This window comes from Suncus etruscus, chromosome 12 (assembly GCF_024139225.1).
Source record: "Suncus etruscus isolate mSunEtr1 chromosome 12, mSunEtr1.pri.cur, whole genome shotgun sequence".
NCBI lineage: Eukaryota > Metazoa > Chordata > Mammalia > Eulipotyphla > Soricidae > Suncus > Suncus etruscus.
This window is the reverse complement of record NC_064859.1, coordinates 25,029,443-25,154,507: the sequence shown is the minus strand read 5'-3', so window position 1 is coordinate 25,154,507 and position 125,065 is coordinate 25,029,443. Positions and strand designations below refer to the sequence as shown.

Below are 125,065 nucleotides of genomic sequence, written 5' to 3'. Positions count from 1 at the left end.
ACATCCAGAGGGGGGAAAGGGTAAGGTATATGGAAGGGGTAGGAAGGGAGGAAAGAGAAAATACATTAGAAAGAAAGGGAGAAGAGAAAGGAGAAAAAGTAAAGAAAAGAATAGAAAAGAAAAAATAAAAAAGAAAGTGATGAGAAGAGAGGAGAGAATAGCAAGGGAATGCTAGTTTGCTTGAATGTGTTCGATGAATAGAGCATGTAGTTTGAGTCTGTACATCGCTGTTACTGCTTCGGTGGTCTGACTGGTCACGTGCTTCAATCCCTAAAAGAAGGTATAACCTAGAGAGAAAGTGTATGTTAAAGAGTTTTCTCGGGGCCATCTCGTAGTGCAAACTAGGTATGGTATCTCGTGTGGTATCCCGAGCTGCCATCTTATCTTGTCTGCCCTTTGTATCCAAGAACGCCGGTGGACAGAAAAGCTGAGAGGTTATTTTAAATATAGTAAGATAGAGGCATTAATACGTAGTGTTATGGGATGTTTCCATTGGAGTCAGTGGTTTGCCGTGGTATTCTTTACCTGTGTTCCTGTATACGATCTCTAAGGGATTATTGTGGGCCATAGTTGTAGAAGGTTGATTACATACCTGTTCTCTCTATGCTGTTGTTTCTGGTGTTGCTATTTTCTTTGTGGTATAATGTGTAGTCAAGAGTTTGCGTTGTTCCTTTTTCATGTATTTTGGGCACCGTTCCCAGGTATATGTTGACTATTCCAGTGTTTGGATTTTCTACCCTGTTAGACCCTGTTATTTGATTGTTAAGTATTAGTTGTGTTTGAGATGTATGTTCTATGTGCTTCAGAATAGTGCTACCATTCTGTGTTTATCTTTTGTCTTCTGACTTACTTCGTTTAACATAACATGTTCTAGGTCCATCCACATTGCTGCAAAATCTGTGTTTGTATCATTTCTGACTGCCATGTAATATTCCATTGTGTATAGATACCACATCTTAATGATCCATTCATCTGTTGTTGGACATCGCGGTTGGTTCCAAGATTTGGCTATTATACTGAGTGCTGTGATAAATAGTGGGGTGCACACGTATTTTGGAATGAATATTCTTCCAACTTGGGGGTATATACCTAGGAGTGCAATTGCCGGGTCAAATGGCAGCTCAATTCTGAGTTCTTTGAGCACTCTCCAGACTGTTCTCCATAGGTGTTGGACTAGGGGGCATTCCCATCAGCAGGGGATGAGAGTTCCCTTCTTACTGCATCCCTGCCAACAAAGATTGTTCTCAGTATTTTTGATGTGAGCCATCCTCACTGGTGTAAGGTGGTATCACATTGATGTCTTGATTTGGATCTCTCTGATGATGAGTGAAGGTGAGCATGTTTTCATGTGTTTGTTGGCCATCCTTCTGTCTTCCTCAGGGAAGATTCTTTTCATTTCTTCTCCCCATATTTTATGGCTTTATTTGGTTTTGAGGGGCTCAGTTTTCTGAGTGCTTTGTAAGTTCTAGATATCAGCCCTTTATCTGATATGTCTAGTGAAAAGATTTTTTTCCCATTCTTTTAACTGTCTTCTTGCATTAAGTAAGCTTTCTTTTGCCATGCAGAAGCTTTTTAGTTTGATGTAGTCCCATTTGTTTATGTTTGCTGCTAAGGTTCTTGCCATTGGTGCTCCATTCCGAAGACCTTTTTGATATATAGGGCTTCGAGTGTTCTGCCTATTTAATTCTCGATAAACTTTATAGATTCAGGTCTGATTTCAAGGTCTTTGATCCATTTTGAGTTGACTTTTGTATAAGGAGTGAGGTAATGGTCGATTTTCACTTTCGTACATGTGGTTTTCCAAATGTACCAACACCGTTTGTTGAATAGGTTTTCTTTGTTCCATTTCAGATTCTTGCCTCTTTTATCAAATATTAGTTGGCTGTATATCTGATGGTTTATGTCTGGGAATTCTGTTCTGACCCACTGGTCTGAGGTCCTGTCTCTGTTCCAGTACCATGCTGTTTTGATTACTATGGCTTCATAGTATAGTTTCAAGTTAGGTAAGGAGATTCCACCCAGCTTCTTGTTTTTCAGTATGTGTTTGGCTATCCTGGCTCTTTTGTGGTTCCAGATGAATTTTGTGATTGATTGTTCTATTTCTTTAAAGAATTGTGTCTGGATTTGGATAGGGATTGCATTAAATCTATATAGAACTTTGGGTAGCATAGTCATTTTGACTATGTTAATTCTACCGATCCATGAGCATGGGATGTTCTTCCATTTCTTTAGATCGTCTTCAATTTCTTTCTGAAGTGTTTTGAAGTTTCCCTGGTATAGGTCTTTCACTTCTCTTGTAAGGTTGATTCCTAGATACTTGATTTTTTTTTTTTGTTTTTGGGTCACACCCGGCATTGCTCAGGGATTCCTACTAGCTCTACACTCAGAAATCGCTCCTGGCAGGCTCGGGAGACCATATGGGATGCCGGGATTCAAACCACCGTCCCTCTGCATGCAAGGCAAACACCTTACCTCCATGCTATTTCTCTGGCCCCGATATTTTTTCATACTATCTTAAATGGAATGGTATTTTTAATCTCTCTCTCTTCTAAACTTCATTGTTTGTATATAGAAACGCTACTGTCTTTGTGTATTGACTTTGTATCCAGCCACTTTTCTGTATTGGTTGATTGTTTCTAGGAGTTTTACTGTGGACTCTTTGGGGTTTTTGATGTATATCATCATATCATCGGCAAATAGAGATAGCTTGTGTTCCTCTTTGCCTATTTGAATTCCTTTGATTCCCTTCTCTTGTCGGATTGCTTTTGCTAGGACTTCTAAGTTTATATTGAATAAGAGTGGAGAGAGTGGACAGCCTTGCCTAGTTCCTGACCTTAGTGGGAATGCTTCTAGTTTCTCGCCATTAAGTATAATGTTGGCTGTAGGCTTTTCATATATAGCTGTAACTATCCTGAGGAAGGTTCCTTCTAATCCTATTTTGCTGAAGTCTTTAACATGAAAGGATGTTGGATTTTGTCAAACGCCTTCTCTGCATCGATTGATATGATCATGTGGTTTTTGTCGTTCATGTTGTTGATGTGATGTATAATGTTGATTGATTTGCGTATGTTGAACCAACCTTGCATTCCTGGTATGAATCCCACTTGGTCGTGATGTATGATCTTTTTGATGAAGTGCTGGTTTCGGTTTGCTAATATTTTGTTGAGTATCTTTGCATCCATGTTCATTAGTGAGATTGGTCTGTAGTTTTCTTTTTTGGTGGTGTTTTTGCCTTCTTTGGGAATGAGTGTGATATTAGCCTCATAAAAGGAGTTGGGGAGGATTCCTGTTTTTTTCTATGGTTTGGAAAAGCCTATGGAAAAGTGGTAGTGGAATGTTTGATAGAATTCACCTGTAAATCCATCTGGGCCTGGACTTTTGTTCTTAGGGAGTTTTTTAATTACATCTTCAGTTTCCTCAGAGGTGATTGGTCTGTTTAGGCTTTCTAGTTCTTCTTTTTCCAGTCTTGGAAGAGGGTGTTTTTCCAAGAATCTGTTGATTTCTACTGGGTTCTCTAGCCTAGCTGAATGCTATACTATTTCTTATAACCCTAAATAACTATTGTTTAAAGGTCATTTGATGTTCTCCAAGCTTGGTTCTGACCATGTTTGTGGTATAGGTGGTCAGGCCTCCTATATGAAAAGAATTTTTTCAGCCCTTAAGCCATCTCCCCAGTTTCTTTGCTCATATTTAATTGGCTTGTTTATATATATATATATATATATATATATATATATATATATATATATATATATATATATGGTTTTTGGACCACACCCGGCGATGCTCAGTGGTTACTCCTGGCTGTCTGCTCAGAAATAGCTCCTGGCAGGCACGGGGGACCATATGGGACACCGGGATTCGAACCAACCACCTTTGGTCCTGGATCGGCTGCTTGCAAGGCAAACGCCGCTGTGCTATCTCTCCAGGCCCGGCTTGTTTATAATTTTATTTCTTATTTTCATATATATAGATTTTACTTGTGTTGATTTGAATTTTCCTTGTGCTTTGCTGGGGTTGAATTCAGAGCTTCATACAAGCCAGTGATCAAGCTCCTGTTCATGCTCAGCAGGTGCTCCAGTCCTTTTTATTTTTGTTTTGTTTTATTTTGGTTTTTGGGTCACACCCGGCAGCACTCAGGGGTTCCTCCTGACTCTACGCTCAGAAATCACTCCTGGCAGGCTCGGGGGACCATATGGGATGCCAGGATTTGAACCACCATCCTTCTGCATCCAAGGCAAAAGCTCTACCTCCATGCTATCTCTCCGTCCCCGAGTTACGTACTCTTTATTTAAAAAAAAAAAAGATTTGGTTTATGATCTTTGTAGAAAATTTGAAAGTTAAAGAATGGCCTAAAAGTGGTGGCGGCTGCGCGGCCGAGCCGAGCGCGGGCTTAATGCAGGCCTACGGACATCCAAATACACAGACGTCTTTTGAGCGTCTTATTCCTTGGAAGAACTAAATGGAGAAGTGGATGGAATTATTCAAAATTTCTCAGGCGATAAAAACCGGCTAACCTTTGCAAAAGCTGGCTCCCTGTGTGTGACACCAGGCGGGGAAAATCCGCGAAAGTACACCGGCCCAGTGGGGCTCAGCTGTGAAAGACTGTGAGTGTGACCTGTCTATGTCTGTCTACTGTCCTCTTGCGTGAAACTCTTGCGAGTGGGGCAAAAAGAGGCTCAGAGGAGCACGGCCGCTCCGCTTCGCTATGCGGCCGTGCACTCTTTCTAAGGAAAGAACTCCATTGCAACAAGAAGGAAAAATCACACTAAGAACGGCGCTATATCACAGAAGCAAACATTTCTCTCTGGACTGTCTTCTCTGTTGCATGCTCGGGCCTAAGATTTGACCCAGTGTGAGGCTTCATCCACGGAGGACTCCCCTCCCTTAGAGGCAAGTCAGCCCATCCAGAAAGGGAGGAGCCAGAGGAGTGTGCTGCCTACATCATATAGACAATGAATACCACTACAACACGTAGAAAAACCCACAATACAAGTGTGACAATGGGGAAACAACGCAGGCCAGCATCAGACATAGAGAATGAAGATGACAATTCTGAGGACCAGATAATGACTGAACAACTAATCAACCTCTCAGATAAGGACTTTAGACTAGCAATATGGAAGGTGCTCAACAGACTCCAAGAAACCATGGATCGAGTTGAACAGAACACTAATAAGAACCAAGAAAATATGAAGGCAGAAATGACAAAACTCCAAACTGAAATAACATGTCAACTAACAGGACTGAAAAAGTCAGTAAACGAAGTGAATGACAAAATGGATAAGCTCTGGGACAGGGTATCAGAAGCTGAGAATAGACTTGGTGCTGTGGAAGATGAGATACATAACAATTCCATACAGCAGAGAGATTGGACAAAAAACTTAAAGCAAATGAGCAGACAATGGATAAATTAGTCAAAGAATGGGAACAGACGAAAATAGAAGTCTATGATAAGATCAACAGAAACAACTTAAGAATCATTGGAGTCCCAGAGACCCAGGAAGAAAATTTCCAGGAAGAATCAATGGTCAAGAACATCATTAAAGAGAAACTTCCAGAGCTAAAGAATATATGATCAAATCCTGCATGCCCGAAGAGTACCAACCAAAAGAGACCCCAGAAAAACCACCCCAAGACACATCCTAGTCACAATGACAAATCCCACAGATAGAGACAGAATTCTGAAAACAGCAAGATCAAAAGGGGAAATCATGTTCAAGCAAGCTTCCCTGAAATTTACAGCAGACCTGTCACCAGAAACGCTCAATGCCAGAAAGCAGTGGTGGGATATTGTGACAAGACTGAATGAAATGAATGCTTCACCCAGAATACTATACCCAGCAAAACTCACTTTCCGGTTTGATGGAAGAATACATGGTTTCACAGACAAAAAACAGCTCAGAAACTTCACAGACACAAAACCAGTCTTAAGAGAAAAACTGAAAGACCTAATCTAAGACAAGACTACCCAAAAGACACACCAAATTTTGAAATAAAGATGGCGTTAAATCCCAGGACAATTCTTTCTCTCAACGTCAATGGACTAAATGCACCAGTTAAGAGACACAGAGTGGCTAAATGGATCAAAAAACTCAATCCAACCTTCTGCTGCCTACAAGAAACGCACCTGAATAGTCAGAACAAACATAGACTCAAAATAAAAGGCTGGAGAAAAGTTATCCAAGCAAACAACACCCATAAAAAACCTGGAGTGGCCATACTAATATCAGATAATGCAAACTTTATACTCAGGAAGGTTGTAAGGGACAAAGACGGACATTTTATATTAATCAAGGGGTACGTAGAGCAGGAAGAATTCACTCTCTTAAACATATATGCACCGAATGAGGGGCCAGCAAAATATTTAATACAACTGTTGACAAATCTGAAAAATAATATCAACAACAACACAATAATTGTGGGGGACCTTAACACGGCTTTGTCAACACTGGACAGGTCAACCAGACTGAAACCCAACAAGAATATTAGACCTGAGGAGAGAAATGGAAGAAAGAGGCCTAGTGGATATATATAGGACACTCCATCCCCAGAAACCTGGATACACATTCTTCTCCAATGTACATGGGACATTCTCCAGGATAGACTACATGCTGGCACATAAAACATACCTCCATAAGATCAAGAGGATAGAAATTTTGCAGACTACCTTCGCTGACCACAAGGCTCTGAAATTATTTGTGAACTCCAAAGGGACCCAGAAGAAACACTTTAACACCTGGAAGTTAAACAGCCTCATGCTCAATAACCAGTGGGTCCGAGATGAAATCAAGGAGGAAATAAAAAGGTTCCTGGAAACAAATGACAATAAAGACACAAACTCTCAGAACTTATGGGACACAGCAAAAGCAGTACTGAGAGGAAAATTTATAGCTTTGCAAGCACACATCAGGAAGGAAGAAGGAGCTTACCTGAGTAGCTTAATGACACAGCTAATAGAACTAGAAAATGCTCAACAAAAGGACCCAAGAATAGGAAGACAGAAGGAAATAACAAAGCTGAGAGCAGAAATCAACGAAGTGGAAACTCAAAAAACAATCCGAAAGATCAACGAAAGCAGAAGTTGGTTCTTTGAAAAAATAAACAAGATTGATAGACCACTGGCAAACCTAACAAAGAAAGAGAGAGAGAGAAACTTGATAACTCGTATCAGGAATGAAAAAGGAGAGATCACTACTGATATGACAGAGATTCAAAGGGTAATCAGAAACTACTTTGAAAAACTCTACGCCACTAAAAATGAGAACCTGGAAGAAATGGATAAATTCTTGGACTCTTATAATCTTCCACGGTTGAAGGAAGAGGATGTAGCATATCTAAACACCCCCATCACCATTGATGAAATTAAAACAGTAATCAAATGTCTGCCGAAAAACAAAAGCCCAGGTCCAGATGGATTCACTAATGAATTCTATCAAACTTTCCAAGAGGAACTACTGCCAATCTTGGCAAGACTCTTTCATGAAATTGAACAAACAGAAACACTTCCAAATAGCTTTTATGAAGCCAACATCACCTTGATACCTAAACCAGACAGAGACGCTACCAAAAAAGAAAATTACAGACCAATATCACTGATGAATGCAGATGCAAAGATCCTCAACAAAATCCTGGCAAATAGGATTCAATGCCTCTTTAAGAAGATCATCCACTACGATCAAGTAGGTTTCATCCCAGGAATGCAAGGCTGGTTTAACATCCGTAAATCTATCAACATAATACACAACATCAATAACAAGAAAAATAAAAACCACATGATCATATCAATAGATGCAGAGAAAGCATTTGATAAGGTCCAACACCCATTCTTGAATCAAAAACTCCTCATGCATGAATGGGAAATGGAGGGAACCCTTTAGCTCAATATAAGGGGAAGGCCATCTACTCACAAGCCAGTGGCAAATATTAGCCTCAATGGAGAAAAACTGAAAAGCCTTTCCCTCTAAATTCTGGCACAAGACAAGGCTGTCCTCTCTCAACCACTCCTATTCAAACATAGCACTGGAAGTTACTTGCTATAGCGATTAGGCAAAGAATAGGATCTCAAGGGTAATCCAGATAGGAAAGGAAGAAGTCAAGCTCTCAATGTTTGCAGATGACATGATACTCTACTTAGAAAACCCCAAAGACTCTACCAAAAAGCTTCTAGAAACAATAGACTCATATAGCAAGGTGGCAGGCTACAAAATTAGACACACAAAAATCAATGGCCTTTCTATATACCAATAGTAATAAGGATGAAATGGACATTAAGAAAACAACCCCAATTCACAATAGTACCACACAAACTCAAATATCTTGGAAATCAACTTGACTAAATATGTGAAGGACCTATACAAAGAAAACTATAAAACTCTGCTCCAAGAAATAAGAGAGGACACACGGAAATGGAAACACATACCCTGCTCATGGATTGGCAGGATTAACATCATCAAAATGTCAATACTCCCCAAGGCATTATACAGATTTAATGCCATCCCTCTAAAGATACCCATGACATTCTTCAAAGAAGTGGATCAGACACTTTTGAAATTCATTTGGAACAATAAACACCCTCGAATAGCTAAAGCAATCATTGGGAAAAAAATATGGGAGGAATTACTTTTCCCAACTTTAAACTGTACTACAAAGCAACAGTTATCAAAACAGCATGGTATTGGAATAAGGATAGGTCCTCAGATCAGTGGAATAGGCTTGAATACTCAGAAAATGTTCCCCAGAGATACAACCATCTAATTTTTGATAAAGGAGCAGGAAATCCTAAATGGAGCAGGGAAAGCCTCTTCAACAAGTGGTGTTGGCACAATTGGATAGCCACTTGCAAAAATTAAACTTAGACCCCCCCAGCCAACATCATGTACAAAGGGTAAAATCCAAATGGATTAAAAGACCTCGATTATCAGCCCCAAAACCATAAGAAATATAGAACAGCACATAGGCAAAACACTCCAGGACATTACAGGCATCTTCAGGAGGAAACTGCACTCTCCAAGCAAGTGAAAGCAGAGATTAACAGATGGGAATATATTAAGCTGAGAAGCTTCTGCACCTCAAAGGAAATATGCCCAGGAAACAAGAGCCACCCACTGAGTGGGAGAACTATGTCACCCAATACCCATCAGATAGGGGGCTAATCTCCAAAATATACAAGGCACTGACAGAACTTTACAAGAAAAAAAACATCTTAACCCCATCAAAAAATGGGGAGAAGAAATGAACAGACACTTTTGACAAAGAAGAAATACGCATGGCCAAAAGACACATGAAAAAAATGTTCCACATCCACTAATCATTCAGGGAGATGCCAAATCAAAACAACGATGAGATTACCACCTCACACCCCAGAGAATGGCACACATCACAAAGAATGAGAATAAACAGTGTTGGCGGGGATGTGGAGAGAAAGGAACTCTTATCCACTGCTGGTGGGAATGCTGTCTAGTTCAACCTTTATGGAAAGCGATATGGAGATTCCTCCAAAAACTGGAAATCGAGCTCCCATACGATCCAGCTATACCACTCCTAGGAATATACCCTAGGAACACAAAAATACAATACAAAAACCCCTTCCTTACACCTATATTCATTGCAGCTCTATTTACCATAGCAAGACTCTGGAAACAACCAAGATGCCCTTCAACAGACGAATGGCTAAAGAAACTGTGGTACATATACACAATGGAATATTATGCAGCTGTCAGGAGAGATGAAGTCATGAAATTTTCCTATACATGGATGTAATTGGAATCTATTATGCTGAGTGAAATAAGTCAGAGAGAGAGAGAAAAACGCAGTATGGTCTCACTCATCTATGGGTTTTAAGAAAAATGAAAGACACCCTTGTAATAATAATTTTCAGAGAAAAAAGCTGGAAGTTCCAGCTCACCTCAGGAAGCTCACCACAAAGAGTGATGAGTTTAGTTAGAGAAATAACTACATTTTGAACTGTCCTAATATTGAGAATGTATGAGGGAAATGTAGAGCCTGTTTAGGGTACAGGCGGGGGTTGGGTGGGGAGGAGGGAGATTTGGGACTTGGGTGATGGGAATGTTGCACTGGTGATGGGTGGCGTTCCTTTTATGACTGAAACCCAAACACAATCATGTATGTAATCAAGGTGTTTAAATAAAAAAAATTAAAAAAAAAAAAAAAAGAATGGCCTAAAAATACAACCTCCCCCTTCTCATCCTAATAGGTACATGTTGATATTCTATTGATTTTCTTTCAAGCTATTGTTTATAGAGGGAGTTAAAATTACTTATATAGATGTTTATACATGGGAGAGTAGCATTTTCCTTAGCTTTTGAGTAATTTCCCCAGAAGTCTGTCCATTGCTACAGCTGGGTTGAATGAATGACTATACATACATCTCAAGAAATATGTTTTCTAAGAAACTTGGGATTCCAGCTGGCTGATCTGAGTTCTCAGTGAACCCGACCCTTACGTGAGCAATTCTTAACTGCAGCCCTTCCTCCTGCATAGCTTTCTGGGTGATGTCATGCAAGCCTCATCCGGCCTCTCCGTGAGGACTGCTCTGTTTCCAGGGGCTCCATGTGGGAGCTTCCCGTTTTTGTTCTGAGGGAATGATGTTTACTGGAAGTGGAGGTCCACTAACAAGATCTCAGTTCAGATAGCTTTGTGGGAGCAGGAAAGAATGATTGTGAGATGGATATGACCGAAAACTTTTACTTTCTCTCGTGTCATTATCTTGTTTTGATAGACTGACATTAGTTTTGTCTTGAAGTTACCTCTTGTAAAAAACCTAAGAGGAATTCTATGGGTTATTTTTCCTCCTCTTCTTCTTTCTACCTGGAATTACAGCTTTAACCTTTCTATGACTGTTTTCTCCAGACAGACCTTCAGACACCCACATAAACTCAGAGTAGCTAGAGATTACTCAAAACCCACCAAAGGACATTTTTCTGCTCATTTTCTTTTAAATCTAAAACAATATTTCCAAATATATGATAATATAATAATATTTTGAGCTAACTAAAGAGGCAAAGGAATAAATAATGAGACTAACTAAACGCAAAATAAAGTAGAAGACTTTGTTTTCCTGGTCTTAATTCATGCCCTCTGGGTTAAGACTCACAAACATTGTTAGCATTTTTTGAAACTATGTAGAAGGGCAACTTAGAGAACACTCTAAGAACAACTTAGAGAAGAATGCTGTATAACAAGACTTGGTTATATCAAGAAGTTGGTGTATGTTAAAGATCAGTTGAACAAAATTCACTAGATGATACTTCTATCTGTAGTAATTTTGTGGTATCTGATGTATCTATTGTTTTTTATTTAATCTCAAAATAAAAAATTATAAATAACTGAAAACCACCAAATTGGAAAATCTACAGTGCTTTATTTTAGGAGGTAAATTAAGCTGAATGTTGATTCAGTTTTACTTTTTTTTTTTTGGTTTTTTGGGTCCAACACCCGAGCCACTCAGAGATTACTTCTGGCTCTGCACTCAGAAATCACTCCTGGAAGGCTCCGAGGATGCTGGATTCGAACCACATTTCATTCTCAAAACCGCCCTACCGCTGTGCTATCTCTCCAAGCCCCAAGAATGTGGATTCAGAACTTGAAAGATCAGAAATACCCTTATCTAATTCCTATGTACCGCCTTTAGTGTCATTTCCTTATACGGAATATCTGCATGATACTTAAACATATCAAGAAGATCAATTTTCAGAGAAAGAAAAGAGGAAGAATCAGGAAACTAGTTGTCTCAAGATTGAGTCTATAAACTCAATCTCAGATAAGATTTTATAGGTTACTAGAGAGATAATTTTAGGTTCGAGGTGAAAGTAAAGATTAAAACCCAGAATAAACCTATTAAGAATGGGTCAAGATTGATTTAGTTCTTTCCTTCCCTTGGATTACTGACCTAGTAGCTCTGGTAAAATCTATTTATACAGAGTACTTCACTCTATATATTAGTTTGATATTTCCATAAAATTTTTCATGATACTCTTTGAACAAGACAAAGAAGTTTGAGCTTAACTCTAGCACATTGTTTATATGCCACAAAGTTCTATCAAATTAAAATCAAACTTTAATTGAAGTAGATAATGTTCCAAAAATACTGTGTTCTTCATTGGTCCCTCATAAATTGTTCTCAGATTAAACACATGGAAGGCAGTTCATCCCATCTATAAGTAAACTCAAAATTGAGGTCTTGTGGCCTACTCGAAAAACTGTTAAGAATCAGAGGGTTAAATACTAAAGAATAAAATAACTGAAGTAATTAAAATAAAGTCTAAAGAAAGAACGATATAGTTAATAATGGGCCATTCTTATTTTTAGTAGTAATTAAGAACAATTTTGTTCTAATTTGGATCTGAAATATAATGTGATTGTTCTCCCCAATAATATTTTAGGATATACCACAAGGTTATGGTCATGTATTTAACATTTCATGGGGGTAGGAGATTTGAGATATAACATTTTCCACTTTCTATGGTGTAAACACTCTCAACAGGACTAAATTCAAGCTATTAACATGTCACTAAATCAAGTTTGGAAGGCATGTACTGTTGTTGGTCATTACACAAGCATGTTTTCACTACAAAACACAACATAATGTGGACCATGCAGGAGAAATAAAATATTAGTGAGGAGTATATTTATCACTACTTTTAGTATTATATATAATTGTAAGTATGTGTGATTTAATTTTTCATCGTGATTGCATTTAACAATTGCCTCACACATTTCTTGAATATCTTGAACATTAACTCTTGGTACTCTGTATACTAGCTCCAGCCTACAGTAACAAGAAGTGAGGTAAGTGGAACAAGGAAGGTGATAGACTTGTTCTCTGCCACACCCAAAGCACTTCATTCCAGAGCCCCTGATACAAGGTGAGCTATTCTGAGCAGAGGTGAGTCAGCTGGGAGGACAGGAAGCCAGAGGCAAGGGTGTGTAGAAGAGTGGACAGAATAGGAGTTATTTTGGGTCAAGTGCCAAAGCCTGTGTGGGGCATTAGTGTCATAGGAATAAGGAAAAATATGCTTTCAAATATATGATGTGTAGTTAGTATGAGGAAGAACTAGGACCCCCAACACATGAAGAGAAGAAAGAAATAGGGAGACCAAAAGAATAAATAGTTTTCATAACTGTCAAAACCAGAATAGGTTAAAAGTGAATCTACAGGGCTGGAGCAATAGCACAGCAGGTGAGACATTTGCTGACCTGAGGTCAATCCTCCCTACCCCTGGCATCCCATATGGTCCCCCGAGCCCTCCAGGGGTAATTCTTGAGCACAGAACCAGAAGTAACCCCTGAGCAACATGGAGTGTACCCCAACCCCCCGCCAAAGAAACAAAAAAAAAAAATAAAGTGACCCTGCATGTGTGGGCAATTAAGATAGAGGGAACCTGAACTCCTCATACTCATCATTTCCTAATGGGTTGATTGGTTGGTTTTGTTCCCATTTGTTTCTGAGTTTTTTTGTTTTCTGTTTGTTTGTTTTTACCACACCCAGCTGTGCCCAAGGCTTATTCTTGCTTCTGCACTCAGGGATCAATCCTGAAAATATTCAGAAAAACATATATATTGTTGGGGATGGAACTGGGATTAGATCCATAAGATCTGCAAGAACCCTACCTACTGTACTTTGTCCCTAGTCTCCATTTCCTGATTATTGACCTGCTGCTCTTTCTACATGTATGCAAAGAGACATCTGCTCCTGCTGAATTTGTGGGACTCCTTTAAGAAGAATGGTCCAGTGTAGGAAGGAATGAAGGAAGGAAGGAAGGAAGGAAGGAAGGAAGGAAGGAAGGAAGGAAGGAGGGAGGGAGGGAGGGAGCGAGAAAGGGAGGGAGGGAGGGAGGGAGGGAGGGAGGGAGGGACGGAAGGAAGGAGGGAGGGAGGGAGGGAGGGAGGGAGGGAGGGAGGGAAGGAAGGAAGGAGGGAGGGAGGGAGGGAGGGAAGGAAGGAGGGAGGGAGGGAGGGAAGGAGGGAGGGAAGGAAGGAAGGAAGGAAGGAGGGAGGGAGGGAGGGAAGGAGGGAGGGAAGGAAGGAAGGAAGGGGAAGAAAGGAAGGAAGGAAAAAAGGAAGAAAGGAAGGAAGAAGAGAAAGTTTTATTCATTTATATTTGGTTATTAGTGGTACTTAGGGGACCATATATGGAGCTAAGGATGTGAACCAGAGTTGAGACAGAGTGGTCAAGTACTTGTAGAGCAAATACTTTACCTCCTATACTATTCTCTGCTTCCCCCAAACACACTTTATTAAAAAATGTTAAACATTAAACGTAATGTAATGAATAATGAATAATATTTTGCTTTGTTTCCACTAATAGCACTATCTCAGAATTTCTCAAAATCGTTGGGGTCAAACCAGGGTCAATGCATGCAGAGCAAGCCTCTTACCTTCTAGGCTGTCTCTCTGGCCCTTCATCTTCAGTTTATTTTCACAGCTATGTAGTACTCCACCATGTCCACTGACTAGACTGTTATTGGGTGTTAGGATTTATCAAAATACAAACTATAAATCATCTATCATTGAACATGGGAAGCTGAAATAAAATATAGGTATCTCTCTAAACATAGCTCCATTTGTGGCAGAAAATGTACACTGGTGAAGGGATGGGTATTGGAACATTGCATAACTGACCCTTAACCATCAAGAATAAACAGGGCCGGAGAGAGAGCACAGCGGTAGGGCATTTGCCTTGCACACAGGGGACCTGGGATGAACCTGGGTTAGGTTCCTGGCATTCCATATGCTCCCCCAAGCTTGCCAGGAGTGATTTCTGAGCAGAAAGTCAGGAGTGGTTAACCCCTGAGTGCTGTTGGGTGTGGCTCCAAAAACCAAAACTAACTAAATAAATAAAATAAACAGACAAAAAATGTTTTCAGTTTCTCACATCAACTGTTTCAGGCCCTAGTATGTTTGTCCAGTGCCTATGCCTCCGCTCTAGCCCATCCACAAATGCCCTGTGTGGTTCAGTCTTTCAGGCAGTGAAGTTAGCTCTTTTTGTCCATCCTCTGAAAACTCTGCCTCTTTCAATGTGGCAATACTTGCTGAGGAATTCATTTAAAAATAACTCCTGCAGAAGCCTTCCCCACCCACGAGTCTCCTCTCTGGGCAGCATTAAGGCTCTGTCCTGTTCTACAACTGTCATACCAAAGCTGGTTGCTCCATGAAGTGCCTTGTTTTAGTTGATAGCACTTTAGAATTGTTTATGGAAAAAAACAAAGCAACTCATAATCAGAACGTGCCCAAGGAATCCATGTTATAGAAAAGATAGGGATCTTTCTCTCCAGGGATCCCTTTACCCTTTATCACACTCACTTGGTTAACCAGGCATGCAAGGTGAGCTGGGCTTGGCTAAAGATAAACCTCAAGGGACTGGGCAAATAGCTCCAAGGATGAAAAATATGCCTTGTGATTGTAAGGCCCCAAATTTGATCCCCAGCACAGCTGGGTGGAACCTGGTGTTCCTCAGGACTGCTGAACGTGGCAGTGAATCCTTAGGCACACACAGTCAGGCTAGCTGAAGTCTTGCAGGAGACACTCCGGTTCTCCAAATATTGTTTCCCTCCCCGTCTCAACACACAGACCACACACACACACACACACACACACACACACACACACACACACACACACACATCTCAGTGCCTTTTCTATCTCAGGAATTTACTCAGTGCAAAAATCCAGGCACTTCTAGTCATTCCCTGATATAGTTCTCACAACACAAATAACATCCTTTCTTCCCATGCCAAGAATACAGATTGACTCGCAGTTGCAGGGCAGAAACGCCTTAACCTCTGACTTTATCCTGGGGTTAAAGACCAGCATTTACTTAGTGCTGAGACAGCACTCTGCACCCATACTGAGTTCCTTCAAAATGAGAAACAAACTCAGGTGGGAAATCCAAGGAAGCTGGGTCATTTGCTATTCTGGGAGATGAGGGAGGAAAGGAAAGTTGTGGAAAGTGTGGTGACAAACAACTTAGAACAGCATGCAGCACGCCCTTTGCTTTTCTGGGGAGCTGGACCCAGCAGCCAGGAAGGTGGAACCAGCTGCTAAGGATCCTTGCAGAACAGAGGCATCCTACGTGGAGAAGGGGTGTGCTCGCAGAGAGGGACGTCCTGCAGGGAGAGAGGACATCCTGTGCTGAAAGCAAGAATTCTGGCTGAGCGCAGGGGTGCGGCCCTGCAGAGAGTTTGCATCTTCCCATCAACGGAAGGAAGACTCATGAACTCACCCTGAAGACGAATCCACCCAAACAGACTTCTTTCCGAAAGTGCATTTGGGCCTTAGAAAGAGTCCAGGGGAAAGGCTCTTGTGTAGAAGCAACACTTGCACCTGGATCTTTGTTCCATTCCTGCACCTCATACATAGGGTTCCTCAACACGGTTAGGGCTCACTCCTGAGCACAGAACCAGGAGTAGCCTAACAGGATGTAGCCCAAACAACAACCCCTCCCCACCAAAAAGGAGGGTGTGCTAAACATCAAAGCAGGGGGAAATAAATTGAGACCTTGATGAGCTGAAGAGAAGATTGGGGTGGGGAAGGCAGCTAAGATATCCATTGTAAGGAGGATGTTTTTCTGGACATTCATCCCAGCAGAGAGATAAAGGTGTTTTTGGGTTCAGAGTCTAAGATTTCAGCGTCACTTCATGAATGAAACTCATGGAGCAAGGCTAAACTGGGGTTAAAGTTTGGCTTCTTGACTTAGAAGTCTAGGTGGGGCTCTGCACACCTGAGCAGGGAAAGCATTATGAAGAGTTGGAGGTGCAGCGGTGCCCACTGCAGTGCACCTATATCTTGACAACAGAGAGTCCCTGGAGAAAGAAACACCAGGAATGAAGAACTCAGCACAAAAGCAGCTCTGAGCTTGTTTTGAAAGCAAAACAAGCACATCAATCATGACCAAGAAAAAAAAATGTACCTTTGTTGTTATTGTTTCAGGACCACCCCCAAAGGGTGTTGGGACTACTCCTGGCCAGCATTCAGGCCAACATTATTAATACAGCCAAAGTGCGTGTTCCATGCCTTTGAGCCATCTGCTTGACGCTGAAAATAAATTTTTTTATTATTTTTTTAAATGTATACCATTGTGATTTACAAAGTTATTCATAGTTGGGTTTTAAACATACTATGTTTCAGCACCAATCCCACTAACCACTGTCAAACTCGCTCCACCACTGTTCCCAGAATTTATCATTCATCACCCTCTATCCCAGGCTGCCAGCATAAAATACCAAAAGAGGTATTTTTAAACACAAAATTTCAGCATGATTTGGGCATGATCAGTGCAAGGTAAGCTAGAAAAAAATTTGAAGGTGGCCCCTGCCTTGAAAAGGCCCCTCCAATGACACATGCGTTCCCCCATGCAGTATGTACAGCCCTTACCCCAGGGTAGTGATGTATGTAAGTCGGGGAATGATCATTCACGGTAATGGGAGTGGAAAGAAAATGAACAAAAGGTAATGATTTTGAGATCTGATTCACTAAAAAGAATCATTATATACCCAATCTAAGTGAAAGTATAGCTTATAAATTACATGCCTCTGATTACAAAATATTACATTTCCTTTTCACTTAGAAAAAATTTTAGACTATATTCAAATAGTTAAATAAATATATCTTAGAAAATATAGGACTAAGAAAAGGGGAAAATATAGGACTATCTCACTTACCTATGGGTTTTAAACTAAAAGACATTATTGTAATAATGCCCAGAGATGAGAATCGGAAGGACCAGCTCATGATATGAAGCTCACCTCAAAGGGGTGAGTACAGTTAGAGAAATAATACACTAACAACTACCATGACAATGTTAATGAGTGAGGGAAGTAGAATGTCTATATCGAACACAGGCAGGGTGTGTGGGAAGAAGGAGATTGGGGGAGGGAGATTGGAGGAAATGTTGCACTGGTGAAGGAGGGTGTTCTTTTTGTGACTGAACCCCAACTATAGTCATGTTTATAATCACAGTGTTTAAATAAAGATATTATTAAAAATATATAGGACTAAAAATGTTTGAACTTAAGTCTAACTATAAACACCACCACTCCTTCTCTTCCTACATTAACAATTTATTTATAAGTATTACAGTTATATAAAAATTGTTGTAAATTTATCACATACACATAAATGAGGGGCCAGGAGCCAAGAGATAGCACAAAGGTTAAGGCTGTTTGTTGTCTAGCACGAGCTGCTACAACACCCCAGGTCAAATCCCAGCACCACCTGGCATAGTTATTCAGTACAAACCCAGGTGTGACCCAAATACTGCTGGGTGTGGCCTAAAACCAAACAAAAGAGTGGACAGGGAAAATAATACAGGAACCAGGATGCATGTGTAGGAGGACATCACTGATCCCCAGTACTATATGGCCTAACCCCTCGCTGCATTCTTGGGCCCTAACATTGAACTGTCAGTCCCAGTTGTCCTAGTGGAGACTTCCTCAAAGGCCCCTGAGAATTACTTAAAAGGACCCCAGCCTCCAAATTTTTGCATGTTGACCACACAACACATACTCTGCAGAATTTCATTAACATGATTAAGATAATGTCTCTCAGAGATCACTCCACCATTCGAAAACTCTACAGAGTTTATCTATAGATAGTATCAGGGCTAAGGTACTTACCTTGAATACAGCTGATCTACAGTTCAACTCCCTGTCCTGCATATTATCCCTTGAGCACTACCAAGAGTGACCTCTGAACCAAGAACCAGAAATAAGCCCTTAGCACACAGCCCAAGTGTGACTTCAAAACTCCCCTCCCCGCAACCAAAACAAACAAAAATCTCTGCAGAATAGTGGTGCATTTTGTATGACTTTAACATAATTTATTTAACTAATTTAATAGTGTTGGAGTCGATACTGAAATTGTTTGCTGTTACAAGGGGTGTAAATTTATTTGGCATAGTTTTGCTCAATGCTCATATGTAAAATTGCTGATGAAGTATATTTATATTTTTATTCATAGAATTCATATAACATAGAATTTCCCTTTTTTTTTTTTGTTTTGTTTTTTGGGGGGCTCACACCCGGCAGTGCTCAGGGGTTACTCCTGGCTCTATGATCAGAAATCGCTCTTGGCAGTCTTAGGGGACCATATGGGATGCCGGGATTCGAACCACCGACCTTCTGCATGCAAGGCAAATGCTCTACCTCCATGCTATCTCTTCGGCCCCAAAATTTCCCATTTTTAAGTGTATGATTAAACACATTCATCCTGAAAAAAGTTTTTAATTCCTTCTTCCCATCTCCTATATCTTCATTGTTGTTGTTATTGATGATGTTATGTTGATGAGGTCACACATGCCTGGCTGTGACACTTATATGTTGCTAACAGCAGTGCTTTCATACTTAGCTACTGTGTTCACTAGGTTTGCTCTGCGTTAGATGTGGGGCTTGCATACATGATTGGCAGGGATCACACTTTAAGTTGAGACATATGAGCTGTGGTGCTCGCTAGCATCCCCTATGGGTCTTACACACATGCTTGTCAGAGGTTGCTCTTGTCATGGTGCTCACTAATCTTTTTCCATTGCACTGTTCATCCAAGCTCACACACCTTCTTGTTATGCTCACACACACCTGAATGTGGAAATAGTGAGTCAGAGAACCTTGCTGTCAAGTTCAAACCACAAAGCTGACAGGATCACACTGAGCACAAGTGGAAGGAACACTGGAAAGTTGAACTCATGACCATTTGCTGGCAAGACAGGTGTCCTAAGCCCTGCGCTGCTGCCCCAGGCCTAAGTACATTCATTCTGTGTCATTTCTCAACCATATCATTTCTCAAACTCTTTACATATGTAGAGTTAAAACTCTTTATCCACTTCCTATTACCTTTGCTTCCTTTAGGTACCTTTTATAAGAGTATTACTACAGTATCTCCTTTGTTTCTGGTTTTGTCCATTTAGCATAACATTTTAAAGGTGGACCCATATTCTAGCATTTGTCAGAATTTCTTTCCTTTTTAAATCTAGAAGTTTGTATTTTATCATGTTAACAGGTATTCTGAAGCTATTTTTCCAAAAGTGGCACAAGGTCACCCCCCATTTCCATTCCTGGATATTTACCCATACCACTCAAAATTGCTTTTTTGTTTGTTTGTTTGTTTTGCTTTGTTTTGTTTTCTGGGCCACACCTTGCAATGCTTTGCTCTTACTCCAATCTCTGCGCTCAGGAATTATTCTAGTGATGCTCGGGAAACCATATAGGATGCCAGAGTTGGAACCTGTGAATCAGTCTCATGCAAGGCAATTGCCCCACCTATTGTACTATTTCTCCAGCTCCCAGTACTGCTTTTTATAAAGATGCTTGATGTCTATCAATGTTTTATGTGTAAAGTGCCATTCCCTCATCCTATTCTTTGGCAGGAGTGAGATAAGGCTCAGTTTTATGGATACATTATTTCTTTGTTGCCCACTAGTCAATAATCTCCTATATTTTTCTTTTCCTTTTTTCATAGGATCTATCCTGATACTGCAGGCCTGATGGTTCAGCTCTCAGAATAGGCCTTAGGCAGTGCTCAGGGACCTCTAAGGCCTAATCTAACCTAATAATGTTAGTGGTTGTGAATTCAGGACTTATGAATGCAAGGCATGATCACTTGAACTATTTCCCCAATCCATTCCTATTAATGTATTCCTTTTAAAGGAAAAGGAAAGCAAAAGAGTAGAGAGAAGAGACCTCTTGTGTCCCTTACACAGCTCCATAACCAGCTGCTCTCAAGGTTATTTTAATGTAGACTCCAGACAGAGCACCTTTTCTTTATCTAAAACGAATAAAAACACCCCCAAACCACATAACTATAATTTTACTATCACATTATGTATACACTTTTTTTTGTTTTGTTTTTGAGTCATACCCGATGGGTCTCAGGGGTTACTACTGGCTCTGTGCTCAGAAATCAATCCTGGTAGACAAAGGGGACGTATGGAATGCCAGGATTGGAACCATTGTCTGTCCTGGATTGGCTGCATGCAAGGTATATGCCCTACTGCTTTGCTATCTCTCCAACCCCGTATATACTATTTGGTGTTTTTGTTTTGTTTTGTTTTTGTCTTTGTTTTTGAGTCACACCTGGCAGTGCTCAGGATGACTCCTGGTTGGTACATTCAGAAATCGCTCCTGGCAGGCTTGGGGGACCATCTGGAATGCCAGGATTCGAACTACTGTCTTTCTGCATGTAAGGCAAACGCCCTACCTCCATGCTATATCTCTGGCCCCCGTATATACTATTTTTAATTGAAAAACTTTTCATCTCTATGCATAGGGATCAATTATTTTCCTTAGAAATGTCTGGGTTTTCTATCATGCTTAGAAATTGCATTAAACTATTGTAAATGCATCTACCCATGTTTTCTTGTATAAAAAATGTTATTGTGACTGACCAGAGCAGCTGAGCACTGACCTTCCGGGAATAGGCAGAGTGATGGCATTGATGACTTTGCCCCTTTCTCACCTATAAAATATCTGCTCCTAAAACAACACCCACGCACACCCAGCTGCAAAGTCTGGGCTGCCTGCCCTATCCACATTCCTTGGGTCAGGGCCTCCTGTGGGCTCTTCAGCTTCTCAGCTTCTTCTGTTTTAAGTTAGTGTTATTGAAATACAATTCACATACCATCAAGTTCACCTCTTTAAAAGGCACAATTCAGTGGTTTTTAGTATTTTTACAGTTGTGCAGCCATCACCACCATTTAATTTTAAAACTTTTTCATCACACTACAGCTATTAAGAATTCACTCTCCATTTCCCTTCTAGCTCTTGGCAGCTACTAATCTTTCTGTTTCTTTGTATTCCCAGGGTATTTCATGTAAATGAATTAATACAATGTGGGGGGGGTTGTTTGTTTTTGCTTTGCTTTTTTTTCTTTTTGAGCCATATCTGGTGGCACTCAGGAATTTCTCCTGGCTCTGCCCTCAGAAATCGCTCCTGGCAGGCTCGAAGGACCACATAGAATGTTGGGGATCAAACATGGGCCAGCAGAGTGCAAGGCAAATGCTATGCTATCACTCTGGCCCCTATATGTGTGTGTGTTTTAATATTTATCTTCTTTAATGCCCATAACTTTATACTTTCATTTTAACATTTATCATTACATTCCTTCTGGAATTTACTGTAGTGAAAGAAATAGGGGTATACAATATGTATCCCCCATTCACCCTAATCATCCATTGTTCGACTCTACTCTATATAGTTAATTTTTCTTCTTATGGTTTGACAATACCACCATTATTGTTACTAAACTACGTAAGTAATTCAGCCTATTTAAAGATTTTCTATTAAAAAGTTCTTATTGAATCACCATGAGATACAGGACTAAAAGGTTATTAATGGTTGAGTATAAGTCATAAAATGTTCCAACACTCCCTTCATTAGTGTTCACTTCTTTTGTGTGTGTGTGTGTGTGTGTGTGTGTGTGTGTGTGTGTGTGTGTGGTTTTTGGCTCCATGCTCAGAAATTGCTCCTGGCAGGCACGGGGAGGGGGGTGGGGTTGGGGGGGTGGGGAGGAACTATATGGGACGCTAGATTCGAACTGATGACCTTCTGCATGAAAAGCAAACGCGTGGGCCCGGAGAAATAGCACAGCGGTGTTTGCCTTGCAAGCAGCCGATCCAGGACCAAAGGTGGTTGGTTCGAATCCCGGTGTCCCATATGGTCCCCCGTGCCTGCCAGGAGCTATTTCTGAGCAGACAGCCAGGAGTAACCCCTGAGCACCGCCGGGTGTGGCCCAAAAACCAAAAAAAAAAAAAAAAAAAAAAGAAAGAAAAAAAAAGAAAAGCAAACGCGTTACCTCCATGCTATCTCTCCGGTCCCTAGTGTTCACTTCCTTTTTTTGGTTTTGGTTTTGGTTTTTTTTGGCCACACCCATTTGATGCTCAGGGGTTACTCCTGGCTATGCGCTCAGAAATCGCCCCTGGCTTGGGGGGGGACCATATGGGACACCAGGGGATCGAACCTAGGTCCGTCCTACGCTAGTGCTTGCAAGGCAGATACCTTACCTCTAGCGCCACCTTCCCAGCCCCTAGTGTTCACTTCTTACCATCAATTTCCCCAGTACACCAAGCCTGCCTCTATGAAAGATGTTTTTCTCTTTAGCTTTTTCTCTCTTTTTCTGTCTCACTCTCTATTTTTTTTTAGTCACCTTGGTTTACATACCTGCTGCTGAAAGTATATCATACATATAACTTTACTTTCTTTTATCAACAGATATTATCCAGAATGATCATTTCCAACTATTACTGTCACAATGGTTCCTTCTCTGTTCTAACTGCATTCCCCTCCCTCATTTCTATGGTCTTTGAGTATGACTCTTACTATTTTTTTTCTTTTTTTGGTTTTTGGGTCACACCTGGCAGTGCTCAGGGGTTACTCCTAGCTCTAAGCTTAGAATTTGCTCCTGGCAGGCTCGGGGGATCATATGGAATGCCGGAATTTGAACCACCGTCCTTCTGCATGCGAGGCAAACACTCTACCTCCATGATATCTCTACGGCCCCTATTCTTTTTTTTTTTTTTTTGTTTTTTGGGCCACACCCGGCGGTGCTCAGGGGTTACTCCTGGCTGTCTGCTCAGAAATAGCTCCTGGCAGGCACGGGGGACCATATGGGACACCGGGATTCGAACCAACCACCTTAGGTCCTGAATTGGCTGTTTCCAAGGCAAACGCTGCTGTGCTATCTCTCCAGGCCCTCCCTATTCTTACTATTTTTTAATATTCTGCAAATGAATGTAACCATTTTCTGTTTGTCACTCCTTTTGAATCATTTTGATTATCCTGAAACTCTTCATATCTATAAGCAATTTTCATGACTTCACTTTTTTCCCTAAAAGCTATTAGTATTCCATTGTGTGTGTGTGTGTGTGTGTGTGTGTGTGTGTGTGTGTGTATATATATATATCATAGTTTCTGTAACCACTCACCTGTTCTTGGGCACTTGGGTTGTTTCCAGATTCCGGAATAGTGCTGCAATGAACATAAAAGTGCAACTGCCTTTTCTATGTTGAGTTTTTGAATCCCTGGGGTATATTCCCAGAAGTAGTATATAGTGAGTCATATGAAAGCACAATTTCTAGTTTTTTGAGGAATGCCCATATTGTTTTCCAGAAAAGCTGGACCAGTTGACACCCCACCAACAATAATTGCAAGACCATTTCTCCTCATGTACACACCAGCATTGATTGCTTTTGTTTGTTTTTTTTTTTCGAAGTATGTCAATCTCTGTGGTGTGAGATGATATCTCATTGTTTGTTTGTTTTTTTTTTTTGTTTTTTTTGGGGGGGTCACACCCGGCGGTGCTCAGGGTTTACTCCTGGCTATCTGCTCAGAAATAGCTCCTGGCAGGCACGGGGGACCATATGGGACACCAGGATTCGAACCAACCACCTTTGGTCCTGGATCGGCTGCTTGCAAGGCAAACGCCGCTGTGCTATCTCTCCGGGCCTGATATCTCATTGTTTTGATTTACATCTTTCTGATGATTAATGATGTGGAACATTTTCTCATGTGTCTTATGCCTATTTGTATTTCTTCTTTGAGAAGTTTCTGTTCACTTTCTTCCCATTTTTTGATGGGGTTGGATGCTTTTTGTTGTTGTTAAACACTACCAGCACCTTATATAATAACCTCTTATCAGATGGATATTGAGTAAATAATTTCTCCCATTATATGTGTAGTTTTATATTCTATTCATTGTTTCTTTCTAGAAGCAGAGCTTCTTAATTTAATATAGTCCTATTTGTTTATCTTTGCTTCCATTTGCTTTATTAGTGATATTTCATCCTTGAAGATGTGTTGAGCTTCAATGTCATTGAGAGTCCTACCTATGTTTTCCTTTATGTTCCTTATGGTTTTAAGTCATATATCAAGTTCCTTAACTCATTTTTATTTGACTTCTGTGTATTGTGTCTGAAAGAGGTCTGAGTTCACTTTCTTGCATGTAGTTGACCAGTTTCCTCAGCACCTATTGTTGAAGTTTTCTTTGTTCCACTCATATTTTTTGCTCCTTTATTGAAAATTGATCTATACCAGAGGGTCTACCTCAGGGTATTCAGTTCTAGTCTACTGGTCTGAGGCTCTGTCTTTATTCCAATACCATGGCATTTTAATTAATTACTGCTTTATAATATAGTTTGAAGTTGGGGGAAATATTGCCTCCCATCTTTCCCCAAGGATTGCTTTAGCTATTCATGGAGGCTTATTGTTCCATATAAATTTCAGAAGTGTTTGATTTATTTATTAAAAATTATCTTGGATATCTTATGGAAACTGCATTGAACCTGTACAACACTTTGGGGATATTGCCATTTTAATGATGTTAATCATCTCAATCTATGAGCAGGGATGTGTTTTTATTTCCTTGAGTCTCCTTAAGTCCTCTTTAATTTCTTTTCTTTTCTTTTTTGGTCACACCTGGTGACGCTCAGGGATTACTTCTGGCTATACACTCAGAAATCGCTCCTGGCTTGCGGGACCATATGGAACACCAGGGGATCGAACCACTCTCCATCCTAGGCTAGAGTGCACAAGTCAGGTGCCTTACCACTTATGCCACTGCTCTGCCCCCCTTTAATTTCTTAAAGTAGTGTTTTGTAGTTTTCTTTGTATAGATCTTTCACCTCTTTAGTTACATTGATTCTGAGAACAATTGTGAATGGGATTGTATTTTAGCATCTCTTTCTTCTCTCTCATTGTTGTATATAGAAAGGCCATGGACTTTTGCATATAATTTTGTATCCTGCCAGTTTACAATACAAATCTATTGTTTCTACTTTTTGGTAGAGTTTTCAGGATCTTCTAAATCAGGACATTCACAACTAGTGAGAGCTTGACTTCTTCCATTCTTATATGGATGTCCTTGCTATCTTTTTCTTGCCTAATTGCTATGGCAAGTACTTCCAGTACTATAATGAATAAAATGTGAGAGTGGGTAAACTTGTCTTGTACCTAAACTTAGAGGAAAGGCTTTAAGTATTTTCCCCACTTAGTAAAATGTTTTCCATGGCCTTGTGATAAATGGCTTTGATTATGCTGAAGAAAATACCTTTAATTTCCATTTTATTGAGAGTTTTGCCATGAATGGATGTTGAATCTTGTCAAATACTGGATTCTCTATGCTACTTCACTAATTTTCTATAATCAAACTGATTTTTTCTGCCTATTTTTTTGTTTTGAAGCCACATCCAATGATGCTCAAGGGTTATTACTAGCTCTATGCACATGGGTCACTCCTGGAGGAACTCATGTGACCATGTGATGCAGGTATCAAACCAGGTTTGTACATGTAAGGAAAGTGCTATGACTATTGTATTATCTTTCCAGTCCCAGGTTACTAAACTTTTGTTTTGTTTTTTTGTTTGTTTTGGGTCACACCCGGCAGCACTCAGGGGTTACTATGCTCAGAAATCACTCCTGGCAGGCTTGGGGGGGGGTCATATGGAATGCCGGGATTCTAACCACCGTCCTTCTGCATGCAAGGAAAATGCCCTACCTCCACGCTATCTCTTTGGCCCGGGTTATTAAACTTTTAAATTCCTGTAGCATCAGTTTATATTTAAATAATCAGATTTATTTTCTTCTAAAATATTTCTGCTTATTCTTCAAATTTTTCTCTATTTCGATAGAAGATACCAATATAATATGTAATTATTTTTACTTTTTATATTTTAATTGGACTCATATCAGTTAGTTCATTGAGAACTAATAGTATACCTTAATAAAGATTTTACATTTTTTTCCTATAAATTCTTTCTATCTGTGCTTACACTTATTTTAAGATAAGCTTGTGGCTCTGGTACTATTGTAAATGAGATCTTTTCCATTATACTTTATAATTATTTACCAATTTTTATCTAATTTATAAAAATTCTTTTTTTTTTTTTTTTTTTGGTTTTTGGACCACACCCAGTAACGCTCAGGATTTACTCCTGGCTATGCGCTCAGAAGTTGCTCCTGGCTTGGGGGACCATATGGGACACGGGGGGATCGAACTGCGGTCCGTCTAAGGCTAGTGCAGGCAAGGCAGGCACCTTACCTCTAGCGCCACTGCCCGGCTCCTATAAAAATTCTTTAACAATAAGCTATATAAAAGGTAATCGACCACCTAAATAACTTACATATAATTTTGTATCAGTTAGCATTTGCTGCATAACAAATCACTCCAAAGTTAGTAGCTAAACAATAAGTACATGTTGTTCCCATGACAATGGGTCAACTAATGCTCTTTATTTCCTGGGCCAGCTCAATTTATCTCTGCAATCTATTGATCTCTTAGTTGCCCTAAAGAGACTGGTATGGATTTACTCATATGTTTAGTTGTTGGCTCTGTACCATTTGTGAAGATAGGACACATGTCTCTCACTATCCAACAGGCTAAGCTGGCCTCAAATCATGGAATACTGGTCTCAGAGATCCTGAAAATGATTAACGAGAGTAAATTTCAGGCTCAGCAGTCATTTCCAGTTGTGCTAAGGGAACCATATGTGGTACTGAGGATCTAACTGGAATCATCTGTGTGAAAGCCACCACCATGTAACCTTATTGACCCAGCTTCACAGATTCACTAATCTTGGAAGAAATACAAGCCAAGCCTCCAACTTTCACAGACACACCGGTCTTCTGGTTGAAAACTGAGCATATTCATAAGGAGACCAGGCCAAATCCCTGCTCTGCTGAAGCCTCAGTAGCCACACCCACTTTCCACAAACACCACCATGCCAATGACCCAACTTTCCTGCTTCATTAGTTAACCAAAAGAAAATTCCAGGGACACAGATTTTAGGGCTGAAAATTCTGGAATCTTCTCAGAGTGGGGATAGGCAGCTTTCCCCCAAACCTCTATAATGCTAGAACCTACAGAAGCTACACCCACCTGCTTCAGCTGCTGCCATGTAAACTCATGCACCCAATTCTACAGATTCTGGAGTTCTTGAAGCAAGTGGCCACATGACACTTCTGACTTCCACAAAACTAACAGCCTAGTAAGAGTACAGCAAATTAGAAGATAGAGAAGAATTAGCATAGAAATAGCATTAGCATAGAATCCAACTAACTAAATTCAATAAACTAAAACAGAAAAACAGAAGGCTCAACTAGCAACAAACAACTCAGTATGGGCTCGGTACTACAGTCAGTAGGACACTGCCTTATATGCGGATGGCCCAGGTCAATCCCCAACATCCTTATGGTCTCCTTAGGCTGCAAGGAATAATTTCTGAGTGCAGAGCCATGAGTTAACCTCTGAGGTCTGCCAGGTGTGATCCAACCTCCCCCCAAAAAACCAACTCAGTAAAGCATCAATAACTTAATGACTTGTGAGATATACTTAATGATATACTTAATGATTTGTGAGATATGACAATAGTCACAAATTTTCTTTTACTGAAGTATATTTTAATAACTCCATTAGCTGTTTAGTTGTGACAAGCAATATAGACAAATTATATCGTGCCTGCCAAGGGGGAAGGCTTGAGGGAAGTGGAATACTGGGGACAATGTGGAGAGAAGGTCACACTGATAGTGGGATTGGTGTTAGGACATTGAATGCTCCCAAACAACTGTATTGTGAATACTTTTGTAAAGTACATTGTTTAAATAAAATATTTTTGTTTGTTTTTGTTTTGTTTTGGGCCACGCCTATTAACGCTCAGGGGTTACTCCTGGCTATGCTCTCAGAAATCGCTCCTGGCTTGTGGGGACCAGATGGGATGCTGGGGGATCAAAGCACGGTTCATCCTAGGCTAGTGCTTGCAAAGCAGATGCCTTACCTCTAGCGCCACCACTCTAGCCCCTTTAAATAAAATATGTTTAAAAAAAAGTAAATTTCAAAGCACAGGTGCTGCTCAATTTTCTGCCTGCATTGTGTTTGCTGATGTTCTTTTGCTCTAAAGAACTCCCTGATAAAATTAAGAACCAAAATATACACTACAAACGAAAGAGTTGCATACTATGTAGTTGTTTCTGTAATTTTCTAAGACTTCCTAACATTTATATTTTCTTCCAGGTTCTGATTAATTGTTAAAATAATAAATCATTATTTGCTTTTCTTTGATTTATTTTTTTAGGTTTTTGTGGGATTTGGGGACACTCCATAAGTACTCAGGGGACCATGTAGTACTATGATTGAACTTGGAGTTCCAGTAAGTAAAACATTGTCAGTTCTTTGAGGCATCTCCTTGACCCTAATAAATATATATTCTTTATGTTGAGAGATATCAAGGCAAAGGAAATGACAAAAAGATATAATTTGCATTTAGGAGCCCTAGGTTTGATCTCTGGTACAAGATAGTCTCCTGAGCACTGCCAAGTCAGGTCCAAGTGCTATGCTAGGAGTAGCCCCTGAATATCACCAAGTGTGACCCCAAAACTAGGTCAGCCAGATGCAAGACAAGCTCTTTACCCACTGTAGTATCTCTTTAGCCCCCTCTTAAATTGTTTTTTTTTTCTTTTGGTTTTGGGGTCATACTTGGTGGTGCTCAGGGGTTACTCCTGGTTCTGTACTCAGAAATCGCTCCTGGCAGGCTCAGATGACCATATGGTCTATACTGTATTGGCCACATGCAAGGTAAATGCCTTACCGATGTTTTATCCCTCCAGCCCCCTTAAATTGTTTTCTTAGTTCTGTTGTTTCAGCATCCTAAAGCATTAATACGGTTTAATATTATCTTTTCTACTTTAATGCAAATTGAAGTATAATGTCTCTATATATTTTTTAATTAAGCACCATGGTTATAAAGTTCATACTACACTTTATTTTTTCTCACAGATAAAGTTGTTCATGATTGAGTTACATGCATACAATGTATAACAACCTTTACCCATGTCGTATTTTATTTGGGGGGGGTGTTGGGGGCCACACCCAATGACACTCAGGGGTTACTCCTGGTTATAAGCTCAGAAGTCACTCCTGGCTTGGGGGACCATATGGGACAAGAAGGATTGAACCATGCACGGTCCGTCCTAGACTAGTGCACCCAAGGCAAATGCCTTACCACCGCTCCGTATACCAGATATTTTTAATGGCACTAAAAGAAAAACTGGTCATTCCTACAATTAGAAGATTTTCTTGCTTTTTCTTTGAATTTGAGCTTATTTTGGGGCCAGAGAGATAGCATGGAGGTAAGGCGTTTGCCTTTCATGCAGAAGGTCGGTGGTTTGAATCCCAGCATCCCATTTGATCCCCTGAGCCTGCCATGAGCCATTTCTGAGCATAGAGCCAGGAGTAACCCCTGAGTGCTGCTGGGTGTGACCCAAAAACCAAGGAAAAAATGAATTTGAGCTTATTTTGTTTGCTTTCTTTCTTTAATTTATTTTCCTTTTCTATGACACTTTTCTTTTTTAAAAACACTTCTTTGTGAAGTTCTGTGGGGATTGCATCTCTCAGTTGTGTTACTCACACACATGGTCATGATACACTTTGTCAGACCATCATAAACCCCAAATGGCAGAGATCATACTCAGCATGCCGGACAGTGCCAGGGATCAAACTCTTGGCATCATGTCTAGTAGGCAAGTCATCTACCACTGAGCTATCTCCAGGCCCTGATTGGCTTGTTTCATCAGGAATGTTTATTCAAGTTTTCTAAATTACATTTTAGTACCTACTAGATTATTGTGTTGTTTTCTCTATTGATTTGTTTATGAGGAACATATTGAAATGTATTATAATGAACAACACTTGCATTTTTGGTAGGAGCCTAACTTGATTGGACTGTGTTTTTGTGGAAGTTGGTAGAGAAAAAAATAAGTGTTTATGGGTCAGCCTATACTGGACATTTGATTTAAATTAAATAGTTAAACATATGGGGTTCTTCTTTCCTTATTTTACATAGTGCAAAATCTTCCAAGTTTCTTAAAGTTGTGGCCTATGTTGATGCATCACTCCTTTCATGATATGGAATGGATAGACTATACACTAATATTTTTGTAACTGCACTGATATTTAGATTCTCCTTTATTTTGCTTCTTTGTAATTTGCATTCTAGAACAAGCCTTACTTGGCCATGATAGTTGTTTTAATGAAGTCAAAATTCAATATGCTAATATATTGTTTAAGATGTTGATATCTCGGGCCCGGAGAGATAGCACAGCGGCGTTTGCCTTGCAAGCAGCCGATCCAGGACCAAAGGTGGTTGGTTCGAATCCCAGTGTCCCATATGGTCCCCCGTGCCTGCCAGGAGCTATTTCTGAGCAGACAGCCAGGAGTAACCCCTGAGCATTGCCGGGTGTGGCCCAAAAACCAAAAAAAAAAAAAAAAAAAAAAAAAGATGTTGATATCTCTTTATAAATAAGCTTAACTGGTATCTAACATTTATTCTTTCCTTATTTAGTTCTGGGATAAAAGTTACACTAGCAGACACAGTTATATAAGATAGGAAATAATTGTTCCTTGAAAGTTTGTATCATTTAATCATAGAACCATAGGCTCTTGTTCCTTTGAAGAAGCAAATTGCTGGGCTAAAGAGACAGTGCAGTGGGTGAAACTTGTCTTACATGCACCCTGACCCCAGACCGGAGCAATAATGGATGTGGCCCAAATAACACCAAAACAAAACAAAAAAAAAACCTTTTTAAATGTAGTATGCATTCATCCCTGGTTTGAATCCCTCTACTGCATGTATATGGTCCCCAGGCATGACCAGGGGTTACTTCTGAGCACAAAGTACCTTTCCCACCCCCCAAAACCAACAAAATGCTAATGTCTCTTTTCCTTCTTTTTTCTTGGTGTTTTATTTTTGGGCCATTATCAATAATGCAAATCACAGTATCAAAACAGAAAAGAGAAAGAGAGAGAGAAAAGTAAAATACCTGCCCAAGAAACAGGCAGGTGTCGGACACGGTGGGTAGGAAACTGGGGACATTGGTGACAGGAAATGTGCATTGCTAAAGGATGTTATACATTCTATACTCAATTCTAAACTCAATCATTAACATTTTTTTTTTTTTTTGGTTTTTGGGCCACACGCGATGATGCTCAGGATTACTCCTGGCTATGCACTCAGAAATTGCTCCTGGCTTGGTGGACCATATGAGACTCCAGGGGATTGAACCATGGTTCGTCCTAGGCTAGCGTGGGCAAGGCAGACAACTTACCGCTTGTGCCACCGCTCTGGCCCCCAATCATGAACACTTTTGAACTACAATGCTTAAATAAAGTAATTATATATTTTAAAAAGTGTGTAAAAATAAAAAATGACTCAGGATCTTTGGGGGCATTATATACACTGTAGGGATTTGATCCTTGGCTGGCCGTATGCAAGTCCCTTAACCCTTGTACTGTCTGTCTCCAACCACAGTAGAACTTGGGAATAAACAACTGATATTATTCCTTGATTATGAGTCCCTTTTCAACAATATCAACAACAGTCAGTCTATATCAATAAATAAACTCTAGAACTATACTGAATAATTAACCCTCATAAAATATGTTATCTTAGGAAGTACCTACATATGAGTAATTTTTACAGGGGCTTAGGAGTTCCTTCCTTTCAATAAATCCAATAAAGATGGATGAGAACCTCTAGAAGGATTTTGCCCATTTTCGGGGTATTAGACTCTTACCCCAGTTTATTTATTTTCTCTTTTTCAGGCAAAACCACGGAACTTGAACTAGCTAGCCCTGCCCCCACTTAGAGGGGGAAATAAGGGAGGCATCAAGACCAAACTGATGCAAGACTACTAAGTAGTAGGTTAGATACAGAGGGGAACACATATTTTAGCCACCCTGGGGGTGAGGGAAGAGGAAATGGGAGGTAGGACAAAAACGGAGGTGTAGGGAGGACAATTTGGGGATGGGAATCCCCCCTGATTTTATGTAAATATGTACCTAAAATATTATTGTCAACAATATGTAAGCCACTATGATCAAAATTAAAATTATATTTAAAAAAAATAAAGATGGTATCTTTTTCCAGTCTTCAGAGGATAATAAAAATAACTTGAACTAGAAGTAAAAATATGTAAAATGATCAAAATTATTTGCAGGATAAGACTTCAAAATATAACTAAAGTTCTTATCCAAAATCTGTCCAGAGACATTTTTGCTCAGGCCCTCACCCTCAATTCTTTCTCTCCTTTTTGTTTTCCACTCATGTCTTTCATTCTTCTTAGCTTTAATATGTTCTTCAATATGTTCTTCAATCCAAGATTTTGTTCTTTGACTATCCATATTTTTCCCCCTTTTCTCTGAGTTTTGTATTCACTTTGGTCTCATTGTTCTCTTACTGTGGACACACAGAATTTTTCCCAATGCATAGTAAAGCATGCCTCATTTTCTACACACTCTTCTCAAGTTGTTGAATATAAAGGCAGAATGTTTTGCATATTTTGTACTCTGTATTTAGGAATTAATTCCTCAGAAAGCCACGAGCAATCTTAGTAGGTACTTATCAGGTTTAAGTCCCATTGAAGATTGAAGGGGAAATACTGCCTGAGGTTCAGGGGCCGAGCTAGACAGAATTATAGTTCAAAAGCTTTGGGGTGGTCTGTTATGCAATAAACTAAGTCTCTTGATTATTAGTGAAACCACAAAGACTGCAGTCCAGGTGAATTTTTCAAAGAAAGCACCAACCGCAGCTTTAACTATTTACTTCTACTTCTTTTATTCCCTTTGGTTTTTGTACCACACCCAGCAGAGCTCAGGGTTTATTCCTGGCCCTGCACCCAGGAGTAAGTACTTAGGAATAATCATTCCCAGTGGGGCCCCAAGGACAACCTGGGGTAATAGGGTTCAAACTTGTCCTTGTTGGCTGCATGCAAGACAAGCACTTTTATCCCTGTACTATATCTCCAGTGCTTAATTTATTTTCCATTTTTTATGAAGGACAGCTTTTTGTTTAAATCTTGGAAAATATAGAAATGGAGAAAGACATTAAATACCATATTGTATCATATTCTTACCAGAAAAATTTCCTCACTCTTTTTTTTGTTTGTTTGTTTTGTTTTTGGGCCACACCCAGCGATGCTCAGGGGTTACTCCTGGCTGTCTGCTCAGAAATAGCTCCTGGCAGGCACGGGGGACCATATGGGACACCGGGATTCGAACCAATCACCTTAGGTCCTGGATCGGCTGCTTGCAAGGCAAATGCCGCTGTGCTATTTCTCTGGGCCCAATTTCCTCACTCTTATAATTTTGCCATGTGCTTAGTCTTTTTAGATGCACAAATGACATTATACTGTTATTATGTATAATTTTATTTTCTGCTTCAAATTATATCAAATGCAGCTTTCCAGGTCTTAAATTTTTATATCATTAAATTATTGTAAATTATCTGTTAATCATAAAGAGAGCAGTTTCCCTTATATTAGATTGTAACTTGTCTCCAATTGCATCATAATTGTAAATAACATTGGTACAGAAAGCTGTACATAATTCTTTGTACTTCAAATTACTTTCATAGGCAAAATATGTACCCGATGCAAGAACTATTGTCCAGAACAATTAGAGAATATTTGCCAAAATACACAAGAAAACACAAATTTTTTTATCTTATTGCTTTCTCTTCCTTCCATTTGCTGATTCAGTTATTACATACACTTGCTTTGGGTGATCAATTATGTGCTCACCAGGTCAGATATTTCAGTTATGGTGCTCATATACTAGGTTGCTGCATGGAGGATCCCAAAGACAGTGTCACCGAGATCATACTCAGCATTTGGGAGAGCCAGGGACAGAAACATGGGCCCCTGCCTTTAAGGCTTGGTCACTCCTGGCAGTGCTCAGTGGACATGGGATGCTGAGGCTTAAACTCAAGCCTCTTTCATGCAAAACATGTGCTCAGCTTATTGGTTCTCTCTACTGCTCCCCAATCTAATTTTTGAATGAGCAAAGAATGTGAACAAAGAAGACATACTTAAAGTAATGAAGTCCTCTCTCACGAGACTCTTATGAAAGGCTCCATTGAAAAGCTATTAGAAACAATGAGTGCAGCAAGGTGGCTGGTTACAACGTCAAAATACAAAAATATTTTGCAAAAGATCTAGATGCAAAAGTTCTAGGAGAGAAAGTTAAGTAAAAAATATTTACAATAGTGTCTAGGAGCAGAAGATAGCATAGTGGGTAAGGCATTTGCTTTGTACCTGAAAGATGGGGTACTACCCCCAGATTCCTGTATGGTCTGTCTCCCAAGCAACTCTAGGAGAGATCCCTGAGCACAGATCTGTGATTAAGTCCTGAGCAAGCTGGTATGTATATTGGCACTTATTTTATGAGCTCCCAAGCAGTCTCAGGTGTAGTAATGGTGACTTCTGAGCATTGCTAGGAAACCCCCAAAAGCTGAAGAATTTTTTAAAATTATTTTATTTATTTTAATTTTTGCTTTTTGTTTTTTGGGGCCATACCTGGCAGTGATTGGAGTTACTTCTGGCTCTGCACTCAGAAATCACTCCTGGCAGGTTCGGGGACCATCTGGGATGCAAGGCAAATGTCCTACCCACTGTGCTATAGCTCCAGCCTCAAGTGAAAGAATTTTTAAAATACATATAAACCAGAGGACATTGACAGTAGAACTAGGGTTACCTGGGGGCAAGAGAGTTGAGTAGTTGATAGGAGACAAAGTATAGAGAGGATGGAGAGAAAGATGGTAGATTCAACTTGTAAGAAGTAAATAAAACAAAAACCTATTCAAATATGTTCAACAACCTTAGTCATCTAGAAAATAAAAATGCAAAGGAAATGAGGTAAGACTATAACAACCATTTGTGCATGGCCAATGTTTTTTTGTTTTTTTTTTTTTTTTGTGGCCAATATTTTTAAACTAAAAATACAAAGTGTTGACTTGATAAGGAGCAACTAAAATTCTCACATCTTGCTGGTGGGAATAAAAATAATGTAGTCCCTTTGCAAAAATAGGTTTCTAGTATTTTATAAAGTTAAACTGCATTTATTCCATAAACCAGAAATTCTCTTCCTAAAAATGAAACAAAATTCCACTCTCAAAAGAAGAGAAAATATATGTGCTCATAGAGAATACGTGGATATTCATAACATTAATTCAGAGACCAAAGGAAAAATAGTGGGTAAAACACTTGCTTTGCATGCAACTCCAACCCAGGTCTAATCCCTGGGTCCATAGATAGTCCCCTGAGCCCTGCTGAGAGTGATCCCTGAACACAGTGTAGGAATAAACCCTGAGCAAAATTTCTTAAACCCTGGTCAAAATTTTCTTAAAAACAGATAATCAACTCATTCAAAAAGTACAAAAGAAATTTTAAATTTAAAAAGATAATTCATAGGGCCAGAACACCAGAATAGAGGGCATTTGCCTTTTATGCAGACAACCCAGGATGAACCCACGTTCAATCCCTGGCATCCCATATGCCCCCCCCCCATCCTACCAGGAGCGATTTCTGAGTGAAGAGCCAGGAGCAACCCCTGAGTGCTGCCGGGTGTGCCCCCCCCCAAAAAAAAGATAAGTCATATTACTTGCCAGTTGAAAACAACAGAAAATATTCAGCGGATAGACAAGCGTAATGGCTCAAACCTGCTTCTGACCATGACCTCCTCACATTCTTGTTTTCTTCCTATGGCCCTGCTGTCCTACTGGTTGAACACCTAGACTCATGCTGTGACTCCCCATTGGCCCCACCTTAAACTTAATGCAAGCTAGTTAAATTCTTGTTGTGCGTAAATTATATCTTGATAAAGTAGATTTAAAAATAAGAAATAAGCAGCGAGAGCAATAGTACAGCAGGCACTTGCATACAGCTGACCCAGGTTCAACCTCTAGCATTCCATATGGTCCCCCAGGTACTGCCAGGAGTGATTCCTGAGTACAGAGCTAGGAGTAACCCCTAAACATCACAGGGTGTGACCTCCAAACATAAAACAAAAACAATCAAACAAACAAATAAAAATCATGCAAAAGAAATAAGGGTCAGGGCCCAGAGAGATAGCACAGCGGCGTTTGCCTTGCAAGCAGCTGATCCAGGACCAAAGCTGGTTGGTTCGAATCCCAGTGTCCCATATGGTCCCCCGTGCCTGCCAGGAGCTATTTCTGAGCAGACAGCCAGGAGTAACCCCTGAGCACCACCGGATGTGGCTCAAAAAGAAAAAAGAAATAAGGGTCGAAGAGATGGCTCAAGAGCTGGGTATAAGTTTTGCATGAGAGATTTTTTTGGGTTCAGTCCTTGGTATCACATGATTTCCCCCCATACACACCAATAATAAAACAACTGCACAGAAAATAACCTCTGAGCATCATTGAATTTGTCCTAAAAATGAATAAGAAATTATTCTGAATGGGGATACAGAAGGAGAGTAGGATTTATAGGTGTGGTGGATGGTGTCAGGCTTCTGGTTTTGGAAGTGTTAATGAGGGCACAGAGAAAAGACACACTGAGAAATAAGGAGAAGATAAAAACTTGGTGCAGTCAAAAATGGGCACAGAAAAAAATCTATGCAAAAAGCCCATGATTTCTTTTTCTCAGTTTCATGCTTTTCACTTGTTTTTCTTTTCCTTGGAGGAAAATCTTACACAGCATGTGTGAGCATTCTGTACTTGCAAAGTCTCCCTCTAAACAGACCACACACATGTCTCCCCACAGACACAGACACAGACACAGACACACACAGACACAGACACACACACGTCCAAGCACACATGCACACATCAACAGCACAACCAAAGGAGTACAGAGGGTGTGGGAGAGCAAAATCAGAACTCAAGGAAAGGACCAGGCAGCTGTAGGCCTTTTGGGGTGGGGTGGGGGTTTGTTTAGTTCTTGAGCCTTTCGTGGAGAAGAGGCCCAGAAATGTACCAGGTTATTGCTCCAAGTTTAAACAGTTGAATAAGAAAATAGCTCTAATAGCTCCATTAGGACCCAGGCCAATGATTTTTCCTTTGGGTTTGTTGTGAATAATTAAAGGTTAATGGTGGCATTTTTCTTTCAGCTTGTGGAGGAAACCACACCAGTCAGGATTCTAATTGAATCCAACTGGGAAACTCCAGAGACCTTCAGTAACAAATTCACAATGGCTCTGGACCATTTCATCTGTCTCCACAAACACAATGAAGCTGTATTTTTCTTTTCATCCTATGGAAGAAGAAATGAGCATTTACAAAATCCCAAAATGTATCCACCCCTGGTCCAGAAGGACCAAAGTACAGGTACCCGAGGCAGGAGATACAGTTTGACATTTTGTGTTCGCATGGGCCCCAGAAAGGCACATGTGAGCTTCTTGGGCTGCTGAAGCCTGATCTGCAAGTAGTCAGGAAATCCCCTAGAAATCTCCACTGCTGTGGACCAGGTTTGTGGGTCACATCATCTTTGATCATAGCAGCTCCAAGAAGGTGAGAAACATCTTGTTGTCCATCAAAGTTCTCTGACTGCTGACAAGAGTGGCCTGGTTGCTGCCTGACACATGCACCGAGATTCTCTCCCCAGCTGCATTCCACTTTATGCAAATCACAAGGCTAGAGATTTTGTGACACTGGGTGTGACTGTTCAACTGCAGAGTTTTGCTTTCATGTTCCATACTGTGCTACCTCATGACTTCCCTGAAATTTCTAGTATAGCTATTAATATAAAGTGAAAAGGAAAAAGGAAAGGACAGGAAGGAAGGAAGGAAGGAAGGAAGGAAGGAAGGAAGGAAGGAAGGAAGGAAGGAAGGAAGGAAGGAAGGAAGGAAGGAAGGAAAGAAGGATGGAAGGAAGAAAAGAGGGAAGGAGGGAAGGAGGGAGGGAGGGAAGGAGGGAGGGAGGGAAAGAGGGAAAAAGGGAGGGAGGGAGGAAGGAAGGAAGGAAGGAAGAAGGAAGAAAGGAGGGAAGGAGGGAGGGAAGAAAGGAAGAAGGGAGGGAGGGAGATGGGAAGGAGGGAGGAAGGAAGAAGGGAGGGAGGAGGGAGGGAAGGAGGAGGGTGGAGGGAGGGAGGAAAGGAAGGAAGGAAGAAAAGAAGGAAGGAAAGAGGGAAAGAGAAAGGAGGGAGGAGGGAGGGAAGGAAGGTAGGAAGGAGGGAGGGGGGGGAGGAATGATGGAACAAGGAAGGAAGGTAGAGGCTCTCCATCAGGACCCCCCTGGTTTGGTTTTAAAAGCAAACAGCCTTTATCAAATACCAGCACTTTGTTTCCTGGAACTCAGGCAGAACGAAAGGCTGGTGGGGCTCCTACTGGACTTCTGGGCACTCCATTCAGTCCTTATCATGAAGGAATGCTTCTGTTGAACCAGACCACAGGGTTGGAACCTGCCTTGCAGTGAGATGCCCTGGAAGTGATCCTGAGTCCAATGGACTGGCATGAGCAGGCAGGTTGCTGTAAGTCTGGGTTTGGTCATATCGCCCCCTGCTGGCTGTTTATGGTGAGATTGTGTTTTCTGAATCCCCAGTCAATTCTGTTCTTGAAACTCAATCCTGAGCCACAGCAGGTTAAGTAACAGATGTGAAGATGCTTTAAGAGAGCTTTAAAGAGAGTCTATAAAAGTAATATGTTTTATAGAGGTCCACTGGCATTTCTTGGCCCTTGAACGGGTCTGCGAGGATGGCGTGGGGTGGGGTTCAGGGAGCCATGCAGTGCAAGGATCCAATTCAGGACTGTCACACTCAAGAGTGCTCCACCACAAGAGCTAGCTCCGTGCCTATAAAAGGCCATCCCCGAGGAAAATAGAACTAAATGCCTCTTTTCTGTTCATCACTTACTTGCCTTACCATGCACTGTTCTCGGTAGTGTAGTGTCGGTGGGCTGAATTGTACCTCCTTTCTTCCAGTAACTCCACATGTGACTGCCCTAGAGTCAGTCTAGTGCAGGAGACGGCTTCATAGATGTGGCCATCAAGTGGTGTGGGGGTCAGGAAAGGTCTCTATATGCGACAAGCCCTGATAAGGAAATTGGTATGTTCCTATGATGATGACGTATTAACCAAAAATAGAGTTGTAGTGGCCACAAATGCAGTCTCATGGTCCAGGAATTTTAAGCACTATTGTGATACTGCTTTTTTTTTTTTTTTTTTTTTTGTGGAGCATGTTTCAGTTTCCAGAACTTCTGGGAGAATGAGAAGGTGAGGAAAGGTGCCTGTATTCATTCCAAAAAATTCCTGGTGATATCAGCCCAAATACAGCACACCTAGAGTTTTGGTCAGATTGGTATCTCTGCAGAGAGCCTAGAGGAGTGTTCAAGTAGGACCATTGATGAAGCAGCTACTGTGAGAGTTGGGTACAGTAGGCATGATTTAAGCAGGCTGGGACTTGGCCTACTTTCTCCTGAGATTGCCAGTTTCTAGCTGCATGGCTGGTGTACCATGATTTTTCATTGCATGGTTTACATCTCTTTCAAAAACAGAGTGAGTCTATGTTGTTCACCTGGTGCAGACATGATGACTCTGCGCTGATTCTTTCTTTTTTTTTTAATATTTTTTATTTAAACACCTTGGTTACAAACATGATTGTGGTTGGGTTTCAGTCATATCAGATGACAACCCCCATCACCAGTGCAACATTCCCATCACCAATGACCCAAATATCACTCCTCCCCTCCCCGTCCCAACCTGTACTCTAGACAGGCTTTCCATGTCCCTCATATATTCTCATTGTTAGGGTAGTTCGCAATGTGGTTATTTCTCTAACTAAACTCATCACTGTTTGTGGTGAGATTCATGAGGTTGGCTGCGCTGATTCTTAATTGTCCTGAATAAATCCTGAAAAGAGAAATAAATGCATAGTTTCTTTGATTGAAATTTACTGTGGTAGGGGCCAGAGCGATAGCACAGTCGTAGGGCATTTGTCTTGCACACAGCCAACACTGGACGGATCCTTGTTCAATTCCTGGCATCCCATATGATTCCCCCAAACCTGCCAGAAGTGCTTTCTGAGTGCAGAGCCAGGAGGAACCCCTAAGCACTGTCAGGTGTGACCCCAAAACAAACAAAAAATAACAACAAAAAAGAAATTTACTGAGGTATAGTTTACTTTGCTTACAATAAGAATTTTACATGGATACAGTTGGGTGATCACAGGAGAGATCTTTCTTATGGGGAGGGGTGCTGCAGGATCTTGCATCTCAGCATCTCTAGTGGGGAAGAAATCCTTCAAAAAAGGAAAACAGGTAAGACGAGCAGCAGAATATGAAATATAAAATAATGAAACCACACATAAGTATTTAGGGTCAGCACATCTTCTGGCAGGAATGCAGTAAGTTTAATTTTTAAGCAGGGGGCTTTATATGGGGCAAAGCCAGTCATAGGTATAGAGAAGAATGTTTACAATCATAAAGCAAAGTTTAACAGTAAACAATACTTAAACTATGGGTGTGAGCCATGAGGATTCTGAGTTACAAAAGAGAAGGTTACAACTCAAGGCAACTCTTTGCATGCTTACTTCAAATGCAAAATAAGAGGTTATTAGGAAGTAGAAAATATCTTGAAACATGGTCTTCCCTGAGCTGAGCTCTATTGTTTTAGAGGTCAAGTAAAGGAAGGGGCCAAATCCCTAAGCTGTAGCTCCCTTTTTCTGAGAAGAGTTAATAGCCCAGTATCTGTATTCTGGCTAGATTACCAGAAACTGAAGCTGCAAGGACATATTTGAAAAAGAGAAAAAATATTGTCTTTGCTTTTTGGTGCTAAATATTAACCAGAAAAGGGGTTCTCTTAATCTTTGGTGCTAGAATTTCTGAGCCAAATTATTTAATTGAGGCCATAATTTTTTTCTGAGATTTTCACAAAGGAGAGATAGCCAATTAATGACAGAAAATGTAATACCAAGCATGGATTTATCTCTTGGGAAATTCCTCAACTATCTACGCAGGGGAAAACGTATTCACAGTGGGCCTTTTGAAGAACCCCTTGAGGATTTTTTTTCAGCTCTCCACACCAGGGAAATCTAGGGATACATCTGTTGTGCCTCCTGAGTTCCCCTTTGTAGAATTAAATAATTAACGATGGATCTGGATGGTGAAGGATGGAGGCCTTTGTCCTTAGGCCCCAGCCACGTGGCTTCAACCCCCATGAACCGGAGGGTCTGGGGTCCAGGAAAGCGACGGGTATTGAACTCACTCACAGGCAGGCAACAGGAAGTATCAGCTTTATTCATGCCCTATTCACCACATGTGTGTGGCCTATATCATAACCTTTTAAGCAATTGCTATTCTTAGCTAGCCCTGCTTCTTAACGCCTTTCAGCCATTTTCCCTTTCACCTCCATGCTGGGCAAAGACCAAAAGGGCAGAGACCCAAAAAGGGCCGAATCCCCTGGGTCAAAGGCTTTATCTACCTTTTCCATGAACCCTCCCAGGAATGGGCGGGGTCTTGCGGGTAAGGTCAAGTTACCTAGGGAGAAAGGGTGGGGGGATGAGGCTTCACCCTTGAGTTTATGCATGCCATGGCAGAGGGGATTGGGCCATACTTGGTACTGCTCAGGGGTTCCTCCTGGCTCTGCACTCAGCAATTACTCCTGGCAGGCGTGGGGGAACATATGGGATGCTGGAGATCAAATCTGGGTCGGCTATGGCAAGGCAAGGTTCCTACCCACTGTACTATCACTCTACCCCCCTGGAGAGAGCATTTCTGTTTTATTTTTGGGCAGGAGGGGGTCACACCGGGCAGTGCTCAGGGGTTCCTCCTGACTCTATGCTCAGAAATCGCCCCTGGCAGGCACAGGGAACCATATGGGATGCCAGGATTCAAACCACCCGTCCCTCTGCATGAAAGGCAAATGCCCCACAGCTGTGCTATCTCTTTGGCCCCAAGAGAGAGCATTTCTTTTACTTGATTTTGAGCCACCTAGCTCAGGGATTACTGCTGACTCTGCACTCAGGAATTACTCCTGGCAGTGCTCAGGGAACCATATGAGATTTTGGAGATCAAACTTGGGCTGATTGTGTGTCTTTTTCTCAGCTCACAGGTAAGACATCCCTGTGCTGAGGACTTAACCCTGCCTTCAGTCCAGCCTTCATCACAGTGGTGCTAGAGAACTACAGGATTCCCAAAGAACCATACATAGATAAGTCAAGTATTTGCTGCCATCTTTGTTTTCTATAAGGTCCTAAGAAGGAAACAGAGGAGGGTAATGAAAATGGATTTGATGGTGCTTTTGAGACACTGACCAGTTCTCAAGGAAACTGTGAAGCGTGTTGCACACCCTTAAGGAGTGCCCCATCACTTCTTTCTTTGGAATTCTTGTTGCCTACGAGTCTTCCCTCACAAGCCTTGCTTTAGCACAGGAGCTCTGGAACCTCCTGCTGCTTGCTCTGGTACCCACCTGGTCTACCTAGAGAAACCCCAATCTGAATAGACCTAGAACCTTCCAACATGCAACCTTAAGGTTTTCCTTTCTACCAGGTTTCAGGCAAGGTGAGAATGTACATAACAAAGATGATCCTTTTCAGGAGTCTTCATTTGAAAGGTGTTTGGGGGTTTGGCTTTTGTTCTTGTGTTTTGAAATCACATCAGCAATGTTGTGATGGGAGAGTGAGAGATTGGTGGTTATGAGTTACGAGGAGAGGGGAGGGGATCATGCAAACCTGTATTCTGCCGTGCAAAGCAGGATTCATCTTCACTACCTCAAAGGAAGTATAACTGGGGACAATGCAGCTGGGGCAACACCCTCCTGGGAGCACAGACATGTCTATCTGAACTCGGCATAGCTCAGCAGGCTCTGCCTTTCATCCAGATGTCTGGGCTGGAAGGGGTCCAGTCTCACCAGGGGCCTCCTGAATGGGTGGATCGAGTCATCCATCATGTTTCCCATAGTCCAGCTCCTGCTGTGTGAACCCTGGAGAACCTTGCCTCCATCTACTTAACTGAAGCAAGGACTGTGTTTGCTGATGAAAGCCTGACCCTTTGGGCACAGACACCTAATACAGCAAAATCATTGCAACAGACAATGATCTTTTTTACAGGTGGAGAGATCAGATGCAGCTGAGTACCTCAGTGGTCTTTCACCCCAAATTCTTCTCTTTCCTGCAATCTCTCAAGACTAGAAACTTAATTATATTTAACTTTCTCAATTACATGTTATATCATTATGTTAAGCCAGTTCTTGAGATGCTCAAACAGAATTTGACTTTCTGTGTATTTTGGGGTAGGGGTGCCCACATCTAGCTATGCTCAGGACTTATTTCTTCTTGATTTCTAGGCTCAGGGATTATTCCTGGCAGCTTGGGGGACTATCTGGGATTCTGGGAATTGAACCTCGGTCAGTATGTGCAAGGCAAATGCCCTACTCACTGTACTATTGTTCTGATACTACAAATTAAAATTTGAGATCACTGAAAGGTGTCATAGTTGTTGTAGGTTCAAATATGTAAAATGACTTGCTCTTTCCAGAACTGAAAATGCCCATGCCTTTCCTTATTTTATTTATTACTTTTTTTTTAAGGAAGGAATTGAGGCTGGAGCAATAACACAGTGGGTAGGGCATTTGCCTTGCATGCAGCCAATCTGGGTTTGATCCTCAGCATCCCATACAGTCCCCAGAGCCTTCCAGGAGTGATTTCCGAACACAGAGTCAGGAGTAATGCCTAAGCACCACTGAATGTGGCCGAAAAACCAAAAATAGAAGGAAGAAAGGAAGGATTTTATTTATTTGTTTGTTTGTTTGTTTATTTTTGGTTTGAGGGTTATGCATGATAGTTACTGCCTGGGGGCAACTCCTGTGTTCAAGAGTCACTCCCATTGGTGCTTGGGGATCATGTAGTAATGGATGACCAACTTGTGCCTCCAAAGCAGTACCCATTGAACTATCTTTCCCACCCCATGTTTTCCTTTAATCCCAAACTTTAGATCTGCTGCTTCCTGCTGTTTCCTGCTGCTTCCTGTGCTTAGAATTCTCCACAGCACTCTCTCTCTCTCTCTCTCTCTCTCTCTCTCTCTCTCTCTCTCTCTCTCTCACACACACACACACACACACACACACTGACCTAAATGGCTTCTCTTTGTCAATTGAATCTTTCTTGTAAAACCTTCCTTGTCATTTGCTCTTTGAACCTGAGTTTTCCATTGACACATATTTCATTTGCTTGTCTCTGTCTCTGCTTGTTTTCCTACTCTGGAGAAGCCCGGTTCTCTCTTGAACATGTACTTCCTCTCTTTATCTCCTCTCATGTCTTTCTATGTAAGTTTCAATAAAAAACAAAAAGTAAAAACTATTTCCTTGATAATTCAACTGAAACAACTTGTCCACTTCCCCCTTTTGTACACTTTTTTTTTTTTTTGGTTTTTGGGTCACACCCGGCAATGCTCAGGTGTTACTCCTGACTGTCCGCTCAGAAATAGCTCCTGGCAGGCACGGGGGACCATATGGGACACCGGGATTCGAACCAACCACCTTTGATCCTGGATAAGCTGCTTGTAAGGCAAACGCCGCTGTGCTATCTCTCCGGGCCCTTTTGTACACTTTTCTAAATCACTGTTCGGGTTTTTAGTGTTTACCAAAAAGGCATAAACTCCCTAACTGTCATGGCCGTCCCAGAGTGCCAGACACAGGACTAGTCATCAGCAATAACAGTTTGGTTGAAGGAATAGATTGTTGGTGCTACTGTCTCATTGTTGTGCTCAAGCTCCTCCTGGTTAGGAAGAAGCACGCTCCTGAGACAGTCAAGCACAGAGAAGACTATTGCAGAGCTTCTAGTGCTGTTTGACCAGAGTCTATGCTCCCCATGTTCAAGGCTTAAACCTGGGAGACTATGAAGCAGAAATCCTTAATAGTAGCAACACTAACTGTGTTTTCTGCGTTAAGGAACTTCCATTGTTTCGAGGCAGAGGAAAGAGGGGATGGTCTTGCTGACCTCCATAGACCAGTTCATGTTCTTGCCTCCCAACCCCAGTAGGGCTCCGGGTCACTTTCATGCTAGCTGCACCACCTCACTTGTTCAAAACTCCAGTGGGAGCAAATGCTGTGCCCAAGAAGTTTCAGGGCAGGCTGGGGAGGAACAAAAAAGGTGCTAGGAAGAGCTGAGAATTCTAAGCTCAGGTCCGGGCTAGATCCCATGGGACTTTGTCATTATGCAAAGCAGTTTAAATTCGTGGCAGGGAGCACCCTGGGGAGAGTTTTGGGCAAGGAGTGCCTTGATCTGATTGTGGTTTTGAAGTTTCCTCTTGCTGCAGTGTGAAAAATTGACCAGAAGAGGGCAAAGCAGAGTAAGAAGTGGAGTTAACAATTCCTCATTCTTAAATTTGCTCCTAAGTAAACTAACTGCCTTGAAGAATTATCTAGGAGCTGGGGGTGTCTGGCTTGTCGGAGTACCTGGGGTTCAATCCCTAGCACCAAAAGAAAAAAAATCCTATCTCCATGCTTTAGTTTCTCACTTCCTTATACTTGCAAACTAGCATCACTATGCATTGCCAGAGATCAAACTGCTTCTACAATGTGTGTTTTGTCTTTCTGTGGATTTAAAAGTGAAACAATTCCTTATAAAATCCTTATAATGTTTTGGGGCCGGAGCGGTGGCGCAGATTGTAGGGTGTCTGCCTTGCACGTGCTAACCTAGGACGGACCATGGTTCGATTCCCCGGCGTCCCATATAGTCCCCCAAGCCAGGAGCAATTTCTGAGCTCATAGCCAGGAATAAGCCCTGAGCATCACCAGGTGTGGCCCACCCCCCCCCCCAAAAAAAGATCCTTATAATGTTTAGATTTTTTCCAATTCTATGCTATGGCATGCAATATGATGCCATTTTTCCTAAATAAATTACATTAAATGTTCCCAACCTTTTCCAGTTTCGTTTGAAATAAGACCTTCAACACAAGGCCTAGAGAGCTGACACTGATAATGCCTATAGAAAAGTACTGAGTGCTGAAAGGCAGAAAAGTGATATTCATGATCTTCTCCAGTAACATTATTGTAAACCACAGTGTCTAAAGGGTCTCTGCCTACCTTAGGAACCATCTGGGGAGTGGAGAAGGAAACTGGGTACATTGGTGGAGGGAATCAGACACGGCTAATGGGACTAGTGTTGGAACACTATACTCCTGAAATTAAATCAAGAATAACCCTGTAATTGTTTTTTGTTTTGATTTTGGGGCCACACCAGGAGGTGCTCAGAGGTTACTCTTGGCTTTGCCCTCAGAAATCACTCCTGGCAGACTCAGGGGACCATAGGGGATGCCAAGGATGGAACCTGGGTCAGCTATGTGCAAGGCAAACCCCTATCAACTGTGTTAGCACTTCGGGCCCCAACATTATAAGTTTGTAATGAAATGAAAATTCACAGGTAAAACCAGTCATCTACTGTAGCCTAAGGGTACAGTAAAAGGTGGACCATCTCTGTACCTGGACTGTCAGCAATTGGCTGTGAGTGGTTGAGGGCCATGAGAAGAATGAGTGCTGCATTATAGCTGCTCTGCAGGTTGCACAAATTGTCTAAGAAAGAAAGAAAGAAAGAAAGAAAGAAAGAAAGAAAGAAAGAAAGAAAGAAAGAAAGAAAGAAAGAAAGAAAGAAAGAAAGAAAGAAAGAAAGAAAGAAAGAAGAAGGAAAGAAGAAGAAGGAAGGAAGGAAGGAAGGAAGGAAGGAAGGAAGGAAGGAAGGAAGGAAGGAAGGAAGGAAGGAAGGAAGGAAGGAAGGAAGGAAGGAGGGAAGGAAGGGAAGGAAAGAAGGGAAGGAAGGAAAAGAAAGACAAGAAAAGAGAGAAAGAGGAGGAGGAAGGGAGGGAGGGAGGGAAAGGAAAGTCCCTGGCAGAGCTGGAAGAGAGGGCTAAGAAATAGCCTGTACTTTGCTCATCTGCAGTTTTATCTATCCAGATGAAAGAAACCTTTGCATATTTGATACAAAGAGAAGCTGTCAAACGAGCTAATTACAGTCCTGGGTCATTGACTGTCATTGCTCTTTGTCTTCTTTGGCGTGGGGACAGTGAGGGAGACTGTCCTGTCTGCCCCTTCAAAGGAGTTCCCTCACATCTCCAACTTCAAAGCGTCATTTGGTGGATGACTCACCCATCACTGCCACCAGGGATGGGAAATTGTCTTCTGCAGGCAGAGATTCTGACTTCTGGCCAAGAGGACAATGCCCTCATTTCCAGCACAGGCTTTGGTCGTGTAATCGCCTTTCCTGCCACTGGATGGCAACCTCACTCAGACACTGAAAATGGACTTGCCTCGAAGCCTAAACTAGACAAGCAGAACAGAGGAGGCGGCTTCATGTGGAAAGGAGTTTAGTTTGATCTCACCTTTAAGAATTACGCGGTTTGAAAATGCCTCATGATTGTGGCGCACAATCCCACCTTTTCTCCTCCATCTGAGCGCTCAACTGCTAAAGTTTTATCCTGAAGCCACAGAACAAGTTGACTGAGAATAGGGTGGGGTGCTTGTTGGGGGCAGCTCAAGGCCTTGCTCTACCACTGGAACTATAAACCCAAGTGATGTTGACTTAATAAATTCTGACTCTAGTTGACCAATAATTATTAATCTTCCTTCCTTCCTTCCTTCCTTCCTTCCTTCCTTCCTTCCTTCCTTCCTTCCTTCCTTCCTTCCCTCCCTCCCTCCCTCCTTTCTCTTTCTTTCTTTCTTTCTTTCTTTCTTTCTTTCTTTCTTTCTTTCTTTCTTTCTTTCTTTCTTTCTTTCTTTCTTTCTTTCTTTCTTTCTTTCTTTCTTTCTTTCTTTCTTTCTTTCTTTCTTTCTTTCTTTCTTCTTTCTCCTCCTTCCTTCCTTCTTTCTCCCTCCCTCCCTCCCTCCCTCCCTCCCTCCCTTCCTTCCGTCCTTCCTTCCTTCCTTCCCTCCCTCCCTCCCTCCCTCCATCCCTCCTTTCTTTCTTTCTTTCTTTCTTTCTTTCTTTCTTTCTTTCTTTCTTTCTTTCTTTCTTTCTTTCTTTCTTTCTTTCTCTTTCTTTCTTTCTTTCTTTCTTTCTTTCTTTCTTTCTCCCCTTGCCTTCTTCCTTCCTTCCTTTCTTTCCTTCCTCCCTCCCTTCCTCCCTCCCTCCCTCCCTCCCTCCCTCCCTCCCTCCCTCCCTCCCTTCCTTCCTTCCTTCCTTCCTTCCTTCCTTCCTTTCTTTCCTCCCTCCCTCTCTCCCTCCCTCCCTCCCTCCCTCCCTCCCTCCCTTCCTTCCTTCCTTCCTTCCTTCCTTCCTTCCTTCCTTCCTTCCTTCCTTCCTTCCTTCCTTCCTTCCTTTTCGCATTTTCAAATCCATTGCTAACACATGTAAGGTCAAATCTGCATCACTAAGCTACATCCCCAGCTCCATTTTAGTAATCTTTGGGGGGAAATTGGAACATCATTTATACATACTTAAAGGTATAAAAACTGTACTTTAAAAAGTAATATACCAGTGTAACTCTCATACCAATTAGGATACAGAATATTTCTATCACCCAGGTAAGTTCTGTTGTCCGTCAAAGACAATACCAGGATTGAATGAATGCTCAAAGCCCAGAGGAGTGAACGTTGAGTCCAGGGGGCGATCTGACCCTGAGAATTCCTGCAACAGACTTGCTACAGCTCTCAGATACTCTCAGCCTCATGCTTTTATATTTTCCTGATAAAACCAAGTAAGTATTGTAGAATCAAATAATTATCGATGGGGCTGGATGGCGGTGGATGGCGATGGATTTCTTTCTGCCATCCCAGGCCACGTGGTTCCGCAACCCCATCTAGCCGGTGGGTCCCAGGCCCAGGTGAAAGGCGGAAATCAGACTTATCCAGAGACAGGCATCAGGAAGCATTAACTTTATTCATGCCCTATTCACCACATGTGTGTGGCCTATCTCATAACCTTTTAAGCATTAGTTATTCTTGGCCCTGCATCTAAACTCCTTTTAGCCATCTTCCCTTTGGCCTCCATCCTGGTCCAAGACCAGAACACAGAGGCCCACAAGCCAGAGCGCCCAGCAGCGCAAAAAGGGCCAAATCCCCTTGGTTCAAGGCTTTTCTAACTTTTCCAAGACCCCTCCCAGGAATGGGCCGGGTCTTGCAGGTAAGGTCACACCTAATATCCGGTTCCCAAGACCCCTCCCAAAAAAGGGTGGGTCTTAGGTATCTACACCAAATTCAGGGTCTCAGGTACACTACAAGTATTTGATTTTAAGAAAAAATGGCAAAGGCCTGTGAGATAGCATAGTGGCAGGGCGTTTGCTTTGCACGCAGCCAATCCAGGACAGATGGTGGTTCAAATTCCAGTATCCCATATGGTCCCCTGAGCCTGCTAAGAGCCAAGAGTAACCCCTGAGCGCTGCCGGGTGTGACCTCCCCCAAAAAAAGAAAAAAAATGCCAGGGGCCGGAGTGATAGCACAGCAGTGGGGCATTTGCCTTGCATGCAGCTGACCCAGGAAGAACCTGTGTTCAATCCCCAGCATCCCATATGGTCCCCCAAACCATGTGATTTCTGAGAGCATAGCCAGGAGTAACCCCTGAGCATCACAAAACAAAAAAAAAAAAAAAGAAAGAAAGAAAAGAAGGAAGGAAGGAAGAAAGGAAGGAAGGAAGAGAAAAAAGAGAAAGAAAGAAAAGGAAGAAAGAGGAGCCAGAGATAGCACGGAGGTAGGGTGTTTGCCTTGCATGCAGAAGGATGGTGGTTTGGATCCTGGCATCCCATATGGTCTCTCGAGCCTGCCAGGAGCGATATCTGAGCATAGAGACAGGAGTAACCGCTGAGTGCTATTGGGTGTGACCCAAAAATTGAAAGGAAGGAAGGAAGGAAGGAAGGAAGGAAGGAAGGAAGGAAGGAAGGAAGGAAGGAAGGCAGGGAGGGAGGGAGGGAGGGAGGGAGGGAGGGAGGGAGGAAGGAAGGAAGGAAGGAAGGAAAGAAGGAAGGAAGGAAGGAAGGAAGGAAGAAAGAAAGGAGACAAGGGGAGAAAGAAGAAAGAAAAAGAAAGAGAAAGAAAGAAAGAAAGAAAGAAAGAAAGAAAGAAAGAAAGAAAGAAAGAAAGAAAGAAAGAAAGAAAGAAAGAAAGAAAGAAAGAAAGAGAAGAAGGGCCAGAGATAACATGGAGGTAGGGTGTTAGCCTTGCATGCAGAAGGACAGTGGTTCGAATCCCAGCATCCCATATGGTCTCCCAAATCTGCCAGGAGCGATTTCTGAACACAGAGCCAGGAGTAACCCTTGACCCTTGAGTGCTGCTAGGTGTGACCCAAAAACCGAAAGGAAGGAAGGAAGGAAGGAAGGAAGGAAGGAAGGAAGGAAGGAAGGAAGGAAGGAAGGAAGGAAGGAAGGAAGGAAGGAAGGAAGGAAGGAAGGAAGGAGGGAGGGAGGGAGGGAGGGAGGGAGGGAAGGAAGGAAGGGAATGAAAGAAAGGAAGGAAGAGGAAGAAAGGAAGGAAGGTAGGAAGGAAGAGAAGAAAGAAAGAGAAGAAAGCTAGAAATGGCATTCTAAGAAGCAGGGTTTTTTTTTTTTTTCTTCCTCATTTGTTTCTGGGCATACACCTGGAGTGCTCAAGAAGTATTCCTGATTCTGTGTTTAGGAGTCTCACCTAGAAGTGCTCAGGGCACCATATGTAGTGCTGGGGATTGAATTGGCATCAGTTGCATGCCATGCAAGTACCTTAGACTTGTACTGTCTCTCCAGTCACAAGAGTCAGTTTATTTTAGCCAGTATTTTAATAATACAATGTGCTTCTGGATGTGTAAATATACAGATATGCAAAATTTAGTTTCCTTCATGATTTGGTTCTTGGGAAACTTTCTCACCAGCCAACTAGTAAGGCTGAGAAAATTATTGAAATTGTTCAGTAGGATCACTGATTTGTTTTGCAAAACACCCTCCTCTCTAAAGAACCAAGTAAAGAGTCCTCAACAAGAGTTGAATTTATTTGTCAGCCAATCTGAACTGTGCTTGTGTTACTATGGTAGAGTAATGCAGTGATTTCCATTAAAAGATTATTTCCTGAGTCCGGAACAATGATACAGCAGGTAGGGCACTTACTTTGCTCACAACCGATGTTTGATCCCAGACATCAAGCCTGTAAGGAATGCAGATCCTCAGTACAGAACCAGGTGTGGCCCCAAAACAAAACTAAAGATGATTTTTTTTTGTGAATATTTAAAAAATTGTTTTAGTTTGTTTCATTTTTTACTAATTTTTATTGTGACCAAAGTGAATTATGAATCTTTCACAGTAATATTTAAGGTACATAGTGACAATGAATCAGAGCCATTCCTACCACCAGTGTTGTCCTCCCTCCACCCTTGTTCCCAGCATGCATTCCATGACTTTGCCCCCAGACTGCTAGTGTAACTGGTCCTCTCTGTGTATAGCTTGTTATAGATTGGGTATTGATTCTGTTGTCATTGACTTTGGGTTTGATGTTTAAATCTGATCATTTTTTTATTTCAACTCAGTGTTCATATGACTGTTTGGTCCTGGTACTATCCATTTCCCCCTTTTTGGTAAATATTTTATAGAGGCATAACCTACTTGCAAAAAAGTGTACAGATTTCAATGAATTGCTCAAAATGAACAACAGCCACTCAATCAGTACCCTTAGAATCTGGGTGGAGGCAGCACTTGGCTTTCATGTGACTATAGCCACAAGCCCAGTTTGAAACCAGGGTCATGGTCCTTGAAGCCACTCAGGTTAGAGTGAGGCCCCAGTAACATGCAAGGAAAGGGCCTTATCCTTGGTACTGTCTCACTTGCAGTCTTGCCCTTGCTTCTTTGGAGAAGATTTGCTTAGTTGTCAGGGTCATAAAAATATAAAACTGTTCCAGGCTGAGTTAAGGGTTTCCTAGGTTCACTGTGTATCAGCTGTGACACAGATCCATTGTGTCCAGTGTCCAGCTAGATCTGCCTCATAGAATTTGGAGGTGAGAGGGAACCTGCACTACCTGCTGTGTTTGGAGCAACAAACTGACCCATTAAGGCACGTTGTCTCCTTATTGGCTGTATCTATAGAATGTGCAGTAATCTCCACCACTGGGGTGCTTGATTGTAATTCTCCAGCAAGGCTGCCACCAAGTGTCCATTGGGACATAAGTTTGCTTTCAAGGTGTAAGGGAGGATTTGCCCATCAGAGAGTGCAGTTAGATAAGTCAAAAATTGTGCCTTCCCCCACCCCTAAATGTGGACTGTTGCTTGATACCAGACTCAGCTCCAGAAGGATCCCCAGTACAAGAACTTTACCCGAGCCCTTTCTGCCGCAAATCATTTCTCAAACTCAACAAGACCGGGGGTGTGATGAAAATGTGTCCTGGATTCCACCCTCCACAAGAATATCTCAAAAGACAATGGGGAAGCCTATATTTTCTTTATAAGTTTAAGACCTCTATAATACTACCTCTTAACCTGTTTATCCCCAAATGTAAGGTAGTCTCCTGCATCACTTTGTTCCCTTAATTTTTTTAAAACTCATTTTTATTTATTTTTTTCCTTTATATATATATATATGAGTATATATGTATTTTATTTTTTGTCTTGTTTTTGCTTTCTTTTCTTTTTTTTTTTGTTTTTGTTTTTTTTGTTTGTTTGTTTGTTTTTGGGCCACACCCGGCGATGCTCAGCGGTTACTCCTGGCTATCTACTCAGAAATAGCTCCTGGCAGGCACGGGGGACCATATGGGACACCGGGATTCGAACCAACCACCTTAGGTCCTGGATTGGCTGCTTGCAAGGGAAACACTGCTGGGCTATCTCTCCGGGCCCTTGTTTTTTTTTTTTTCTTCTCTTCCTTAAAAATTGTGCCTTGAGGGGCCAGAAAGATAGCATGGAGGGAGTGTGTTTTGCCTTGCATGCAGCAGGACGGTGGTTCGAATTCCGGCATCCCATATGGTCCCCCAAGCCTGCCAGGAGCGATTTCTGAGCGTAGACCAAGGAGTAACCCCTGAGCGCCCCTGGGTATAGCCCAAAAAACCAAATAAATAAATAAATACATAAATAAATAAATTGTGCCTTGGGACCAGAGAGATAGCATGGAGATAAGGCATTTGCCTTGCATGAAGAAGGTTGGTGATTCAAATCTAGGCATTCCATATGGTCCCCCAAGCCTGCCAGGAGCGATTTCTGAGCCTGGAGCCAGGAGAGACCCCTGAGTGCTGCTGGGTGTGACCCCCCCCCCAAAAAAAATTGTGCCTTGATAGGACTAGAGAGAGCACATCAGATAGGGTATTGGTCTTGCATGCTACCTATCCAGACTCAATCCTTGGCATCCTATATGGTTCCCTAAAAGTACCAGGAATAACCTCTGAATGCAGAGCCAGGAGTAACTGCTGAGCACTCCCAGTTGTGGCTAAAAAAAGATTAAACACACCAACTGTGTCTTGGGCTGGAAACATAGTACAGCAGCAGATAGGGCATTCACCTTGCATGTAGCTGACCCAGGCTCAATTCCAGCATCCATATGGTCCCGAGCACTGCCAGGAGTAATTCTTTTTTTTGGGGGGGGGGGGCACACCCGGTGACATCAGGGGTTACTCCTGGCTATGCACTCAGAAGTCGCTCCTGGCTTGGGGGGACCATATGGGACACCCCGGGGATTGAACCGCGGTCCGTCCTAGGCTAGAGCAGGCAAGGCAGGCACCTTACCTCTAGCGCCACTGCACGGGCTCCCGGGAGTAATTCTTGAGTGCAGAGCCAAGAGTAACTCCTGAACATAGCTGAGTGTGGGGGAAAAAGTTGTCAAGATTTACTTTAGGTTTGAGACAATCAGTAGAACTAGCAGCAAACCTTCACGTCAGGGAACATTCAAATTCTCAAGTTAGGAATAAAGAAATAGAAATGGGGTAAGTAAGGCATCTGCCTTGCACTTGTTTGCAGGTTGACCCCAATTCTATCTCCAGCGCTGCATATGGTCCCCTGAGCCCTGTCAAGAGTGACTCCTAGAACAGAGCTTGGAGCCCTGGGCACCACCTGGTGTGCCACTTTCCCCAACAAAGTTTAATTTTTTATTTTAAAGTTTAGTTTTAGTTCTGCCTTTGTCTTTTATCTTTTTGGGTCACACCAGAGGCGCTCAGGGACTACTCCTGGCTCTGCATTCAGAAATCGCTCCTCGAAGGCTGGGGACCATATGGGATGCCGGGAATCAAACCACCGGCTGTCCTGAGTCAGCCGAGTGTAAGGCAAATGCCCTACCGCTGTGCTATCTCTCCAGCTCCAAGATCTGCCTTTTTCTTGCTTGGCAGAAAGTAAATACATAAGATTCAATTCCACGCTACTCATTATTAGTGATTACTTCCTGGAAGTTGGGTTCCAGTTCTGCTCTCAGGTATGGGGTCCTCTGTAATGGCAAGTTCTTTATTCATTTAAGTTCAATATGCCTGATTCCTTCAACATGTCTGTTTCCTTTTCCTTCCTTCCTTCCTTCCTTCCTTCCTTCCTTCCTTCCTTCCTTCCTTCCTTCCTTCCTTCCTTCCTTCTTTCCTTCCTTCCTTCCTTCCTTCTTTCCTTCCTTCCTTCCTTCCTTCTTTTTCCTTTCTTCCTTCCTTCCTTCTTTTTCCTTTCTTCCTTCCTTCTTCCTCCCTCCCTCCTTTCTTTCTTTCTTTCTTTCTTTCTTTCTTTCTTTCTTTCTTTCTTTCTTTCTTTGTTTCTTTCTTTCTTTCTTTCTTTCTTTCTTTCTTTCTTTCTTTCTTTCTTTCTTTCTTTCTTTCTTTCTTTCTTTCTTTCTTTCTTTCTTTCTTTCTTTCTTTCTTTCTTTCTTTTTTTTTTTTGGTTTTTGGGCCACACCCGGTAACGCTCAGGGGTTACTCCTGGCTATGTGCTCAGAAGTTGCTCCTGGCTTGGGGGACCATATGGGTCACCGGGGGATCGAACTGCGGTCCATCCAAGGCTAGCGCAGGCAAGGCAGGCACCTTACCTTTAGCACCACCGCCCGGCCCCTCTTTCTTTCTTTCTTTCTTTCTTTCTTTCTTTCTTTCTTTCTTTCTTTCTTTCTTTCTTTCTTTCTTTCTTTCTTTCTTTCTTTCTTTCTTTCTTTCTTTCTTTCTTTCTTTCTTTCTTTCTTCTTTCTTCCTTCCTTCCTTCCTCCCTCCCCTCCCTCCCTCCCTCCCTCCCTCCCTCCCTCCCTCCCTCCCTCTTTCTTTCTTTCTTTCTTTCTTTCTTTCTTTCTTTCTTTCTTTCTTTCTCTTTCTTTCTTTCTTTCTTTCTTTCTTTCTTTCTTTCTTTCTTTCTCTCTCTCTCTTTTTTTTTCTTCTCCTTGTGTTTTGTACCACACCCAACAGTGATCAAGGCTTTCTCCTGCTCTGCACTCAGAAATCACTCCTTATGGGGTTCAGAAGACTATATGGATCGAACTGAGTCGACTGTATTCAAGAAAGACAAGTGACCTACTTACTGTACTATGTCTCTGATCTTTTCATGTTTTACATGAAGTTTCTCAGGCTTCTGGTGGATTTTCCAAATCTTACAGATTTGGCTGAACAAAGTTGCAGCAACAATTCAAGCAGAAAGCCTATCTACAGAAATAAGTACCAAAATGGTGAATATCAAATGTTCACTCTGTTGTATTGCAGTTTTTGTGTTTTTGCAGTTGCTTCTTTAACTGCCATAACTTCAGGGCTAATTATATGAACCAGACTGTTTGCAAAGACAAAGGAGAGGAGGCTGGATTCTGTGACAAAGTTCATGTTTAAAATGAAGGTCAGATTTCAGAGGTGAACATGTGGTGAGCTTCAGGACAGTAGCAGGAAAGGTACCAACTAGAAGAGCAGAGGTTAAGAAAATGTTGAACAGTCTAGGGGGAAAAAACCAGACTGTTTTTACAATCATTGTTTTTGTTTTGGGCTATACCCAATTGTAATCAGGGCTTGCTCCTGGCTCTGTGTTCAGGGATCACTCTGGTGTGATCGTGTCCAGCTTTGGGGATTGAAGTGGGGTCAACTACATGTAAGTCAAGTGCTTGGCCCTTGTATTAACTCTCCAATCCTTACATCTCCTTCTTTATTATATGTTAAGCTTAGGAGGGGGGTGAGAATAGGATAAGGCAGTTCTCTGGAGGCGGCCAATGCACTGCTATTTGATTATCAAACTATGCTGCAGTTTATACTGGTGTGATGTAAATGATAAATTTTCCTGTAGTCAAATCAAGTTTTGAGTGAGCTTCTCATTTGGGTTGAGCAACAGCTGCTCATGGTAACTGAAACAAGCAAAGAAAAAGGGAATTAAAAAAAAAAAAAAGAAAAAGGACATTAAGACAAGGTGAGGGGCCAGAGAGATAGCCTGGAGGTGGGGTGTTTGCCTTCCATGCAGAAGGACGGTGGCTTAAATCCTGGCATTCCATATGGTCCCCTGAGCCTTCCAGGGGTGATTTCTGAGCGTAGAGCCAGGAGTAACTCTTTATTTTCTTTTTCTTTTTTTTTTTTTTTTTTTTTTTTGGTTTTTGGGCCACACCCGGCGATGCTCAGGGGTTACTCCTGGCTGTCTGCTCAGAAATAGCTCCTGGCAGGCACGGGGTACTATATGGGACACCAGGATTTGAACCAACCACCTTAGGTCCTGGATCGGCTGCTTATAAGGCAAACGCCACTGTGCTATCTCTTTGGGCCCAGGAGTAACTCTTGAGCGCTACCGCCGGGTGTGATCCCACTCAAAAAAAAAAAAAAAAAAGACATAGGAAAAAGTGATAACAAGTGCAGCTGCTTTTTTCTACCTAGAAGTTCCCTGGAGTACAAGATTACCTACCAGTGAGGATGCACTCCACAGAGAAGGGATTCAATGCCTTTGATCAGGCCAATAGAAGGTTTTGAGATCTGGGGCTGGAGCTATAGTAGTGTGGATAGGATGCTTGCCTTGCAAGCACTCACTGGGATTTAATTCCTGAAACTTCTACTCAGTTTCTCTGAATACCACCAGGAATGATCAGGAGTAAACCCTGAGCACAGCCAGATGTACTCCAATCCTTTTACCCTTCCAGTAAAACAAACCCCCCAAAAGAAGGTTCTGAGGTTTTATTATTTCAAAGTGAGATAGGGCTGTGGTTCAAGTGGCCAGAGTATCTGCAAGACCTTGGCACTACATGTCCACTGTCCTTAGTCCACACTTTCAGGTAAAGCCCCACAATTATTCAAAATAAAATTTTAATTTAAGAATTGGAACCTATCTGGGTTCAATTCCTGACTCTTCAGATGCCTCTTGGAGTCCCACTAGGAGCTCTGTGCTCTCTCTAAGCACAGAACCAAGAATAAGCTCAGAGAACTACTCGGTATAACAGGCCTTATAAAAGAATTTGCTTCCTAAAACTATATGTATTTGCAATTTTGATACAAACAGAAGTTATATTTAGTCGAAGAGATAGCATGGAGAAGAGATAGCCGAAGAGATAGCATTTGCCTTGCATGCAGAAGGATGGTGGTTCGTATCCTGGCATCCAATATGGGTCCCCCGAGCCTGCCGGGAGCGATTTCTGAGTGTAGAGCGAGGAGGAACCCCTGAGCACTGCTGGGTGTGGCCTCAAAACAAACAAACAAACAAACAAAGAAGTTATATTTTTAAAAAATGAGGGGATGGTCTGAACAGAATGGACAAAACTGAAAATAAAAGTTTTTGACTGATTCTAAAGATTCAAGCTCAGAGCTAAAAAACAAAATAAAATCCCCAAACAACCAATAAAAAGGTCAAGAGGCATAGAGACACATTCCAGGATTTACACAACAACATCAAGCAGAAACTTCAGATGAGCATTTTTTTCAGGTTTATAAAAGATCCAAGGCTGGAGTGGAAGCACAGAAATAAGGTGTTTGCCTTGCATGTGGCTGACACAGGACGAACCCAGGTTTGATCCCCAGCATCCCATATAGTCCCCTGAGCCAGGAGTGATTTCTGAGCACAGAGCCAGGAGTAACACTTTTTTTTTTTTTTTTTTGGTTTTTGGTTTTTGGGCCACACCGGCGGTGCTCAGGGGTTACTCCTGACTGTCTGCTCAGAAATAGCTCCTGGCAGGCACGGGGGGGGGGGGGGGGGGGGGGGGGAGGGGCATATGGGACGCCGGGATTCGAACCAACCACCTTTGGTCCTGGATCGGCTGCTTGCAAGGCAAACACCGCTGTGCTATCTCTCCGGGCCCTAGGAGTAACTCTTGAGTGTCGCCAGATGTGGCCCAAAAATCAAAAAGTAAATAAATAAAATAAAAAGATTTAAAGGGCAATGAGATAAGACAGCAGTTAGAGCGCTTGCACCTGGCCCATCTTAGATTCTTGATATCACATGGTCCCAAAAGAATGAGAAATTCCTCCAAGTAACCCCTAATACTGTAAGGCCAGAGTAGCACTACACACTCATTGAGCATCATCACACACACACACACACACACACACACACACACACACACACACACACCCGCACCAGCTTGAGCATCACTTGGGAGTGCCCCACCACAAAAAGATTTTTTACTAAAAAGATTCAAGCGAGGTGGAGAGATGCACAGTGGTTAGGACACTTACCTTGTATGTGGCAGACCCAGGTTTGATCCTCAGTATTCCATATGGCCCCCTGTACATGCCAGGAGCAATTCCTGAGCACAGTCAGGAGTAACTCCCTGAGCAACTCAGGGTGTGGCTCAAAAACCAAAAATAAAATAAAATAAAAGGATTCAAGTCTTCAAGACAAACATAAACACTAAGCCAGGTCTCATTTCTAAAACTATTCTTCAAAAGAAATAGGAAATTTAAATTTTTTTCAATGAGAATACCTAGGTTATCTACAAAAATATAAATTTTTTTTCCCCGCTGTTGGGACACAGTTTTATGGTCAGGTTTTAGTCCTGGATCTGTGCTCAGAAATTACTCCTGATGACGCTCAAGGGACAATATGAGATGATCAGGATTGAACCCAGCTCAGCTGCATGCGAGGCAAGGACCTTACCTGCTGTCTTATCACTCTGGCCCAGATTTTCTTTATTGGATACTAAAGAATCCTGAACCTCCAAATATGACATGTATAAGTAAGTGGTAGTAAATACTATTGATTAGAGAAGTGATTGGTGGAAAGTTTTATTATTTAACAACTACTGAAAAATATACAACAGTAACATAAAAATTGAATGAGTCTTGAAAATATTTTACATATTTTACCTTATGTAATCCTTATAAAATAGCATTTATAGTGGCCCAGAGAGATAGCACAGCGGCGTTTGCCTTGCAAGCAGCCGATCCAGGACCAAAGGTGGTTGGTTCGAATCCCCGTGTCCCATATGGTCCCCCGTGCCTGCTAGGAGCTACTTCTGAGCATAGAGCCAGAAGTAACCCCTGAGCACTGCCGGGTGTGACCCAAAAACCAAAACAAAAAAAAAATAGCACTTATAAAGCTTATTATCTCTATTGTACAGACTAGAAGGTGATACAAAAGAGAAAAGTGACTTTTCTTTTGTTTTTTTTTTTTTGTTTGTTTGTTTGTTTTTGGGTCACACCCAGCAGTGCTCAGGGGTCACTCCTGGCTCTATGCTCAGAAATCACTCCTGGCAGGCTCAGGGGACCATATGGGATGCTGGGATTCAAACTCCATGCTATCTATCCAGCCCAATAAGTGGCTTTTTTAAGGTGATCAGATAATCAGTGAGAATTCAAAGCCTATTATTTTTACTTTTAAATTAAATTAAATTAAAATTATTTTTACCAAAAGTATTTTGTTTCTGTAAGTGTTCAATTGATGGTTGAAAAGAAAGTGATTTCTCAATGAAAAATGGGGGCATCTAGATGTTATTCTGGGGCATCAAGAATGTTGTTTCAGGAGGCCGGAAAGATAGCATGGAGGTAGGGCATTTGCCTTGCATGTAGAAGGATGGTGGTTTGAATCTTGGCATTCCATGTGGTCCCCCGAGCCTGCCAGAAATGATTTCTGAGCATAGAGCCAGGAGTAACTCCTGAACACTGCTGGGTGTGACCCAAAAACAAACAAACAAACAAAAACAAACAAACAAAAAATAATGTTGTTTCAGGTTACTTTTGAGGTTTGGTCTGTTCCAACTACCCATTGATAGCAGAAGCAGTTTAAATTTTACTCTAGCCTCATTTTGTAAGACTTAAATTGTTTTCTTCTGCTTCTTTGATGTTCTATATTTTCCTATGTTCCAAAATTTTTCCACCATTCCATATACTTTTAATGCTTACTCATTCTTAAGTGATTAAAGTTTTAGCCACACTGCATTTGTTCCCAAACAGAATGAGCTAATCCTTCCTGGCTCCCAGCCTGTCTATTTAGGTGCTTTTAGAGTCTCCTTCTCAGCTCTGAGGCTGGAGGATTAGTAAACGTCCAGCAGTCTGAAAGGATGGTGTAGCAAGCCATCTGGCAAGCAATGTAACCTTAAGAGGTTCCTTCTCAGTGTGTTGCAGAGTTTTTGTTTACCTGGCTTCTGGCCCAGTCTCCTTCCCTGCCCTAGGCCAGATGGACTATGGCCTGGCAACCTACTTAGATGCAGGATGAGAGAGATACTCATCACTCAAGGAGAATGAACCTCCTCTCTACCATATCTAGAGTCTGCTCTTTCAGAACATGTCAAGAAGGGAGAAGATCCAGGAGTGTGAGTTAAATCTGGAAATAGTATGCATACCTATAACTGCATTTCAAAGGCACCCCAGTTGGGGCCAGAGAGATTATACAGTGTGGAAGGTACTTGTCTGGTATGTGGCCGACCTGGATTTGATCTCAACATCTCATGTGGTTCCTAGAACACCACCAAGAGTGATTCCAAAGTGCAGATCCAGGAATAACCCCTGAGCATGCTGGATATGGCCCCCAAGCCAAAAACAAACAAACAAACAAATAAATAAATAAAAATCACCCCAGAGGTCAAAGAGATAAGCAGGTAAGGCATCTGCCTTGCTCTCGGCCAACCCTGATTCAATCCCCAGAACCCCATAAAGCCCTTAGAGCACCCCCAGGAATAATTTCTGATTGCAGAGTCAGGAGTAACCCTGAACATTGCTAGATTTATGACCCAAAAACTAAACAAATAAAAGGAATCCTTTTTGATTTTTATATCGGGACCAACTCCCAGCTTACTCCTGACTGCTCAGGAATTGAACCAAAGTTGACCATGTGCAAGGTAAGCACATCATATTTTTTTTTGATTTCCCTAATCCTTGCTCATTTCATGAGATCTGCTAGATTATTACTCTTTGTAGTTTGTTGTCTAGTGTTGAAAGGTCTGCTATTTTTCCCTTTTTATTTCCTTGTTCTTGTGTGAACAAAAATAAAATTTTTTGCTTTCATTGGATTTCCCAAGGAATCTGGATAAGTCAAATGCATGGGTTCATTCTGCTATCTTTAATTGAAAGAGCTATGTCTTTAATTTTAATAATAATATTAATTTTTAAAAGACTGTCGAGGATCTGGTTCCCTCGAAGTAGAGGCTGAGATAGGATGCTTGTGTGTCTTGTGAGAAGTGTTCTCAGTTGAACCTTCCCAGCTTGAGAAATAGGAGAACTCAGAGAAAGGTGCAGAGCAAGTTGGGCGTTGCTATGGAAAGTTAAAGCTGTGGGAATTCTGGAATTTGATGAGTATATTACAGATTTATTTTTACCTTTTGTTTACTAGAACATTAGCTTTTTCTGAGATGGGATATTGTTTATGGGGGTGACACTCAGTGGCATTCAGAGTCTTCTCTTGGGGACCATTTCTGGTTGTGCTCGAGACAATCCCTCTCAACCCCAGCCTCTTGCATGTACAGGATATACTCAGCCCCTTGAGCCATCTCTGAATAACTTTGCTTCTGACTTTTGTGGTGTTCTTTTGCCTTTTTTTGATGGGGCTGCAGCGCTCAAGGGTTACTCCTGGCTCTGCGCTCAGAAATCACTCCTGGCAGGCTTGGGGGACTATATGGGTTGCTGGGAATTGAACCCAGGTCTGTTCCGCATCATCTTCGTGCAAGGCAAACACCCTCCCTACTGTGCTATAGCTCTGGCCCCTGATTACTGTGGTTTTCCAAGCTGATCATCCTAACAAGATCTCAGAAGGCTGCTAACAGTATCTGCTCTATTCCTGGTCTTTATTTTATTGTATCTTAGCTACAATTTTGTAAGGCATACAAGTAAGTCTTTCTCATCTTGACCTCACTTTTTCTACAGCTTGTCTTTGAGATTTTCATAAACTGAAACTCAGTGCTAAGTTTTGAAGCTCAGCACTAATCTTTCTGAAATAAAGGGCAGAATCCAAGTGTTACATCAGTTCAGTGAACTAGATCTTTCCCCACCATCCTCTGGGCTGCAGCTGTGATGATCAGGTGTGACTCTTGCTTGGATGGGGTACCAGGGTTAGTACCTGACTACAGTATTTGCACACTTGGTGAGGGGTGCACTATTTCAGTTGGGGTGCAGCCTGATTAAGGTGCTTACAGACGAGACTGAGTTTCTCATACAGGCGCTTATCTGGCCTGTATACACACCCAGCTTTTAGTTAAGGGGCTCACTGAAGGGCTGGTATTGCCACACTCTAGTGGGGGTCTGGGGATGATCCCAGATAACAGAGTCACAGGAAATAGACTTCCCAGTAGTGGCACTCAGAGACTGAACTATAGGGCCTCACCCTTGCAAGGGCACACCTTTTTTTTTTTTTTTTTTTTTTTGGTTTTTGGGCTACACCCGGCAGTGCTCAGGGGTTACTCCTGGCTGTCTGCTCAGAAATAGCTCCTGGCAGGCAGGGGGAACCATATGGGACACCGGGATTCGAACCAACCACCTTTGGTCCTGGATCGGCTGCTTGCAAGGCAAACACCGCTGTGCTATCTCTCCGGGAAGGGCACACCTTTTCCACAGAGCTATCTCTGAGGCCCCTGTGACCACACCATAATGAAGTGATTTAATGTTACCTTTAAGTCCAATAGACACTTGGGTTTGGGGGTTGGAATAGTAAGCATATACTCCCAAAGCTTATCTGTGTGTCTAATAAAATAAAATTGGAGTTTACTTCTAGTCGAGACAGCTTTAATTGGTGAATACTTACAGAGCACCCACCGTGTAAGCGGAAACCAGGAATGGGAGTTCAGGAAACGCTACCGGGGCTCCCATTCTTGGTGGGGAGGGCAGATACATTGGACTTTGCAGGGCCAGGTGATGTGGGGGGGGTGGGGTGTACAGAATTTAGAGACCTCTAGGTCCTGTGGCCCATCTATTGGGCACACAGAGACTGAACTCAGATCCTGAGAGAGCAGTGGAACAGCCGTATTTGGGGTGCTTTGTGTGTTAAAGCTGACCTAAACTGGCCTGGACTCGGGTTGGGGTCCGGGGTTGCAGATGCCAAGCCCCAGGAGGCCAGATCAGGGATGCCCAAGTTCTGAGGAAAGCCCCTTGCTCAATTGAGGAGATACAAACCTTGGGGATGCAATCATAGGTAAGTTTATTCCCTTTCCAGGATCCTGGGGGTGTCACCGCAAGTCGGGAATTCGGTCTGCAGTGAGATCCTGAGAATTCAAATTCACAAACATTTAAGGAAATTCACATGATAATGAGCATGATAATGAGCATACAAGTCAAAGCATTTCATAGGTTTATACAGTTTGAATCATCCAATGATTTTTTTTTTACAGAAAAGGCTCAATTTTCCGTCTGCTCTGCCCCTTCATGATATCATTTTACCCCAACTCCCAGACTGATGGTATGCAGAGATACATATTAAACTCATCTTTTTTTGTTTGTTTGTTTTTTGGTTTTTGGTTTTTGGGCCACACTCGGCGATGCTCAGGGGTTACTCCTGGCTGTCTGCTCAGAAATAGCTCCTGGCAGGCACGGGGGACCATATGGGACAGCAGGATTCGAACCAACCACCTTTGGTCCTGGATCGGCTGCTTGCAAGGCAAGCACCGCTGTGCTATCTCTCTGGGCCCACGTGTTAAACTCTTCAAGCGGTCCCCCAATCCACAGGGTGGAGGACCCATTCTCTTGACAGTGTAGTGACCAGAGCGATTAGGGGAAGGTAGCCTTCCTTGTTCACTATATCAAGCAAGCCAGGGACAGAAGCGAGAATAGCATTAAACTGGATTTTACCCTTATTCTATACCTATGTGTTATTCTATCTATACCGATGTGTTATTCCTTTGTAGCGACTGTGTGCAATTATTCCTCCCTAATCTTCAAGAGCCATCTGTCCTTTGTGGGGATCTCCTCCGCAAGGGTCGAGGTGCTCCCCTGTTGGAATGTAAGATGATTAGTTGGTTTCCCTTCCCTTCAAGGTGTCTGGTGGAAAAATAAGATGTGCTTGCATTCCTTGGAATGTCCTTTGTGATTTACAGCTGTCTCCTTGAGCCTAGTCTCTCTTCAAAAGTTACACACTGAAATCCAAAATTCAAAGGCTACACCCCAAAATCAAAAGTCACCTCTTTTGGAGACTCAACATGTGTTCACGTAGAGGGGAGGCGGGGTATACCTATGGGCCTTCCTTGCCACTTGAAAATAGTTTTAATTCAAGAGCACCAAGCCATTGCTGGTTGAAAGTTAGATACTGTGTTTCAGCAACAATCCCAGGCCACTTTCGTCCACCAGTGTCCCTCAATTCCCTCCCACAACACCACTTCCCAGGACAGGCACATTTCAAAGTTGGGGTGACCCATCGGCTCCCGTGTTTCCTGTGCTGTAGACGCAGGGGTTGGGCTCCAGGAATCGGGGCCTGAGCACCTGCCGGGGCGGAGTCCTGGGTTTTGGGGCGAGGCCCAGCTCCTCCCTCCACCGGGTTTGACGTTCCCCGGGCCCCCGGCTCCAGGTGCGCGGCGGCTCCGGAGGATTTTCCGGTCCCGTGGGCACGTCCAGGAACTCGGCCCGAGTCTCCACCCCGCGGCAGGGCGGGTCCGCTCGGGATAAGACCCACGGCCGGCCCGACTGGGGTGTGACCTCGGAGGCTGCAGAGGAGCGCAGACGGGGCCCGAGAGAGCGGTAGGTGGGCCCCGGGCCCGGGCTCAGGATGGGGGGCCCAGAGTGGGGTGTGGCTGCGGGGTGTGGGTGTGGACGGGTCCCAGGGGCTGAGCCACCCAGGTCCCCCCTCCAGCGTCCGGAGGGTCCGAGAGCTGCTTTCTAAGAGTCCTGCGGTTCTTTCTTGTCCCCAAGTTCGAGTCCCGGGCTTGGTGCTGCATTTGGGTATTTTAAGGGCACTGGTGATGAGGGTGTTCTGTTTATAACTGAAACCCAACTTGCAAACATGCTTGCAATCATGGGGCTTAAATAAAGGTTTATATTAAAATAATTTAAAAAACATAAATATAAATCAATAAAAGGAAGGTCTGAGCGAGCCTGGCATGGAACTGATTCCCTGGAGGAACACTCAACTTTTTCCTCTTCGTTTCTTTCTTTGCGCTAGTGCAAGAAGCTTTCTGCTTTCCTTCCCTGTTGTTTCTTCCAAGGCCTCTGGGCATAGAGCCTGGCACGTGGAATCTGCTCTTAGGGAGGAGGCCCAGATTCTGTCCCGCTGCTGCCGCGCCCTTTCTTTCAACACCCTTCCACTAGCAGGACACTTTGCCACCGAAGACGGTGCCCGGTCAGCTATCTGCTTCACCCAGTTGCTTGGAGGGTCTTCAGTGCAGATTTTTTAAATATTTTCTTTGAGTCTTGTAGCTTCTGAGGATCCCATACTCAGAGTGGGTGTCTGGAAAGAATTTGGTCATCACCAAATTCACCATCGTGCAACTCTAGGATCTTCTGCTTCCAGTTTATATTGCAAAGATCACTGTGGAGTTGTGTGTGTGTGTGTGTGTGTGTGTGTGTGTGTGTGTGTGTGTGTGTGTGGTTTTTGGGTCACAGCCGGGAGTGCTCAGGGGTTATTCCTGGCTCCATGCTCAGAAATTGCTCCTGGCAGGCACGGGGGACCATATGGGACGACGGTATTCGAACCGATGACCTTCTGCATGAAAGGCAAACGCCTTACCTCCATGCTATCTCTCCGGCCCCACTGTGGAGTTCTTGAGAGGTAATAGAGCACACAGGAGAGGGAGAAGGATAGGATAGCAATAAGAAAGTGGTAAACACACTCACAGACACACACACACACACACTTTCTCCTAGATGTTTAACAAATCTTTGTTTGGGTTCTAGGCCCAAACTTAATCCCTGAAGAAAGTTGTAAACACACACACACACACACCCTCCTAGATGTTTAACAAATCTTTGTATAGGATAGCAATAAGAAAATGGTAAACACACACACACACACACACACACACACACACTTACACTTCTTTCTCCCAGATGTTTAACAAATCTTTGTTTGGGTTCTAGGCCCAAACTTAATCCCTGAAGGTTTGCACACACACACACACACACACACACACACACACACACACACACACACACACACACACACACCCCTCCTATATTTTTCCTTGGGTTCTAGGCCCAAACTTAATCCTTGAGGGCTTGCTGTTATTAAACTCTTCTCAGGCAGTTAGGTGCAGCGTTGTCTGCCCTGGAGGCCCTTCAATTACATCTTTCTCGGTTACTCAGTTAGTTAAATTTTATTCCAACTTGAAATAGGTTATAAACTTTTATGGACGAGGGTCCCAGAACACTGTGGTCTTAAGTCAGGGTCAGACCTGTTGGAAGAAGATATATCCTTTTGTCCAATATGACTTTATATTGGTTTGTGGTGATTTGGGCTTCAGGTTTTAGGATTTGGATTTTGAATTACAGGCTTTATTTTTCTTCTTCAGTTTTTTTCTAGACAAGTTGACATGAGAGTTAAACTAAAATATGTGCACTAGAAAAAGAGGATGGAGATAGAGTAAGCACTCCTGATAAGTGCTTACCTTACACTCCTTACATACTTGATGGGCTTTGTATATGGATAAGGGATTACAGTTCTTCTTTGTGGCATTGGAAAGAGTTGAGTGGAAAATTCTGGATGGTAGTTCCTGGTTCAATTTTTTTATTTTTATTGTTTGGTTTTTGGACCACACCCGGCGGTGCTCAGGGGTTACTCCTGGCTCTGTGCTCAGAAGTCAGCCCTGGACCATATGGGATGCCGGGGATTGAACCTGGGTCCATCCCAGATGAGCTGCATGCAAGGCAAATGCCCTACTGCTGTGCTAACAGGAAGGTGCCGGCCTTCCTGGTTCAATTTAAATTTGACATTGATGCATATCATTGGTGCCTCTTTAATGTCACAAGGACAGATTGTGCCACTAAATATGTACAAAAATTTGGTTGGGGGCTGGAGAGATAGCATGGAGGTAAGGCATTTGCCTTTCATGCAGAAGGTCATCAGTTCGAATCCTGGCGTCCCATATGGTCCCCTGTGCCTGCCAGGAGCAATTTCTGAGCCTGGAGCCAGGAGTTTCCCCTGAGCACTGACGGTTGTGACCCAAAAACCACAAAAAAAAAAAAAATTGGTAAATGGGTTTGGTAAGTTTGGCTGGAGCAATAGTTTTAGTGGATAGGATGCTTTCCTTGCATACTGCTGGTCCAGGTTTGATCCCCAGCACTACATAAGGTTCCCTGAACCCCATCAAAAGTGATCCCTGTACACATATCCAGGAGTTAACCTTTAGAACTATGGAGTGTAAAAGCTCCTCCCCCAAAAAAGCCCCATAAATTGGTTTTTTAGACAGGAAAAAAACCCTGCTATATAATTAAAAATTAATTTACTTACTAGTAATTTCAGAATTGTTGTTTATATTTATAGAAAGTGGTATGTATTTAGTGATGCTACTAGATAACAAGAAAATACAAATTTCAGTGCCAATATTGATAAAGGGAGCAGAATTTGAATCCTGTTGGCTAGGTCCCTGTGGAGTTAGCAAGAATGGAACCTCTGAGTCTTTCCTAGTGGGTTGAAAGGATGGGTAAAGGAAGGAAGGCTAACCTAAGATCTGAGAGAGAGAGAGAGAGAGAGAGAGAGAGAGAGAGAGAGAGAGAGAGAGAGAGAGAGAGAGAGAGAGAGAGAGAGAGAGAGAGATCATGGCACCATATGGAGTGTCCCTGAGTATCACTGAGATTAGCCCAATGCCACCCCACCCCATCGAGCATTGCTGGGTGTGGCCCTGGAGACCTCTGAGCATTTCTGGGAAGGCCTGGGTCATCTCAACACCAGCACTACTGGTTCTCGAATTAATTCTCAGGCCTAGTTGGCCAAATATTGCCAGGAATGACCCCTGGTGCACTAGTAGTTGAGAACCCAAAAAAGATGAGTTCTAAAGCCAACTTTTTTTTTTTTTTTTTTTTTTGGTTTTTGAGCCACACCCGGCGGTGCTCAGGGGTTACTCCTGGCTATCTGCTCAGAAATAGCTCCTGGCAGTCACGGGGGACCATATGGGACACCGGGATTCGAACCAACCACCTTTGGTCCTGGATTGGCTGCTTGCAAGGCAAACGCCACTGTGCTATCTCTCCGGGCCCTAAAGCCAACTTTTTTTCTTTTGATTTTTGGGCCACACCTGGCCACACTCAGGGTTACTCCTGGCTCTGTGCTCAGTAATCACTCCTGGCAGGCTCTGGGAACTATATGGGGTGCCAGGAATCAAAACTAGGTCAGCTGCATGCCAGGCAAACACCTTAACCACTACAGCACCTAAATCCAACTTTTTAATTTTTGCAAAGTAAGTTTTTTTTAATGAAAAATATTTTATTATTTAAAAATAATATATTTAGGCATCATACTTACAAACATGTTTGTAATTGGGTTTCAGTTATAAAAAAGAACACCCCCTTCAACAGTGCAAACTTCCCATCCTAAAGCCAACTTCTTTTTTTTTTTTTTTTTTTTGGTTTTTGGGCCACACCCGTTTGACGCTCAGGGGTTACTCCTGGCTATGTGCTCAGAAATTGCCCCTGGCTTGGGGAACCATATGGGACGCCGGGGGATCGAACCGCGGTCCGTTCCTTGGTAGCGCTTACAAGGCAGACACCTTATCTCTAGCGCCACCTTCCCGGCTAAAGCCAACTTCTTGACTTACTTTCTCACTATCTCTCCCCTATCAAAGGGGCCCAATCGATAGCACAATGATGGGGCATTTGCCTTGCACACAACTGACCCTGGGTTCAATCCCTGTCGTCCCTTATGGTCGTCCTCCTTACCCCATCCCAGCCAGGAAGGATTTCTGAGCGCAAAGCCAGGAGTAACCCCTGAGCGCCGCTGGGTGTGGCCCAAAAACAAACAAACAAAAAAAAAAAAAAAAACCCCACAAAAACAAAGAAAGAAATTGCTCTTGGCAGGCTCAGAGGATGCTGGGAACTGAAACCGGGTCTGTCCTTGGTCAGTCGTGTGCAGGGCAAATGCCTACCACTGTGCTATTGCTCCAGCTCTCAATAATGATATTTTTTTTTAAATAAAATAAAAAAAACAAAGAAAGGTTTTATCTGAGTTGATAGCTTAGCTATCTCCAGCACTGCCAAGTGTGGCCCAGAAAGAAAGCAACAACAAAACAATAGTTTTTAAATTTGCTTTAAAACTCAACTGAAGTTGGGCCCGGAGAGATAGCACAGTGGTGTTTGCCTTGCAAGCAGCCAATCCAGGACCAAAGGTGGTTGGTTCAAATCCCGGTGTCCCATATGGTCCCCCGTGCCTGCCAGGAGCTATTTCTGAGCAGACAGCCAGGAGTAACCCCTGAGCACCGCCGGGTGTGGCTCAAAAACCAAAAACCAAAAAAAAAAAAAAAACTCAATTGAAGTTTAACTAAGCTTGCTTTCTCCAGGATTTTATTGTTCCTACCTAAGGCTTATTGTTGGTCTTCTTGGGAGTTTAGTTGTCAGTGTTCAGTTGTGTTCGACTAGGCTGAGAACTTTTTGCTATAAAAACCCAAGACACCACCTTCAAAGAGTTCTTTTGGAAGGATTCAAGGAGTTGGAGATAAGTAAATTGTAATACTGCTTCCTGGTCTGGACTTAACCCAAGAGAGAAAGTGTTATTCACAGTCAGCACCAGGGTTAAATTGCTACCAATGACCAACTAATTAGTTTGTAAAAGGGCAGACTAATTACTTTTTAAATTACTCCTTCTCAAAAGACCATCATTTCCTTTCTCCCTGTTATCAAATAGCATTAGCCATGTAGGCCTAAATGTAACAAACACATTATGAGCAGACAGATGCCCCTGAGGGGTCTTTTGTCAAGTTATTAAAAGAACTTGCTGCCAAGTCACTGTGGATTCATTCCTGGGGTTAAGGCTCTCACCTTCTACCTGACAAAAGCTAACAAGGAATTATTGCCAGTAAATGTAGGGTTCAGTTCCATGGTGAAGAGAAGCAATATTTCTTTGTAATTCAGCCATCCCTAACCCAGAGATCCTTTATAGAACTGAGTCATAGATTTATCAGCCCAATAGCTGCTCCTTGCTTCTCTGCAAGGGGCCCAGGAAGGCATTTTCTGGGTTCCCTTAATTTCAGTTTCTGCTCTTGCTATCTCTGATGCTTGCTCCACAAGGACCTGTTGATTCACTGGTACTCAGACTTGTTAGAGTCATAGGCTCCTTGGAGAATATGGTTACAGCCAAGATCCTCTCTCCAAAAAAGTAAACACATATTTCACATTTTTTCTATAGTTTCAAGGGGTTTATAGGAACCTTCTAAACCCATTTACAGATTCCTATTTGACATATAGATATCATTGTTAATAATTGTTTTGAAGGTTTAAGGTGTGTAAGAATTTAAAAGTGCATTATTGGGGCGCTGGCGAGGTGGCGCTAGAGGTAAGGTGTCTGCCTTGCAAGCGCTAGCCAAGGAAGGACTGCGGGGTTCGATCCCCTGGCGTCCCATATGGTCCCACCAAGCCAGGGTCGATTTCTGAGCGCTTAGCCAGGAGTAACCCCTGAGCATCAAATGGGCGTGGCCCCAACCCCCCCCCCCCAAAAAAGTGCATTATTGTCCTCTTGGTAAAGTTCACAACCCAGGAGAGAAATACACACACACACACACACACACATACAACACACACACACACACACACACACTTGAATATTAGGAATTTATCCTGAAGATATAAATATATGTGGAGATATGTATACAAGGACGTACACAGACAGCTTTGTATAGTAGTAGCAAAAATTGAAAACAACATAAATATCTCTACCTAAAACATTGGTTAAATTGTGGAATATTGGACTGGAGTAATAGTACAGTACGAAGGCACTTACATTGCACGCAGCCAACCTGAGTTTTTTTTTTTTTTAAATATCTTTATTTAAGCACCTTTCTTACAGACATGATTGTAGTTGGGTCAACCCGAGTTCTTTTCCCATTATCCCATCTGGTTCCCAAGCCTATCAGTTGTGATCTGTGAGTGCAGAACCAGAAGTCAGCTCTAAGCAACTCTGAACATGTCCCAAAATAAATATGGAATATTTACACAGTGCAAATGTTAAACAGTGGTGAGGTTGGTAGGATCAGATATAGAATGATACTGATAATGATATTTTTTAAAAGGGAAGTATAGATTTGTTACACACATAATCCTTTATTTTAATAGTTGTATCCTCTCTTTCCTTCACTTTTTTGCTGTTGTGATGACTGGCGGTCGCATGTATTTTTGGTAGCTCTCCTGCACATTCTTGTAGTGCTCACAGGTGTTGCACTCCCAACTATAGTGCTCTAATACCTTCAGTCGTGTTGCTTGCCTGGACATGTGCCCACTTTACTTGTATGTTCACATTCCCATGCCTGCAGAGGTGCCTGTGCAGATCAAACTCAAGGCCTCATGCTCAAAGCAGGCACTTTCAGCCTAAGTCATCTTGGACCCTGCTACTGCTGCTATCTGTAAGCATGGTGGAAGTTACCTCCCACATTTTAATATGCTTCTTATACGCATTTCTTTAAATGCTTGTGAGAAGCTACTTGAGAAATTTTAATAGCAGTCATTGCTGAGGAGGTGGGATGGTAGATTTCACTACAGACTTATCTCTGTATACCTTTTTGTACAATTAAAAATTTTTTTTGAAAGGACCAGAGCAATAGCACAGGGAATAGGCTGTTTACCTTATGTGGGGCCATCTTGCGTTTGATCCCCAGCATCCCATATGGTCCCCCGAGGCTGCCAGGAGTAATTTCTGAGCACAGAGCCAGGAGTAATCCCTGAATGCTGCCAGGTGTAGCTCAAAAACAAACAAACAAAATATTTTGAATCATTTTTCTATCATGTTGTAGACTTCTTTATTTAGTCATGTCCTGTGATGCTTAGAGTTAATCCCAATTTGGTGCTTGGCAGTTTTCACAACTGTGTTTAAGGGACCATGTGATGTCCAGCAGGACACCCAGAGCTCCAGCATTAGAGCATATCCTCAAACCATTTAAGCCCTCTCCAGGCCAAAGTACTGTCAACTTCCAGAAACAGAATGTTACGGATAACATCTGGCCATTCAGCATTATTTATATAAATAGAGAGAAGAAACAAAATGAAGAATGGATGATGATCAGGTTTTCTGACCTTAGAATAAATGTATAGATGATCATCCACTTTCTTCTTTGCATAAAAAAAGTAAGCTGCAGCTGTATTTCAGTTGCCAGTGAGATGAACTCGGAACTCCTCATTCTTAAAATCCATTTCAGTAAGGAGATTTATTCATTTGGGACCTTCTGCAGGCTCCCAAAAGAACGTATTGTAAATCATAGTTTTTTTTTATTAAATAAAAATTTGTTTTAGGGGCCGGAGAGATAGCACAGTGGTAGGGCATTTGCCTTGCATGTGGCCAACCCAGAAGATGGTGGTTTGATTCCCGACATCCCATATGGTCTCCTGAGTCTGCCAGGGGCGATTTCTGAGCTCAGAGCCAGGAGTATCCCCTGAGTGCCACCAGGTGTGACCCAAAAAACAAAACAAAACAAAAAGTGCCTTTAATTGCATGGAGGAAAGCCATGTTTTTATGGGATCTGATGGGTTCTGTGTACCTTTTGCTGCAGGAATAAAAGAGGAGATAGACTGGACCTGTTATGACCTGTAGAGTAGATAGACCTGCTGGGGCAAGGCTGTTTGACAAAGTCCTAGCAGCGATCCAAGTCGTGGGCATGAGGGGCCTGCCTTGCCATCGGTGCACACCCCACTCTTTTTCCTGTGAACTGGTCTTTGTGAATTCTGTTCCTCCATGCTAGGAGGAATATGTGCTGTGGGTGGTAATAATCATGCTTACCAAGTGCTTCCTGCAGGGTTGGTCCTCACCCAAGCATCTGACGTTTGAGTTGATTAAACTTTCATCCATCTCTGATGGTACTACTAAAATCATCTCTAGTATTAGAAGAGTGAAGAAATGGAGGCACAAGACTGTTGAGTACTTTTCTGAAGGTCACCTACTAGGAAGTGGACGAGCCAGGACTTGAACTTGGCAGGCTGAAGACTTTCTTGTGCTCTGTGACTGTCAAATGGGGTAAGAGATTTCCAATGGGGAATCAGCATGAAAAGGTAGGCTGTGAGGTTCAATGAGGGAATGGCAGACACTGGATAGAGAAAGGGAACAGTTTCTGTGGTAGGATTTTAAGTCCCTGTTTACTTCTGCAACTGCACAACTTTGGACAGGTCCAGAATAAATATTTTACTTGGTTCCCCACCACCCCAGGGGTCATTTCTGGCAATGCTTGGGGAAACATATGGGATGCCAGGGATTGAACTCAGGTCGACTGCATGCAATGCAAATGCCCTACTCACTGTGCTATAACTCTGGGCCCATTATATCTTTTTTTTAATAAGATGAAAGCACAGATTATATCAAGAAGGAAATCAATGGCACCGGAGAGATAACATGGAGGTAGGGCATTTGCCTTGCATGCAGAAGGACGGTGGTTTGAATCCTGGCATCCCATATGGTCCCCTGAGTCTGCCAGAAGTAGTTTCTGAGTGTAGAGCCAGGAGTAACCCCTGAGTGCTGCTGGGTGTGACCCAAAAACCCTAAATGAAAAATAAAAAAATAAAAAAAAAAAAAAGGAAGGAAGTCAAGCCAGAGTCAGCGTTGGAGAAATGATACTTCCCATTTTCCAGACCTACATTGGACAAACTGTGCAGGATTCAGCTTGGACAGAGTTTCCAGGCCGTAGTCCCTCATCCTGAGAATGCTCTGACTTTGTGTCTGGTTATGGTTCTGAGTTCTTCTCCTCCACCTTGAGTTGGGGGTAAAATCCAACCCCAATCTCTGGCCTCACACAGTGTGTGCTACACAAAGGCATGCTTCATGTTTATAAGATTTGCGGAGCCAGGAAAATGTAAGCCAGCCTCCAGGTCTGGCCTCCCCCAAATCAACCTTTTCTTGAAAACAATTGTTTTGCCTCCTTAGACTTGTTTGTTGTCCTGAAAACTCCAACCCAATTCTAAATAAAATTTTCTCTTTTCCAAATGACTTTTTGGCCACTCTTCATCGTAGTTAATGCTCCCAGGTAGACGGATCTTCTCTTTACCAGAAAAAAACTTTTATTTTCAAAATTCTGTTTGAGGCCTTACTCACAATGAGACGTCTTTGTCTTGGGTGGGTGGAAGTGTGACGGGAAAAAGTGTGGAGGAGTACCTTTGTCTTTTTGGTGTGGCAGTACTAGAGAAATTTGTAGAAATTAAGTGCCAGCTACTTGGAATTTTCCAAGGGAACTTCTCTTCAGTGAAGTATAGCCCTGTACAAATAGCTGTGTCTAAAAAAGAAGAGGTTGTGGCTAAGTTTAGTGGGTGGGAAGAAAATGAGTCATAGAGTAAGTCAGTTACTTAAACCTTGAAGGAGGGGGGAGGGAAAGCTAGTAAAATTGAAATTCTAGCAACTTAAAAGCTTATTTAAACTAATATGTTAATTGTTGGTTGTTGGGTGGGCCAAGATCAGCACTGCCCAGGGCCTATTTCTGGCCCTGGGTTCTCAGGCAGCATCCGGACTGGTGATCAGGGGACCACATGAAGTGCTGAGGATTGAGCCAGGGTTAAACTGAAGGGGCTATAAGTTCAGGCACACCCCCACAATGTTTTCATTATGGACATTTCCAACATGCATTCAAGTGGAAGAATAGCTAAAAGAACCTTCTGGAATTGTTCATCATCCAGCTCTAATAATCTCCATTCTTTCATTAAAAAAATAAAAATTAGGTTTTGTGTGTTGCAGTCAAACTCAAGGCCTTACACACACAAAGCCGGCCAAGTGCTCTGACTTGAGCCACTTCTATGGTCAAACACATATATTTAGGAACCAGGGAGATAGTTTAAGAGATTAGGGACCAGGCAGATCACGATCTTAGTACATGCAAGGCCTTTCATTCAATTTCTGACTCCATGTGGTCGCCTAGCACTGCTGGATGTGACCTCTACTAATAATTAGTAATATTTATATGAGGAGCCGGAGCAGTAGCACAGCGGGTAGGGCATTTGACTTGCATGCGGCTGATCTGGGTTTGATCCACAGCATCCCATATGGCCCCTGAGCCTGCCAGGAGTGATTTCTGAGTGCAGAGCCAGAAGTAACCCCTGAACGCCACAGGGTGTGAACTAATAATATTTATATTAATATAGTTTAAATATTACATTAGTACACAGGAATGTTATTCAGATTGAATAAATAAAGCCAATTGATTGGTGATTTAGTGGAGTATAACACTTACAAAGTGCCTGATAGGGTCAGCATACTAATCAGTTACAGTGAAATGTAGTGAAATGTAGCCTAAATATACAGTGCCCTGTCCAATAGCTAGTTTCTAGATATATTTTTTGCGTCCATCTCAGCCTCTTGGCTGACTTAGAAGTGATTGGGCCAATAATGAGTCTCTACCTCACAGCCTCTCAATTCAGGTGGGTAGGCTGAGTGGAGTTTTCTGGTTTCCCACATTATTCAAAACTGATGGAGAGCTAGAATCCATTTCCTTACTATCCCATCTTTCCTTCTCCTCCTCCTCCTTCTACACACACACACACACACACACACACACACACACACACACACACACACAAAACACACACACACACACACTATTCACAGTGAGACTGTCTACTCATCTGTCTCCCTTAAATTCTCTTCAGTCTCTCTCTGCTTTGACAGGACTTCCTTAGAGCTAGACTTTTACATTTGTTTCTGTTTTGGGATTTAGAGGCCTGGGGATTATTCCAGGTGGTGCATGTATGATATTTATGATTGAGCCCAGGTCAGCTATATGCTAGGCAAGAACTTTAACCCCTATACTATTTATTCAACCCTTATTTTTTTGTTTTTTGTTTGTTTGTTTGTTTTTGTTTGTTTTTGGGCCACACCCGGCTCTGCTCAGGGGTTACTCCTGGCTATCTGCTCAGAAATAGCTCCTGGCAGGCACGGGGGACTATATGGGACGCCGGGATTCGAACTAACCACCTTAGGTTCTGGGTAGGCTGCTTGCAAGGCAAACGCCACTGTGCTATTTCTCCGGCCCCCAGTTTTTTGGTTTTATCATGAAGTTTTTACTGAACATTATGTAAAACGTTTGCCTCCTCATATCTTCATAGGTTTTACTGAAACATTAGGAGAAGCTGTATCAGAAACAGCAAGTTTTCTATGTGAATCAAAAAATGAGGGTTGGGGAGGAGGCGGGAAAAAAATGAATATGGAAAATTTATCCCAGTTTTGTTTTGGGCTTTTTTGCCAGAATTGGCTTGAATTCTGGAAAGACTTGGAAACAGAACCCTTCCCTGTATGAGTGAATGAGGGTGGGTCCAGACCATGGAGGAGAAATTGCCCACATAGCTGGAACTTCTGTACTTGTAGGCATGGGAGGTACCTGAAAGAGGCCTTTAAGACAAAGTCGTTGGTCTCTGCTGCCTTCCAGATCACCAAGGTTGAGCGAATATAAATCCAAGAAAAATTTTACTGCTCTTCCTGTTTATCTGAGAAGAGAGTTTTGTTTACTCCTGGCAAACAGAGGTGGAGGTTTTGGAAAGAAAAGGATTAAGCTGCATAATTCCTCTTTTCCTACCTACAGGCAAATTAATTAAACCTAGCAGGACAGCAGTCACAGGTCTGGCTTTCTCATAAACTCACTGCAAACCCTTTTCTCCTGAATGTGAAGTCTTTTTTGTTTGTTTGTTTGTTTGTTTGAATCTAGTTTGCCTATTCCCTTCCTCACCAAAAGTATTTGGGGAGGAAAAATAGCATAGAGTTTTGTGTCTCTGGGAAAGATTATGAGAAAAGACCAGATGTTTATTCAGGTTTTTTTTTGGGGGGGGCACACCCAGCAGTACACAGGGGTTACACCTGGCTCTGCTCTCAGAAATCACTCCTGGTAGACTCGGGGGGGCCATATGGGATGCTATGAATTGAACTGGGTCTGTCCCAGGTTATCTACACACAAGGCAAATACCCTCCTCACTGTGTTATGCTATGACTTGAGTCCTCAGGGTCTTTTTCTGAAGTGTTCTTGTTTCATCCATTAAGATTTAGAATTTTTGGGATTGGAGTGATAGCACAACGGCTGGGCTTTTGCCTCACTCATAAACAACCCGGGTTCGATCCTGGGCATCCCATCTGATCCCCCAGCCTGCCAGGAGTGATTTCTGAGCACAGAGCCAGGAGTAACCCCTGAACACCACCCAATGTGTCTCCCCCCAAAAAAGACTTAAAAGTGTTGTGACAAGAGAAGAGATCCAGAGTGTTGGTCAACTTGGAATCTGAGGTAATCACTGCCTGATGTCTGTGATTCATCAGCAAATACCAGGGGTGAATGGCCCCAGTGCAGATGGACATAGGAAAACATGGGTGCTTGAACAGAGAGGAACAGGAGGTCAATGCCAGCAGTTTGTGATCAATCAGTTCCCTTATGATCATCTTATATTAGAGTTCTTATATTAGAGTCTCACTTTTTTGAGAATTTCTGAGAGTTTGCCTGTGGTATTTCTGAAGCAGGATCATGGAAGTGTGGACCTTCTGAACTTGGCTGAGAACTTTGACTCTAAATAACTCTGAAAATAGACCAGGAAACACGTTGCAAGCCTATGTGAAGTCTGACCAGGGTGGACAGACTTTATTTTAAAAAATACTATACCCGGAGAAGTATGGTTTTACTTATGATGCCATTCAAAATCAGTATGAATTTTTGTCTTCTACAGAGCTGACCTGAACGTGGTATTTAGGGAATCAGGGTCACAGCAGCTGCTTCCTATGAGAGCCCATTGCCTCAAAGCTGATATTTGGGTTTCTTTTTTGTTTGTTTGTTTGTTTTTGGGTCATACCCGGCAGCGTTCAGGGGTTACTCCTGGCTCTATGCTCAGAAATCACTCCTGGCGGGCTCAGGGAGCATATGGGATTCAAACCACCAACCTTCTGCATGAAAGGCAAACCCCTTACCTCCATGCTATCTCTCCAGCCTCAGATTTGGGTTTCTTAAACTCTCTCTCTATTCTTTTATTGAGGTAGAAGGCACATAACTTACTGAGGTAGAATGTAAAACATGTAGGTCTTAAGGGGTTAATTCTATGAGCTTTTGTTTGTTTATTTGTTTGTTTTGGGCCATATCAGTGGCACTCAGGAATTACTGTACCTGGCTCTGTGTTCAGAAATTATTTCTGGCAGACTCAGGGGAACATATGGGATGCTGGCGATCAAACCTGGGTGGCTGTGTGCAAGGCAAACACTCCTACCTTCTGTGCTATCACTCTGGCCCCATATAATGGGGTTTGGGTCCGTCTCAGCATCATTCAGGGTTTATTCTTGGTTCTGTGTTCCAGGGAGTAATTGAATCCAGGGTCTCACACATGCAAGGCCAAGAGCTCAACTTCCACTGAGCCATATCCTCAGCTCTCTGCTTCTTTTCTTTTACTTTTTCTTTTTCAGTTTTTTTTTTTATATATATATACTAAGAAACTGCTCGTTTTCTTAAGGTGTCTTTTGTTGACTAGATTGTTTTATTTTCTTTTGGGGACCATATACAGCAGTGCTTAGGGCTCTGCATTCATTAGTTATTCCTGGTGGCTCTTGGGTGGACCATATGTGGTGCTGGGGATCAAACTTCGGTTGGCCATGTACAAAGGAAGTTTCCTGCCGCTGAACTGTCTCTCTGGCCCTTGAGAAGATGTTTTTAATCGCATCAACAGAAATCTTCTCAATATTTTCTTTTTAAGAACTCCAGCCTATATATAAGATAACACATTCTCTTAGTTGGACAGAAAATAAGCCTTCGTGTGACTGGAATAATCAGACCCATGTAAACTGTTAAGAGAATACCTTTGACCCAGAAACAAGGGAAGAGGTGGAGATTGTGGGGACTGAGGGTTGTGGAAGTTGGGGGGTGGGGAGGTTCCTTTGAGAAAGCAGGTCTTCAGGAGGCCTCAGCAACTAGACCTCAGACCACACAGATGGACAACCTCAGGCTCTCAGGGAACAGAGATATCCTATGGAAATCTGGGTTGATAGCTGTAGATGTGAGCCTGAACTATGGCCATCACAGATGTTTTATATATGTGGGTGGTGTTGATAACACACACCTTAAATGGTCCACAAAGTAGATAATGCTGGAGTTTGTAGATAAGATGGTGAAAGGTTACTTGATGAGGATATTCATTAAAAGAAAAGTTAACATTTATTGAGTGCATAATGTGTGCTCCTAAGTACTGTCTGATGTAATAACTTGATTAATCTTTGCAACAACTGTATAGTAGCTGCTGTTCTATTCTTCTTAGTCTTGAAGGCCCCCAACCACCATCTGGGTAATCTAGTGGCCCCCAGTACCACAGGGCCAAGAGGGGCAGTTTTATTGGTATGGCATTGAACTGTAAGGACTGGTTGAATGTGTATCACCAGGGATGGACCCACACCCCCGAGCATGGCTAGTGAGCCCCTACCTTTATAAATACCTTGAAATAACAAAGAAAGTCCCTCTAACTCCAGTGCATGGAAGGGATGCAATGGCAGCTTTTATGTTACCAAGGTTTTTAGCTGGGCCAAGCTCACTCGTATGCAGGATTGAGCAAGTTCAAAGGGAAAATGACTGAGGCTGGGAGAAATCCAGAAAGATTGTAGAGTCCTTTCATAGGGAAGGAAGATAAACCAAGTTTTGCCAACATCCTGCAGGACTTTGGTTGTTGTTGTTGTTGTTGTTTGTTTGATTTTTCATTTTTGGTGTTGCTTAGGGACTATTCCCATTTTTGACCATGGGACCATGCAACTCTGGGGATGAAATTGTGTCTCCTGCATGCAAAGCATGTACTCTATGGTAGGTAATGGGAATCAGTTGTGTCTTCTAAATGACACCTAGGCCTGGGGCAGACATTCAGCCATGGTATTTAACACATGAGTCAATGCATGTGTGTAAAACACTGGCTCAGTCCCATGACTATGAGGACTAATTAATGTTACCAGCCCATCAGCTTCTTATATCTAAAATTACTGGCCTGATTATAGACAGTTTATAATAATTAAAAAGAAAAATAGAAAGAAACAGAACAAAAATACTATTGCTGACATGACCAGATCTCCAGAAGCCCAAAGATCTCTACAGGCAGCACCAAAATTTGCTCAAATAATAAAAGAAAATTACCTGGGCAAATCTGAAGCTTTATTCTATGCAAGATGATCACAGTTTTCAGGAACAGGGGAGCAAAGTTTTCAAAGTTTTTCAAGTTGTGCTCTGTTTTGCAGCCTACTTGGAGCTCATGCTAGGGAGATGGAGATGTTAGAGGAAGTAGACAGACATTTAGTTAGGAGAGTGTTGAACTCTTTGAACCTTTGTCTCCAGCAATCATTGAGACCTCCTCTGTGAATGAGAGTTTTCCAATCTCATTTAAGAAAGAGAGACAGACAGACAGAAAGGGAAGAAGAAAGAGAGGGAGGAAGAAAGGACAGAAGGATGGAAGGAAGGAAGGAAGGAAGGAAGGAAGGAAGGAAGGAAGGAAGGAAGGAAGGAAGGAAGGAAGGAAGGAAGGAAGGAAGGAAGGAAAAAAGGAAGGAAGGAAGGAAGGAAGGAAAGGTAGGAAGGAAAGGAAGGAAGGAAGGAAGGGAAGGAAAAGAAGGAAGGAAGGGAAGGATAGAAGGAAGGAAGGGAAGGATAGAAGGAAAAAAGGAAGGAAAGGTAGGAAGGAAAGGAAGGAAGGAAGGGAAGGAAAAGAAGGAAGGAAGGGAAGGATAGAAGGAAGGAAAAAAGGAAGGAAAGGTAGGAAGGAAAGAAGGGAAGGAAAGGAAGGAAGAAGGAAGGAAGGAAAGGATGGAAGGAAGGGAAGGCTGGGAAAGGAAGGAAGGAAAGGAAGGAAGGATGGGAGGAAGGAAGAGAAGGAAGGAAGGAAGGAAGGAAAGGAAGGAAGGGAAGGAAAGAAGAAAGGGGAGAAAGGAAGGAAGGGAAGAAAGGAAGGGGAGTGCTATCTTTGTGTTATATATCTGGCCTGCAAACAGAAGATAATAATTGTGACTCCAAAGGTTATTGATGGGATTAAGATAATGTATTTACTAAACATTCATTTCCTCCTTCCTTTTGCCTTTTGAATAAAGAAGTCAAAGGTGAAGATTTCAATAGGTTTTTTTTTTTTAAGATATATGGGAGTGGCAGAGGAGGGAAATGCTTTAAGTTATATAAAAAATGAATGTCAGGGGCTGGAGAGATAGCATGGAGGTAGGGTGTTTTCCTTGCATGCAGAAGGACGGTGGTTTGAATCCCGGCATCCCATATGCCCCCCCACCCCCCGTGCCTGCCAGGAGCAATTTCTGAGCATAGAGCCATGAGTAATTCCTGAGTGCTGCCAGGTGTGACCCAAAAACAAAACAAAAAAATGGGTGTCAGAATTATCCATAGATTGAAATTGGTATTCTTCTTCTTCTTCTTCTTCTTCTTCTTCTTCTTCTTCTTCTTCTTCTTCTTCTTCTTCTTCTTCTTCTTCTTCTTCTTCTTCTTCTTCTTCTTCTTCTTCTTCACTATTTTCCCAGTTATTATCTGTGAATAGAAGTTACAATTTTGAACCTAAGACTGTCAAATAATTTGCTTGCCAGATGACGGGTTGGATAGATTCCTCCTTAACATCCCTTGATAGATGAGTTTCCTGCATTCATTTAGCTGATATGCTTTACCTTTGGTAATATGTGTGAAGCTATTGGTTGTTTTGTTTTTGTGTCATACCCCTCAGTGTTCAGGGGTTACTACTGGTTCTACACTTAGGGATCACTACTGGCAGTGCTCAGGGACTATGTAGGATTCTGGGGATTGAGTCAGGTCTGCCGCATGCAAGACAAGCACCTCACCCATGTACTTTTGCTTTGGTTTCCTGAAAAAAAAATATATATATATATTTTTTTTGTTTTGTTTTGTTTTGTTTTTTGTTTTTGGGTCACACCTGGCAGCACTCAGGGGTTACTCCTGGCTCTATGCTCCTCAGAAATAGCTCCTGGCAGGCTCAGGGGATCATATAGGATACCGGGATTTGAACCACCGACCTTCCGCATGCAAAAACGCCTTACCTCCATGCTATCTCTTTGGCCCCTGAAAATGTTTTTTAATCTTCATTGAAACCCTATTAGTACTGCAAGAATCTTCTCAAAGTCTAAGTTCTGAGGAAAAAATGTTTGCTTTTATTTTCTGATTTGGGGGGAGGGTCACGCACGGCAGCACTCAAGGGTTACTCCTGGCTCTAAGCTCAGAAATTGCTCCTGGCAGGCTCAGGGGACCATATGTGATGCTGGGATTCAAACCACCATCCTTCTGCATGCAAGGCAAATGCCTTATCTCCATGCTATCTCTCCGGTCCCCTATTTTCTTATTTCTTAGACAGTTCTTTTTCTCTTGGGTTTTGGACCACACCTGATAATGCTCAGGGGATTACTCCATTACTCCTGGCTCTGTACTCAGAAATCACTCCTGGCAGGCTCCGGGGACCATATGGGATGCTGGGGATTGAACCTGGGTCAGTCATGTACAAGACAAATGCCCTACCCGCTGTGCTATTGCTCCAGCCCTTCTTAGACAGTTTTGAAGACCTATAGTGCTTGTGGGGTGCAGTGAGGACCTTTCACAGCTGCAGATTAGAAAGTTCAGTGTCATTCTGAGGGATGTTCAATAAGAATATGTTTCAATGAAAAATGGTGAATGAGTCATTCACTTGTGCTTTTCTGGAGAAATAGGTTACTAAGAACGAGTCACTGGGATTATAAATCCTGCCGCAAGGAACAGAGTCCCCAGTCGGGGGATGTGGGTGATTATAAAGAAGTAGGGGCTGGAGTGATAGCACAGTGGGTAGGGCATTTGCCTTGCATATGGCTGACCCAGGTTCTATCTCTGGCACCCCATATGGTCCTCTGAGCCCACTGGGAGTGACTTCTAAATGCAGAGCTAGGAGTGACCCCTAGCACTGCTGGGTGTGACCCCAAAATAAAAAATAAAATAAAATAAAAAGAAAGAAAAGGAATTAGGCTGCCAGGATACATTGGAAGAGCACTGAGTTGACTTCATCACCATGAAGCATCTGGTAAGATGTGTCATCAACCTATTGAGATGGTTTGTATTCATGTTAACCACATTCACAAATAGTCTTGTCCTCATATCATTATTTACATTGAGAAATATAAATCATCTTACCCTTCATCCTCATGTCCCAGTGCTGTGTAGACAAGGCCACAATGGGAAGCCAAAGTTGCTTGGCAACTCTGAAATCAGAACAAAAGGGTATTAGATTTCACAGGGGAGAAATATTTGGCTCCTGAATAAACTGATGCTGGGCTGGGCAACCCTTTCTTTGTAGTACAATTGTAATGTGTGTATTGAGGTAGAGAGAGAAGGCTACACCCTCAGTTCACCCTCAGTTCACTATATGTAATGGTAGAGATTGAACTCAAGTTGTCTGTGTGCTAGACAAGTGCCTGATTATCTCAGGCCACTCTTTCCTTTTATTTTTTGTTTTTGAAAATAATATCTTTATTTAAGCACCATGATTACAAACACGTTTGTAGTTGGGTTTCAGTTATAAAAAAGAACATCCCTCTTTACCAGTGCAACATTCCCACCAGCATATGGGAGCTCAATTTCCAGTTTTCTGAGGAATCTCCATATTGTTTTTCATAAGGGTTGGACTAGACAGCTTTTCCATCAGCAGTGAATGAGTTTCTTTCTCTCCACATCCCCACAGCACTGATTGTTCTTGTTCTTTGTGATGTGTTCCAGTCTCTGTGGAATGAGATGGTACCTCATTGTTGTTTTAATTTGCATCTCCCTGATGATTAGTGATGTGGAGCAGTTTTTTCATGTGCCTTTTGGTCATTTGTATTTCTTCTCTGAGGAAGTGTCTTTTCATTTCTTCTCATTTTTTTATGTGGTTAGATTTTTTTCATGTTAAGTTCTGTCAATACCTTGTATATCTTAGATATTAGCCCCTTACCTGATGGGTATTGGGAGAATAGTTTCTCCCATTCAGTGGGTGGCTTTTGTATCCTAGTCACTATTTCCTTTGAGGTGCAGAAGCTTCTCAGTTTAATATAGTCCTTCTGTTTATCTCCACTTCCACTTGTTTGGAGAGAGCTGTTTCCTTCTTAAAGATGCCCTTATTCTCAATGTTATGGAGTAAAGTTTTACCTACATGTTGTTCTATATACCTTATGGTTTCGGTTCTGATGTTAAGGTCTTTAATCCATTTGGATTCGATTTTTGTGCATGGTATTAGATAAAGGTCTTAGTTTGCTTTTTTGCTCGTGGTTGACTAGTTGTCCCAACACCACTTTATTTATTTATTTGGGAGGGTTGGGACACATCAGTGATGCTTGGGTTACTACTGGCTATGTGCTCAGAAATCACTCCTGGCTCTCGGGACCATATGGGATGCCGGGGATTGAACCCAGGTTTGTCCTGGATCAGCCTCATGCAAGACAAACACTCTACTGTTGTGCTATCACTCCGGCCCCTCAACAACACTTGTTGTTATATTTTGCATTTCTTGCCTCTTAATCAAAGATTGTTTGTATGCCTAGGGAACATTCTCTGAATACTCATATACTCCATTGATCTGAGGGTCTGTCTTTATTCCAATACCACGCTGTTTTTTTTTTTTTCTTTTTTGTGGTGGTGGTGGTTGGTGGTAGTGGTGGTGGTGGTGGTGGTGGTGGTGGTGGTGGTGGTGGTGGTGGTGGTGTGACCATGCTGTTTTAATGACTATTGCTTTGTAATAAAATTTAAAGATGGGGCCGGGCGGTGGCGCTAGAGGTAAGGTGCCTGCCTTGCCTGCGCTAGCCTAGGATGGACCACGGTTCGATCCCCCGGTGTCCCATATGGTCCCCCAAGCCAGGAGCGACTTCTGAGCGCATAGCCAGGAGTAACCCCTGAGCATCACCGGGTGTGGCCCAAAAACAAAAAAACAAAAAAAAAAAATTTAAAGTTGAGGAAAGTGATGCCTAACACAGGGCTTTGGCAATATTTCAAAGTAATCCTCTGATGGTGTTCTGAAGAGTTTGATTGCTGATGGATAATTTACATTTTTCTTTAAATATACCTTGGGAGGGACACTCCCAGCAGTGCTCAGAGCTTACTTACCCCTGGCTCTGCACTCAGTAATCATTTCTGGTAGGCCTAGGAAAACCATATGGGATACCAGGAGATTGAAGCTAGGCTGCATACAAGACACACAGATGCCCTGCCCCTATACTATCCCTCCAACACTATACCAATACCTTTCAACAGATGGGGTTTTGGAGGGCTTTAGCTTGTTTAGGAGCTACATACAGCAGTATGCAGATTACTTCCCATGCATTGCTCCTTGATTAGGGACCATGCAATGCTGGGGCATCCAACCAGGACTCCTGCATGAAAATATTGTTCTCAGCCCTTTGAGCCATTTTCTTGGCCCCTCTGAAGCCATTCTTTTATTGAGATGTTTGCATGTCTGTCTTTTGATTGTTACTTGCTGATTTTACTAGTCTAATCCCTAAGGAACTATCTGATTTGCCTGTTTTCCAAATTCTGTGAGTGGCACACTGTTACCTTTTACTTAACTGAAATATTTCTTGAAACCAGGGCCTCTTTTCTAAGGAGCAAAGAAACTAAATTAAGTCCTGGCCTACAGATTTCTAACAGGAGTCCAGTAGGACAATTTTCAGGACAATGTAACCATTGTCTTTCTGAAATAATTATTTTCCAATTGACATATAACATGGTGTTTTTTAATATTAATTTTTATTTATGGAGCCATCACATACCTGAAAATTTGTGTAATTTTACCTAAAATAGGTTGAATTTCAACCTATTTCCTTATGTAACTGTACTGGGATAGGTCTCTTTCTAACAACTGCTATTGTTTAGTTCCTAGAGTTCTTCCAGTTGTCTAAAATCATGCCTTAAAATCCTTAGGATTTCAGTGTGATGCTAGTTAATGGAATCCCACTACTACTCTTTGGCCTTTTTTGAAACATCACTAACAGAATCTCTTCCATCCCTCCTTTCCTTGGAAAGAGCCCTAACACATATAGTCACCCAGATCTGTGCATATTGAACTTTGCTGATGGAAAACCAGGTACAGTTGCTAATTTATAGGTAGCAAAAATCTTATAGGTAGCTAAATCTGAGTGATTGAGAACTTGATTATGTTCTTCTGAAAGTCTTGGACTTGCAGGTAGGCTGCTCTTCAGAGAGAATTAATGGAAGGTGAGGCTGTAGAGAATACTTGTGTGTGTGTGAGAGAGCTTGTGTGTGTTTATGAGTTGTGTGCATTTGTGTGTATGATAATGGAGGAGTTTTACAGGTGGAACTCTGGAGAAAAGAGGAATAATCACCTTGCTGTTAAGAAGCTCCTGTATTTGGGTTCTTTTTTTTTATTTTTATTTATTTTTTGGAGGGGGCCACACCCAGTGACTCTCAGGGGTTACTCCTGGCTCTGCACTCAGAAATCGCTCCTGGCTTGGGGGACCATATGGGACGCTGGGGGATTGAACTTCGGTCCTAGGCTAGCGCTGGCAAGGCAGACACCTTACCTCTACCGCCACCACACCGGCCCCTGTATTTGGGTTCTAAGCCGCCCAATTTGTTTTAGACCTATAAATTCTGGGTCATGTGGCAGCACTCACCACACGACAATGACACAGTCTCTTATGGTAGTGTCAGCCCGGGAGCACAGGAGTAGAAACTTTTTTTTTTCTTTTTGGGCCCCACCTGGCAATGCTCAGGGGTTACTCTTGGCTTTGTGCTCAGAAATTGCTCCTGGCTTGGGGGATCATCTGGGACACTGGGGGATCGAACCGAGGTTTGTCCTAAGTTAGCATGTGCAAGACAGACACCCTACCGCTTGCACCACCACTTTAATGGGAAAGTTACATGGTAATCTATCAAGCTCAGTCATCCTGAACAGTAAACACAGATGGCATCACTAGTACCCACAGTATGCAGTTATGGTGTTATAATGAATATAATAATAAATAATAAATATGTAATAAATACATGATAACAACAATCATGGTGTTATAATAAAAATTGGAAAAAAATTCTGTGGGGAGGGGAAAAAAAGAAAAAATTCTGTAATCAGGGTTGAAATGAGTACAGTGGGTACACAGTACAATGGGTAGGGCTCTTGCCTTGCATGCAGCCAATCCTGGCTCAATGCCCAGCACCTCCTATAGTCCCCTGAGCACCTGCCTCCAAAAGTGATCCCTGAACACAGAGCCAGGTATAAGCTCTGTGCACATTCAAGTATGGCCCAGAAACAAAAACAACAAAATAAAAAAAGGAACACCTGCATTTGTCAGAATCATGTTCATGAAAACATTTACAATGCTAGTATTATAAACCACAGAATTTCAATTAATTAAATATAAAAAAGAAGATGCTATCGCCAGCATCCCAGATGGCCCTGAGCCCACCAGAAGTGATCCCTGAGCACAGAACCAGGAGTAAGCCCTGAACAATGACAAGTGTGGGCCATAAAACAAAACAGGAAACTTCTACAGCAGGGGCCAGAAAGATGGTATAAGTGGGTTGGGCCCTTGCCTTGCACAGGGGGGGAATCTGGGTTCAGTCTCCAATCCCACACACAGTCAGTTGTGACCCAAAGACAAAGACAGAAGAAGCAGTGATAGCTGCAAAAGCAACTTGGGCTGGAGGAGGTTGGATGGGAGGAATGTCAGGGACTGCGGGGCAGAGGAGAAAATCTATGCAGTTCCTTTCTCTCCTTTCTGCTCACTTCATCTCTGCCAAGAGTTAGTTATTTGATGTTATTAGGTGCCAGACAGTGCTATCAGCATTTGCAGCATTGCCTGATATCTAATCAGAGATTCAAGAGGTACTGTTTTCTGAATTTGTTCCATATCTGTTTAGAAACTTGTTCCAGATTAGTAAATAATACATATTCAATAGCTGTCTCTGCATAAATGGATTTATGCTGTGTGCAGTCCAAGTCTCAAAATAAATTGCCTTACTAAAAGTACTCTGTGTTCAATGATGATACATTTCTTCCCTCCAGTAAAATATTTCTAGGTTGTTGAGTAATAATGCTCAGAATTTCCAGAAGGCTTTGCCCAAGGAGTCTTTCTGCTTCTTTTCTTTCTTTTCTTTTCTTTTTTTTTTTTTTTTTTTTTTTTTGGTTTTTGGTTTTTGGGTCACACCCGGCACCACTCAGGGCTCACTCTGGGCTCTACACTCAAAAATCGCTCCTGGCAGGCTCAGGGGACCATATGGGTTGCCGGGATTCAAACCACCGTCCTGCATGCAAGGCAAATGGCCTACCTCTATGCTATCACTTCGGCCCCTCTTTCTGCTTCTTGATGGAGTCAAAGGACTAGCTGTGTCCCTCTTAAAGCTGATAATGTCATGTAGGCTTTGGGGGAGGTTTCACCTCACTCATCATTTGTTTTAAACCTCCTGGAAGCAAAGCTCCTAAATGCTCTGCCTGCCAGCTGCCAACCAATTGGTAGCAATTCCAAGCAGCTCTTAGATGAGTTATACTTAATGAGGGATGTGGGTACATTTGAGTAACTCACAGCATGTGAAACAGGGCTTCTGGATGAAAGAGCTGCTGGGACCCATGAGAGACTTCAGTAGTCCTTGCCATCGCTTTCCCAGCACTTTCTGGAAAGATGAGAAAGAACAACGTTCTTGTCCATCTGCAGCCAGACCCTCTCTCACCTTATCTTATATCACTCAGCTCGTTTTTCTCAATACTTGTGTTCATTCCTCATACAGTATATTCTTTCTAGCCCCAGGACCTTTGCACTGACAACCTCTCTGCCTGAAGAAGTTCTTTTCCAGAACTTGGAAGAATGGGTCCTTCTCATTCCTGTCTCAGCACTTATGACCCCATCTTCACAGCAGCTCCTCTCTCGATAACTTATTCCTTCTTCCTTCATACCAAGTGATAAATATTGTCTTCTCTGGAGATCTACCATCTTAGCCACATTACTTGGTTAAACTCAAGGTTAAATAACTGAGAGCTGGAGTAATAATACAGTAGGTAGGGCACTTGCCTTGCATGTAGCCTACTGGGGCTCAATCCCTAGCATCTCATAATGTCTTCTTTTTTTTTTTTTTTTTTTGGTTTTTGGGCCACACCCGTTTGAAGCTCAGGGGTTACTCCTGGCTATGTGCTCAGAAATCGCCCCTGGCTTGGGGGACCATATGGGACACCGGGGGATCGAACCGCGGTCTGTCCTACGCTAGCGCTTGCAAGGCAGACACCTTACCTCTAGCGCCACCTTCCTGGCCCTCATAATGTCTTCTAAGCACAGCCAGGAGTGATTCCTGAGTGCAGAGACCCTGAGCATTCCCAGGTATGACCCCAAAACAAAAAACAAACAAAACAAAAAAAGTAAATGTCTCAAGGAGAAACAAAATGCCTGTGACTGCATCAGTAAGTCTTAGAAACCCTGAAATTTCAGTTTCATATAATTTTCACATCACATCCTCCCCATCTTTTTCATTATCTTCCCTGTCTGTTAGGCTGTATCTTGAAGGGAACCACCATGAAGTTCATTGATAATGGCAATGAGAAACGAGTCCAGTGCTAATAGGGCCACTGACCTGTCTTTGCACCCATTTACACACACACATTTACACACATTCAGAGAGGAGGCTGACTTGCCAGGCGTTTCTTGGTACACTTGGATTATTTTCTTCAGTGAGACCCCTCTCCACTAATGCATATTCTGTTCAGAAAAATGGCTAAGTGGCCAAAGACAGATGCATATAGAAAGAAGAGGTAAAGTCATGTGATTCAGTGCAACATGAATAGAACTGAATACGGAGAAAATTATGTTAAGTGAAATAAGTCAGAAGAAAAAGAATATTGGAAAAACTCACATCTGTGATACAAAAAGTGTGACCAAATAAAAGACAGGGGAAACAATATTGAATAACTTCCAACCCTTTCCCTTGGATTGCTAAACTGATTACCAACCAGTGGAGGGCTGCTGTTGGGGTGATTATAACCAGTCTACAGGAGACGTTTGGAGTGACAGATTGTCGTGGGCACTTTAGTGGTGGTGGATGTCGTCCTTTTATCCGTGTACTTTGCACTAATGTAACCATCTTAGTTAAACTATAATAAAATTAAAAGGTTTCTGGGTTTGGCTCCAGTACAGAGATAATGTTGTAACCTTAACCAAAGAATAGGAATCATTTCTGTAATGTAAATTGTGTTCCCGAATAAATAAGTGATAGGAAAGTATTTTGCTGGCTTAATAAACTGAGCTGTTCGAATGGCTTCTCTTTAATTATTAGCCTTGCTTTTGTATATCTATGGCTAATCAATAGCTGACCTTTTGAGGAAACTGAGTGTCACTTCCCTATGGCTTAACTTCATGCTCCCTGCAGGTTATCTCCATGAACAATTCTAATAACATTTTACTCATCACAGTCATTTCCTCTCTGCTTTTATCACAGAGGAACTTCTGCTCCAGTGACTGAACTTTGATCTGAAAATAAAGTCATGGCCATGGTAAGTGGGGGACCTCGCTCTCTGTGCCAGCCACAGACAGGTACCAGGTGTAGACTTAAGATTATTGTTTCATTGAAAGGCTTTTTATGCCACACAAGAGAAGAGTTTCAAAGAAAGGCAGTTTGATTTCTTCCTGGTGTGCTGATTACCTTGACCCCAAAAGTTAATTCAGAGAGTGAATCCTTTGAATTCTTCTAATGACCTGAGATATGGAAATAATTTATTGCTTTTCTCTCTGTAGGAACATTGCACATTTAGGTCAATAAAAAGGAAAACCCTCAAAATCTCACAGATTCTTCTCCCAGTGATTGCTGTCCCTGTTCTGATGAAACCCCATCCTCCCAGATTCATAAAGAAAAAGGGTTCTTAGCCATATAGACTTGTCATCTACCCTCTGCTTTGGGTTGTGACTGGACTCCTCAGAGCATGGTTATTTGATCTTTGAGTCGGGCAGGGAAACTGATCCCTTCAAGAGTTTTTTTTTTTTTTTTCCTTCTTCTTCAAGTTATGAGCTATCTTGGAAACTGAGCCTCTTAGCTGCAAACCCAGCTCTCCCCGAGGCCAACCATCTGCTCTGCCTCTCTTACCCAAGGGAGGTTTCTGAATAGGCAGGTGGTTTTGATCCCTGATTTTCTGGGAAGAAACTATACAAATAGAATCCTATACCCGAAAGGAACTAGATTCAGTTCCAGATGCCTTTTGAAAGAAGGTATGTAATCTATCCCAAATGAATAATGACCTGCTCTTCACTAATTTAATCTTCATAAGTTCATTAATTTATTCATCCACCAGGACCTCCTATCTGTAGGTGAAGCAAGTGATATATTAATGAGCTACATTTTGCCTGCTTTTAGATTAGAGAGAGAAGATTGAAAAACCAATGTAAGAAAGATATATTTTAAACATCAATTTTAAGTTAATAAGGAGGGGCCAAAGAGAAATTACAGCAGATAAGGCACTTGCCTGGCATGTGACAAACTTGGGCTTAATCCTTAGCACCTCATATGGTCCCCTGAGCATGCCAGGAGTGGCACAGAGCCTGAGTACAGAGCCAGTAGTAAACCCAGAGTACAGCTGGGTGTGACCCAAAAATCAAACCAAAAAATAAAAGGAAGTATAATTTACATGTAGAGAAATGTACAGCTCTTAAGATTAGATAAATTGGACATAGATGTGTCTCTATGTGTCATGTAACTTATTCCCCTATCAAGACAAAGCATATCACTATGCTTCCAGAGATGTGCCACTGTTCTACTTGTATTCATCCTAGGTTAGTTTCGTCTGTTCTAGAATATTCTAAGAATGAAATCTAGAGTCTATACTTTAAACTTTTTTTGCAAGTTATCTGTGTTACTGTTAAGTTTCAGCAGTTGTTCCCCCACTCCTTTATTTTGCTATTAATTTACTTTATTTAAAGACGATGTATCACATAGTTGATCATAATACATTTGTTTCCAGATAAATAAGAGCAACTTTATTTTTAACAAAGAATAGACAAGAAAAAAGGAAAATGGAAAAGAAGAGAAAAGAAAGAAGCATCTTCTACTCTTTTATTATCTCTGACTAGAATCTATTACATTGCATGTCAGTGTTTTTACATTTAGCAGCTTCATTATTATTATTTTTAAAGACCAAGGATATTTCATCCATTGTGAATTAACACCTATTCTTTTTGTTTGTTTGTTTGTTTGTTTTGTTTTTGTTTTTGGGTCACACCAGGCAGCGCTCAGGGGTTACTCCTGGCTCTGTGCTCAGAAATCGCTTCTGGCAGGTTCAGGGTACCATATGGGATGCCGGGATTCGAACCACTGCCCTTCCACATGCAAGGCAAACGCCTTACCTCCATGCTATCTCTACAGCCAAAACCCATTCTTAGCTCTTGTTTCTGTCCGCTCTCTTCCTCCTGTTCCCTTTGTTTGTGGCTACACAAAGCCCTCCTTGGATGGGATCCTTGCCTTCCCATCACTGGTAATGGGGCATCATGCCCTGGAATGTAATCAATACAGACACTTTAGGGCTCACCGGAACACATTTTTTAAGCTTATCTTTTCCTGGAAAAAAAACCTTGCTAAGAATGCTTATTGACAAGCTGAGACATTCTTGCAAATCCCTCTATTGATCACTTTGTCAGATATTAACCTTAATCCTACAAGTGTCCTTCAGCAATGCAGTCATTTTTAAAGTTTTAAAGTCAGATACAGTGTTTGAATATCAGTTGACACTATTTTTTTTTTTAATAACAAAATTCCAGAAGCACCAAGTGAAGCATCAAATTCAGGAAACTTTCTCATGGTGAAATTCTCATGAGAATTTTGACAGCAAATAACCAATGTACTTATGACTACTGACTCATAATAGAAGGCAAGATGTAAATGCCTGTACATATTTCTTTTTTGGGGGGGGCACACCCGTTTGATGCTCAGGGGTTACTCCTGGCTAAGCACTCAGAAATTGCCCCTGGCTTGGGGGGACCATATGGGATGCTGGGGAATCGAACGGCGGTCCTTCCTTGGCTAGCGCTCGCAAGGCAGACACCTTACCTTTAGCGCCACCTCTCCAGCCCCAACCTGTAATTATTTCTTAGGTGCCTACTCTAGGACAGGACATTCCTCCTGAGCCAGACCCCTCCTCACCTCCTGGCACTGAGGGAAGCTATTGGTTGACTGTCTGCGGCCTACTTCTTGCCTTCACCTAGGGCAGGAGCTCAATGGTAGAAGAACCCAAACTCTCCTAGAACACATTTGCCCCAGGGAATGTGCAGTGAATGTGTGCTGGAGAGAAGCCCCTTTAGTGACCGTTTGTCTCTGTGCCCAGGCAACCAAAGGGGGAACTATCAAAGCTGCACCAGGATTTAACGCGGTTGAAGATGCACAGAACCTGAGGAAGGCCATGAAAGGGCTGGGTGAGTGTCTGCTGTAGGGCTGTCATGCATTTTGCTCTTGCTCATGGTTGTCATCAGTGGGCCCCATTGGAAGAAAATGCAGTGGGAGGGCTTGAGAAGGAGGCTTGATGGTAGAGCTGTGCCTTTTATATGTGAATGCTGGATTCGATTCCTACTACCACATGGTTCCTTGAGCCCTGATCTAAGAATTGCCTCAAGCACCACCAAATGTGGCCCCCAAATAAAAACAAAGTGAGAAGATAACATGGCCAGAACAAGTTGGCTTCTCAAAACAAAGCAAATGGGAGGGCATTTATTACTTATTACACTAAAGAATTTTATAGTTAATGCTCACCTTTTGTTTTCTAGCAAGTGCTAGTGTGTGTGTGTGTGTGTGTGTGTGTGTGTGTGTGTGTGTGTGAGAGAGAGAGAGAGAGAGAGAGAGAGAGAGAGACAGACAGAGACAGAGACAGTGACAGAGACAGAGGAGAGAGACAGAGAATCTGAGTGTACATGCATTATGCTTGTGTTTTTGTACAGGTTTTCTGAAGAACTTTCCCAACTGTTACCTCAGTGGATATATACCCCCCACCCAGTGACTAATAGGTGATATTCATTGCCAGGCTTATTTTTTGGCCCCCTTAATGGATGTGAAATGGAGACCCCAAGATTTTAAGACAATAGTGTAAGGCTCTGAGTTAGCGAGCCTGAACCCTGAGTCACCCTTGGCTGGGTTAGCCTCATACTTGGCCCTGCCAGCTGTGTCCCTATTCCTTCCTGGGGTCCCTCCCTGAATTTAGTGGAGCATTGGGGTGAGGGAGACTCAGTACTCCTCCAGATACTTTTGAGTTCAGCTTTGAATTTGTTTTGTATTGTTTTGTGGTGTGTGTGTGGGGGCACACTTGACATGCAATCTCAGGGCTTACTTTTGACTACTCATAGGAATCACTCCTGGTGGGACTTGGGACTATGTGGGGTGCTGTGAATTGAACTACATGCCACAGCATGTTGCTTACATGCTATGCTATATCTCCCGCCCTCGTTAAAAATTATTTTTGTGTTGAGGCCACACTGGTGGTGCTCAGGACTTCTTGACTCTGTACTCCAAGATCAGTCTTGGTGGTATTCAGGAGACAGATGAGGTGCCAGAGATTAAATTTGAGTCAGTTATATTCTTGGCAAGGGCCTTGAATGCTAGACTATCTCTATGGGTCCTGTTTTTTGTTATTGTTGTTGTTGTTGTTTTGGTGGAAATCACCCAGATATTCAACAACAGATGAGTGAATAAAGAAGTTGTAGCATGTGTGTATGCACACAATGAATTAGTATATACTATAAGAAAATAAACTTGTTTTTGTGGTGCCAGGGACAATCTTAAGACTGTTCCTGAGCATATGCAAGGCAAATGCTCTATCAGCAAACCACATTTCTGACTCTCAAGACAAGCCGAAATCTTATCAAAGTTACCACTTGGATAGAACTAGAGGATATCATGTTAAGAGAAATCAGAAGAACAAATACCAGTGATCTCTTTGTGGTATAGAGAGCAATAAAACAAGGTAATGGACAATACTGAATGACATTAAGCCCTTGGCCTTGGATTACAAAACTGAAATTACCAAAAAAGTGGGGGAAAGTTGGGAGCAAGAAGAGGTGAACATAAGCAACATAAGAGCAGTGGAAGAGAATCCCAGGCTCTTTAGTGGTGGTGAGATGCAGTAACTTTTTACTGTACATAAATATTTTTATACATAAATATTAATTTGTACCTAAATATTAACAATATTGTAACCATGTTACCTAAAACTATAATAATAAAAATAAAATAAATATTATTTCTCATATGTCACTAAGCCATGTAAAAATTAAAAATTAAAGTTCTATAGATTCCTCCTTTTACCTTTTTCTGGATCTCTAATTGAAAAGTATAACTTTGGTGAGTCTATAGTTCTTTCATTTCCCCCTGAAATGTTTTTTGTTTTATTTTTGTTTCTGGGCTATAGCTGGTGATTCTCAGGGCTTACTCCTGGTTTTATGCTCGGGGATCACTCTTGATAAGTTAAGGCTTAGGGGACCATATAGGATACCAGGGATCAAATCTGGGTTGGTCACATGCAAGATTAACGTTCTGCCCCTATGTTATCTCTTCAGTTCCTTCCCTGAAATATTTGAGTCAAATTTCTTCTGGTAACCCACTGTTGTTCTCCATATATATAATCAGTGGAGAAGCAAGAAACTTACCAAACATATACAAACATCCAATTGTTTCTAAGATGAGGGGCCAGTTTGTAAAGTCAGAATAAATTTTCCCTGTAAAAGTTGCTACAAGAAACAAGCAAGCAAAGGTTGGGATATTTCTAATTTTTAATTCAAATGATAAAGTTTTGGTGGGATTTTTCACTCGAGGGAATTTGTCATAAAAATAGAACCACTGAAATTTAAAAGAAATGATAGCTTGCTTATGAAAACCACAGTTATAGATTTTGAAATGCAATGAAAGTTCAATTTAAACCCTATAATGTGCCAAATCAGTGAATTAAAAATGGATTTGAATTATTTCAAAACCAAGAAGAAATGATAGAAAAATAAAAAGAGAACAGGTAAGGACATGGTAAATTTATACTGGAGTTCTAAAAGATAATAAACATTTTAGAGGAGGGTAAAAAGCCATAAATGCATGCCAACATTTATTGACTATTTAGTAAGTACTGGGCATTGGGCTAAGTGACTCACTGAATTTCTTTTCTGTCTGTGTATTTTGTCTGTTTTTGTTGTTGTTGTTGTTGTTGTTGTTTGATTTGGGGTCACACCTGGCAGTGCTCAGGGCTTCCTCCTGACTCTGCTTAGAGATTCCTTCTGGTTGAGCTCAAAGGATCATATGTGGTACCAGGAATCAAATTCAAGTTGTATTCAATATGTATCTGCTGTGTTATCTCCCCAATTTCTCAACTGTTTTATTTCACACTGGCAGTGAGTTGTAGCCACTTAATCACGTTTTTAGAAAAAGAAATGAATGCTCGGGCCTGGAGAGATAGCACAGAGGTATTTGCCTTGCAAGCAGCTGATCCAGGACCTAAGGTGGTTGGTTCGAATCCCGGTGTCCCATATGGTCCCCCGTGCCTGCCAGGAGCTATTTCTGAGCAGACAGCCAGGAGTAACCCCTGAGCACCGCCGGGTGTGGCCCAAAAACCAAAAACCAAAAAAAAAAAAAAAAAAAAAAGGAAAGGAAATGAATGCTCAGAAAAGTCAATTCTTTCATTAAGTGGGACACACGTTATTAAAAGAGAGGCTGAGACTCAAATCTAGTGTTTGTTCCCATCCAAAACAAACAAACAAACAAACAAAAAAGGCAACTTTTCTACACCAGGGTCTCTCTCCTTAGAAAATTTTCTGTGTGTTTTGGTGACTCTATTGCTACAGATGAACATGTTTTATCATTCCTCTCTCATTCCACACCCATCATCTCTGCTCCATCCCAGGCACCGATGAAGATGCCATTATTGCCATTCTCGCCCACCGCAGCACTGCCCAGCGCCAGGAGATCAGAACGGCCTACAAGACCAACGTCGGCAGGGTAGGTACTCTGGTTCTGTGTAATGACTGAACCCACTGCTGCTAGACCTGCCAGGGAAGTGGAACCCTGTTCCTATCTAGACTCCCAAAATGGCCTTGTGTTTTTAAAAGGTGTTCTTGAAAAGAAGTTTCGTGTTAGGTTTCAGATAGTTCTTGACTCACAGAACTCAAGGCTAAGCTTGGTTACTTCCTATTCTCATTTAATAGGAACTTGATTGGACTCAATCCAGCAGGACAGAGCAGCCAGACTTGTTTCCCTGAGACTGAACAAGCTTCTCTTAAGGTCACTGTGACCCTCCCAAATAGTGACCCTCCCAAATGGCTGAAATATTTAAATCCATTTGTTCTAAGCAAGCTCTCCTGCAATCTAGGGTCTATTTTTTTTCCAACCACTGAAGTCTGTTTGCAACATGTATTCATTTTTAGAAGGGTTCTCAACAGAGATACATGAGGGACTCACCCTCAAATTTTAAAATGGAGCATTATAAATCATTTGTGTGTCTTTAAATCAGTAACTTAAGCCTCCAGAGTTGGTTGTCCTACCGTGCTTTCCCTTGCCATTTTCACCCCACACTTAGTTTTCTCATTAGTAATTTACATATCCAAGTTGGTCTGCCCAGTCCTTCCCCATCACTGAAGACTTCTATGGGTGATTATAAAGAATCTTTATATTGAGAAAACCTTGCCTCACGGTGTCTTTAGGTCTGAGGGTGCAATAATTTTATTATAACCATTTCTGATCTTGAAATAATGGAGAGCTGGTCAGATTGCAGCTGCTTTTCTTTCTTTTTACCTCAGGATGAGGGCCAAGGGGCAAACCTGGTGACGCTCAGGGGCTACTTCCAGCTCTGTGCCTAAAGTGAGGATTATTTCTGGCAGTGGTCAAGAACCCATTGTGCCAGTGAATGAATCCTGCCTCTCATGTGCAAAACTGCACACTGGACCCTGCAGCTGTTTCTCCCCCACCCTTTTTCTTTTAAATTTTGGTTTTGTTTTGGGTCACACCCAAAGAGAGGCTTGGTTCATTTTTTTTCTTTTTCTGGGGGGTGGGGTGGTATTTGGTGTTTGGACAGTGTCCAAGGATTACTCCTCTTCTGACTCTGTGCTCAGAAATTACTCAGTAATTACTCCTGGCAGACTCAGAGAGTGGGGAGCATATGGAATATTAGGATCAAACCCGGGTTAGCCGCATGCAAGACAAACACCCTAACCACTGTGTTTGCCTCTTCAGCCCCGGTTTGGGCATTTCTTCTTAGACTGCCTTAAAGCGAGTTCAGCATTTCCCTGGGGGCCTCTGTATGGAAGCCTTGGCTGGGAATCCTAGTAATTAATACAAGTCTTTTGTTCAGATTTTTTTAGAGTATCCCCATGGCATTGAAATTTTTTCCATCTCTAAAGAAACTTAATGAGCACAAAGGCAAATTTGCCATGTGAACTTGCAATCTAAAGGGTATTGCCACACATAGTAGGTTTTCATACAGTAAGTTTGAAAGCTAAGCTAATGTGAAGGCAGCTTGCTCACAGTGACCCACATTAACATACTTGCTGAGTACTAATTCATGTGTTGTTCATTTATTCAATATCAATTGATTTAATATTGAAATATGCACATACTGTGTTACAGTGCAGTCTTGATTTAATATTGAAATATGCACATACTGTGTTACAGTGCAGTCTTGTAGAAGCAGGTTTGTGAGCATCAGAAATTGAAACTTGAATAGCACCTCAACTGTTAGTTGTTGGTTAAGCTTAAGCAACTCCTTAAATTCTCTGAATTGTTCTAGGAGAAAATGTGAATAAGTGTCTTTAGAACTTGATCCTTTGTCCAAATAATCTGCATTACTTGTCAGGAACTGAACCCTACGAAATCATAAATGATCACAAAGATACCAGTAAATGCTTTTTTTGTCTAGTGCAAAACAAAGGAACTAGTTACAGATACTGTATTATATCTACAATATAGAAATTTTAGCAACTTAAAGTGTCATAGATTATATGCATTCGGAACTATATTTAAGGTATATTGTTAAGTTAGCAAATACGGGCCGGAGAGATAGCATGGAGGTAAGGTGTTTGCCTTGCATGCAGAAGGATGGTGGTTTGAATCCCGGCATCCCATATGGTCCCCCAAGCCTGCCAGGAGCGATTTCTGAGCATAGAGCCAGGAGTAACCCCTGAGTGCGACTGGGTGTGACCCAAAAACCAAAAAAAATAAAAACAAACAAACAAACAAAAAAGTTAGCAAGTACTTTGAAATTAGTTTCTTCATGCTTTTTGATTTCAAGATCCTTTATACTCTTAAATTATTGAGGACTTTGTAGGGGGCGGGTTATAAAATATTTTGATAGTCACCATATTGCCATAACAACATTTCTAAATTCCTATTTGTTAATTTATTTTATAAACAATAAACTAGGGCAGGTAACATCTGGTCCAAGAGCCCTATAAGGTCCACAAAATTATGTAGTCTCTGGTCCATGATTTGACAGACATAAATGCATCTTAGTCCATCTACCTTTATTATATGGCACAGAAATTATGTTAAAAATATCCATATGGGGGCCAGAGCGGTGACAGAGGTGGTAGGACATTTGCCTTGCACACACTAACCTAAGACAGACCACAATTCTATTCCCAGCGTCCCATATGGTCCCCAAGCCAGGAGCAATTTCTGAGCACATAGCCAGGAGTAACCCCTGAGCATCCCTGGGTGTGGCCCCAAAACAAAACTAAACAAATATATATATGGCCTTGACAGGAAAAAAGTTCCCCACCTTTTTAGTACATCACGCATTTATATAAATAATATTTTAATTTTAAATAATTCATATCTAAAGCCTTGTGATTTACAAAGTTATTCATACTTAAGTTTTAGGCATACAATATTCCAGCACCAATTCCGCCACCTGTGTTTAATAAAAAAAAAATAGTTAAGGGCCCGAGAGATAGCATGGAGGTAGGGCATTTGCCCTGCATGCAGGAGGACAGTGGTTAGACCCAGCATTCCATATGGTCTCCCGAGCCTGACAGGAGCAATTTCTGAGCCTAGAGCCAGGAGTAACCCCTGAGCGCTGCCGGCTAAATATTCTCAAAAAAAAAAAAACAAAAAACGAAAAACCATAAGACACGATTGATGGGTTTTTTTTTTTTTTTTTTTTTTTTTTGGCCACACCTGGCAATGCTCAGGGGTTACTCCTGGCTGTCTGCTCAGAAATAGCTCCTGGCAGGCACAGGGGACCATATGGGACACCGGGATTCGAATCAACCACCTTTGGTCCTGGATTGGCTGCTTGCAAGGCAAACGCCACTGTGCTATCTCTCCGGGCCCACGATTGATGTTTTACATTTTTCAAATCTCTAACATTTTTTTAATGGAAGACAGCTGGATTGTCATGTCTGCTTCTGCTTTGGTTTGTGTGATAATGTGGTTTGGATTGAAGTATATAAGGAAAACTTGGTCTCCTTCAGATATATAGTTGGTAAAAGAAGGAGTTTTGAGGGGAGGCACAGGAGAGAAAGTACTCAGGTTAAAGTTTATGCTTACATGCATCTTATTCCCAGTTCAATCCCAAATTCTAGATGGTCCCCTGAGCACTGCACATTATGGCCCTGGAGGACGCCAACCCTGCTAGAGTAAGGTCTGAGTAAAGCCTGAACAGCACCATTTTGTTGGGCCTGTGCACAGAACTGCCAGCTTGATTGAGTCTCTCAGGGAAGGGCTCCCCAGGTTTTTGGCAGTGTGCTGGGCATCGAATCAGGGTTAGCTGCATGCATGGCAAGTGCCTTATCTATAGTATCTGTCCAGCCCCTGAGAGGATTATTTTTAACAGCCATTTAACAGAATTGTAGCCATGTCAATAGCCTTTGGAAGCTCCACCAAGAGAATGTCAGAGTAAAGACAAAGTAATGCCTAAGTGTTGTCATGAAGAGAATTTTCACTGTGAAGTCCCTCTGTCCCCCATAGGCCCTCAAAAACTCCAGGCACTCAACACTGTGGGTTTAGCTAGTTTAAGTCACTGTGGCCATTCAGCTGCTCTCCCTTTGCAGGACCTGATGGATGACTTGAAGTCTGAACTGAGTGGCAACTTCGAGCAGGTGATCCTGGGCATGATGACCCCCACTGTGCTGTACGATGTGCAGGAGCTGCGCAAGGCCATGAAGGTGGGGCTCCCCCAGCCAACTGTGATTCTCAGTGCTGTTCTGTGGACTCTGACAGGCTTTCTCAGGACATGGGGCCTTCTGAGAGAGAGGAGAATGAGATCCAGAAAGATTCTCTTTCTTTGAGGACAACTTGAAAACAAGACCTAGCATTATAGCTACTGCTGTTGAAAAGTTGTTTTCCCAAAACCTATGAAAGCATTTGCTTATTTGTGACATCAGAGGGAGCGAGTAATGATAGTTGTGCTTTGGATCAGCTCCAGAAACTTTCTTATTGAATCAGCTGCTTCTGAGATAGGAAAGTTTGGGACAGACGCATTTCTAGAGACTCAGAATTGGCTTATAAAGGTTCTCAGCTTCCCTGATTGGTGGACAGACTGTGAACTCACTTGGGGTCTCCTGTACCAATTGTGAAATTCACATACTTTCACCATCCTCAATTATGTCAGCAGATACTGAGCCATATGAAAATGCACAGGAATTCCAGAATCACAGGTTGACATGACTGTGACTGTGGGACATGTCTATGGCTGCTGGATCTTCTAGAAGTATGGAAGATTCATCAGATAATTCTGTTCCCCCTCAAGGAAAGAGCAGGAAGTCAGGAAAAAGGAGGCCCTCAGAGGGCAGAAACTGTTCCTAACCTGGCCCAATAACCACACATAGAAACACTATCTCATGCTTGTTCTTGCTAATAATTATTGGTAAACAAGATGGGCTTTTGGGAAAGCAGCATTAACTAACAAACTTTCCCAGGGAATTCTTTTTTTAAATTTTATTTAAACACTATAGTTTACATAGTTGCTCATAATACTTTTATTGCTGCCATTCCATGTTCTAACACCAATCCACCACCAGTGTAACATTCCCTCCACCATTGTCCCCATCTCTCCCATCACCTCTAAGTCTGAACCTTTGGCAGGTATGAAATAATATACTGTATAGTGCTTGTTTACAACTAAGGGGCAATGGAATCATCAAAAAAAACTCAGCTGGGGCCAGAGAGATAGCACAGTGGTAGGGTGCTTGCCTTGCATGCAGCTGATTCGAACAGACGGTGGTTTGGATCCCGGCATCCCATATGGTCCTCCAAGCCTGCCAGGAGCAACTTCTGAGCACAGATCCAGGAATAACCCCTGAGTGCTGCTGAATGTGACCCATAAAAGCAAAAAAAAAAAAATTCAGCAAAAGAAAATTGGTGAAATATGTTATATTTCATAAATGGGTCATTAATTCATTTTCCTAAAGTTTACTAAACTATTTGTTGCTAGTTTATTCTGTGTTATTGGTTTGGTTTTGTTTGTTAACCTTAGGTGGCATATTAGCTACTTGGACATCAAATTTGGTATATTCCTACTGGGGTGTCAGTATTGAAGGATTTGGGGGTATTAAATGGCCACATATGTGGCAATACACTCCAGGAATTCCAGAATCACTGGTTGACATAACTGTGGCTGTGGGACATGTCTATGGCTGCTAGATCTTCTAGAAGTATGGAAGATTCACCAGAGAATTCTGTTCCCCTTCAAGGGAAGAAAAGGAAGTCAGGAAAAAGGGGGTCCTCAGAGGGCAGAAACTGTTCCTAACTTGGCCCAATAACCACACATATAAACAATATCTCATGCTTGTTCTTGCTAATAATTATTGTTAAACAAGTGAGAATTGGGGCAGGATAATGAAAAACAAACAAATCTTGATGCTAGAATTTAGTGGGTTGTCTTCCTCTTCTGCAGACTCCTGTTTTCCTTGGGTGTTTGGGTCTCATCTTTGTAAACTGGTTCCTAATGCCTTTTCCTCTGGGATTTAGGGAGCTGGCACAGATGAAGGCTGTCTGATTGAGATCCTAGCTTCACGCACACCTGAGGAGATCCAGCGTATTAACCAGACCTACCAGCACCGTGAGTAGCATTTTAAGAGACCCTGCTGATATTTTCTTGTCACCCAAGGAGCAAATTAGCAGCTGGTAGTCATACAGTGGTTAGACTTTGGGCATTGAAATGGGTCCTCTGCTGCAAACTCTTGCTGACGCAGGTTCCTCTTAGAGGCAGGGTGTATAGGCAATGACTATAACTTCTCAGATTTCTGAGGTGAAGACCTCAGTCTACTTAGACAACCCAACATTAGGCAATGTGTTATTTCTCAAGTGTTTTTGTTATTAAGTAGAGAATTCACAATACTTGTGGGAAAATGGCATCAATAGTTAATCTAGCATGCCTGGGAATGTCCTTAAAGGATTCTCATTGCTACTCAACCCCACCTGCAGGATACATACCTGTGCAGTCAGAACCACAGAGCAAGAACTCGAAACTCTGCCTCCTCTGCCTCATTTAAGGGTCAGGAGCACTTTTAATGACTGTCATGACAAACTTAAATCATCTTAAGCATTTGACCAGAATTTAGTTTGGGATAAACCATGAATGGGGTGAAAAATTACTCCAGATGAGTTGCTTCAGGTAATAGGCTGGTCCCAGAGAGGAGAGAATGCTTTGGAATGGTCAGTGAATTGGGCAGGATGCAGTTCTAATGTGGTGAATTCTCTTTTCTTATTAGAATATGGGCGAAACCTGGAAGATGACATTCGCTCCGACACTTCATTCATGTTCCAGCGAGTGCTGGTGTCTCTGGCTGCTGTGAGTACTTGCTTGCCCATTGGTTAGCTTTTTTGATAGGGAACAGGAGTACTATTGAAATGTTCCTCCTTAGCCCATTTTCAGCTTTTCTTTTCATCTTCCCAAATTCAACTATTCCCAGGTATTGTTCTTGGGTCTCAATTATTTCATCTGTTATCAATTACACCCAACATAGAGACTGGATTTGTGTAAGAATTGGAGCGTTGAACAGAATATTAGTTCCAACTTTCCTTGTCGTAGTGGTCCCTTCTCTAACCTAACTGCACTGACCCACTATTTGTGGCAAACTTCCTACCATGGACCCGTCCTCCTGACCCTCATCTCTATTGTCTCTGGATATTATTACCATACTATTTTTTTTTATCTCTTTTATATCCTACAAATGAGTGAAATTATTCTATGTCTATCCCTCTCCCTCTGACTCATTTCATTCAGGATAATCTCCATTGCCACCCATGTATAAGCAAATTTCATGACTTCATTTTTCCTAATCACTGCATAGTATTCCATTTGTGTAGATGTTTCATAGTTACTTTAGAGATTCATCTATTCTCGGGTACTTGGGTTGTTTCCAGATTCTAATTATTGTTTTTTTTGTTGTTGTTTTTTTGTGTGTGTGGTTTTTGGGTCACACCCAGCAGTGCTCAGGGATTATTCCTGGCTCCAGGCTCAGAAATTGCTCCTGGCAGGCACGTGGGACCATATGGGACGCCGGGATTCGAACCGATGACCTCCTGCATGAAAGGCAAACGCCTTACCTCCATGCTATCTCTCTGGCCCCAGATTCTAGTTATTGTAAATAGTGCTGTGACAAACATAGGAATGCAGAAGGCTTTTCTGCATGATGTTTTTAGGTTCCTAGGGTATATCCCTAGGAATGGAATTGCTAGATCATATGGAAGCAACATTTCTAGTTTTTTTGAGGAATATCTATATTGTTTTCCTAAAAGGCTAGACCAAACTACATTCCTACCAGCAGTGAATGAGAGTCCCTATCTTCCTGCATCTGTCCCAGAACTAGCTGTTCTTTTTCTTTGTGATGGTGCCAGTCTCTGTGGTGCAAAGTTGGAACTCATCACTCTTGACAAAAGTGGGACGCTAAAAAGGGAAAAAATGATATGCATGATACATACTTCTTCATTAACAGTAATGCAAACCACAGTGTCAAAAAAAGGAGGATAAAAGTAAGAGAGAGAAGTAAAATGTCTGCCAAGAGGCAGGCAGGGGGAGGGTGGGAGGGAAACTGGAGGCATTGATGATGGGAAATGTGGACTGGTGAAGAGTGGTATACTATATTGTATGACTTAAACTCAATCATGAAATTTTTTGTAAATATAGTGCTTAAATAAAGTAATTATTTAAAAAACACAGTTGGAGCATTGAGAAATAGAAAAATTTCTAAAAAGTCATTTCAGGGTTCTCAGAGCTGATGCTGTCTGAAGAGAATACATCAGATACCCAGATTGCTACCAAATCATATTGAAAGATGAAGGAGACATAGAAGAGATTTAAAGTAGAATGAAAGTTTAAGGAGGATTTTGGTGTTGGAACAAAGGAAAGCCTTCATGGCAGAGTGGTCCTGGAGGATCTTCAGAGGCAGAGGGTTGGGTGGGTACTTTCCAAGCAGGAAACACGGGTGCATTCAGCAGGAGGTGGAAGGGGGAACAAGAGTAGCATTTGACATCTTGCTAAAGGGCAGAGGGAGCTATTGGAGGCTTCGCAGCAATAGAATAGCATGGAGGCCAGAGCAATGGTGCAAGTGGTAGAACATTTGCCTTTCATGCACTAACCTAGGACGGACTGCAGCTCAATCCCCAGGCACCCATATGATCTCACAAGCCAGGAGCGATTTCTGAGTGCATAGACAGGAGAGATCCCTGAATGTCACCGAGTGTGGCCCAAAAAGAAAAAAAAATAGATTAGCATGACTGGCAGTACATTTTCAGACAACTACTGCCACCATGACATGTAAGATGGATTGAACTGGAGGCTGGGAGACCAGGTCGGATGTTACCTCAGTACCCCAGAAATGAAGCAGGGTAACATGTGCCAGAAAAGAGCAGATGTGCACACAGGTTGTTCCTGTGGTTCCCAGTTCCCTCATTAGCCCTCATCTCATCCCTGACACTGAACCTTACTCCTCCTTGTCTGAGTTGATTCTCTAAGACTGTCTGTCATCACCCCTACTCAGTCCTCCAAAGTCTAACCGTCAACTGGGCATCCCTTCAATCCTGCGATCTTTCGTGGCCAGGCAGTCTGTTCTGGCAACTACATCCCCATTCGACAACCAAATTGTCTCCAGTTCCCACCTGGCTCCTTCTCGGATCCTAACTTCATAGAGCCCACTTGCCTTCCTGCTTTCCTGTTTATTATTTCATTTCCTTCCAGAGCAGCTGATGGCTGAGCATTGCTTAGCCTGCAGATTACTAAACTAGGATCAGGAGAAAAATGGTCTAACCAGCCAGAGAGAGTAGCTGCTTTTGTTAACACCCCTCCCATATATCACTCCTTACCTCTAAACAGGCAAGGTTCTCATAGGCTTCTCAAAAACCAATGCTGGTGCCAGAGCCTCTTGAGGTGGGAGTCGGGGAGTAATCATCATTTCATTCTGCTTCTCCTTTGATGGCAAAAACATGCATGCAACCCTTGGGAACCCCAACTTAGCTCCTCCTCTGACTACCCATGTGACCTTCGCATAGATAGGAGTCACAGAAATAAGGCTGGAGTGGTGGCGTTAGAGGTAAGGCATCTGCCTTGCAAGCACTAGCCTAGGACAGACCGCGGTTCAATCCCCCAGCATCCCATATGGTCCCCCCAAGCCAGGAGCGATTTCTGAGTACATAGCTGGGAGTAACCCCTGAGTGTCAATGGGTGTGGCCCAAAAACAAACAAACAAACAAAAAAAGGGGAGGCTCACGGGAATAAACACAATATTCGAAGGACATCTGTTCTCTCATCATGGTCTCAGTACCATTCTCTTGACCTTCCAGTCACTATGCCCTAAGGTTGTGGACATTTTTGATTAACTGAGACACTTCTTTTTCCCCACTCCCAATCTTATGGTAATTTTCTTACTCTCTTCCTCAGGGTGGCAGAGATCAAGGAAATTTTCTGGATGATGCACTCCTCAGACAAGATGCCCAGGTGAGGATAAAGTTGGTTCCTTCTCTCTACCTGTCAGACAGACCTACTTTGAGGAAATTTTCCTCTCCCAATGTACATTCACCTCAGATTCAGTCCCTGGTATCATGTGATCTCCCCAGCACCACTGGGAGGGATTCATGAACACCAAACATGGGTTCTGTATTCCTATGGGGGATGATAGGTGTGGCCCCAAAACAACAACCACCACAAAGTATTCTGAAGATTCAGTGATACAAAATTCCATCTTATACAAAAGATTCAGAAAGTTTGAGTTGAAAGAATTGAACATTTTGGAACTCTCCATGCTAATGTGAATTTTACCTGCCTCATGGAGAGCATTTGGGAGCATGTTAGACAAATCCTTTGTAGTCCAGGTGAATACTAGATTAAGTGAAGAATTACTGAGCAATTTACTTTTAAAAAATTATGTCCACAATGAAATGTTAGTGGATTTTCCTGGTGTCAGACATGGTGTTCACTACTTTACACTTTTACTTCCCACACATTTATGAAGAAGATATTATATCTATTCTGTGGTTAGGTAACTTGTGCAAGGTCACATAGTGAATTGGACTCTTTCAAACTGGGTCCATCTTAATTTTTTTTATTAAGTCACGCAATTAAAACAAGTATTTTAGTCTCTGTGGGGAGCCTTAGCAATGATCTGGAGAAAAGTTGTTTCCAAATAAGTTTGGGTTGGGAGATCTGGTCAGAGAACCTATCACTTTTCTGGTCCTTCAAGCCTTATTGAGAGCAGGAATTTAAGAACAGCTCCAGACATGGTTATAGCTGCCTTTAGCACATGGTTATAGCTGCCTTTAGCATCAATCTCTGCTGAAGATGGGAGAGAAAAGTAATGACAGGACCCTCAGAGGGCCTTACTCCTCTCCTCTATCACTCTGCTCATAGAAATACTGCTCCTCCAGCCAGAGCAATAGCACAGCAGTAAGGCATTTGCCTTGCACGTGGTCAACACAGGACGAACCCCCAGTTCAAATACCGACATCCATATGATCCCCTGAGGCTGCCAGAAGTGACTTCTGAGCACAGAGTTAGGAGTAACTCCTGAGTGCCACCAGATGTGACCCAAAAAAAAAACAAAAAAAGAAAAAAGGAAAAGAAATACTACTCCTCTATTTCTGGAGTGTAAGAGAAATCAGGGCTGCATATTGCCTGTCTCATCCCTTGTATTCTGTGTGGACCTGTAAAGGCTGCACATGGATAGATATGACCTGCTGTTGGGTGGCTAGGTAGTGCTAGGGAGCAAACTCCGGACCTCCTACATCCTATATGCTCTACTGTTCCACAGTTCCAGTTTCCTAGAGCTCTATTTATAAGATTTTGTTTTTTGTGCCAGACCTAGAAGTGTTCAGTGCTTATACCTGATTCTGTGCTTAGGAATCACTCCTAGAAGTGCTCAGGGTACCATGTGTTGTATCCAGGGATCAAACTGGAGTTGGCTACATATAAGAAAAACTCCTGTACTGTCTCTTGGATTGAGGTTATTTAAAATAGCAACTATAAAAAAAAATAGCAACTATTCTATTAGGTCTGAGGTGCTATGAACAATTGTTAATAATAAAAATCAACTTTTTATAGTTGCCTGGTTGGTTGGTTCATAAAACAGTTACAGTTCCAAATGGTGCAGACTCTATTGTGATATTTGCTGTCTTCAGCAACTCATTGGTCACTCAAGAGAAGTATGGTGCAATAGAACATTGAAATATATCTAATATGGCCTGGAGAGATAGCACAGCGGCGTTTGCCTTGCAAGCAGCCGATCCAGGACCAAAGGTGGTTGGTTCGAATCCTGGTGTCCCATATGGTCCCCCGTGCCTGCCAGGAGCTATTTCTGAGCAGACAGCCAGGAGTAGACAGCCAGGAGTAATCCCTGAGCACCGCCAGGTGTGACCCAAAAACCAAAAAAAATAAAAATAAAAAAAAATATATATATATATATATAATATGATTGAATTGAATTTTACTTATTTATCTTATTTTTATTTACTTACTTTATTTAAATTTATTGTTTAAATAATAGATAAATTAATTAAATTATTTATATTTCAAATAGCCAGTTGAGGTTGGTGGTTACTATTTGGGACAACCCAGGACAAGGGCATTTCTTTAAGCTCTTAAGATGGAACCATGAAGCAGCCTGTCAGCAGCCTTTTTTGTATGGCCTGACTCTTATAAAGATAGTAGAGGATCCCAGGAGTCTAACGCCCAAAGAGAAATCTTCAGCAATACCACTTCTATCATTATCACCAGGAAAAAAAAAAAAAACAAGAAAAAAACAAACAAACAAACAAAAAAAACAAGCCAGCACAGCTCTTTTAAATTCTGGAGATATTTGCATATGTTCTCACGCATAAATGCACATGTTCTGCCTATATTTATGAATTTGTATACATTCATGGCATCTTTAACTTGTGCTTTGTTTGATTTTAGGAACTATATGAGGCTGGAGAGAAGAAATGGGGGACTGATGAGGTGAAATTTCTAACTGTCCTCTGTTCTCGGAATCGAAATCATCTATTGCATGGTAAGGCACTTGCTTCATCTTCCAAAGTGACTGTTTTAGAGAGTGAAACGGGATAGCCCAGAATTCATAATGAACCTTTACCCCATTTTTTTGGCACAGAGATTGATTGTTGAACTGTCTGAGAGGGCTTCTTTTGGAAATATATGATGCAGTAATGTGCATGACCACCGATTTCTGAAAGAGCAGTTGTGAATAATTAGCAAATGCATGATTTGTTATGTTGGTTTGGCATTCCTGTTTATAGGAAATCAACCTTTATTTATTCTAAAGCAGCCCCATTAAAAATCTAGTTACATCAAAAATATCAACAAGCAATAAAATAGAAATATTGGTTGACACTTACTCCCATTTAATACCCAAGTTATAAAGTGATTAGAAGTCATGTCTTTAGGGGTTATATTATAGAAGATGGAAATTAGATAATTGCAGTTTTTATGTGTAATGTTTCTAATTTGCTTCTCATAATACTCGTTTTTGTAATGGCTTTTTAACTTCCTGGAGACAAAGATACTATGCTGTTGAATATTTATGGTTGGATTTATTTTATTTCAGTAAACTGAAATAAAAGGTTAATAAGGTATTTTATCTTTCATGTATGCTCTTTAAATTTTATACTATATCCTAATTTTGTAAGCCCACAGTGCCCTTATAATTACATACAATTTACAAAAGTTGTGGAAAATTTGAGAAGAGTCAGTTTGTTAAATTGAACACATAAGGTAGTTGAAAAATACAACCCATTTGGAAATTGTCATTTTTCAGATATTTCACATTGTCAATAATTGGTTGGTTGCTGTTTTGCTGCCTTTAGAGGTGCCAATTTCTGACTCAGCTATCCATTTCTTTGCCCTCCCTTGCTTGGCTCCATTAATAATAACACAGATCTCTCCCTGGTGGGACTTTGCCAAGAACGGCAGGTCCTCAGAATTTGATTCCATGCAAACACATTTCCAACTGTTTTAGCATCTTGGAATAAGTTTAAAAAAATTGGACAATTATGAAAATTAAATTTCTTTTAAGCTCCATTTGGATAAAGAAATTTTCATATTTCTTTTACCCACTAGTAAGAATGATGATTTACAATAGCTAAGGTATTATAAATAATTATCTTCTAATGGTAGTGCTAAGCATGTTATAAGGATTGTTTGTTGCAATGGAGCAATGGTTTTCCCTATTTTGCAGTGAAAATTGATGCTTAGAAAATGTGTCAATTAGAATTTTCTTCTTTTCCTTCCTTTTGTCAGTGCAATGACCAGGGTCTCACACACACACACACACACACACACACACACACACACACACACACACACACACACAGTTCATTGCCGTGCTAGTGGAGGTCCCACACTTGATTACAGAATTCACACTCTTAATTGTGGTTCTCTGGAGATCACGTGATTTAGGTGTGGTGCCATGGATCCTAAATGTAGCCAGTGTGTCAGGACAGAATTTTGCATGTAGGGAATGCAGGGAATAAAACTTTCAGCCTCATGCTTGGAAGATGAGCACTCCATTATCGGTCCATCTCTGGGCCTCAAAGAAAGATTTTTTTTCCAACTCAAGCAATATTCAGTGACTCCAACATAAAAGAAAACTAATGTAAAATGTAATGATAGAAAAAGGCAAAATATTGGTCCAAGGAATTGCAGGGAATTCTATGCAACTCTAAAAACTAAAATCAAGGCAATTCTGGACATATCAGTAGAGGAAATCATGTATTTTATGTTTAAAGTAGGGATTGCCTGAAGACTCCATTTAAAATGCTAGTTCTTGAACTGGGGATACGACTCAGTGACAGTGAGTGTAATTGCCGTGTATGTGAGTGTGTGAGGCCCTGGATTCAATCCCTGTGACTGCAACAAACAAAAATCACAACGGTTTCCATACTTTACACAGATTGATTTATCAACTCTTGAGAGTTATAGCCAGGAAGTTTAGCATATTTAGATGATTAGATTTAGCTTGTTTAGTTTAGATGATTTAGATGCAGGGAGAGGGTGTGGGGGCAGCATTGAGTCCATTTATGTTCAGGGCTATTCCTTGTTCTTTGTGCTCAGAAGTGACCCCTGGAGGTGCTTAGGGGAAAGGAGAACTATGCTTATGGCTATTTCCATGATCTACTTAATTAAATTTTTTTTGTTTTGTTTTTGTTTTTGTTTTTGTTTTTGGACCACACCCGGCGGTGCTCAGGGGTTACTCCTGGCTGTCTGCTCAGAAATAGCTCCTGGTAGGCACGGGGGACCATATGGGACACCGGGATTCGAACCAACCACCTTAGGTCCTGGATCGGCTGCTTGCAAGGCAAACACCACTGTGCTATCTGTCCGGGCCCTTAATTAAATATTTTTAATCTGAATTAGCTTTTTATTAAATAGTACATCTCATTAAGAAATATTTGTAACTTTGTTTATTATCATATAAAAACATTGCCTTTATTTCTTTTATAAAAAATAATAATTTCTTGGGGGCCGGAGAGATAGGTAGGGCATTTGCCATGCACGCAGCCTATCCAGGACAGATGGTGGTTCGAATCATAGCATCCCATATAGTCCCCGAACCTGCCAGGAGTGATTTCTGAGAGCAGAGCCAGGAGTAACCCCTGAGCACCACCGGGTGTGACCCAATCTCACCCATCCCCCCGCAAATTCTTTATTTAAGCACTGTGGTTACAAAAATGTTCGTAGTTGGGTTTCTGTCATGAATGTACACCACTCTTCACCAGTGTAACTTTCCCTCCACCAATGTTCCCTGTTTTCCTCTTCCCCCACCCCCTGCCTATCTTCAAGACAAGCATTATATTTTTCTCTCTCACTATCATTGTCATGGTAGTTATTGGTGCAGTTATTTCTCTAACTGTACTCACTGCTCTTTGTGGGGAGTTTCATAATTAAACACTTTCATAGGAGTCATGGGGGGAATAGCTCAAATGACTGGAGCACATATTTTGCATGGGTTTGAATCCTGGGTTTGATCTGATCTCTGTGGTCCAAGAGAAAAAAGAAAAAGAAAAAGAAGAAAAATAAACAAAACATTTATTTACTTTAAAAGGGCTCTGTAAGGAAGTATCAAGGAAAGCAAACACGGGGTCTTAAAGAGATGCTATAAGAGAGAGAGCACAGTGGTAAGGTGCTTGCTTTGCACGCGACAAACCTGGGACAGACCAGGTTCAATTTCCTGAATCCCATATGGTCCCCCAAGCCCGGCAGAGTTGATTTCTGAGCACAGAGTAACCCGTGAGGGGAGGGTGGGAGGGAGGGATGGAGGGAAAGAAGGAAGGAAGGAAGGGAGGGAGGGAAAGAAGGAAGGAAAGAAGGAAGGAAGGAAGGAAGGAAGGAAGGAAGGAAGGAAGGAAGGAAGGAAGGAAGGAAGGAAGGAAGGAAGGAAGGAAGGAAGGAAGGAAGGAAGGAAGGAAGGAAGGAAGGAAGGAAGGAAGGAAGGAAGGAAGGAAAACATGTTCACTATATGAAAAAAACTTGGAAAAAATAATATAATTATGTTATAGTCTATTAAAAGATGCAACCAGGGGCTGGAGAGATAGCATGGAGGTAAGGCATTTGCCTTTCATGCAGAAGGGCATTGGTTCGAATCCCGGCATCCCATGTGGTCCCCTGAACCTGCCAGGAGAGATTTCTGAGCGTGGAGCCAGGAGTAACCCCTGAGCGCTGCCGGGTGTGACCCAAAAACAAAAACAAAAAAAACAAAACAAAAAAAAAAAAAAGAGATGCAACCAACTATTATCAAATGTGACTTATTTTGAAGACACTGAGTTGCTCTAGTTTCGATGAATTTATAGAGAATTACCAAGGTCAATTTATACACATTTATACACATTTTTCTTATTGAAGAAACAAGGAGAAAAGCAAGAAAATCTCTCTAAAGGTCAACTTCAGTAAGTGTGAAGGAAGAGAGAGTCCCAGTTAGGGTAAAGTAGAGACTTGCCTGATGGTCTGCAGGATTCTGTTTTTTTTTTTTTCCTTCTCCTTGTCTCAGGCTTTTTCTACTCACTAAGATCCTCCTGGACTCTGACACACCTGCTAATAAGCTTCCTCTTGAAATATGCCAAAGAAAAACTAGTGCCATTTTTTCACCTATTCATTTATTATTTATAATTCTGATTGTAATTACAGTGTTTGATGAATACAAAAGGATTTCGAGGAAGGATATTGAAGAGAGTATTAAATCTGAAACATCTGGCAGTTTTGAAGATGCTCTGCTGGCTATTGGTAAGCTGACAGGGATGGAAGTGGGTAAACATCTATAGATTTTCTCCTTGCTACCAGTTTGTTGTTAAGAGATGTAGAGTTTTTCAGGGTTATAAGCAACCATACTATTTAAATATAGTATAATTGGTATGTGGTTTAAATTCTAGGACATAGTACATCTCAGAATTTTAAGCAAGAATTATTATATACTATCTAATTGGTTTTTTAAATTCTTTTTATTGAAATCATTGTCATTTACAAAATTCTTCATAGTTGGGTTTCAGACATACAATGTTTCAGGGCCAATCCCACCATCAGGTTTGACCTCCCTCCACCAATGTTCCCATGCCACCACCCCCTGCCCCCAGTCTTCGAGAATTAACAGGCCCATTTTTAATTTTGGTTGTTAGAAATTTGGGTCTCATGATTTCATTGTTGTTGAATCTGGCTTGGATATTTAGTTCTGTCCTTTCTTAACACTACCAATGCACCCCATGGCCCCATGCCCCATCCTTTCATATTTGTATTTCTCCTCCTCCACCCAATTTTCTTTCTTCTCACTGTACTTTGGGGTCTAGCATGTTCTCAATAACTCCTATTTAAACCATTGCATTACTATCATGCTGTTATTCTAAATAGCACATAGATGTGATATCATTCTGCATTTATCCTTCTCCTGGCTTACTTCATTTAACATATTTTCCAGTTCTATTGATGTTGCAGCAAATTGCATGATTACATCACTCATTTCATTTATGTCTATTGTACCTAATTATTAAAACATCATGTGATTGAGGCTGGAGTGATAACACAGAGGGTAGGGTGTTTGCATACAGCCAACCTGGATTTGATCTCTGGCATACCATATGGTCCCCTAACCTTGCCAAGAGTAATTTCTGAGCACAGAGCCAGAGTAACCCCTGAGCACTGCTGGGTGTGGCCTAAAACAAAAACAGAAAAACAAGCGGGGGGAAAAAAAAAACCATGTGACATTATGTATTTGATTCTTCTGTGCCTTTATTTCTTAGTATTGGGAGAGATGATCCTATACTAGCTGCATCTTGCAAGTTTGTGAACAATTATAATTATTACATATGGTAGAGTGATTATTTTGAAACTATATGCTATCTTTTGCTTTGATTATACTTATCAATAGCTTTTCCAGGAATCTGATGCTAAGTTGAGAATGCTTTTTATTTGTGAAAATAATTTTACCATAGTTTGATGTTCATTACACCTTGTTAAGCTATAATTTTTCTGGCAAAGCAATCAAAAGATTATATTTCACAATTTGTAAATAGAGAGAATGGGTATTACTTTTTCTCAGTCTTTTATCTGTAGTCTATTAATTTCTTTTTCGATTTTTTAACAGTAAAGTGTATGAGGAACAAATCTGCATATTTTGCTGAAAGGCTTTATAAGTCTATGAAGGTAATGACCTCATTGCTAGTGTCTGAATGACTTGTGCATATATTGTGTCCTCCTTTATATGTTTATATTCATTCCTTCACCCACATTTCAACCTACAATATTCAGTTCAATTAGTTTATTGATTACCTGCTAATGATATTCTAAAATCATATTTGTTGCATACTCAGAGTGGGCCATCAGTTATTAATGACTATGAGTAAAGAATAAATTTACCCTCTAAGAGGCTGAGGGACAGATACATTATTTATTCTTATTCTGAAACTGAAAAGTGAGAAATAAAATATACAAGTTTTTCATGGTCCTCACTGAGGAAGAACTAATGTAGCAGGGAAGTGTGGCTTTAAAACCATAACTCCTAACCTAACATTGTGCTCTGCAAGCTCTCTTGCCTTAAGCCATGGGACATACATAAAAGACCAAAATGTAATCCTAGCTCTCAAAGAACTTGTAGCCTTGGTAAGAAGGCAATAGTCAATGGCATACAAAGCACCAAGAACAAAATAAAATATAAAAGATCCATAGCTGAGGATTGAGGATTCAATATGAAAGAGACTAAGATGTTTGGGGGTTGTTTTTTTTTTTTCCTTTATTTTTTCTAGTAATTTTTGGTGGGGGAAGATATGGAAAAACACCTAAGAAAGTTGAGTGAGTCCTTAGTAGTCCTCAGTGGGTTTTATTTTATTTATTATTTATTTATAATAATAATAATTATTATTATTGTTATTATTATTATTATTTTGGTTTTTGGGTCACATCCAGCAGTGCTCAGGGGTTACTCCTGGCTCTATGCTCAGAAATCGCTCCTGGCAGGCACGAGGGACCTATGGGATGCTGGCATTTGAACCACCGTCCTTCTACATGCAAGGCAAATGCCCTACCTCCATGCTATCTCTCCAGCCTATTTTTTAATTATTTTTTAAGTTGGGGGATATACCTAGTAATGTTCAGGGATTACTCCTGGCTCTGCATTCAAGAAACACTCCTGGCAGGCTCAGGGAACCATATAGAATGTCAGGGATTGAAGCTAGGTTGGATGCATGCAAGGCAAGTGTCCTATATGCTGTACTACTACTTAGGTCCATCAATAGATTTTAGAAGCAAGAAAGGATCCTGAGGCTGAGCATTAGAGGACTTTGGCATGTGAGGAAGAATCACTGAAACTGGTAGACTGGAGAATATAAGGTTATGTCTCTAAAAGAGCCTAGTGGTTTCCTCTGGCCAAAGAATGGTATTGAAAAGATAATCAGTGGGGAAATTTGAATATCAGGCTGAGGACTGAGAATAATCCTAAATGTTTAAGGTGGTACACAAAGGACATCATCAGGAAGGTCACCCAATTGCTTTGCCTTAGAAGGTGAGAGCGTGCACCACAGAACCAAGGAGACTTTCATATGTGGGATCTTGCTTTCTTCCTTAGGGCCTGGGAACTGATGATAGCACCCTCATCAGAGTGATGGTTTCTCGGGCAGAGATTGATATGCTGGACATTAGAGCACACTTCAAGAGGATGTATGGCAAATCTCTGTACTCCTTCATCAAGGTGAGTAGAGGACCTTATCTTGGCCCAAGGGGAAGCTCTGATGAAAGGATGGGGCCCTAACCTAGGCTCTTCTTGTTCTCTTTTTCTTGGAAGCTATCATTTGCTTTAAAGCTGGCACTGTAATTTAGGTATTTCCAGTTTCTCTCCTTTCACATAGATGTTTAATCTTTGCTGGGTTAAAGGCTGGAAGTACTTGCCCTTTAAACACAGTAATTATTTCATGTTGACTCCAGACAGAAAGAGTATATATATATTTTTCTTTTTGTTTTTTTTTGGAGGGGTGTGGCCACACCTGTTCACGCTCAGGGTTTACTCCTGGCTATGTGCTCAGAAATTGCTCCTGGCTTGGGAGCAATCCAATCCTAAGTCAACCGCGTGCAAGGCAAACTCCATACTGCTGTGCCACCGCTCCGGCCCCATATTTTTTCAAATATTTTTAAGAGCACAATTTCCATGTATGAGTTTACAATGAATTGGTCACCCAAAACTGCGCCCACATTTGCTGAGAATACTGACAAGCATGTCTGATTGTTGTTATTCCTGATTTCTGTTCTTTCCTGACTCTGGAAATCTAGGTATCATTAGATGGCCTAGGAATGGCTAGAAATGATTCACATGCTAGAAATGAGTTCCATTTTCATTCACATGAAAATCCTTCCATACTGGCATGTTGCTTTGGGAGGAAGCAAGAGGAGAACTCGTGAATGTGAAACCAAGACCTGTTACTCCAGAGGCTGGTTTTGCTGCTCAACGAATTTCAAATAATATTTTTATTTAAGCACCATGATTACAAACATGATTGTAGTTGGGTTTCAGTCATAAAAAGAACACCCCCCCTTCACCAGTGCAACCTTCCCACCACCAATGCCCCTTCATCTTCCTCCTTCTCCACCCTCTCCCTGCCTGTATTCGAGACAGGCATTCTATTTCTCGCATTTAATAACATTGTCATGATAGTTGTTAGTTTAGTTCAACAAATTTCAAATTGGGACTTGAATAAAATATTTTGAGGTTTTTTTGTTTTGTTTTGGCTTTGGAGCCACACCCTGTAGTGCTCTGGATTTGTTCCTGGTAAAACTTGCGGACCATAGGAAGTGCTCAGGTCCCTATAATTTTTTTCTTGGTTCTGTTTTTTTTGGGGGGGGGGCATCCACACCTAGCAGTTCTGAATGCTTATTTATGGCTATGTGCACAAGAATCTCTCCTGGCAGGCCTTGTGGGACAATGTGGAGTGTTAGGAATTGAACCTGTGTTGGCCTCTTGGAAGGGAAGAGCCTTACCTGCTATACCATGTCTCTAGTCCTTATAGCCTTTTCTTGTTTAGGTCCATTTGTTTTCTTTTCTTTTTTTTTTTTTTGGTTTTTGGTTTTTGGGTCACACCCGGTGACGCTCAGGGGTTACTCCTGGCTATCCACTCAGAAGTCGCTCCTGGCTTGGGGGACCATATGGGATGCCGGGGGATCGAACCACGGTCCATCCAAGGCTAGCGCAGGCAAGGCAGGCACCTTACCTCTAGCGCCACCGCCCAGCCCCCATTTGTTTTCTTTTGTTTTGTTTTGTTTTGTTTTGTTTAGAAGGGACAGATGTGCTCAGGATATTTTCCCGACTCTGTATTGGATGGCACTATACCAGGAAACTGAACCAGTGCATCCCCCATCTTTTGCCTGCTTTCAAGACAAGCATTCTATTTCTCTCACTCACTACCATTGTCATGGTAGTTGTCAGTGTAATCATTTCTCCAACTGAACTCACCACTCTTTGTGGCAAGCTTTATATCATGGACTGGACCTTCCAGCCCTCATCCAGGAGCAATTTCTGAGCACAGAGCCAGAGTAACCCCTGAGTTACCACTGAGTGCCACTCAATGTGGCCCATAAACCAATAATAATAATAATAATAATAATGACTCAGATGCATCTTGTACACCAGTGTAATATGCTTCCCTGCACGCAGCAGACCCCAATTCTCCCAGACTACATGCAGTCCATGTGCACTGCCATGAGTCACTCCTGATTCGAGCCAGAAATAACCCACAAACACACTAGTGTAGCCAAAGCCTCCTCCTCTGAAAAGGGAAAGTAATAAGTAATGAGAATGTGAATACATTGGAAACTTGTGCATTGCTGATAAGAAAGTAAATGTTGAAGCCATTGTGGAAGTATCCAGCACTTCCTCAAAGAGTTAACATAGAATTACTATATGATCCTAGTATATACTCCTAAAAGAATATACTCAAAAAGAAATAATGAAGGCTGGAATGATAGCAGAGCAGCAGGTATTTTCCTTGCACGCGGCAGACCTGAGACAGACCCAGGTTCAGTTCCTGGCATCCCATATGGTCCCCCAAGCTTACTAGGAGTAATTTATTTATTTTTTTCTTTTTAATTTTACATATCTTTTTTTAAGAACCATGATTACGGGGCCGGAGTGATAGTGCAGCAGTAAGGCGTTTGCTTTGCATGTGGCTGATCCAGGATGGACCTGGGTTCCCTAGTGTCCCATATGGCCTCCCAAGCCAGGAACAATTTCTGAGCGCATAGCCAGGAGTAACCCCTGAGCGTCACTGGGTGTGATACAAAAAAACAAAAACAAACAAAAAAAAGAATCATGATTTGTAGAACCATGATTTGCATGTTTGTAGTTGGGTTTCAGATATATATATAAAGAACACCCCCTTCCACAGTGCATCCCCCATCTTTTGCCTGCTTTCAAGACAGGCATTCTGTTTCTCTCACTCACTACCATTATCATGGTAGTTGTCAGTGTAGTCATTTCTCTAACTGAACTTAACACTCTTTGTGGCAAGCTTTATATCATGGACAGGACCTTCCAGCCCTCATCCAGGAGCAACTTCTGAATACAGAGCCAGAAGTAACCCCTCAGTGCCACTCAATGTGGCCCCAAAACCAAAATAATATTAATAATGACTCAGATACTTCTTGTACACCAGTGTAAAGAATTATTCACAACAGTTAAAGAAGAAACAATCTAATGTGGTTTATATATGTATAAAAACAGATTATATAATACACATATTTTACATATAGTATATGGGATATACATATCTATATACATAAAACAATGAAGTTTCTGATACCTGGCTGAATTCTGGCAACATGCCAAGTAAAAAAAAAGCCAATATAAGAGGACAAATGCTGGAGTCTGGAGTGGATAGGAAACTTGCCTTGCATGTGACCAACCTGGGTTTGATTCCTGGCATCCCATGCAGTGTCCTGAGCCTGCCCGGAGTGATTATGCAGAACCAGGAGTAAGCTCTGAGCACCATTGAGTATGACCCCAAAACAAAAACAAACAAAAAGGACAAGTGCAATGATTCCACCACAGGAAGGTCATAACAAAAGGAGACAGAGGTTACTAGGATTGGGGAGATGGGAAAGAGGAAGTCACTAGTGTTTACAGTGGTTGTAGTTTCAGTCTGAGGTTATGAACGTGTTTTTTGGAAAGAGCTAGGGGCATACAATATTCTGAATGTAATTAATGTCACTCACTGAGTGTTACATTTAAAATAGTTCAAATGGCAAATTTTGCTATATGTATCAATATATTTGACCAAATAAGAGAGACTTGGGTAGCCAAAGAGATGTAAGTACACTGAGTAAGGTGTTGTCTTTCAGATGCTGTTGCCTTTCTGGTTCAATCCCTGGTACCCCACATGGTCCCCTGAGCCTACCAGGTGTAATTTTTAAGTGCAAAGCCTGGAGTAACCCCTGAGAACTACTGGTGTGGTCCCCCCAAAAAATAAATCTTAGAGAAAATTTGAACTTCTATAAAATATGAAAAAGTATGCTGAAATTTAGTGTGCTAAATATATTCCCATTCTAGAATTATTTATATTATTTATATATTTTGTGCCATTTTTATTGTATAGAATATATTTTTTAGTATATTGCTTATTGAACTGATTTACTTATACAGAATGACTCAGATAAATTATGTCAGTTAATATAAGTAATGCTATACAGACACTAAAATGATAGAGCATTGATTCTTTTTTGCCCCAAAATCTTTGATATGGGTTATAGCCTGTCAGATATATTTATACCATTATAAACAAAACTGTATTTCCATATACATGTAAATTACATATTTGTATATACATACGCATGTGGGTGCAGCCAACCCAGGTTCAATCCCTGATACCACTTAAGATTCCCCAAGTCGGGGCCGGGCGGTGGCGCTGGAGGTAAGGTGCCTGCCTTGCCTGCGCTAGCCTAGGACGGACCGAGGTTCGATCCCCTGGCTTCCCATATGGTCCCCCAAGAAGCCAGGAGCAACTTCTGAGCGCATAGCCAGGAGTAACCCCTGAGCGTCACAGGGTGTGGCCCAAAAAAAAACCAAAAAAAAAAAAAAAAAAAAGATTCCCCAAGTCCTGTTAGGAGTGATCCCTGAGTTCAGAGTCAGGAGTAAGTCCTGAACATCACTAGGTATGACCCCAAATCAAAATAAAACAAAATAAAATGAAAAGGAAACCAGAGGGGCCAAAAAGATAGCCCAGCGGTAGGGCGTTTACCTTGCATACAGCCGACCCAGGACTGAAGGTGGTTTGAATCTTGGCATTCCATATGGTCCCCTGAGCCTGCCAGGATCGATTTCTGAGTGCAGAGCCAGGAGTAACCCCTGAGTGCTGCTGGGTGTGACCCAAAACAAACAAACAAACAAGAAAAAAGAAAATGCACAGAAAAGTAACTATATTGTGCTTATTGATTATTACATTTATTGCAAAGGGTTAGAAAACCCATAAATATACAAAAAGGGGTTGTGTGATCAATAAGTTATATTAACTGTATAATCTATTAATGATAGGGAGCTGAAAGATATTACAGGGCTTAAGGAATTAGCCTTATACTTGACTAATCAATATCCCTATCAATATCAATATCTCTACTAATCAATATGGTCCTGAGTACTGCCAGTAGTGATCCCTGGGCACAGAGCCAGGAGCAAACCCTGAGCACTTCCAGGTGAGACCCATAAACAGAAACAAAGAATGCTTCCTCAAAATAGTCACTGTAGTAAATAAAAAGCAAAATACTTTCCCATCAAATAGAAATCTCTGTGCAAAGGAAACAGTCTAGAAAGCTGTGCAACAAACCAAAATGTTTAGAATAGAAATGATCCTCATCACCACTGGTCATGGCTCCAAAGCTGGAAAGAAAAATAAAGTTATTTCTAGATAATCTAAAAGATAGATCATCTAAAATATAGATTTATGGTAGAATTATGACTGATCTTTATATCAAAAAGATGTATACAAAGATAAACTATTTTCTCCACTGAACCATAGATATATTTATATCTATTTATGGTAGAATTATGACTGATCTTTATATATTCTTCTGTATTTTCTACACTGAACCAGTGTTATTTTGCAACATCAAAAGGACAAATTTATATTTAAAAACTCTTGGGGCTGGAGTGGTGGTGCAAGTGGTAGGGCATTTGCCTTACATGCGCTAGCCTAGGACGGACCACGATTCAATCCCCCAGCATCCTATATGGCCCCCCAAGCTAGAGGTAATTTCTGAGCACATAGCCAGATGTAACCCTTGAGCGTCACCGGATATGGCCCAAAAACAAAACAAAACAAAACAAAACAAAACAAAAAAACTCTTAAAGAAAATCCAGACCAGCTTGAAAAAATTAATTGAGATGCCTGTAAGCTGTGTATTCCACTTTGAAACCTTTTTGTCTGACTGTAACTTGCTTTTCTCGCTCCCAGGGTGACACATCTGGAGATTACAAGAAGGTGCTGCTCATTCTCTGTGGAGGAGATGATTAAAAAACAATCTCTGAAGGATAAGAAGATTCCCAACACTTTGAATTTTTTTAACTTCATTTTTCTACACTGTTATTAGCATGATCTCAGACTGCTCATTTCCAATTAAAACACCCACAGCTGCATCCTAGGATATAGACTGTATTATGATTCATCTATAATTAGCCATTTTGATTGCCTTAAAGCTGTGCTTGCATTTCCAAGCTTATAAAACCTACAAGGAGATTTTCAATTAAACATAAAAATGAACTCTGTGTTGTTGTTTTTTTAAACAAAATTTATCTTAATTTGTGTTTCACAGTAGTTGAACTATATTCAATTGTTTCATATTTTCTTTTTGGTGAAAAACTATTATAATGGAAAGTGATTTTATAATCACTTTTCTTCTTTACTTCCATTTTTAGGCTGGATAGTAATTCCTTTTTCTGAAATGGCGAGCATTTAGTGAGAATATCATCTGGTTTACTGTTTTTCATAGTCATCACTTAAAAGCAAACACTAATCTTTGTTTAAGATTAGCCCATAGCATTATTTGTTCTAATTTACTACATTTGTTGTGTGAGATTGTTGTGTGAAGGAAATCTCTGTTCTTTCTTCTTTTTTATTTCTCTTTTCTTAAGATCTTTTCTCTAAAGATCTCCTGGTTGAAGTTTATCACAATCATCAGTCTAAGCAGGTCAAATTTTAAGTGTGATTCTACAGATCATGCATAAACATTTCACAATATCATAAACTAATGTATTTATTCATTTTGGAGACTACTGGAAAAAAACATTAGTGTCTAACTTAAGTTCTTTTTGTTTTGTTTTGTTTCTGGGCCATACCAGGCAACGCTCAGAGGTTACTCCTGAGTCTAAACTCAGAAATTGCTCCTGGCAGGCTTGAGGGACCATATGAGATGCCTGGAACCTAACCCCGATCCATCAGGTCAGCTGCATGCAAAGCAAACACCCAGCTACTGTACTATCATTTCAACCCTTAAGTTCTGGTGGCCGTGTAATGTACTTGGTTTAGTTTTACTTAAAGGAAATTTTGTGCTATGCAAAAACTATACTAATTTACGTTTGCAGTTTGCGTTTAGTAAATTACATGTGCCTTTCTAAAAAGTTTTTGAAGTCCTGCTTAAATTTAATCTAATTTAAAAGTTTAGTTTGTATACAATCTGGAAAATAACTTCAATAAAATCGGTATTTTCTAAAAGAGGTATATATTTTTTGTGATTACTTTTCTACATTAGAGTTTTCATAACCTGGTCCCTGAGAGGAGATCAGAAGGACTTACATAAGTTTCTATTAGAAACCACTACATTGGGGTACTATTACATTGGTACAGTAGGTAGGGTGTTTGCCTTGCACGTGGCTGACCCAGGTTCGATCCCCAGCATCCCCTATGGTTCCCTGAGCCTGCCAGAAGTAAATTCTGAGTGCAGAGCCAGGAGTAACTTCTGAGCGCCACCAGGTGGGACCTCCCCTCAAAAAACAAAAAGAAAAAAAAAAATAAATAAATGTTGGAGCTGGATCAGTATAGCACAGCAGTAGGGCATTGCCTGCATGCTGCCAACCCAGGACCGACCCAGGTTCGATCTTCAGCATTCCATATGTTCCCCTGATCCTGCCAGGAGCCGTTTCTGAGTGCAGAGCCAACCAAGAGTAACCCCAGAGTGCTGCCCGGTGTGGCCCCAAAACAAAAACAAAAACAAAA

The 125,065-nt window shown here is 41.8% G+C and overlaps 1 protein-coding gene across 1 annotated transcript; it reads left to right on the top strand.

The window, feature by feature from the left end:
* The first annotated feature begins 65,458 nt into the window (after window positions 1-65,458).
* Window positions 65,459-123,611, top strand: ANXA4 (annexin A4). Its single transcript, XM_049785090.1, has 13 exons — window positions 65,459-65,633; window positions 91,409-91,463; window positions 94,278-94,365; window positions 97,824-97,918; window positions 101,965-102,078; window positions 103,883-103,973; window positions 104,626-104,705; window positions 107,793-107,849; window positions 110,301-110,394; window positions 114,522-114,617; window positions 115,969-116,027; window positions 117,445-117,567; window positions 123,308-123,611. Exons 2-13 carry the CDS (start codon window positions 91,455-91,457, stop codon window positions 123,365-123,367), a joined length of 966 nt encoding a protein of 321 aa, XP_049641047.1. The 5' UTR covers window positions 65,459-65,633; window positions 91,409-91,454; the 3' UTR covers window positions 123,368-123,611.
* The last annotated feature ends 1,454 nt before the right edge of the window (window positions 123,612-125,065 follow it).

Bases quoted from the DNA above. Each gene is read 5' to 3' on its own strand.
- ANXA4 (XM_049785090.1), top strand. The intron at 97,919-101,964 runs GTAGGTACTCTG...CTCCCTTTGCAG, and splicing joins ACAAGACCAACGTCGGCAGG to GACCTGATGGATGACTTGAA. The intron at 102,079-103,882 runs GTGGGGCTCCCC...TCTGGGATTTAG, and splicing joins AGCTGCGCAAGGCCATGAAG to GGAGCTGGCACAGATGAAGG.